General features: G+C 41.5%; 2 protein-coding genes across 2 annotated transcripts; one reads left to right on the top strand and one right to left on the bottom strand.

Annotated features, from left to right (window-relative positions):
* Window positions 1–35,378: 35,378 nt before the first annotated feature.
* Window positions 35,379–86,668, top strand: LOC138605409 (semaphorin-3F-like). The gene is made up of 17 exons (XM_069677650.1): window positions 35,379–35,505; window positions 66,264–66,424; window positions 66,790–66,852; window positions 67,305–67,424; window positions 70,484–70,577; window positions 72,618–72,737; window positions 72,979–73,118; window positions 74,293–74,407; window positions 79,043–79,112; window positions 79,262–79,406; window positions 79,620–79,842; window positions 80,949–81,037; window positions 81,176–81,217; window positions 81,960–82,117; window positions 82,520–82,587; window positions 82,876–83,009; window positions 83,972–86,668. Exons 1-17 carry the CDS (start codon window positions 35,388–35,390, stop codon window positions 84,419–84,421), a joined length of 2,310 nt encoding a protein of 769 aa, XP_069533751.1. The 5' UTR covers window positions 35,379–35,387; the 3' UTR covers window positions 84,422–86,668.
* A 16,131-nt stretch (window positions 86,669–102,799) lies between these two features.
* LOC138606620 (caM kinase-like vesicle-associated protein) lies at window positions 102,800–143,437 on the bottom strand. Its single transcript, XM_069679101.1, has 11 exons — window positions 143,263–143,437; window positions 110,118–110,225; window positions 109,882–110,013; window positions 108,444–108,518; window positions 107,661–107,799; window positions 106,754–106,874; window positions 106,556–106,631; window positions 106,296–106,432; window positions 106,049–106,127; window positions 105,766–105,853; window positions 102,800–105,652 (listed from the first exon to the last, which is right to left on the bottom strand). Exons 2-11 carry the CDS (start codon window positions 110,210–110,212, stop codon window positions 105,302–105,304), a joined length of 1,293 nt encoding a protein of 430 aa, XP_069535202.1. The 5' UTR covers window positions 110,213–110,225; window positions 143,263–143,437; the 3' UTR covers window positions 102,800–105,301.
* Window positions 143,438–144,179: the final 742 nt, after the last annotated feature.

The following is a 144,179-nucleotide window of genomic DNA, read 5'->3' as shown; positions in this document are numbered from 1 at the left end:
TGATGTATCCCAGGAGAGAGGGGTCAAATGTGCCTCACTGCTCGGAGACCCCTTCCTTCTAATGATGATAAAACAGGCATGCGGCCCCGCAGTTTGCCTGAATGCAAGCCATTACCACAGCTAATTGGTCATTACTGGATTAATCAGCAAAAGAGGAACCTTTCAGGGAGTCACTCAAAGGCAGGTTTTTCCACTTGTAGAAGTCTAGTATTAAATAATTAATGTGTCTGCACTGACTGTGTGTTGATGGCAAACCAATGGAACAGCTTAAATATCATTTTGTTTTATGTCTTACAAATATCAATAGGAAGTTAACTGTAAAAACACATGTACTATGTGCCTTGTAAGCGTTTGTGTACACAAACGTAGACTTACATGTATGTTGTTTCTCAGAAGAGCGTTGTGCATGCCTCAGGAATGTTCGGAGCATTTCTGAAGTGCCTACATGGTGTCAGACATGAACTTGCATGTTGCGTCCATGTAGCTAACAGAATTCCTTTGCTTGCCACCATGAAACTCCAAAAGGGAATTAAAGCATTAATTATACATTATTTGAATGATTATACAAGCATAGGAGATTAAGAAGCGCAGTGATCTTCCATGTTGCAATAACAGCCTGTCTATGTTGGTACAGCATGCCTCATTAGCACCATTCCCACAGCTGGATGTGGGCTAACCAGATAGCAGACATTCACTCTTTAATTAGCTCCTCTGGTACCCCGCATTCCCCTCTTGGAGCTCAGCACCGGGCTCTGCTTTCAGGGCCTTGCTTTGCTTTGCCATGCAGGGGGTGAGAGATATTGATTGTGCTTCTTTAATGATAAATTCCCTTTGTGCTGCGGAAGCCAGTTAGTGAGGTCTGTAGGACTGGGCAGACCTTTTCTCTGTGAAATAGAAAAATATCGGGGTATATCCTTGGAGTTGTGAATCAGGGGAATCTGAGGCGCCTCTCCGGTGTCTGGAATCAGCCTTGAGTCTTGAAGCGAAGCAGCAGTATAGGGAGCAGGTCAATAGTTTCCTTGTGAATAGCAGGCAGAAAACTCCCAGTAAATTCTGAAAAAAAGCATGGATCTTGCCTTATCACCAAGACTGAAATGCTCACACTAGCACATATACAGTAACTTTGTGTTATTAACTTCATCTTGTTAGTGACGGGCGACCATGCCATACCCATTAGAAAAACAATTGTTGGCAGGTCCGGCATGACAGGAGCAGCAATGGGCAACAGAGGCATGATAGGTCACAGGGAGAAAGGGGAATGAAGGGGTTAAGAGGGCACAGTGAGGGTCAGAAATTTGGTGCTGTGAACAACTCGGGGTGAGCAACCCTTTCAGCCAGGGTGTAGGGTGTCTCCACACAACATGCCAGCGTTTATTTAGCACCAGGCAACAAGTTGTAGGGAAACCCAATCTCCTTGCCGGCGGTGGACTGCTCCTCTTTCAGAAAGGGCCGCCCTGATCTTCATGGCGTCTCACCACTCTCTTGTCTGTCTTGCCCTGCATGAAGTCCCCATTAGGTGACGTGGGGAGCCTCTAATAGCCCACCGCTCCAGTTTTCTAACATGTTCAAGTCGCCACTTCTCGTGTTACACGGGATGTTCGGTACTCTGTCAATGATGGCCCAAGGGCAGATGCAAAGCTCTGTGTGCAGTTATAAGAGGGGCTGTGTGTGTGTGTGTGTGTGTGTGTGTGTGTGTGTGTGTGTGTGTGTGTGTGAGTGTGTGTGTGTATGACGGGGGACAGTCATCAGGTAATTTTTCAAGTATGGCAGTGGAACTACTCCAAAAAAAGGGGAGCCTCTGTTGAACCTGCCTGTTCAATTCTGGACCAGTTTCAGCACATGCAACCAGATCGTACACATGTAACTACAGCGTGAACACTTTGGCAGACCAAATGTTCTGATCCTAGAACTGTGGTATAGTTTCCAAATGATCTGTGTCCTATTTTAGAGCTTGGTAGTCAACTTCCAAAGTGTTAATTCAATATCGAAATTGTTCATAAAGCCAACATTGATGTAAGATGACATCATTGATTTTAAAATGCCAAACATCTCTTGCAGTTAAATGAAGGACGTTGCACCTCTGAAAAGTGTTGCCATCATACGACATGAATTATGAAGTGAAAACAGTCTGTGTTAACCAGCCATCGCCCAGAACTTTGACAGGATTGACCTTTCGGCTCGTCTCATCTCATTAGCATGCCACATTGATTAGAAATTATCTGTGTGGTATTTGAAGGCCTGACTGTAGCATGGTGTTGTTTGAGGTGGCATGTCAGTCACACGCAGAGTGGGGTCTGCTCTGCTTGATTAATGATGGGAAAGGTCAGCCACACAAGCTCCCTGGTTCTCCGTTTCCAGACAACAAGCAGAGGTGTGGGGTTCACTGTTTTCAATCAGCGCTGGATTTATCAGCACTGTGTTATCACTGCTGCATGTTGCAAGTCTCAAGACCAATGATGTGGCTGTAGGTGGTTCCCTTAAATGGACTTTCTAAATGAAATCTGATGACCAAAGTGAAACGTGGGTGACCTGTTTATTATTTAAAAGCTATCAGGTCTAATCAGCTCTAGATATGTAGTGATTTATTACACAGTGTTTTGATAAAACATACATGAGCATTTGAATTTTGGTGTTGGAGTAAAACAAATGATGTAAGAGCTACTATCTGCCTTTGAAGTGATGTAAAGAATAACATTCTTTGTCCATTTCACATGGACAGTGTAAGCTGATGATTTTCCTCTGCTGTCTTTTAAATTGTAGTGCGTTTAAATTGTAGATTACCACTTTAAATCTGAAAGCCTTTAATTGATATTGTCTAACATAGAAAGTGACCAAGATTGGTTTAGACCCATCTCAAACAATATGGCATACAACCAACAGCTCAAATATTGTGAAATAGTGCATGGAAAAGAAGAATAAATGATGATATATACTAATAGGGCACCTTGAGAGCACAGACCTCGCTATGGCCAGCATTCCAGTCTTCTATGATGTACAGATCTACAAACACATCCACTATATGTAATTGTGACAAAATTTAAAAAACAAATTTACCTTTTCACTAATAGAAATGCCTGTTTGTGAGTTGCGAGCTCTATAATCCAAAATGTTTCCTTAATCCTATGTAAAAACAAATTGCAGGCCTCAGTTATGGTTTCATAGCAATCAGACCATGCACACAATTATATGTTTGAATAAGACTTCCAGTAAAAAGTTTCAAGAGTGCCATTTTAATGTTTTTTCCTACTCAGACGCAACACCTCATCAGCAGTTTGTTATGAAGCATCCATTTTCAATTACGACCCCCATATGAATTCTATTTTCACCTGGTAATCTTTTAAGCGACAAGCCATTTGTGGATTCTGAATGGAGACCTGATACCGAGAGGGTTTGTGAAGAATCAAGTGCAAACAGTTGTCAGATGAGAAGCAGATGTACAGAAACAAAACAAAAGTAAGCTGAAAAGATGATGTACTATGTGGCAAAACCCTTGTGGTCATATGAGCCATGTGACTGACGTACAGTCAGAGCTACTGAGTCAGATAACTGAGAGGCTGTGAGGCTATGGGGAGCCCGCAGACTGTGCGTGAGCGGTTTGGTTAGACAGGCTCTATGTGCGAGTGATAAAAGTGAAAAACCATCCAAACAAAAGGACATATGAGATGACATCTCTATCGGTGAGGACCTCAGCATTCTCACACAAATGATAAGGCTGGGTCCCATGTGCCTGTTTCAGTGTCTGACAGACTGGGATCAACTAATGACAAAAGCCAAGTCACAGCTGAATACACAAGCGAACCTCAGGCAGTTAGAGCATGATCGTTCTGAAAATACAGACTCTTTTGAACATTATGAAATATATCTTTGCTGATTTTCTGCATATTAAAGAATAATTTCAATTTAATATAATTGCAAAATAATTTACTTAATCTTTTCATGTAATACAATAGGGTTTTGGAGTTACACTGAAGATAAATAATTACTCCCGAGTACTTAAAGCAAGGTTGTTCCATGCCTTCTGCTGCAGAAAGCTATTGAAAGCTGCAGCAAATGGGGGGTAGCCACAGCCCACAAGCAATCATGAGATCTAAGTCAAATACCCCTATTCCCCATCATGGCACAACAAAGGTTTTCCCAGCAGCCACTTGGTATTCCGTGCGGAGAACTTGCGTGAAAATGCCTCGACCCACAGCTAGCTGAAGCCTTCCCTCTTTCTATCAGCCATTGTTTTACATATGTCTGTCTTTGTTTTGAAGTCCAGAGATTAGGACTCGGCAGGAACAATGCAGGTAATCCTCAAAGCAAAACAGGCAATTAAGGGGATTACAAGATCAGATCAATTTATGAAATGTGGTTGTTTAATTCCATCTCTGGGAATATAAAAGAGGGCTCCTGAGACATGCAGGTAATTAACAGGGCATGATGGGTGTAAACACCAAGCCGCCACATGGGAGACATGCTCAGATGGAGCTGTGATTTATTCATTCACACACACAAAATGAAATCTTAATGTTTTGACATAGAGCAGACCTGAGACATGCAGTACAAATTCTTGCTTTAAGCACATACAAACATCAGCATTTGGTCAAAGTTGGCTTGCAAGGAGAGGTTGTTTTTATTGATTGATTGATAACATGCAGTTGTTATCTGCATATTTATGATCTTAGAGTCTCATCAGTCAGAGTCAATGCTTTTACAACTGTCATGGAGCGAGCGTTAACTTTTTAAAACAGTTGCCATTTAAACTGGCTAGATCATTGCTGGTCAATGAGAAATAAGCAGCATGCATTTGCATAAATGTTTCAAAACTGTTTTAACGTTTATTGTTTTAGTGCAAAAACAGGTCGCTTGACTTGTGTAACTACAGCAAATAATATTCTTTCTTTTTGTATTAGCTGTAGCCCTGAGAGGCTGCACAGTGCAGTGGTTAGCGCTGTTGCTTCACAGCAAGAAGGTTCCTAGTTTTAACCTCCGTTGGGACCCGCTAACACACTTACTTAATGGGAAAGGCTACAATCGGTATTCAGACCCGGGTCAAATGACTCTGCAGTAGACCCAGGTAATTATCGCCTTGGCTCCGATCGGCATTGATGGGAACACAAAACCCGTGTTGACACGCTAATCTCCTACCCCTCTCCGGTGTGATGTTATGCTCCATCTGTAACTTCTGCGACTCCTTGTCATCTCAGCTATAAATTTCACCCGTCTCCGTCCAAGCAGTGCTCGAACATTGTTCCAAATTTGTCAGCGCCGAGTTTGATAAACAGACTAAATGAGTAATAGATACAATAAAGACCTATCCACCATAACATCTTCCCTGTTTCCGGCGCGTTTGTGGCGTCAGACGGTGACGCAGCAGAAAAGAGACCAAATGGAGACAATTGGCATTTATAAGTAGGTCTAAAAAACCTGTGTCAACACTAAATTTAGGTGGGAAAGGGGTATATGTGTCAGCCCTGTGATTGACTGGCAATCAGTCCAGGGTGTACCCCGCCTCTCTTTTATATCTTTACTGTATTTAAAACGCCATAATAATGTTTTGGTACTGAAGTTGCAAGTATGCAGATATTTAAAAATGCTCATTGAAAGCAGCCCAGACTTTCTTGTCTGGCAATAGACTCACACATTCTCACTGATGATACCTCACCGTTGACCTCATGTCAGAGAGTCTGAAACAATGACAGAGATACATATCAATGGTCAAGGTTTACCTAATGTATATTTATTTGTGTTCTCAGTTATGAAACCCATAGGCTTCTGTTGTATAGAGAACGGAAATAAATATTCTAGGGGCTTATTAGGAATCTCTGTATCGCAAGAGCACCAACTGGTTTCAATAAAGTTCAGAATGAGGCCAAATTCATTCAGTGTGGGCTGAAAAAGCTCAAGAGCTCTGCTATGGAGATTTGGTTCCCTCCCTGTTAACCATTAACATTTCTGAAGTAAAGCTGGTGGAAACAATCAGTTGAATGAGTTTATTCATTGTACGCAACTGTTGTGCTTTCAATTAGAAAGTGTGTATTCCAAAAAACAACAACACAGCAGTGTCCATGAAAGACTTTTGCGGAACAGATGCATTGTGTAAACGTTTTTTTCTCCTACTTTCACACAGATTAAACTTGATATTACAGTTAAGCACACCAAAGAGCTGACACTGTTTGATCATCGAGCCAATCGGCCTCCCACCCTTCTCTGCTTCATTTGTGGGACCGGGTGAAGGGACTTTTTGTTCCTCTAGTGGTCACACACATTGACTTTATTCTTAACACTCACTCCCTAAGAAATCATTAGCAATAAAGATCTGTATTACATATAGCCTTTGTTAACCCTGATGATGCTATGAGTCAACGGGCTTTGCATGCCAAACTTTAGTTCAGCCTTAAAGAACTTGTTTATCCAATAATCTTTCCAGTTTGTACCAGCTTTGTCTTATTTGTCAGAAGGAAGTGACCTTTCTTTGTTAAAACACGCTACATTGCTGAAAAAAATCACAGGCAGAGGCCCACGCTGCCATAAATGTGAAAGCGGTGGAGGAGGCTGAACTTTGCATGCAGATCATCATAAATATACTAGCGTGCCTTGCATTAGGTCTTGAATTGTTTTGCCTTCAGAGCACGCTCCACTGATAAGAAAGGAGAGATGATGGCTGCGATAGCAAGTCCTGTACTCCCAATTTAACTGTGCTATAGAGACGGATCTGGGCGGACTGGGAGCATTTGTTGACTCCTCACTGTCAGCCGTCATTCTTTCAACAAGTCAGAATCAAAAAAGCGGTACGAGGGAAAACAATTAAAGCTGAGAATAAGTTGACTTTATGTGTCTAGGAAAATCTTAATTTGAGTCATGTTTCAAAGTTTTGCCAATCATTTCCATTTTCAAAATATGGGTTATAATCCCTCGTTGCTCAGACACAATCCAATGGACCTGAAAACATGTTTGATCGAGACATTTAGAAGTCCCTTTAGCTTTTAATGTACCTGTGTAAGCCCATGCCTCTATGTATCTGCTTTAGACAACATAGAAGCAGCTACCGTGAGAACACCTGAGTTGGTGCTTTGACTCTTTCCCCTTCAAAATAAGTTGTTTAATATGCAAGTTTCTTTACATTCTAAGTGTCTACTTAAATTATTGTTTGTAACCTTTGTTTTCCAGGATATTCATTCTCATCTCAGCAATTACTTCTTTGAGGATAATGTTCTGATACGTTGAATAAAGGTGTCTGTAAGCTATTGGTGATGGTTGAGAAAGAAACTGGGCCCACAGGGCATCACAAGTTCTAGAAAGACCGAGAAAGACTTGCACACCTCCTCTTCAGTTTGCTCTGGGAATGTCGTTAACCTGTCCATGATTGAAATATGCATTATTAAGTAGAACACCTTGTATGTAAGCCTTTGCAAATATTTCCAATGTGGTATAGGCGGTTTGTTTAGCTTGAAGAAAAATGGTGAATGATTTAGTTCCCTCTGAGAAATGTGAAAAGGTCTTTGTGTGCATTCAGTTCTCCGCTTGTGTGTATGTATATGTCTAAGTGAATGAGAGTGTATTATCCAGACCCTGGGGCTTGACAAGTCTGCTTTGGAGGCTGTCTGAAAAAGTAGAGGGGCGGGAGAACAGGGACCAAGGCCTGTCACAAGCATTCAACTGCCACCAGTGTACACTGAAATCAGCCAAACTCTGCTCCACATCCACTGAGTTAACCACTACAGACTACACCCAAAGGTCAAAGTCTAAAAGGTATCCGCTTCACTGAAATATGATGAAGAATGCCTCCACCTTTTCTGTAAATGTTACACAAACAAAGCTGCTCTCGTCACACCGTGAGGAGTTCATGCTTATTTCCTGATCAAAGTTGGATGTGGTGCTTTGCTCATCTAAATGCTGGATCAGGCCTCCACCATCACGCTGTTTTTTTTCCCTCACCGTGACCTGGCTCCTTCCCTAAACTCACTTCTTTAAATCTTTTCACTGAGCCTTCGCTGGCGAGAAGCGATTGGACCTCTGCTTCAAATCACACAATGTTAGCTGCCCTGCAAAGTGTCCATTTATAGGTCTTGGGGCCCCTCGTGTTGTCATTTACCTTCTTTTCCTAATCATGCTGTGTTGTTTTGCCTGCGGTGGTGCTTGCTACATCTGTTTCTGATTCCTTGAGGGGAAGCAGGAAAATAAATGCTTCTCTATCAGTAAAGATTTAGAGGGAAAGGGTAATTGAGATATGGGGATATGGGTTTCATATTACTCCTGTAAAAGCATTTATTTCAAGAAAGAGTAATGGTATGCTTCAACCCATTTTCTCTTCATTTTGATCTACGTATAGTGTTTGTAAATCATTTTGTTTTACTTGCCTTTTAACCACATATTATGTTGTATAGAATCCCACTTCTAACCTGTTAGTCCTCTTTCTTACTATAGATGATGTGTGGTATTTTTGGGTTTGTCCCCCTGTTCATTGTAACAAATATTTAATGAAAAGAGTTTCACCAAAAAACATGCTTTCAGTCTGTTAGGTAGATCTGTTTACTGTGCTTTACTTTGCATAATTGGTTGATATCATGGCCAGTTGAGGGCAGCAGAACAAGCTGTTAACACAGCACTGACATTATTCACATTTAAAGATTATTTAGAAGGCTCTTTGGCAAACAATTGCTGCTTTACACACTCAGAAGAAACAGACCAACACGTTATTCATTTAACATCTGCAGCTTTGAGTCACTACTCAAATGTAAAATCCAATCTCCCCTTTGAGCTCCGGTTTGGGCTCCACTTGGACTTGAAGACATTGTGACTTATTTGTTTGTATAAAGTGGTACATATTTTTCCGTTTATTTCTAATAAAGAAAATGTTTAATGATTATATCGGTCAAAATAATTAAAGGAAAATCAATGGGGTGCTGCTTTAGCTCAGTTGATAGAGCAGATGCCCCATGTACAAAGACCACAGTCCTTGATGCAGTGATCGCAGGTTTGACCCCCGGTCTGCCGATCATTTGATCCACGTCATCCCCCACTCTCTACTCCCCACATTTCCTGTCTCTCTTCAGCTATCATTTATAATAAAGGCAAAAGCCAAAAAAATAACCTAAAAGAAAATCAATATGATTTTAAGTAAAATGATGGTGTATTTTGGGCTGAAGTACCCAACACTGTCTGTAACACAAATGACAGAGGTTAAAGTTCACAGCAGCAATCAACATGAGTGAAACTGAGAGTAAAATGAAGTCTTTCTTTTAAAATCTCAGTTGTGCATCAGCCAAAGTGATGCTGAAATGTTGTCACATACTGAAAACAAGCCCCTCCCACAATTGTTAGATTTTTGCCAACATTTCATCTCAGCAACTGACGTTTTACTTGACTCTTAGCTGTGAACAACCAGGACCTTATTTGTATTTTTTTATTGGGCCTCTCGGTAGAATACTAGATTTGTGTACACTGGATGGTACCAACCGCACCACCTTGTAACATTCATATCTTCCACTGAATGAATTATCCACATCAGTCCTCGCTGCTGCATCCCACTGCAAACACTGTAGCTCATCATTTTTACTCAACAGTTGTTACCCAGCCACCACACACACATCTGCATTTGATGATACTTTCAAGCCGAGTTCAAGGTAGGGTCGCTACAAATTACAAGAAAGGTCACAACATTTTATTACAGAATGACAACTGATATTTTAACTGAGGACAGAATTACAGCCATGCATCTGAGAGAGGAGAGAGGCCTTCCTGTATCACAACGGTATCATCTTTATCGGCTTTAAGACCAAACGCTAGTTTCAACCAACAATAGTTCTGCCCACATTATTTCAGCTGAATGACAACTGAACATAACGACTCTATCCAGTCACCACACAATCATTTGCAGCTTCCCTGGTAGAAAAGTGTTGCTTCTAATTGCACACAGGAATATGGGTGAATGAGGGGATTTAATAGAGCAGTGTTAGGTGGTGCCCTCTGCCAAACAAGTACTTTTAGATGACAGCTTGTTTATTTTAATCATGCTCTGATCCCCTCTGCTTTGAACAAGGCTCATGCTATGCCTGGAGGTAATGGGTTGTCATGAGGAGAAGAATACAAAGTTTCACCTTGTTGGGAAAATCAACCAGCTGATGAAGAGTGGAAAATCCTGGAGGAAGAAGCAGCAGTAAAGTGAGTTTTTTCATTAATAAGGGTAAAGAAGAAATGTAATTTTATGGTAAAAGTGTCCAATCATATATTTAACCATTTCTTTTTTTTTTTTAAAGATCATTTTTTTGGCTTTTTTTGCCTTTATTCATAGGATAGCTGAAGACAGACAGGAAATGTGGGGAGCAGAGAGTGGGGGATGACATGCACCAAATGGATCGGCAGACCGGGAGTCGAACCTGCGATCAGTGCGACGAGGACTGTAGCCTCTATACATGGGATGCCTGCTCTACCAACCAAGCCAAACCAGCGCCCCATATATTTAACAATTTCGATTGGAACAATCCCACAGAGCAAGGAAGATCCCTCTATTATTTTTATAGGCAAACTGTCTGTTTTTCAAACAAACCGATTCTGACGAGAACCAAGTGAATGATTTGTCCTTTGTGGTACTTTTTTAGCACGTCTCACACAAGATTCATTTGAGAAGCTGAATGGAAGTTTGAGATATAATTTTTCAAATTTAGTGTCATAATTTCATAATTTGGTGACATCCATTGTTACTGACAGTAAAGTTGTACCTGCATGCATGACTCTCTTGTGTGCATACCATCTGGGTTCGGTGCAGAAGTCAGTGACATAATTCATTATTAAGTCATAACTATTGATTCTAAATACATTTAATGGCAAATAAGCAAAGCAGCAAAAACAATCAATAACTGGCTTCAAACACTGGCTTTGGTGACCTCACAACACTTAGGGCCCTACCCGACGCAAAGCGCGCAGCACAAGTATCATTGCTATTTTCCCAAAATGCTATCATGCTCAGTATACCCCTTGACTTTGGTTTGACTTACTCTGGGTTAAAATTCGCTGGCTTTTTGGTTTCAGAACAACTGATCAAGGTTAGTTCAATCAACTCTGAGTAGGTTCAGCCGGAGTTAAGTGCGTGCACGCGTACCATAAAAAGCCAGCATTAATGGAGCCCCGATACCACGATTCACCATGGCAATGGTACACAAAAAGAGGTCCTCCTACGTCACACCAGTGGAGCTCGAAATCCTCATGCGGACGTTCAGCGAATACGAGCATGTTTTCAGCTGCAAAAGAGAGAGAAGCGGCGTGGGAAGAAACTGCTGCTCAAGTAAATTCGCAAGTTTGAAGTGGTCCATTTATTTAATACTTAATCACGACCAGAAGCTAAAATTTATAGTAATTTAGGAGCAATCCAGCGGGAGAAAAACGTACATGGAAGCAGTTAAGAATATAATACCAGAACATCATTCAAAGGTAAGGCTCAGGCAGAACAGGCTCATGGCTGAACCTCACTTCAGTCAGATTTCAAATATTAAACTAATTAAATATCATTCAGTGGCTGTTTTAATGTGCATTAGCTTTATCCCTAACATGATACTGACCTCACAAACATTATAATTCATGTTGATTAAACTGAATTGTGTTAGTTTAAAAAAAAAAAAAAAAAATCCAATAACTTACGGCACCTTATTTGAGTGCTCTCGGCAGTGGTGGTGGAAAATCTAAAAATGATGACATTGACAGAGATTTGTCTTTTGATTTTTTTATCATAATTATAAAAGACTTTTGCAAAGGGGTCAGAGCACCACAGAGACGCAACTTTTTTCAATTTGTCACTGCTCAAACACACGCGTGAGACAGGCTGAATGAATGAGGAAGTCGAATGAGGGTTTTATATTCTAGAGGGAGGAGACAGAGCGAAACCTTCCTGAAGAAAACCTGCTCCCGACCAGGTTAGGTTCACAGACACAGTTACCATAGTAACCAACTCAGAGTTAAAGTTACCTCTCTTTCTGAAACAGCAAACCCGAGGTTTCCCTCATTTCAGGGTTAACAAACCCGGGGTTTTCACTAAACCCGCTTTCTGAAAAGGACCCCTGACGCAATTGTCATTTTCATGCCCAGCGCCCATGCAGTGTAAATAGCAAGTGATCTTGCGCCTGCGTTAGTGCCCATGGCCATGTTGGTCTTAAAAATAAGGTGGGGTCGGGCAAACGTGTGGCTCATTGCTATCTTGAGAATGCAGAAAATGACTGTGCCATAAACCTGGTCTAAAGTCTATGGCGCAGTCTCTCTCTGCTATTTAGCAGATACAGTGAAATAACATTGTTTACGGGACAGAGAACTGCAAGAATGGCAAGCTTCTGTTTCCCTCGTCTCCTTAAATCATGATACTGCTTTCGGTTTGTTACCGATCTGGTGAGAAGTGCCGGAAAACATGGACAAGCTCACCGCTGCTTCACACACCTGCTTCACCTCAGGGAGATTCCTGCATGAGCCCTGAATGGGCCACAATCTCAAGCATGAGACCGACACGAAGGTCTCCATAATGCACACTCATTCTGATGCGTGCTCTCTCTAATGCACGCAGAAACAGACACACACACACACACACACACACACACACACGCAGCCAAGAGGTAAATTTATTATAATCCTCAAACATAACAACCTGTGGCACCAACAGTCATTCCCACAGATATTAACACACTGTCCAGTGTCCATTACGGACGCACAAATACAGCCATGTGATCCAGCAGCAACAAGAAGTAAATAAACATTTAGAGCTGACCTTTCTTTGATGTTAAGCACACAGAACTATAATAAACATAAGAAAATCCTGTCCGATCCTGACGGCGTGTCTGGAGATTTAAATAATTAATGAGATTTACACTTATGTGCCTCCTGCGTAAATGTCCACAATGTTTCTCTTCAATTTCGTTTTCTGCTTAAATACGCCGTGTAAATAGCAACATGCCTGCCTGCAGCAGCACCGGGCTATTAAAGAGAATGAGAGCTGACACTCTGATTGGTTTGATTTATGTTATGCCGAAAACACACCTATGAAAAATCAAGGGACTTAAGCCAACCTCTTTGCGCCTTGCACCTCACTTTGCACCCAGATTGTGCACAATGTAACTAGCAAAAGTGGGTCGGACACACACTAAATCACTTAGTGCCATGCACTTTAGACTGTGCGCTGTCCGCAGTGTAAATAAGGCCCTTACTGTCATTGCAATAAAAAACAGGAAAAAACACTATACCAACGTTTTTTCAGAGTCAAAATCCTGCATTTTGTATTGTATTTTTTGTTTTTTTATACGAGCTGCATCTGTGTTGCGTGTGAGCACTGTGAGAAAGAGCTGTAGGGGAACTTTTTAGTGCTGAATACAATCAGATTGTACGTAGATCATGTATTTCAGAGATTGCACAAGGGGGTTACAGGTTTAATTGCATAGCTTTGCTTAGTTCTGTTGTGCAATAGGACAAATGTGCATCTCATTGCCAGTAAAATAAAAAATATAAAACACACTTAAAAATGTTCTCATGTGTGTAAAGAAAGCATTATCCTTGTTGCTTTGTTACAAAGCTACGCAGCTGTGCATGCAGAAAATAAAATCAGAAACAGCAGAAATCAGAAATCAGGCCAAGTGAGAGCCTGCTGCTACAACAGTGCCAACAGTGTGGTGCCTCTAACAGATCATAGAACCTTTTACTTAAATACAGCATTTTTGTGAGTGGTGAGGAAATAGTATCTAGTTTTACCTTACCAATTCATGGCATGCATATGCATCAACAATGTGGTTTAAAATGCCAAAGCTCCAATTATTTGACTGGTGTTTTATAAGGCCAAACAATGTATTTTAATTCGTGCATTGCTAAAATAAAGTTGTTTTTAGTCCCATAAATCTATATCTCTTGGTTTGGTCACTAGGTTTGTGTGTTGCGTGTACAGTAAGGCATCCATTCTAGCCGACCTCCTCTGCACAGTCAAGCAGTTAAAAGGAGGGAAAATTACACACAAAAAATGTTGTTTTGACTGAAGAGCCAGAAAGAGCAAAAGGAGTCCAGTGAAATTTGGAATTTGACCTCTTGTAGGTGTTCACCTCTGCTGATATCATAACACCTGTATTCATCTTCAGAGTGAATACATGAGGGCTGCCTCCTTTTGAAGTGTGAAGGGTAGAGCCAGTTAGTCTTTGCAGGTCAAAGTAATTACAGAGCGGTTAGAAGACAGAGGCCACAGAGGTCAGAGAGAAGGCTGTTGGCCTCAGATTACTACCTGCTACGGCCTCACGGTGCTCCAGAGGTTACTCTTCATACTGGAAACATGTTTAGTGTAGTTAAAAACAGGTTAATGATGTCACCATCATGATGTGTTTTACTTGGACTTTGTATCAGGCAATATATTTAGTTAAAATGGCCCAGAAAGTTTCATTTTTGTGTTTGTGTCAAATCATCCTTATGTGGCGAGTGACAGGATTCTCTGATTTATTACATAACACGTAGTTGACAGTTTTTATATACACATGACTGCAGAGTATCTGTACAGGGTAATTAAACAGTGTAACATTGTGTCCTGCAGAAAAAGCAGTCCCTAACAGTGTAAACCAAAGTCTCTAAAGACAGCAACTGCTTCCCACATGTAGCTGACTCAAATTTTTCCCATATCAGTGCGATCTGTTCCAGTGTGCATCTGGACAATTTTATCGGTTGATTAACTTTGACAGAGCCAATATGCTCTGTACTGTTAGAAAATGTGACATACTTTTTGTGACTCATTTTCATATTGTACTGTTGTTGTTTTTTTACTCCTGGATGCCAATTTGATGTGAGGTCTCACAGCATCAGAAACACAAGACAGATGTTTTCTTCTATTGTACATTAGCTCCGCTTGCTGCTCTTAATTGCCTGAGACCTCCATCTGGGCTAAATGAAGCATAAAGCTATACAAAATACAGGGAAAAGAGTTATGAAGGAGTAATTTCAATATTTAAAACATACTTCTGTTATGAGCTTTGAGTTAGAAAACAAATTATAATGAAAGCAAAGTCCCAGCATTGAACAAGCCACTTATAAATCAATACATTTTAAGTCAACAGTTAGTTTTAGCTAAATTGCTCCTTGAGGCATAGCCTGCAGGGTGTCAATGTGTGCGAATGGTTAGTTGAACAGTTGCCGTGCATGGCACTTAGTGTATGAATGTGTGCATGAAAGGGTGACTGCTGGCATGTAGTGTAAAGCATAGTGGTTGGGAGACTATAAAGGCTTTATAAAAGTTCAGTCAGTCCATTACCCATTTAACTTATTGAGTCATTTTACCCAATATTATATTAGAAATATGAAGAATGGTCATTGTAGTTTTTCCTTGAAATGTGAGTTTTGCAAGGATATATTTCATTTAAAGTCAATGTAAATCAGAGTCTAAGCCTATGGCAACATAACTAGGAGCTGGCCCGACGCAATTCTGAGGCAGCCCAAAAAATAAACTGTATTAAAAAGGCAAATCTTAGGTCTGCTCTTAAAAGTAGAGAGGGTGTCTGCCTGACCCGAACTGGTCGATGATTCCACAGAAAAGGGGTCTAATAATTGAAGGCTCTGCTTCCCATACTACTCTTAGAGACATTAGGTACCACAAGCAGGCCTACATTCTGCCAGCTCAATGTTCTAGAGGAATAATGGGGCACTATAAGCTCTTAAAGAATGGTGCCTGTGTATTAAGATCTTTGTAGGTGAGAAGAATGATGAAAATCTATTCTAGTATGTCTGAGTTGTCAGCATATTTGTAGCAGCTGGACAGTCTCAAAAGATGTATTGGGACAGCCTTGTAATGAGAAATGCAGTAATCTGGCCTAGGAGTAGCAAGTGGTCAGAAGAGTTTTCATGCACTTTTTGAGACAGGATGCGACTCATTTCTGCAGTGTTACATTATGTTTAAAGAGGCAGGCCTTGCTGTGTTGTGTGACAGAGCTGCTGTTCCACAGCTGTCTCTCGGCTCTAAGAGTCTATGATAAAATGCTGCAACATGTGTGCCAACCATGAGGTCAGTGTGTGGGAAGGCATGTCAGTCAGGGTGTGAATGTGTGTGATAGGTCATAACCCTGCACTGCCCCAGATACCATAAATAGTCATTTGACAGGCTGCATTTTGGCACATTCATAAATCATTGTTAAATCAATACAATACAGTTTATTCTGAATCTAACATAATTTTTTGTTTTCTGAAGCATGCAGTGTTTACTATGGAGTTTCTTTGTCTTGGTCAAAATGTTATTACTGTCCACAATCCATGTGCAAAACCAAACAAATGCATGTGCAGAAAATTGGCTCTAACTCGTCAGTGGTGATCTCACTGTTGGGCAGCCAGATGACATGTGTCACCATTACTGCTGAGATATAATGTAGCCTCCATCTCTATTTCTAAAGCTCTCTCCATATCATTCTCAGACCCATAAAGAAAGAGCAGGTCTGGGCCTGAGATGAAAGGGGATGTCAGTCAGCATCCACCACAAGGCCGTCCACCTGCTCCAGATAGCAGACAACCACATAGCTAATGAGATACCTGACTGGATTAGTAGAGAGATGCTGAAATACAATATTTCATTAAGGGTCACTGCTGGTTGGCTGATTTTCAGCCCAGCTCTGGTGTTGAGGCCGTGGATGAAGCACAATGAGGTGATTATCTGTCACTCGATAATGCTGCCAAATACCAGCAATGCCATGTTGATTGAGCTGCTATCAAATACCAGAATCTGTGGCTCTAGGGAACAGGTGGTAAATGCTTATCAGAGCCTCAACAGACCCCTCCCAGGTCCCCCCAGTCTGCAGATGCTTATCTCATTCAATATATAACTATTCTGTTTTATTCTTTGATGGACTTTTGCTTCTTTGGTTGCTTTTACACGCACAGAGTAACCTCACTTTGAGCCATAATGTGGATAGGAAATACAGGTCAGCAGAATGACTCCAAATTTTAACCTTACACTTAAACCAAATGATTTAATGACTATAGAATGAGTAAGAAATATGCAATATATTTACTGGGTCTTTGCTCTGGCTTCGTTCTATGCTTAGACTTCACCTGCATACTTTCTATGGCATTGCCTTTCAGATTATTCGGAAAAGTACCAAATGACCAACTGTCAGCACATCTTGTATGCCAGGAAAGCAGCTTAATTCTGACATGTTTATCAGTGTGTATTCACATTTTCCCTCAAACCAGTCTACAATGGGTAATTGATTAGGTTTAAAGTACACATTGAATACGGCAACTGTGCCTAAATTAAAGTTTTTTTTTGTTTTTTTTAAACCTAAATGTAATTGATTTCAGTTGTTAATAATTGTAAAAAATTGCCTGACGCAGAGCTGGTTTCTGGCCTGAATATAATGGGCCTTCTGAAACAGTACTGACAAGCTGTCATGGCTTCAGTTTGCAAAGGACGAGTAGCTAAGCCTGCAGACATGAACAAGTGCCCCAGAGTGTATCCAGCTCAGACTTGGCACATGGGACTCTGTTTCATCAAACCCAAAGGAAGTCATGATTTGTAGGTGTTTTCAGGTGTTAGGCAGCAGTTATGCTTCGAGAATTTTCATGGAAACACAACAATTAAGTATAATTGAACATAAACCACAACATTAAGTGTAACCAAAAACATGCAATATTAAATTTTGTGAGCCTTTTGCTATGCTAATAAGCTCTATGAACTGATGCAACCGTGCAAGAATAAGTCTAACAGATATTCTCAGCTGCTGTCAGGACAAGATCAGCAAAGAGGTAAGAGGTACCACTTTGTCAAAGGGGTTTGCAAAGGTTGACACAAAATCAAAGTTCCTCAGAAGCTTTAAAGTTCAAAATCATATTTTTGACATTATTATGTATTATTCTGTGTGAGAATTATTTTGCACAGAATGCAAGTAAAAAAAATACAAACACAAATAAACAAGATGTTTAAGGTTTTTTTATACAAGGGTTATACGCTAAATATGTCTGGATTTAATTAATAACTACCATAAGATCATTTTCTGTTTGTGTAGATGTTGTCACCATTATCTATTGTAGCACATTGCAATTATGTTTAACTAAACTAACTAAACCCAGGTTTAGTATATGCCATGGATACTTTGTTGTAAAAACATTTTCATATTAGGTTTCGTGTCTCCGTCCTTAACAAAGGGACAATAGATTCATTAGGTGTTTAAGTTCTAAATATCCAAAAAGCAAACTGTATAAACTGTAAATCATATCTTGCTTTGTTTCCACACAAGTCTTAAGACCCCACTTACTCAAACACACACATTTAGACATGCTGATCACGCACATCAGTGTGCTCTCGGACATGTCGGCTCATGGTCAGGCTGAGCGTTTGGCAGGTTGCTGAGATGACAGGGTGGTGAATAATAGGCGTTTATGAGGGAGACACATCAGCTCTGCAAGACACATGCAGTAAATTATAATTATTATTAGGAGGAATTATAATGTGTTCATGATCAGACAGGCTCTGTGGATCTGTGTTAAACTAAGTAGTCAGAATCAAAAACTTTCCTGTCTTTCAGAATCAGTGATCACATGTCAGTTACATTGTGATTTACAGAAAACGTCTGTCGGCGTATCAAACCCAGCCTGTGCATGAGGACATTTATAAATACACATAAACACATAAACCTTCTGTGATAGCCTTGTATGTTCAGAGAGGGAGACACCAGCTATTTACGGGAGCTGTTTCTCCTCACTAGTTAAAGTCTGATTTATTTTTTAAAGTAGCTTTTTTTTAACTATCTTCATCAACATGTTTCAATCTGACATTAATAATTCACATTAAATTCAGTGGAGCCTTATTTAAGCAGCACCAGCAGAAGCCAACATAAGTAAGCTGTAGGGTTTTGTTATTGCTGTATAAGCTCACATGTAGTGTACAACAGTGTAACAAAGCTTGGATCATTGGTGAGGAAAATAACGACTTAAAACGTATTATTTATGTTCTTAATGTCTAAAAATCACTCATTTATGTTTCTCACACATAAATATAAACATTTCTATATAAGAAGGTAACGCAGCAGTCTTAGTGACCTGCTGATCTTCGCATTACTCTTACAAATACAAATAAACAGCCAGCAGTCTTATTCACAATGAATGGTTGCTATAGACACATGACAATGAAAGCAGCGCTGTGCTGAGTGGTGCTAATTTAGCTGAAAGTAGCATTAGCATGGCTCTGATCTAGCACATGAAAGCAAGACGCACCAGACTTGCTTCACCCAAATGGAGACACTAACATCAAGTCGAGACACACATGATGCTGGCAGAGAATCCCTCCCTTTAGCTATGGATGGTCACCATGGATACGACATACCCAACACCAATTTCTATTACTCTCCACATGGCACTGTGTGAAGGCCACACCACCTCAGAAATACAACTCAAAGCATCAGAAATGAAAGGTCTGCCTGGTGAACTACCGCAGGATGGAGGTCAGATTCACACTGGTGAAAAATATGGTGGAAAAATTAAAGGTTAAAACTGGATCATGATGGATTTGAATTTGACTCTAATCAGACAGTTGTTACCTCCACAGTATCACAGTCAGGGTGTTACGACTTTCCTGCATATATGCATTAATTCATAAGGCCTCCCACATTAAACTATGCATAAACACAAACGTATGCACACACACACAACCTCCAAATGCTTCAATAATTCAAAGCCAAAGTTTCTCTGCCTGTGTCTGCTCTGTTTTATCAGATATTCCTTTTGCTTGGTTGCTCTCCAGGGAGCAACATTGCCAGGCTGGAGAATTTCACTCTGGTTTATTAATTTCCCCCTCTTCCTTCTCCATGTCAGTCTACATCAAACTGTGGCAACTCCTCTGCTCCACCTTAACAAACCTGCCATGGCAAAAGTCTTTTTTTAAAGGGTTTTCATGGTAGTTTTAGAGAGAGTCAGATTTAACAATGTTTCCAACTTTCTGTGTTACGCTGGAGGTCAAGAAGACAATCTGCATGTTTTCTGACAATGATATGATGTTTTGTGACAGGATTTGTGATTTATGCAGGTTTTCACTTTAAGTATGATAAATCAGCAGACTGGCATGTCCCTGACACGGATGGCAAAATTAGATCATTTACATTTTGAACAACTTAACTTGGCCATTGTGAAATTTGAATACTGTGGCTTTTCTCATATTGTCAGCAGCATCTTGTCCTATTAGACAGGACTTTGGAGTACAGTGGTTGCTTAGAAAATGATCAGTGGTAGGGTGTTGACTGGTAGTCCATTTTTACATTGGCTCTGAGCCAAATTCACATCAACTGTAACTGCACTATCAAGACTTTGCATAGAATACCATAGACTGTATTAGAGCCCATAGCCATGCCAGCAGATATGATGCTGTTCTTAGAGAAAGCAATGCTTTGAGCTAGCTTATATTCTAACAAGCTCACAATTAACGTGTGGATGTTTAGTAGGTTAATTGTTCAACTTGTTCACCATACAGACAGCATGTAAGAATGCCAATATGTGCTAATTAGCAATGAGCAAAGTACAGCCGAGGTATTTCAGGAATTTGGTCATGAACCAAAACCACTGGTGTGACCTACGTATAATGTGATATTTTGAACTGAGTGAAGGTATGACCTAATCTTGTTAAAATATGCTTTCTGCTTTAGGGAGGTGTTACATATATGTGTATTTATGCAAAATCCAGAAAACATTAAAAGCAAACAAGCCAAACATTCAAAGGCAGGAATACCCATAATGCCACACTGAGCTGTAGTTCCTGGAGAGACACCTGTAAATGATACACCGTTTCCTAGTGACAGGCACATTTCCCTTTCAATGGACCACCATTGTCCCACATACTTGTGATGTAAATACACACAGCGGGAAGCCTGGAGGTGAGTTACAGGTAACAGCTTAATGAGTGTGTGCATGTTTGAGTGTGTATGCAACACATGAATTTGCTTAAGAAAAGGGGAGAAAGGACCAGACACAGGGAAAGAAGAAATGGGTCAAAGAGACTTTGTTAAAGCGTGAGTTGTGTAAGTCACATCAGGACAGGTCAGAGTTCACCGAGCAGCACACTCACTACGTCTGGTGTTGTTTGAAAGTGTTTGTTTAGGCTTATGTCAGTGATCACATAAGATGGTAAATGGACTGTACTTATATAGCGCTTTTCTAGTCTTTGCGACCACTCAAAGCTGCTTTTACACTACATATCACATTCACCCATTCACACACTGATGGCAGAGGCTGCTATGTAAAGTGCCCAACTGTCAATCAGATATCACATTCATACCCGTTGGCTATGCCACCGGGGGCAATTTGGGGTTCAGTGTCTTGCCCAAGGACACTTCGACATGTAGCCTGAGGGAGCTGGGATTCAAACCTCCGACCTTCCGATTGAAAGACGACCGACTCTACCACTGAGCCACAGCCGCAAGGGTCATGTTCAAAATATTGCAGTATTCAGTTTTATCAGCCATTCAGCTGTTAACTTATCAAATCCAAACTTGCTGCCAAGCTTTAAAATTCAGTTTATTTTGTGGAGAAACTGTTTTAAGGGCAGGATTTTAGTCATACCGGCAGCAGGGTTCAACAGGTCAGTGTTTGTTGACTAATTTGGTCCTGACTGAAATAAATTCAAAAATGTTGGATGAATTTCCAGGAGGACGTCTTCTAGTTTTATCGATACCCTGAACTTCCTTGAAATTTGAATTTCTTTTATAACAAAGTATCAGTTTAAGAACTAATGAAAGCCATCTGTACTTCATGTTTTCAAGCATGCATATGCATTCTGAACTGCACATAGTTACTGGTGGATATGCTAAACGTTACCTAAACATTTATCTTAACATGCTATTGTTAGAGTAGTGCAAAGCACCACTACTGCTAGCATGGCTGACAACTCTTTATTTTGTACTATTCTTTCTTATCTTTAGTAGTACATTGTTATTATTATTATTATTATTGATATTATTATATTATCTTATCATCTGTTCCTCTCAGAAATATAATCATGCTAACTACGCTGATTCCAACCGTGCAGTTATTTCTCCAGGAACAAAACATGACATAAAAACACAAAGCCATAATATGTCTATCTTTCCACCTCTTTTGTTGTGAGACATTAAGTTTAATCTCCTCGTCTTCTATCTCTCCTCTCTTATCGCTGAGCTGTGTGTCACTATCCAGACCTCCATCGCAGCGGTGCTTGCTAATGCTTGAGTGTGCTGCCGGGCTGCCTGCTGGGATAGGGGGATTATCTGATCACCTGTTCCTCGCTGCATTCCCTCACTCTCTATCTGGGAGAGCTGCTGGATTTAGTTGCAGGTGGTGTTTTCCTCTTCAACACCCCCGCCGTTATTTATTCCGTCATTACCTTCTTTCACCTGGTACACACATAACGCTCCTCCAATTACTCAGCATTGAGGGTGGCTATTGACACCATAAATTAGAATCCCTGCAGGTATTTCTCACGAGAAAGCTTCAGTTGGAATGGTCAGAAGTTACATGGACAGAATTTTTACCTCAGCCCTTAACAAAAGATCCTTTCATCCTTTCTTATTCGAGAGGGAAATAGAGTGTGTGCCCTGGAGATATTTGCCAACACTTTACTGTAGTGGGTCATTTCCTACCGCAGTACTGCCATTAAAAACAGGTCAGTCCTATGTTAAAGACAGACGGCAATCTATAACACAGAAGCCATTCTAATTCAAATATCTCAAAGTGATGTTATGTACATGGCCGACCAAGGTGGGACAGATCTTTCAAACTTGTATCCCAAAACATGCAACAGTGATCCCCTCTTCACTGAGAACCAGGCCAAAATGTTCAGCCTTTGGCTTCAGTCTGTGCTTTTATAAAATGCTCATCAATCACACAATGACTCAAATGTGGGATGAGAGATGAGGCTGATTTATTTTTTCCTCTTCGTTGTACTTTTTATGAAGCATTTATGAAGAGAGATTTGCCTGTCATCAGTCATGCCTGCAGAGAACTTACAGCAACAGATCCACCCCTGGAAATAAGTAGTGTTTTCTGGATCCATCTGTGGCCTGTTTTAATGACCTGGCACAAAGCCAACAGGGTGGCATGCTTACATTGTCCTCAAACTCCCTTCACACTGTATGCCATAATTAGACATAATAGGCACAAATATCTTTTCCTTATGCAAAACCAAAGAGTATTTTCTAACTGTGGGTGAAAGGTTGTTCTTTGAGTGTGACTCATGCTAACGTGCCAAAAGTCTTGGTAAATTTTGTGCATCAGGCTAATGTTTGATGCCAGGGCGCAGATCCGTGCTGGAAAACCCTCTAGAGGTGACACTGCCAATAGGTCACATAAGGAGAGCACAAAGGGTTTGAGGGGAGGACAGAAATCCAGCCAAGCCTGGAATCCAAAGCAGTTTGTTGCTGAAAGGGTTCATGCAGAGTTCTGTTTGATGAAGTCTCTTGCTCCTGTTTTGAAAGAAATAAAAGCCAGTGTCATTTCAAACAGCGTGCGGACATCAGAAATGCTGTGTTAATGCTGAATTGAAAACTATTAAAGGACATGACAGATGGTGTTTAGGAGAGCATGGAGGGCCTGTTGGGCACAGGCAACTTGCTCATATATCATGTTAGTAAATGGCGATCCACTTGCACTCAACACTATCAATAATTAGAAGTGCATAAAACCTAATGGAGCTGTGAGTAGAGGGCGACATCTGATCATGACGTCTTTCCCAGCTGTGTGCTGTGTTGCCCGCTCACATCCAAACTAACCTTCAGTGACTCTTTTTCTCTTGTAGGTAATGGAAAAGCATAAAACTTTGGCTCTGATGGAAAAAAGATCTTTGGTTTTACTTAAAAGGTTGCTTTACATAATAGCAACAAAAATAAATGTTTTTCCAACTGCAGCTGTATCTGCCCATGCAGATGGTTTTGAGTTTTCAGTTGCCACACCATTGTAATAAAGACAATGTTACTGTTGGGCTCACATCCTTTTAAAATGACAAAATTTAACAGATTCAACATCGTCATGTCTTTTCACAGAACACACTGTCAAAATTTAAAGGTGCAGTGTGTTAGAGCGGGGGTTCTTTTGACCGAATTATTGGCAGAAAGGCAAAGAACACAACATTGACATGCCATCAGATTTTTATTTCATGTCATCAGATTTTTATTGGATTAGACAAACTTGGTCGCAAACAAGTATTTATACATGTAATAGTCACAAAGACACATTAATCATTTGGAGTCATGTGTCTGGTGCCTGGGCAGAGATACGTTCACTTTCTGTTATCAGACTTTACCAACTCTTGAGAGGAATATCTGTCTCTTTAGCTGCCCAATGCTTAAACTATATTTGTCTGTGTTTGTAGTGTACCGTTATTCAGAGATTTTTTGCTGAAAACATCTGTGGCTGAAAATGACAGCATACGGATGGTGGCAGTGAATCAAAAATTGTGGGCAGGACAGGTAATAATTCTTTGTGGGTTCATCATTTTGAGCATCACAATATTTTCACATTGTCTTTTGATACATTGTTATAATAAAATTACTGATTGTAGTCGCTTGACAAATTATTGTTGATATGTCATTAACTAATTGACTGGATGATCCTGTAATAAGTTCATTTGATCTATTTAAATAAGGGAGCTGCGCAGAGACAGTTCTACTGTTGAACTTTAATGATATGGTACTGTGGCCAAGTGGTGCAGTGGTACTTTGTAATTTTACCAGCTTGGTAGTGACCAAATTACCACAACATTTTCTATGGTATAACCATGGAACTTCAGCCATCTAACTCATGGGTTTATGATGCTGACTGGACTTCCTGGATTGTATTAAGTGTCTTGCTGCTACTTATTAAAGTAAATATCAACAACAACCCAGCCTGATAATTGAAGAGTTATTAGAGACATCCAAAGGCACACAATGTTCAGCTCAGCAGCCACTCCCATGACATCATCAATCCCAGTGGGTTTAGCTCACACCCAAACACAATAAAGGATTAATGTATTAAAAGGATTGATCATGTTTGTGTAAAGTTCGCTAAAGTCTTAAGTAGTGATTAAGAAATAATCTTAACTTGAACCTGTTAAAGTATGTGTTTCTCTTAGTGATGTTGACAGTGTTCTCGGTTCCCAAAGAAATTAATTCGATCCAGGCTTTGGCCTTTAGTGCTGCTGGCGCTGTGCAGTCTACAAACTGAGAAGCAGAGCAGCCCAGACATGCAGGGCCAAAAGCCCCTCCAGCGCTATGGCAGACAGCAATACCTCTCATAGAGACCAGGAGTTTTCACAGTTCTCAAAACGTAGTGTTACATGTCTCCTGTCACCCTCTGAACTCCCATGTAGGCATTATACAGTATCTTTGCTGTTCTATACACTTGCAGTGTAGGGTTATTTACACAAGCTGAAGGACAACTAGCATGCAAACGCTATCATTAAGGATGGTTTAAAGGTAATTTTAAAGATGGCTGTGCAATCCCTTCCTGCTGCCGGTCTTTTTTGGAAACTTGCTGAGACATTTATGGGAGATTTTGAAGCACCATTATGTTGTTTTTTGTTTTGCTTTAGGTTTACATCTGCTGTATCTCAGTCACAGTAGTACCAACAGAGAGATATCATGAGTCAGCTATTTAAATAAAAGGGAGCAATAGATTTCAGGATGCCATGTTGTCACAGTTTATCCCCTTTGTTGCAGTAAATAAGTTTTCGTCATCATAAGGTGGTGTACATGCAAGTCACCCACTAATGTGTGTAAGGCACACCCTTTAATACTGGAAATGTAACCATGGCACTGGTATCCTATAAGCTAGTTTAGAGGAAAGAGGCTAACGTCAGGAGGGAAGGGGATACAGGGAGGATACTTCAGCATCCTTCCTTTCTGGTTTCCCCCTGTGACGTGATAGAAGGTCCTCAACAGTTCTTGTTAATAGGACACCTTTCCTTTTAAAAAGAGATTAAACAAACAAGATACAAAGTGCATTTGTAAAACTCTTAGCTTTGGACAGTAAATGTGATCAACTAAGCTAACTGGCTTTAGATGCATGGTGATATCTTAGATAGAATTTAGATCGCCTTCTTTCTATATATTATCTTTCTGCGTAGTTTTATTTGTGTGTATCGATTATTGCTTTTATGTGTATCATATGTGTGAGCATGGGATGTATGTATGGTGTTTCATGTTCCCCTTTATAAGTGAGAGCACCTTTCCCTCTAAAGGTCTCTGCACAGCCCTGACAATGAGTTAATGCTGTTTAAATAATGAATAATTTGATAATATTGAAATAATTTATATTAGTTATGCTGGCCTACTGAGTTAAAATTATGTCAATATAATTAATTAGGTAAAGATTCTGGGGGTGGCTTGATGGTGGGGTGGGTGAGGGTGTGGGAGAGGAAGGGAGTATTCTGTCTCATCAGAAACAATAGTTGTACAGGCGAGTATGGAGACTTTGCAGGATTAGTTCCCATAGCGACTCTAAGATAACCCTTCAGCTCTGGCAGTGGGAAACTCCCAACACTTCAACCAGGCTGGTTTATATGGTTGGCATGGAAATAAAGACACTGATAACAAAAGTGGCACCACACTCGTGGTTTTGCTGTGTTGTTTCATTCCACTGATTGTTGTTCCTTGAGTAAATATTTCACTGTTATGCTTTGCCAGACTTCCTTTAATGATGCCAAAGGACACAGAGATAAACTAAAGCACACAAACATAGAAGATGTTTTTCAATGTCACAATCTTCTGCTGAAGAATGCTTTCTGGAATATTATTCTCAGGAGTTTACTGATCACTTAGTCACATCAACAATTGACTTGGTGAATGACCATGATATATTAGAATGAAATTCTACCCCAAGATGTTTTTGTTGTACTTACCTCAGAACAGAAAATGATCAGGGAAAAGTTCAGGTCTTTCTTTACTCTCCTTTCAGAAACAATAATTATCAACACATTGTCATCCGTACAGAAGCAATGTCACACCCCCTTTTTGTGTAGCATCTGTTGCGTGTCTTACAGAAATGATCAACTTGAAATGATGCTTGGTTATGTTAAGACAAAAAATATATACTTCTACTATACTACTAACCATACTATAATATCATTGGGTGGGTTACAATACATCAAGGTTTATTTTTGATGTCCCAAAGGAATCCAATCCCTGTCTTGCGCTCTCTAGTCAAGCCTTGTCGGCCCATTCAAAGCTGTGACAAAGTGTTGGTATTTGACCTCTTGGGTATCAGAACAGGCTGTAATTATGCATGTTTAACATTTTAAAATAGATTTGGCCCCTTAAGTAGTCAGATGTCTGACTGACTTTCAAGACTGACAAATACTACAAAAACCATGACATTCAATTGAACTCATCTGTCTTTCCTAATAATGTCTACAATCAAATCGAGACATGCTCAAAGGTGCAGCAGGCCAAGCAGGTTTGAACAGTTTTCACAGGATTTACTCCCAATGCAAACATGACAGGAGCTCAGTAAGAGTAGTGGAACCTGAATATGGGTTAGAACGATGGGGTCATGACCTGAGTGTCCAGTGGAAAGGCAGGAAGTGAATAAGGGACTAGAGGAAGTATTGTGCACTTACCCGCTATTAGTCCCACGACATCCTCAGGAAGCATCCATGGAACAGTGCAGAGCCAAGTCAACAGCACAGCAGATAACAAGCTGGAGGGAGTGAGTGCACACATTGTCCTTAATATATCTGGTCTCTACCTCTGTTGGGGTGCATTCAAACTAATTTTGAATATTAAGCTGGTGTGTTTGTGGCACTGACAAGTTTAACTTAGTAAAGAAGAAATTATGACACAGGCTCACTGTGTAATCCTGACTCACATCCTGAAGAGAACGTGCAGTAAAGGCTGCTGACAGAGGCAGAAAATGTGGTTGTAGATATTAGTTTGGTGGTTGTGTTATTGGGTTTCTGCTAAGTGTTTGAGAGTTTAAGTAGCAGCTACTGCAGCTGTGGGAGCAAAGTGGATATCATGTGGTCTAATTTGAATAGCACAAGACGAGGGAGCACTTAATCTCAGAAACATTAAATAACCAACCCCTGAATCTGCAAATACAACTTCCAAAACTATGAGTTAAAGATGCAAATAAAAGATACAAAACATTTTTTTTCAATATTCTATCAGCATATGTATGCCTGTACATGAAAAAATGACATGAACCCAGAGGCTGGTTAACCTAGCTTAGCATTAAGACTAGAAATACAGGGAAACAACTGGCCTGACTAAGAGGAACAAAATCAGCCTACCAGCACTTTAAAGCTCAATCTCCCAAATTGACTCAAGCAGTCAATTTGGTACATTTTGGTACAAGGTTTGATACATTTTGTGCAAAAAATAAATTGTAAAAATGACATGTTGTGGTCTTGCAGAGACTGTTTCTGGGCTGGGAGCAGATGCCAAATAACCAGTGGAGTTACTCCAGGAAGTTTGTGATTACAGTCAAGATATAGTCGAGCACTTAACCCCCAAAACAGCAAATCAACATGGTTACGCTTTGTTTTTTGTAGGGATACAACAATTGAGACAGAATGACACAGAAATGCTTATTAGTGAGTTTAAGGTGTGCTGATAGGTGATTTTGTTTGTTTCCCTGTGTTTCAAGGCTTTATGCTAAGCTAAGCTAACTGGTGGCTGGTTCCAGCTACATATTTATTGTACAGACATTGTAGTGGTATTGATCCTCTCCTGGCATTAAAGTGAATAAGTGTATATGTGACTATAAACTATTCACTGCTTTCATGTAAAAAAAATACTTTCATATAAAAAAGGTAACATGAGTTACAAACAGTCCTGTTGGTGGTGAAACACTGTGTCAAACTATGGAGGCATGTGGCGTCAGGCAATATATGAGTTAATCTCTTTGGGAAAGTAGCACCTTTCAGAGCCCCGCTCATTTACTGTGGATTTTATGGTCAGCCTTTATTGTCCTGGGATGGTAGCAGGACCTCCCAGATAACTAGTTTAACAGATTCTGATACATAGTCATTGATGTGTTAAAGTGATTTCTGCTTCATGCATATCTAAACACTTCAGGGGTTGAGTGATGTAATCCAGTTTTTACCTCTCCCAAACGTCCTAGCAGCACAAAATAAACTCTGTCCCAGTTCAGTACCTCCCAGAAAGCTGGTGTGAACAGGAAGTATGACGCATACTAAGTATGAATCATAAATGACCCACCTCGAGGACTTGGTTATGTTTCTTTTTTATAATCAGAGCCAGTCCTCTGCTGAATGAAATCACCATTCAAACTTGGGTAGATGGATTATTTGTTCAAATTTTAGCACTCAACTTTACAGTGACAGCCAAAAAAAGACCCCAGACGGCATGCCTCGCAGAACAGAGGTGTATTGTGAATCTCAAAGTGAGCTGGCTTTTTCTCCCCGGGCTGATGTCTCGGTTTGTGATTTTATTCAATTACAGACTATTTACCTTTCACATTATGTCAACACTGATGTAGAGCAGCGGAGGGGAGAAATTAACTCACCTGTTTCCTCAACACACACCTTTTATTGTGTCCAGCACACACACACACAATTTAAATGGCACCTAAAATACGTATGCACGTACACACACACACACACACACTGGAGCATGAGTTTGTTTATCCAGCTCAGTCAAGACCAGCGTTCGCTCCTCGTTCCCTTTCCCTATTTGTCTATGTATATGTATATATATGTGTGAAAAGTGGAAGGAAATCAAAGCCATTTCCTTCATTCTGGCCGCTGTGGGTTGTGGTTCCCTCGGGCAGGAGGGGCGAGACTGGCAGTAAAGAATCGTCGAGCCTGCAGAGTCTGGGAAGTGTATGGAGCACTACATGTTGCCAAAAACAACAGAGGAAACTGTTGCTCAAAGGCACCAACCGCAGGTAGGGGAAAGGAAGGTGGTCCAAACGCTGAATTATAACCTACGCTTGGAGGCGTTGCATACTTTGGTTCAGTGTTATCAGAGGGCTGAATTCCCCCTTGTCCATCCGCTCCTAATTTGTTCATTTGCTTCTGAGTGAGTCACCAACTCGCTCACATTCAGTCACTTACATTCAGAGATTAGAAAACTTTTTTTCTCAATACTCTTGAGTTGTTGAACAAGTTTTATAATGCTGAAAAATTCCTGTGATCCAGATATGATGCTTTTCTTTTCTAATTTAAATGCTAATAGCTTTGAGGACATCATCCACAGAAAGTGCTGGGAGCCAAGCTTTTCTCCTATCTGCTCGCAGCACAAGGTGAGCACCTGCAGCTGAATTTTTAGATTTACTAAACCAGGACAGGGCAGTTTGCATGCATAAATGCACAGAAATATGTGGGTGTGTTAAAGTGTGAGAGAGATTTTGCTGCTGAAATAATACTTTCAGGAATCGGTATTATGTTCAAATGCCCGGCGATGTGGTGGTTGCAGCCAGTGTGAAACAAAGAGCACATTGTGATCCAAAAATCACTTTTCTGAGTGAGGGCCAAGTTCCGCCCTGGAAACAGCACTTCAGGTTCACAAAGCCTCAAAGAAAAATACACAATTAGAAAATATGTCATTACATTACAGTTAAATATTCCAGCTACAACCTATTTCTTTGAAAATTTAGACCTCAATTTCTTTGCTGTTTTACTGGTGGTTTTATTTAGGACATGGACAATTAATGGGCCTTGACTGTCAATAAAACATTTTTTATAAATTCAGAATTGTAAAGCTCAATCACCACGTTTTCACCTCAGCCCAAGATACAATCTGAGACCTTACATGCTTCAACACAATACAAAAACACAGCACAGCTTCTGCAGATCATGCAACAGTGTCACATCTCTCCACACACAATGAAGTTGGTTTTATATTACAGATGATCTAATGAACTGTGTTAGAATCACTAATGCAGATAAAACACCTGGCATCTGTTCATACCCTGCAGGCAGAGCCCCACAGCAGACACTGTTCACACCTCAGCTGGAATGCAGCTTCTTCTGCAGAACATTAAAACAACTTCATACACCACTTAGATAGATGTCAACAGCAGCCTGGAATCATGCACTGCCGAGATTGTTATCACAAATATTACAGTTAAGGCCCACTTAGCAGCCAGAAGATCGTCTGGGTAATGTCAACGGCTCACCTTGGATTCCCACGAAGCAGAAAAGAATGACTTGAAGGAATCAGGGATGACATGATTTTATTTGTCTTTCAGAAAACTTGAGTGGGCGAAAAATGTGCTGGAATGTGACTTTGTAGAAGCTGTTTCTCACAAAATCTGCCGTGTCCCAACTGAAAAGATAACTTGTCCTGAAGAGGAAGAAGTCTACTTGGACTCATCAAACGGCCCTTTTCTATTTGACCTCTGCCAAGTCCCTCTCGAAAAGAACTTTTATGTTGCAGAATTCCGAGCGAAGGCTATATAGCCAACATCATGGCTTCACATAGAAGAAAGGTTGAGCAGGACAGCTTCCTTTGACCCCCATTGAGCCTCCACCTGAAAACCTGACAAACTTTCTCTATCCAGTCAGGCTTTGTAGTGACTGGAGTCCACTCAATTTAAAGCTCCAGACTGAATGAGGGCAGATAATGCAGGTGTGAAAGGACACTGAATGGAATATGATTAAAAATGGGGAAATGTTTAATTTTCTCAATGGGCTTTAGAAAATCTTCACAGGCGGTAACTGGGTGACTTTGAAACATCCAATCAGTGTTTGAATAGAGGGGCAAATTAAGCATTTTAATCGACATTTTCTATATATCATCAAATGAATTACATTTCTTACCCTTTTTACAAATCAATGGCTACATACCAAGATAAGACTTTTAATTTGTGATAAGTTGGACCCTACAATCATTACATTGTCTGTGCTCTGAGTCAGTCAAATTGACTCAGGAGGTCAAATATTCAGTGGAAAAAGCCAATGTAAAGCTGCACTACACTTGAAAATGAAACTTTTCCGCAGTGAATAGTAAAGTTAATACAACTTATTTCTTCTGTATAGTAGAAACTTTTAAAAGTAAAAGTGAACTTGTGAGAAAGTAAAAATGTAAGACAGATTTATTTTTAAAGTCAGTCACTGGTTGATTGAGAGAAAAAGAACACATGCAGGCTCCCCTTAAGCCAAAACCTGTTGAACATTTTCCCTCCACACCTCATGTGTGGGTGGCAGATGGTAGCTCACTGGTTGTCACAGCGATAGAAGACGGAAATACAGGCGACTTATCCAAAACAAGCAAACACTGACATTGTGAGAGACGCTGCCGTACTGTAGCAGCTGTAGAATGGGATAGAAGATCTGAACTTTCTTTTTCTCTTCTCTGCTTGCATCAAAGCATTAGATGGTACTATGTTACTCCATGCTACACGCTAATAGCTTATATAGACCACTATGTTTTCCTGGGAACTGCTTGGCGTGGCTATGAACTTTACTTATAGACCAACAGGGAATAATCACTGTACTGCGTGGTTCCACTCAGGTCCACAGAGTGTTTAAGTGTTTTTCAGCTCATTTTAAACATGTTGCCAGTTTTTACGGACACTAAGCATCCCAATCCGTGCCACTCCTCATACAAATACACCAATTAGGGAAGGGATTTTGTGGGTTAAGTCCACACCCATTTTCCAAATATCAGTCAAACCTTTAATGAGAACAACTTTGTGCTCCTTTTGAAGTCTTAGATTTAAGACTGCAGACTATATGGTTTACATCTTTATTAATTAGCTGTTATTATATTTGCTATTTTAGTCATTTAAACCAATTAGTAAGGATGTTTTTTTTCATAAACCACCACCTTGTTCTTGTAAGGAAAGGAACGTAATTATTACACTGACAGAGCCAAAAGTTACAGCTTAAAGTCGTGCCCATAAGCCTCAATCATTGCCCCCTTTTGCACTTTGTGTCATAATAAGGATCATTTAATGTGATAAGAAATACTTATAAAAACTAGGGTGTAGAATTCGGATGAGCAGTGTGTCTTCTTGGCTCCTCTGACAGCGTACAGTTTTTGAACACGGCAGTAAATCACGTCTCCCCCCGGCTGGCTGATGGGCGGCTCGGCTCGCGCTGCCCGCCCTGTGGGTGTGTTTAAGGCAAATGGGCCTCTGCATCCACCTGCTAGCGCCCTGCCTCCTACAGTCAGGAGCGCCTAACTTTCCTGAGGAGCACACGCTGCGTGTCTGGACCTCTGTACGCCACAGGGACTTTGTTTCACACTGCTTTTTCCCACGAGATGTTGATTGTGCTCGTGCTACAGTGTCTCCACGGCTCGCGCTCTTGCAAGAGATTGTACTAGAGAAACATTTTCTTGTTCAGGGACAACTCCGGAGCGCAAACCCGCGCAGTGCAGTGCGCACAGGTACACACTGCGCTCCTTAACAGGGACTGTCCGCGAGCTGCGCCGGGATTTTCTATTGTTGTTATTGATTTTAACTTGACGAAAGTGATCGATCTGTTGGAATTCCTTTGTTCAATGACTTGCAAGGTTCGATCTGAAGTTTTATTCGGAAAGCTGTTACAATAAGGTAAGCCTTATTTTTCCTTTGCCTTTTGTTTTTTGAATTCTTTGTAACCTGCTGTTTTATTAATATCTTTTAAAAAAGCCCACCTGTCTGCAGCTGCGCGCTTTTTTATTACTCATTTTTATTGTTTCCTTATTTAATATAAATTCAGACACTCAGTCATATTAAAAAATGTTCATGGATCATAACCTGAATTCTTACATGAAGCATTATTACTATTTACTGTATTGCCGTTCAGTTCACCGTGCGCTCTAATACCACACCAGACTGTTTACAGTTCTGTTGTCCATGTGTGGCCAAAGCTGCCAGTCTGTTACTCACACATTGCTGTCTATATCATGTTTCAGGAACATTCACATTTCTCCCCCACGTTTTGTTTCTTCATTCAACGTAATGATTAAACTAAATTCATTAACATGAACATTATTTCAATCTTCATATTTTAAGGCTTCATACCGGGGAGGAGGATTTTAATTTGTCCCTGTTGTAGTGAAATGTGACAGAATGATCATCAGTGAGTCTGTTGTGGAAGTTGGATGTTTTGGAAGGTCAAGATTTAGGAGTGTTCAGTTTTAATGGTTGCATTACATTTGTCCAACATGTGGCTGTGAATAACTTGCAAACAAACAATGAAGAAGCTGAGAGCATCAGTGGATGTGTTGTGCTTCTTTTCTTCTGCAGCTTTCATGCTGTTTAGACTTGGATTTATTTAAAAAGTTCTGTCATTTTACAAACTTGAACTAATGCGTTCACTTTTCAACACAAAATTAGAAAATATATATATGTTTTTCTTGTGAGCCTTCTCAGTTTCGTTTGTGAGCAGTGCCTTGTTTGATTTTATCGGCTTGTGTGAAGCAGTTCAGTCTTAGAATAAACAGCTGGATGGTTTACAAATTGTCAGTAAATAGCCAAGGTTTAAACAGCTGCTTATGCTCATAAACCCACTTAGCCAAGCAGTCTGAGGATTCTCTGGATGTGTTGATGTCTCCAAACGAGTGTTTGAGGTGGAAGCTGGGTCCAAATGTCCCATGTTTGGAGCAGAAAAATGGGAGTTTTGCAGACTGCGAGGGTCACACCATGAGGTCATGATGCAGTTCTGGGAAAAGAGTGCGGTGCAAGAAGTTTAATCCATGGTTAACTGGAAGAGGCTACACTATATTGATAATTGAATGGACAAAGTATGGATTTGATGGGAAATGGGCAAAGGGCAAGAGGTGACCTGTTAGACAAGTCTCAGATGATTTGTGACATATGCATGGATCTTTGTGGTCGCTCCCTGCTGCCTATCATTCATTAACTCCACACTTTATTGATGACCACCACTACATTGTTTGGAAGTCTTGTTAAACTGTCCGAGTTAGCGTTTGAGTCTGTCATCATTTGTAACCTCTTTTAAGCTTTCAGTGAGAAGTTAATATTTTATTAAGATTGCACCAATAACAATGTTTTTCTTCTGGTCTCCTTCTTGAATAAGCGTGAGGACGTGGTTTAACCCAGCATTAGGTGAACCTCTAATTACAGAGCAGCACACACGTGTGGTGTCATGACGTAGGAATGCATTTTGGGTGCTTGGAGAGGAGCAGAAAAAAAGCCTCTCTAGTGATAATCAGTGTGATCTTTTCATTAGTTTGTCACATAGACACACACTCTGAAAAACAAGCAGACATTTGACCAAATGGATGAGTGCACACGGCCCTAAAAGTTTGGTCCCGCTCCCCTGGGAGTAACAAGTTGTACGGCGCTCCCAGAGATCTGGGTGTAATCTTCACACATCGGTGCTGCATCGCCAGAGCTTGCAGGGATGGGGCCCCTGGGACACTTGGATTTGACACGTCACATAAATAAAGACATGCAAACAGACTTATTGCTGCAGTTGAGAAAGCATCTTCTCCTCTCACGTTTGTTTTTCTCCCTGCAGAGACTTTTAAAAACACGTCTAGTGTGCTTCTGGAGGTTAGTCGACCATGCAGCTGGACGGTCTGTGGACGGTCCACGCCCTCCTGGCACTGTCCAGCTTCGCTCTGGGGAACCCGATGAGCAATGACCCGCTGGCCGCACCCCGCGTCTTCATTTCCTTCAAAGGTAGGAACCTGAAACTCCTCTCTCTTCTTCCAACCTGCCCCACATTCCTGGTTTGCAACTGGTGTTCTTCAGTTTCCAGTCCTTCCTATTCTGTGCTGGTTTCCTAAACTCTGCCATGTGTTTGCTCATTGGATGAGTGATGGCATGACAGTTGCAGAAATGGAGCGATTGTGGCTTTGATAAGTGCTGAAGGTTTTTGCAGAGGAAGAACTTGCAGCATCACCAGACTCTCATGTTCCACTGCAGAGCAGACCGCACACAAATCATGCCGTCCTCATATGCTGCCCCCTCCTCAACCCTTTAGGCTGTGTAATAATCACCAGATGCTTCCGCTGGCTTATACTGTACAAACATTTCAGAATGCAAACAATGACAGAGCAGATGCACATTTAGAAGATATCGTGTGTTTTGTTTTTGCTCATTTGAAACATTATACATGATTATTGTTTGAGTGTAAATGCAGACTCTTTATCTTCTATCAGCTTATTATGGAATCCCTAAATTAGAACCACAAAGACAGACGGGATAATAAGAATCATGTAATAGCTCTATTGCCATTATGTGATTATTCCCTGGAGAGCCACACTTGGACTTCATAGGGCTGTGTTTGTATGTTTCAGAGGCCTTATAGATTAGGTGAGATGGGTTGCCGGGTTCCGAGGGGTGCAGAGAGAGGGAGGGTATTATCAAGAGCAAATTGCCAGGATCAGCCAAGCAGAGCGACGTCCCTGAGGCCTGTCCTGCTCCGAGATCAAGCCTTTGATTAGCACCCGGAGAAAGGCCCAGGGAGCGAGCAGCAGCACCCCTGTTTGCTTTGCTTTCCATTTCCCAGCGCTCCCCAGTACAAGTTGACTTAATTAAGTGGACTAGCACGGTTCATTGTTGAAGGCGTTTTCCTGCTTTAATCAAGTAGGATTTAACACATCAGTGAACGCACATCCAGAGCTCAGCAGATTTTTTTTTTCAATTTTCAAATATCATTTTAGTCAGGTCTTTACACAGACGACGTGTTGTTTTAGAGAACTTGTGCTTTTCTTCTGCTCATTAAGCCTCTCAGCGAGCAGACGCATTGCATGCTTTTGTATAGGAGCATCTCTGGATGGCTGAACTCACCCTCAATATATTAAAAAGCAGCAGACTACAGGCACTATTCTTTGACACGCAGGGTGGAAAAAGCTGGGCTCTGCTGCTTACCTGTGTGTGTTTGCTCTCCAGTCAATATGAATTTCACAGTCTACTGCTGCTGCCTCTCTCGGAGGAATGCACCCCCCTCTCCATTCAATATTATGACTCTCTCTCCCTTAATTGCTTTTTGAGAGGCCCGTGTAGTCCTTACCTTTGCAAGCTGGCTGCACTTTCTCCGATGCATCGTGATGTGTTAAGTTTTGGCCTGAGCTGTTTGCTTCTGAGCAGAGACTTTAATAGAACGTAGGATGAGGACGAGTGTGGACGGTATGTAAGACTGGGGGAAGAAATGTGTTCATTCTCAGTACTCTGTTTATAATTGTTGATCATAATGGCAGCGTGTCACACTGTGAGGATAAAACTTAAATTGCAGCTATGAAGCTGAAAGTTTCTCTCGCTGTTGAAATACACACATGTTCCAAATTGATAAACTCAGTAGCTGTGGAGTGAGGTTCAGATCCATGACCTCCGTCTGGGAGGCGCTCACTTCCTTATTAAAGCAGGTCGAGTAAATCATGGGACCTAATTGCTTTGCTTTGGCATCATGTAGTGCACAGTTTTTATGACAGGGAGAAACTAAAAAAGGAAATCATAGTCTTAAAATGTTCAGGAGATTTAGAGAGCAAAATATACACATTTCAGTAAGATTACAGTTTGCCAAGTCTGTGGAGTAAACCTTGGAAGTAGACTTTGTTCAGGCTTATCACCTTTTCTGTGCTAGTAAGCCGAGGAGAAAGGGCAGTGTTGGCAAGAAGAAAGAAGCCTGCCTCAGTTTACATAGCAAATAGGTGTAATCAATGTCAGATGAGTAGGGGAGTGTTTCGGAAAAATGAGGATAGGAAAGTTAGCTGAGTCAAGACTGCCGTCGCCAGCCTCCCAAAAGACAGGAACAATATTAATAAGTCAGCCTGGCCGAGAATGTGATAGTTTGAGTTACACACACCCAAAGCGAGTCCTGGCATGACATGTAAGAATACTACAGGCTAATGTTGAAGTAAGGATTATGAAGTAGAAGTAATGTTTTATTGTGAAGTAGTTCACTCTTTGGGGACAGAATTATGTATTTCTTTCTTAAATGTATTTGGTTGCAACAAACAATTATTTTGATGTTTGATTAATCTTTTTGTCTTAATTATTCTCTATTAAAGATAGTGAAAAATAACTCACACATCTCAAAGCGTCTACATAGTCTCTGATTTATTATCTGCAGTTTGACTGACTTCTAGGTCCTGTTTTAATAAGAGTCTTTTGAAAAGTGGCAGCATTTTTTTATGAAGCCTCTGTATCGTTGTTCAGTTTGTTCCCTGGAGTCATTTAGTGTTTAATTTAGTGTCCATGGCGGCTTTTTGTGTACAGGAGCAGAGTTGTAGTCTAGTTAAGCCATCATTCTTGATCTAACTGTGATGTAGTGCCACTTGGTGTCCCGTATTCAAAGCGTTCCATCACAGGAGTGAAACAGTGAATTTACATGTGAAAGGATTGTGTGAGAGCATCGCCTCTCCGTGACACTCCAAAGACATGCGAGTGCCTTTGTGGCGTAATTCCATGACAAGGTCAACAGATTTATGTGTGGAGTTATTTTTCACATTCACGTATCACACATGAGGGACAGAAAACATCACATTTTCTGAATGGACAGTGCTCCAGAGGGCAGTTTTGTTATGCCATCTTCAAAGAGTGTAACATTTCTGCTGTTGTGATGCCCACATTCCCTCGCTGACATCTTTGAGTTCATGCATTAAGCAGATCCAAATCTAAATCCATGCTTATGGGTTATGCTTATGCCTCTGCTGTTTCAGGACTTATACCATATATTCACTCTGTCTCATCACCTTCACTTAAATACAAAGCATCATTTTATCCTACATTTACGCAGGGTGCAATCCAAGCTATAAATGCAGTTGTTCACATGTGTAACTGGTCTTTAGTGACATCTTATTGATCTTTTACCAAGGGATGTTTTTTTCAGTCTGCCTAGATAAACAGACAGCAGGTAAACATTGCGTTAGAATAAGCAGAGGCTCAGGGGGTGAGAATCTTCACAACTATACATTTTCACTTTGACAAGCCGTGCAGATGTAACCAGCAGCTGAGGGTGCAGCTATGACTTGTGAGAATAAACCCAGTGCACTTTTCACCTTTCTCGCTGGGTGTTAATGAAATTTGAAAAGGCTCTTCTGACAACAACAGCAATGGAATTATGGTCTGTCAAGTACATAGGAAAAGTCCTTTAAATACCATAACACCGTCACACAGGATTACAGCGCATTGCCCCCTCCTCCCACTGGGTACATAAAAGGCCAAATCCCGAGGCGGCACCAGAATGTGGGTCAGTTTTGCCACAACACGCATCCCTCTGCTCCCCGGGCAGGTGGAAGTGAAAGGAAGCAGCTCTGGCTCGTCATTATTCCAAATATTTCCCATCTGCACTCCTCCTGTGAAGGGCTAACAGCAGGCTCCTATTTTTACTCCTAAGCAAAGTCTTAAGTCTATATCGGGGCTAAGTGTATGTGTTTGGGTGAGTGTGTTTGAGTGGGTGGGTGGCAGCACGGAGGGTTAGAAACCCCCTTTGAGGGTTAAATGCCAGGGATACCAGTATGTGTCCATCCTTGTAATGCAGTGGTTATGTTTTGTGTGGTTTTCTGGCTCTAAATGCCAGAAATAACAACACTTGAGGATTAAATCTGTGAGCTAAAAAGCAGCTTAGGAGGGTATCCATACAGTGAAGTAGTTGTTTTGATAACTCAGCAGTTTGCTATCAGTTGATCTCTAGGCTTGCCCTTAACTGCCACCCTGTCACTTATATTAGTGAATGTTTAAACAGTTATTACTGTGCGGTCACTTTCGCCTGTGCACTCTCTGGGCAAACATTAGTGGTCAGATATCTTGCGCTCTTTTTTAAAATAAACTTTATTGACATATCTTATCACTGCTGAGCTGATTATGATATCATGCATGTCAGAGTACTTTGAGTGTGTACTCAGCAGTGACTGTTGGAATGAACAGCTACAGCATGGGTTTCGGCACATTTCTATCTTGGTCCATTTTGCAATGTGACTCATATATTAGCTGAAGGGGATCTTTACATGAACCTCGTGTTTAGCCGCCTCTTTCTGTTTCTTGCCGCGGGTCTACTTTGCAGAGGACTCCAAGCATATTGGCACACCTTCACCATAACTGTAATACTGCTGTATTAGCAAGCCACATGTGGATGCCACAGAACCACTGCCCCAGTAGTCTGGCACAACTGCATGTTTGGCTGTGATCTCTAATTACTGTTTGTGGGGACTGAGTCCGTTTATTACCACAGCAGCAAAGTTCAGACTGACAAAGCATTGGAGACCACTATTACTCTGGCCATGCCCCAGACCTCAGCTTCTCTCCACAACCAGGTTATATTTAGTGTAAAACTCTCTTCTCCTTCAGCGCACAGCAGTCATTTGCAGGACTGTGGTTAACCATTGAACACAGTCGGCAGGGTGGTGGTGGCGGTTTAAGTGCAAACGCAGCTTGGTACTACACAACTTGCACTCTGCTGGGATTCTGCTGTCAAGAGTGTCTTTTCATTGTTGGATCCTAGTTGGCCAAAAGCCATCCTTAACTGTGAAAAAGCTGTGAAATTTGATTAAGGGAATATAGAGAAAACAGTGCATGTTGAAGCTGATGGAAGCTGTGGTGGAAGTTCTAGTCTGAGCCTTGCGTTTCAGAAACAGTGGTAATCCTCCAGTGTGGTGCACATGACTGAAGAACTGTGAGCCCTTCTTCCTCATGTGTGTGGATGTGTGCTTTTGTATTTGGGAGGTAACCTAACAACAGCTCCCCCAACTTTATGGACTGGAATTAATTTAAATCCAAACATCAATGTGGAGCAATCTACATTATCACATGCCTTTAACTGACAGATTTAACGTCTACATTTAATGTAGCCCATATTTAAATATATTTATCTGTTTGAAAAAGCTCAATGTTGAGCACATGATTATACGTCTCACGCTGTCTTGGCACAACAATCACGCTAAAATGATATATGATTGCTGCCCCTCCACAGTCCTTGTCATAACTTGTGACACGGAAGATTATCTAGTCAGTGGTAATCGTAAAACATTTATCTGTCTGATAGTCTGAGGTTGACAGGTCAGGAATAAGGGATTGATTATCTGTCTGCATTTGAGCCGCTGTTACCTAAACTATGCACCCCTTTTGGTGGATGACAGATAGGAGCATGATTACAATTTATTTCTGGACCAGTCGGTTCAGGGTACATTGTTTTCATTGGAATCCAATAAAGAGAAAACTGACAGCTGGAGGAAAGATATAACTTTGCTCTAAACGTGTGTTTTGGTCACATTTTGGGCACGACGACCAGTAGAATTCATGAAATCTGTGTGGTCAGTATTTCAATGTGAGTTTTATAAACTTACTGACTGACACCAATTCTGTATTTAATACTTAATGCAAACCTCCACTGTTTGCTTGTAAGTATAGCTAGTAGTAGTTTAGCCTGTTTACACACACACATCAACAATAAAAGTAATGTGTGTTAAATGCAAGTTTGCATTTAAAAGCTTAAAGCTTTGCACTGAACCCAAACTATTAGGCATGTATATCAGTATTATAGAAGCACAGTACAGCTTCTATTCTCACCCCTCTCCTCGTCAGGTGTACGTGTGGGACGAACGTGTTATATTCCTCAAAAAAAGATGAGTATGTTGGCGCCTTTCAGCACATTGCCCCTGAATCCAGCAGTAATCTCGTGTCTGTCTCTGATGGTGCCAGTTTCTCTCTGCAAATAAAATCATGGTCACAGTGTCATCTTATAGCTGTGTCGGCCAACCATTAACACCGTCTGCACCTCCCACCCAGCGCTGATGCTGCGGCTCCTGGAATATCTGTTTTATTCTCTCCTTCTCATGGCTGTTAAATGCATACAAGCCTTTCTTTATAATGGCCAATGAATCAAGTCATTGTATTTGATTGTTATAGAATATAGCTACTTGGCACCTTGCTCTACTTTATTCACATGCCATATGGCGGCAGGGTTGTAAAGTGTATCTCAGGCAGGTTGGGTGGTCCTAATGTTTGATAAAAGAGGACATAGTATAAGGGTTTGCCTCTGGATTCTCACATCTGGCTGATGTGTGCTGGTTTTATTGTACTTGTGCAAGAGCAGAAGTGTTAGCAGGTAACAAGGTCCCAATACAACTCCAGGGGATTATTGTGGGCAAGGGAACCTGAAGGTGACAGAGTGCCGTCTAAATATAGTCCAACTCATCTATGAATGCTGCAGCTCCGTTTATCTTCCCTCTCCATCTCATTTCTCTTCCTCATGCATGGCAAGTAAATGCAAAGGGACTGGGGTGTTTCAGATTCCAGGCATGGAAGCCCTGCTCTCTTGAAAGAGGGATATGTTGTGTTGAGAGCGTGGTGTTTCCTCTTTAGTCAGGGTTTAACCTGTGGATCAGCCTCCTGAGTCGAGTTTCAGCCTCTGTCAGTGCCTTGCCTTCAGTGAAATCAAGATCGTCTCTTGACCAGACTGAGGACCCAGTGTTGTCTGTCCGTCTTGTCTTTCATGGGGATGTTGTTGCATCTGTTGCTCCCCCCGGACCCCTCCTCAGCAGACTGGAAAATACCAGCCAGATTGTCCAGATACTGTGAATCACTTTCTCCCAAACGGTGCAGCATCGACAAGAATGTGTTTTTATTTATTAAACTACTTTTTTTCCAACGTTACATAAAAAGGCCAACAGTAAAGATTTAGAGCAACCTTTAAAACAGAGCAGAGTTGCAATTAAGTGTTTTATGTCGATACAGAAAATGGGAGCATACTAAGGGCAAATCATAAGACAGTACTATGTTATTTCCTATAATCACAAAAACCGCCAGAGCAGTCACATCACATCGTGGGAGCCCTGTCAGGAGTGATTAAACTTTGTGTAACTTTTCATTGATGTGGAGAAAATTGTCACTCAACATCTTTTGTTATTCCACCACCCGTTTCTTCAGGGAACAGACAGTGATGTACGATCTCAGGCCTGACATATTGGTCTAACCACGCAGACAGCCAGGTTCATCTAAGCCTCCCGCTTGGTATCTAGCACACCTGCCAAGCTTCAAGGTTGGTCCCTTTTCTAGGTGGCATAATTAAGACTTCCTGTGGGATTTTGTGTCCTTTCTCACTTGTGAAAACAGGGCATTAGTGTGGACTGGATAAACAGGTTGAGGACTCAGACTGGCTTTGTCTCTGTAACACCGCTGGGGCTGAACACTGTATATTATTAGCACTAGTGTTTCTGTCGTGGAAGATTAAGGTGTCAGGTAGAATAATGGTCCAGATGGATTAGGCAAGTTCGTTGAAGGCTTTATGCTGTAGAATGTGGCATACTGTGATATCTATGAGTGTTGCACTGTGAAGTGTTAAGTAAAACACTGTTACATAGTAGAAAACAGGGGAAGTCAGTAGAGAAGGGGTAAGAACTAAATTGTGCCCCCACTACGAAATGTTTTTTTGTCTTGTCATTGAGCGGCGGCTGAAATGAACCTTAACATCTTTCAGCCACTCAGAGAACAATTGTTATCTCAGATCAACAGATGCTTAATGTGCTTAAAATCAGTCCATGAAAATGCGGATGGTTTTCATGTTTTAGTCATCCGTCTGGGCTGCAACATTTCCTTTGTAGCCACCCTGTCAAAGAAGGCTTCTCCCTGCAGCTCATATACAACCCATCCAGAACCTTGCCTTTCTTTAACTTCCGCAAAATCTCCCGTATCGTCCCCCTCCCTCCGCTCCCTGCACTGGCTGTTTGTAGCTGCTCGTATCAAATTCAGAACCCAGTGCTGGCATACCAGACTTTGAAGGGATCTGCAACCCTGTACTTCCAGGCCTGCGGCTCCAGCCCTGAAAAGCACACCGCCACCTCCCAGCTCAGGAGGGACTTATAAACTGTGGTCTTAGATGTCATTTAATTATGTTATCTTTCATCACTCTTTGCTTCACTCACAGGCTGTGATCATCAGCAAATAAGAGGTTTCAGATTTTACAGTTCTTTGTACTGGCTGTAATTCTGTTGATCTTGGAATAACTTTGTTGCACATGCTGCATGTCCTCCTTTTAATATAAAAACAGAGTCTATGTATGAGATTATACCTCATTCACACAAGCTTTGGACAGAAGTGAATTAAGTATATACAAAGGTTTATTTCATAATGTCATTGCTCTGTTTTGATGCATGTGTAGATCCCTGATGACATAAGTATATGGGAGATCTCAAAAAGGTCAAGTGGGAGGGCATGACCCTGAGTGGGGAGGTCAAGGCCACCGCCCCCCTCTGATCTACAACCTCAACATAATTTCTCACCCTCTGTCAGTAGTGGATTAAGTTTCAGAGCTGCAGACTTGTGCCCGCTAATGTGACCTCTCCTCTTTGGTGTGCAGTAAATACGCCATGACTGAGAAGGTGGACTGCACTGTAACCTCAGAATGAGCAGGTAAATGAGTTTGTGTCATTTACAGATTACTCACAATAGATATTAGGTATTTTTTAGAAGTAAAGCTAAATGTTGTGCAGGACATCAGTTAGGGCGTTAGCCCCTGGAAAATGTAAATGTAACTGTAAGTGGGATTACCCTATCAGTGGATACATGGAGTGTGAATTAACTACTATTACAGGCACGTCATAGGAAGACCAGGTCCTTCAAAATAAAAGCGCAACATAGACTTTTTGCCACAACTTTTTTTTTTCTAGCACACTTACGCGACCCACTGAAAACAGCTCCGCGACCCACTTTTGGGTCCCGACCCACCAGTTGAGAACCATGGCTTTATGACATGTCAATGATGGTGAGTAATTGTTCAGGCCTACAGCAGAGCTATGAGCTTTGCATGCAATAACAGACTCTTCATCTGCAACTTTTCTCCATGCAAGATGTGTCTGATTGCTGTTAAACTCTAGTTAATCAGTTCAGTTTACAGCATTGTTTAGGTTGGGTTACGCACTTGATCAAAAGGTGAAACAGAGACTGATTGGAGCCGACCTGCTGTAATGTGGCTTTATATTAAAAGTTCAGAAGGTTTAAGATACAATGATGAAAAGCAGAAACAGTATTTAAATCAACATTAACGTTTTTTTTTTTTTTCAGTTTTCAGTGTAATTTAAAAAAACAAACTGGATCCTACACGAATCATTGTTGCAGAGTTCACTCATGCATGTTATAAGTAAAATGCAGTCAGTATTTCACCCAGCGCTCACATCCAGGCCTTTCAGCATGTCGGTCTCTGCCTCCCACCTCCTCATCTGCTCAGTGATGAGGTCATATAGCACTTCTGCGAGGGGAAATTAGGTTGTTTGGGAGACACACTGAAGAGTTTCCCCTATAAGAGCACTCAGGCTTATTACAATGCAAGTACTTTGATGCCTTTGTAGTTGCTTGGTTTTGAAATGCTGATTTGAAGATTCCCCTATTGCTGCCCCCTGCCTGTTGGTGGAGTAGGTGTTAATTGCAATGTGTGGGGAGGGACTCATTCACAACCATTCAGGCCGGGCCGGGGCCAGTGGTGACCCCCCGACAGGCCGTTTTTGTCAACGACCCATCCTTTCAGGCCCCCTCCTGCGGCTGTGCCTCCTGTTGATTGGTGAAGGAGTGAAAAAAGGAACCCTGGCATGCAGTTCCCCTTGTTGTTGTTGTTGTTGTTTGACGTCGCCCACACACTCTTCCCCCTGTGAAGGTCTTATAGCTGCAGGGGTGTTTGTGTAGGTTTGCATCTTATTCACAGAAGTTCATTCACATTCTGGGAGACCTGGGGGTGGGCGTCAAAATGGCATCAGGCCTTTTTTGTTGAAGAATGTGGCGGCCAGCATCCCGCTGGCTTTTCTCTGTGCTTCCTATAGATCCCTCAATTCCAGGTCCGAGGAGCACCACTGTGGAGCTGCAAAGGGAGGACAGCAGTTTTGAATAGAGGTGAAAAATGAGCTACCTCGGATGGAGGGAAATCAAAGTATAGAAGAGCAGAGGGCATTTCTGACATCCTTCCCTCCTGCCTGGCACGCTGCCAAACCAGTAGTGGGTGATGTGTTGCGATATGAAGGCACAGGGGATTATGAGCATCAGGGGTGTTGTTTGTGGAACTATTTGGTAATGCCCTAATGTTGCTCACTTTATTTAATCACTCAGCCCCCTTCTTTGATTCCCTGATCTCCCTGCTTGTCTGAGCGGGATGTTCACGCTCTCGAGCTCTGTGGGTCCTCTCATTGTTTTTTAAATCTTAAGATGAGAGGGGTGGTGTTAGTTTGTGTGCTAAGTCCCTGTTTGACTTCTTAACTCAGATGCTTGTTTTCCCGCTTAGCCCTTCAATGGAGGGTTAATGAATACTTTATTGCCACTTTACTGTGTGGATCACAGTGGCCATATTTAATTTCCCCCCAGGGACGTCCTGTGGCGTTTCCCAGAGTTTCGGAGCAGCCTACTTTGCATTTCCTTTCTATAAGAAGACAAACGGACCGAGAGTCCAAGATGAAGCGCTCTGACAGAGGGAGGGCGAGACAGAGAAAAGGGGACAGTGAGAGGAAGAGAGACAGGGTGAGCAAAGTCTAGGATTTCACTCTAACTTCTCTCCTTCCAAGTTCTGAATCAGTCTTTCTCGTAGGCTATAGTGTGGATCAAGTTTTACCCCCACTTGTCCTCTCCCACCTTCCAGTTTGGACATGCTCATGGTTTACCTTCCAGGGTGGAAATAAAGACAGACAGCAAGGGTGCTCATTGAGGAATTGCGTCACAGAAAACATATAAGAAGTCTGTTGGATGAGTTTCCCAAGGTGGAAAATTGCACACCAAAAGTCCCGTCAGTATTGTGCTGTTGGACACGTCCTTATTCTGTCACCAAACTCGAATGCAGCTCAGCTTTTGTCTAAAAAAGCAGCATCCAGTACATTTGTACAAACGTCCTAACTCCACCTCAGGTGGGTAATGACTGATATCATCACCCACTTTTGCAGTTTTTCTCCTCTTCTGCTCATAACTCTGTCAGACCAAGCTCACCAACGCAGCTCAACTGTGACGAGTGTTTGCTTTCTTAAAGCCCGTAATTAAGTCAGTTAGCTATCCCTCTTTCCATCATAGTGCACGACCAGATAGGGGTTCTATTTGGGTCCCAGAGCCCACCTCTTTTTCATGTTGGACCTCAGGGTGAGCGATGGCTTTTTAATGAGGCCTCCTAGAAAAAAAAAACGCTAGCTAGTGGTAGCAACCCGAGGGAGTACTTAAAGACTGGCAAAAAGAGCAGCGATGAATAAGCAGCTCTTCCTGTTTTCTTAAACGTGCGAGCAGCATTAAGTAAAGGTAATTGATCGGAACTAATTAGCTGTGGAGGGATAAATGATGGTTAGGTGAGATGCGGAGCTTTTAATGACGCGCTGTGGGGATGGAATGCGCTGTGGAATTAACTCTTCAGTGAGTTGTTGCTGCGAGTCCACAGTAAAGCACTGTCATGTGTTTGTGTTTGTGGGTTAATCTCCAAGGCACCTCAGGACTCACTGGCTGCGCCGGAGCGTGTGGAAATTGTTGGAAAATCAAGTCAATTTTCCAACATGACTTTGTTTGGAGACTGTGATTGGTGCTCGAAACACCTTTTCAGTCATTTCAATGCGTTGTACATAAGAAGGACTGTTAGTGTTGAGGGTCCATCACTTGTTGCATGTTTCAGTTCATGATGCTGCTTGTTGTTCTCATCAGCTTTGCCACAATGACAAAACTGTGAATCAATTGGTTCTAAATGCCTCTCAGCAGCAGGGAAATATATTGCTTTGTCTGAAGATGGGGGCAAACACTCCGTGAAACTGTATATGAAAGCCGTCTGATATTAAATCAACAAGGGAGCATCAACCTTAGGGTATTTTAATGATCAGTTGCACTCTAACAGCTTTCCTTTTTCGGTTTTATAAACCTGTCAGGGAGAAAAACCTCTTTAAAGATTGAAGAAATGTCAAATCCAACATACATCACAGACACCAGAGTCGCTGATAGATGCCGTCATGAATGATAACTCTTTTCACAGCCAGGGCCGACCTCTTCATCCTTCTTGTTTAACACCTCCCCAGTTGTCTCTCTTAGCAACATGCTTCGGCTGTTTGGAAATGGTTGCCTCTCGAGATGTCAGAGAAATTCACTTTCATGTGTGAACCAGAGAGGAAGTGTGAACCGGCTCTGAAAAGAGCTGTCATGACCCAGGACGATCACTGACACACCTGATAGTTTACCTGTCAAACAGTTTCCTCTCCTTTTAATTCTGCTTCATAATTTGAGTTTAGCTTTCATGTGATGTGTGCAATTCAGTGTGTTGATACTCTTGTGGGTATAACTGTTCTACTGACAATGGAAGGTCTACTGCACATCATCTCTTACAAAGAAATTTTTTATCAGATACTACTTCAATAGGAGATGTGTGATCCAAAATTGTGACAATATACCATAATATATGAATCCCTGGCACTCAGTTTGATCATAAAATTAGGATTGGCAAGAGATGAATGTTATGAAGGGAAGTTTGACTGTTTAACGCTCCATTTCAGCGGAACTTGGAGCAGCAGCCTTGTTTTTGACATCATCCTTCACCTGCTTGTTAGGAGCTAAAAAGCCTTGAGGTTTATTGTGATAAATATGTGAAAAAATGAGCCGTAGCATGCGATGCATCATTGTTAACCACAATGGGCCGTGGAGTGAGCGGGTATTTATGACTTATCCTTCATGCTGGGAAATCTGCTTTAAAAAACGAGTCGTATAAAGACTATGAATGTCTTATTTTGGGAATGTAGAGGTCAGTGATTGTATAATATTGTGCACATGAAGAAATATTTTCTGACTCATGGTCTGCATCATGAAACTACAATAATGATCCTTCTTTACTTTCTTTGGTACACAGCAGCTTGTCATTATATTGCTGGCAAGCCAAGTGTGGTTTATGCAAACAGTGCAATAGATAATAGATGGTCTTTAAAGTACCGTTCAATTATTGCACATCTAACTCCCTTCACAACAAATTGCATGTAATTATTGGTTGACCATTATTAAAACAATTCTGTAGTTTGTCAAACTGTACCTTTCAGATATCTACCAACATGCATGCATTGTGACAATCATTGTGCTTGAGACCAAGCTTTATATGTAGTCAAAACTATTGCTCAGTTGACAGTGATGAAGTGACTTCTGAAAGGATCCTTTTTACTGAAAAAAGTGATGATATTCTTGAAGGAGGTCTAGAGGTTGGGGGATTTATTGAAACCAAACCGATCATTATATTTTCTGTATTTTTCAGCGAGCCTCAAGCTAATGCAATTACAGTACAGAAATGAATGACAACACACAAAGTTATCTTACAAACACACAGTTTGTATTAACCAGGCTAAAATATGCAAGAGCAATGGCACGACCCTTTAATGTTGATGCTCAACAATTCCTCTCCCAGTGTTCTCAGTGCATTGCAGTTAATCACACATTATTTCCCAAATATTTTCCTTGCAGTTAACTCTCTCTGCCTGAGATACAAGACACACATCTCTGATGAATACTCCACATTCTCCAGATAAACTCGCCCGGGGAAGCAGATTACTCACTCCTCTCGCAGAGGTTCAGAAGAGTTCTGTTTTGACTTGTCTGGCTTAATTGCGGTGTCAATTAAAATATTTTTCAGGAACATCATGCGGGCGGGGCGGGGGCGGGGCGGGGGCCGGGAGGGTTGCGAGTGGCTCTTTCTTGTGCACAGCTGCGCATTGCCTGCAGTGCTGACGCAGAGCCAGGGAGAGACAGTGAGGTTTGGTCGCTGGGAGAGTTTTAGTTGTGAGCAGCCAAAAGCATGCATAAGAAGTGTTTCCTGTCCAAATCAGATCGACTTTTTTCTCCTGAGAGAGCAGAAAGTGATAAGCACCTTTATCAAGATGTAAAAGCAAAGTGTGAAACGTGTGAGATAAGAAGTCCTGTTGATAAAGGGAGTGTTTCTCTTAAGAGAGGTGGACTGTTTATGAGAACGTGAGCACTTTTTAGCTTAACAATAATTAAGTAAATAGATGAAGTTCCTAAAACACAAGGAAAGCGAGTGTCAGCCTTATCACTATTGCTTTTTGTGTATCTACTGTGCATGAACTGGGCCAATAATAACATGCCTTTTTAACTGCTTACACGTTTTAGCTGAGTTTTGTTCTGTTTGGCTTTAAAAATGTTGTCTTTTGGAACAAGATGACGGGTTTCATACCAAATTGATGGCTAATTGCTGGAGTGCTGGAAGGCCACGAAAGAGTGTGAGAACAAGGCAGTTCCCTCCACAGCAGAGTTTGCTGTCCAGATCATTTCATGTATAGAGATATAAATTACATGGTGTCAATACATATAAGGGGTTAGGGCAAAGCTATAGAGCTATGAAGCTCCTTTTCAGTAACTCTCATGTAGACAAGCTGTCTTCCCTGCAAACATTCTGTGATCATCATGTTCGATTACACTGAATGAAACAGCACAAATGTTCTATTATTCCGTTATGAAACAAGACCGCCAACGTTACCATCACTCTCATCAACAAAAAAGGAATGACAGAATGCGAAACACACATACACATAACAAGTTCAACTCGCCACAACAACAGCATCCTCCATCAAAACAATGTTTGGGGCAGTTTGATGTACATGCACACATCCCTGATATATTCAAACTCATGGATCTGTCACTTACCTGTAGCAACATGCCACCAACAAGACAGACCCTTGGGTTTTTTTTTTACACCATGCTATGTTTGGTCCGAACACCCACTGAGGTCTTGGCTCCAAAGTGGAGCCCTCAAGCGCCGTCACAGCAGCAAAACTGAAAGTGGGATAAAGTAGAGATAACTGCAATTATCCCAGTTACACTTGTCTCTCACTGAAAAAACTTTTGGGTCTTAGACGCCTCCTCCTCGCTGGTTTCTTGTCTGTACCATCTAGGAATTCACTCAGAACAAAAGCTGTATTTTAGCCACTTTGCAATCTATACTTCCGACCTCTCCCATAGCTCATTACCCGCTGCCAGAACTGCTCAAGAGGAGGGCTGCAGGGTCACAGGGAAGGATATCCTGCCTGTCAGTCAAATGTCAGGGCTGTCAGGTGTGTCTCGCTGTTGCAGATTTAAACCCAAGCCGGGAAAGATTGGCTAGTCATTAAAATCTTGCAGGGAGGCCGAGTTTAGATTTTTTTTTCAAAGCTCAGTATATTTCCACAGCTGTCAGGTTGTCTGGATGTCTGCTGCCATGTGGGGAAGTCACCATTGGGAGACAACTTTCCTCTGGGTTAATGAGGAAGAGAGATGATGATGATAGGGGGGGTGGGTCAGTTCTTCCTTCCTAAAAGTGTTTTCTTTATGCAGACCCAGTGCAGACCCTGGTCATATGGGAGTAATAAAGAGACCAGTGGATGGATGCAGAGAAGCCTGATAATATTATGAGGATAAAAAGAGCTTTTTAAGGAACTGCCTGCTAAAGCTACAAAACTCCTCCTCAGTCCAGTCACCCAGAGGGAATGTGGCATTAAAAACAGAGATCAGATACGCCACAATGTTTGAAGTTGTGGTTCTCTTACAGACAGACTTTCTACCGGTAATCTCAGTTGTACTGGCCAGTCGGGAAAGCAGACAAAGTGAGCCTGCTGAGGAACATGTATTGTAGTACAGTGAACTTGTTTTCTCCTCCCGTCTGCCCCCTGATCCCCTCACACTTGTTGCCTTCTGCTGTCATGCCAGCCTCAAAGAAATAAATGACTGTGGATTTGCAGGCCTTTCATGGGTTTGTCTCGAGGAGTCCCTTTGTAAGCTTTAAATGTTTGGGGTCAAAGCGAGGCTATCATGCACCCAGAAGAATCATGGGTGTATGAAGTTTGTTATTGAAATGATAAAAGGAACTCCTAGAGGGATAGTATATCACACCACTTGAAAAAACAACAGGAGGGTTGTTAAGAGAGTGTGGACCTGTCAAGTAAGAAGAGGTTATGTTCAGAAAGATTTATTAGGCTTTTTTTTTTTGTACACCTGGTTGTAGTGCAACATTATCAGAAAGCAGCCGCGCTGACCCCTAAGTGCACTCCGTCTCTCAGAGAGATTGCAGCCTGTGACAGACCATGATGCTGCCCCATTAGCTGAGATAAGGCAGGGAGGGATTGAGAAGCTCAGATCAATGAGTCATTATGGGGAGTGCAGAGCTCTGGCCGCAAACACTACCAGAGCGGGATGCTTATAGTCGTGGCTTAGCGGCAGCGCAGCCTAGCAATCCCTCAGCCGCTTCCCACCAACCTGCAGTGGGGCCATCCTGGTAGAAAACCCAGCAGGATTTTCTGTGGATTAACAGTTGATTCTATGTCAAATATGCTATCCAGGAATAATGAGACAGGGCATCAACCTTTCACCTGACACTTTTTAGATTGCCAGAGCAGCCAGTACGTTTATTACCTCCACTTGGTTTACTTTAATTCCCATTTATGGATTCTGCTTTTCTTTGGAATGCATTGGTTACACGTAAGGCTTGGCTCTTCTCTCCCCCCGTGGTCTCAGGTGTTTGTTCATGTGAAAGACGACTTAACTTTTGCCAAAAAGAAAACTGGTTGATCAAAGAGAGAGACTAAAAACATGTTTTCACTTAGCTGAGATCACTTTGAAAAACGTTTCAAGCATAAATCTGATTCCTTACAATTTAAGTGCACACTCTCACAGCAGCACAAACAGGTACCAGAAAGCAGAACAAGATAGTTACTCTGTAAACTATGATGAATGTTTACATCAATTTGAGTACTAATTGTACTACTGCTTTCTTTTTCTCTTCCAACCTTATTTACAACCTTGTGTATAACATAGTGAACACAATGGTTTATTATGACCAAAACTATGGTCAGAGATCAGAAAATGAAGCAGAGATAAAGGAAAAACTTGGATGAACTTTTGTGACTTTATTGTTGAAATCTGTTGGTGAAGTTTTTTGGGTTGTGCACTGAGGCCCCTCCCTCCGCCCATTCTCCTAAATAGACTTCCCACTTAAAATGCCCCCTCTTCCCTGAGGCTCTGTGCTCCCTTAATAGCCACTGCTCTGTGTTACTCTCTCTGACTGGGTTTTGGCTGATATTGATCAAACTTGAAAGGGGAGCCCTTAAGTGAATGTGTAAAAAGTCCTGGTAATCAATGATTGACAGTTGGTATTTCCCTCATCAAGGTCACTTTGCCAATTTCAGTGTGTGGAGAGCTGCAGGGCAATCAAGTGATGAGTGAGAAAGAGGGTTTGTTTTGTCTCTTCGGATTTTGCTGTACCCGAGGGAGGTCGAGCTATGAGAACTACTTTCAATCACAGCAGTACTCCAGCTCAAAGAGCAGGACACAAGCTCAACTGACAGGAGACACAGTGAAAATCCATCTTTGAGTCACATGTTTATTAGCACCCGGCTAGACATCATGCTGTTGGAATGTTCAGTTCGCCATTACAGCTACAGCTAATTGAATTGAACATTGTTATACTTTGCCATTTAACATACACACAGTATATAGCCATGATTTAATAGCCTGGGCCAAGACAACCTGTGGAGTAGCATTTCATCCCAAAAAGTTTGTCTATGTGACTGTTTAACCTGGTTGCACCTCAAGTGACTTAATACATTCTGACAAGCACATTTCCTCTAAATGAGTTTAAATGACAGCTAGTGACTGAATAAGTTCCTGCTGGGCTGTCGGTAATAGGTAAAAACCACCACTTATGACCCTCTTAGATGCCTGTGTTGCTCCTGATGCAGACAGGGGGCAATAAAGCATTTTGTTCGAAAAAGGTCCCACCTTTTCAGATTAATTCTGTTTGTCTGGGAATGCGGAAAAAAAATGAGTAGCCTCCCCTGATTTAGAAAGCATATTGCCTGAGTGGGGAAAGAAATGAAGTGTTCATGGTGAGTCAAAAAGAGGCCACACTGAGGGGTTTCAAAGGACTAGAAAGAGGATGCATTGGCTGTGTGCTTCTCTTTTTGTCTCCTAGGATTGAGGTTTGGCCAACATTGCTGAAGCAAACACCTCCATATTCCACCTCAGAGGAACCAATGTGAACCTTTCGCACGCTTCTTGCTTTCGCCTGTTCCGTACCTTCCATCTGGACTTACCTCATGTCTTCTCAGTTTGCTTTCTGGTTTTATATGTGTAGAGGAACTGCAATTGTTTCCATTAAAGCATCGCTGTGTCTCCCTCATATGTTATGTTTAAGTCTCTCCAGCTGCTGCATGTCTAAACCATCACAGGTCACACTTGTTGTGTGCAAGTACTTAACATGCGTGTTCAAATGTGCATGCCATGCCTATTATCTGTACGTGTGTGAGATACGGAGGGATGAGGTCCAAGAAGGCATGCACACAGACATATCTCCCTCTCACCCACTCTGTCTGCTCTCTTTATCCAGCATGTCCTGCAGATATCAGGCTGATTTTATCAACCTGTTAGCTGCAGGGAGATTACCAGTGACAAACTGGGATGACTAAATCGGCTTGGTAAACTCGCTGACCCTGAAAACCTCCACCCCTCCTGTGCCACTATCTCCTTAATACCACCTTACATGGGCGTAGAGCCGAGGCTGCTAAAAAAATGTTGTAACGCAGATAATGCTCAAGAAACTATCTTGGAATAGACTAAACCAAAATGATAAACACCCAAATAAACAGTGCCAGGATTTTTACATAAACCAAAATATATACATGAAAAATACCCAGAAACAGAAATTTGTCAGTTGGGGACAACCTCTCTCACCAGATTGATTCCTCTCGTCTTAAGGGAACCTATTATCTCGTTCTGACTCTGAAAGAGGATAAGAGTGCAGAGCCCTAGAAGGCCCTTAAAACAGCCGTGGTTTTACAGACAGCAGGCTTATAGCATCAGAGAGCAAAACAGAACCAGTGACTTGTGCTCCTTATTGTCTTGTATCTTTTGGTGCTTGCTAAAATCTGTGCTGGGTCAGAAGAACTAGTTCTTATGACATGTTGAATATCAAGCATTTAAAGTGTTAGGTAGGATTGTTGGTTACAGAATTTGAGGATCACAGTCCCCTGACATTGGAAATGTATGTGAAGACCGGTTTTCAAAGCAATTCCACCATCTGAAAAGTAACTCAGAAGAAGTTACCAGCTAAGACACTGGTAACTTAATTCCCATGGGACCATTTGTAAGCGATGCAGAAAATTCGATCTTCCCCTGGCGGATGGGCCCACGAAGCAGAGGGCAGCGGAAAACACAAAGCTGTTTGTAAAAGGCTAATCACCTTTATTTCAGATGAGCGCCCTTTGAAAAGAGAAAGTAAGTGATGAGGCAAAATGTGATGATGTTGCTGACACAGGCGTTGAAAACGGGACTTTGTCCCCTAATCCCACTTCCTGTCCCCTGAGCCTGGGAATCAGGGATGCATCGGAACTCAACTGATGACCTGCCTCTGTTCAAAGCAGGGATGAGCCAGAGGGATGTCCCACTAGTCCCCTGCTTCTATCAACATCAGCTGCCTCTTGTCAAATATGACTGATGGTACTACATGGCAAATAAAACGGTAAATGCTTTCCTGCACAAACTACAACTTTTCCTTCACCCTGCCCCCTAAGGAACAGGAAGATAAGCGCTGAGGTGGCACACTGTGCACTTACTCAGGGATCAGCAGGAGCCTGGTGGGAGGAAGAGACCTGGAGCAGAGCCACAATGGCTGCTGTCACAATCTGTCCTGTCTTCCTGTCATTCTTAGGAAGGGGCTGGAACAACTGGCCTCCCACACTGTGACCCCACACTGCTCCAACAAATAAGGCATTCATAACCACGGGGCACGATAGTGGGTCTCTGGTGTCACATACATTAGCTTGCTATATCCTGTGTCTGTTCAATTGTAAATCTTCCACTGGCCTGTCAGGATGCACCTGAGAGACAAAGACTTGTATTGTCGTATTGAGACATTTTTCAGCGCTGCCTTACGTACTCCTCAAAGGACCGGATTCAAGCTGCCAGGGAAGCACCTTTTCTTATAGCCACTGTTTTATAAAGCTATCTGCTACTTGGACTCGCAGAGGATGCAGATTTACTCGATCAGAGCACAGAGTAGAAAACAATCAAAATCAAGTAAATATAATGACAGATCCAATGTAAATTCAACTAGCAAAAGAAAGCTTTTGTGATTTCCTTAATTTGAACAGGGTTAATTTGTGGCATTAAATGCTAGACACTAGATTGCTTTAATGTGCTACTGCCTTTAAACACTTTGTCAGTGTGTCTCCTTTGTCTATTCCAGTTCTGTTTTTGGTTAAAACAGTGTCCTTTTTTTAACATTCCCATAGAGACTGGGTTTAAGACCTCTCCACTTTCTCTAGCTATAACATTCTACAGACAGAGAGTTATAGAGAGATCCATCTTCATTAAAACAAGGCTGATCTGGTCCAGTAGCCGACTGTGTCTCCCAGGTACACTCTCCTCTGGAACCAGACTGCAGAGTGTGTCTCTTTCTCTGAGTGTGTCCAGTATGTGGGGATTATGGTGTGACATGAAGCTGAGACATGCCAGGATAAGATAAGGGAGGCTAAAGGTAGCAGGGCTCTAGTCTTTGTGGCTACTCCTTCAAAGTTCTTCTGCTTCTTCTGCAGTGCTTCTTCCTTTGTTCCCCTGATACAAACACTCACTGGCTCCTCTGGACTCTGTGCTAAATCAGCATTAAAATGAATTAACCATGCTCAATGTACTCAGGAAACCAGAAGGTATGCACATAACTGTGGCTAGACGGATACAATATACCAGTGATTCATTGGTTTACAGGGTGTTGTAATTCATAATGTAAGTGCATGTGGATCTCAGCCGAGCTGGATCTCAGGGCTGGAAGTGTTAGAACCATGGCAGAGAGGTTACAACCCAGCGCCCAGTGAGTCATGCTCCACATATACTCACTCCCTCCTTCTTCTCTTTACTCCTGTTGAACACGGGCTCATTGCGATTCTTGACAAGCCATCCAGTAATGCCACTTTACCCCAGGCAATCCCTGTTTCCTGATTCCACTCAGGCTGAGGAGAGATAACCCTGACCCTGAGCTAATCCCAGATTAAACCAGAACATAAAGCACTGCCACTGCAGCCCAGCAACCTCTGACCTTACCACGTCTCCTGGCCCAGGCTGCAGAAACCCTGCTGACCAGTACATGCAGGTTTTATCCAATGGCATTTGTACCACTTAAAAAATCTAAGTGACTGCTGCTTCAGATGGAGGCAGAAACCAGTCATGTTTGGGTAGAGTGTCCTGAAACTGAAAATGCAAGTGATTCACAACAATAGTCTGTATGTAGAGGTCGCAGAAGGATTGCCTGAATTGACATGTGGAATCGGAACGGGATAAAATGTGTCACTGTTGAGCTGAAGACTCCTAATAAAACATAAGTCAGTTAAAACAGACCTATGTTTGTGCAGATGTGTGCGATTAGATCAAGACTCTCATGGGAGGATCCCCTTCCCTACTACTTCTCCACATTTCACATGCTCCTCAGCTGGATCTCCGTCTTTATATGTTTCTGCTAGATTGAGGGATAAAGGTGTCCTTTTGTTTGGAGAGAGGACACAGGTCCAACAGTACACATTGGTTTTAAATATATTAAGGGGTCCATTTTAAGGAAGTTCTGGTCATAGATTCCTCATCGCCTCTGTGTGTTGTTCAACCAATTTTGTATCAGAGCACATCTGTCTTCTGTTACGGGAGTTAACATGAAAATAAAGGCAAGTGTGTATCTCCACACTCATTCCCTCGCCTGTCAGTCAGCGCGCTGGGCTTGGCAGTCAGCAGGAGAGGGGCTTAGGTGATGGGAGCCAGAGGCCTTGTGATAAGGCCATCTCTCTGCATGAGAGCTCATCAGAGCTGACAGTGAATACAAATTGGTGCCATTAGCATCGGGGGAGTTGTTGGACAGAAGAGGGACAGGGCACTGCAGTGGCTCCTAATAATAGACTGGCTGAGCCCCCCAGGTTGACAGGGGAACGGCAGGGCGCGGGGGGTCCGATGGTAACGAGGTGGCGACGGTAGTAAACACAAAGGTGTCACGTCTCCCAGAGCATCGGGTGCATACTATAAGGGGAGTGGTGGTTAATGATGTTGGATATGGGAGCACTTTTGGTGCATGTCCGTTATGATGAATCAAATCCAACATGTGTTGAGATAAGAGAGGGTTACGCCTTTGGTGTAGGAGGTCCCAGCAACAGAATACAGACAGCATGCCATGAATAGTCAAGTAGGTTTAATTCATTGTGGTTCAACAGGTGAAGCCCAGCAGAGATCCAAATCACTTCTGTTCAAAATTTTAAACAGTGTTTGATGTATGCTTGCTTAACAGCAGTGCATTTGATGACGGTCATTTGATGATGATGTCAGTGATGATTGGTTGTTTCAGGTTTCTCCAGTATGACATATATTCTTTGCCATGATAGATGTGATTAAACCTGACTCCAAAACAAAAGTCTTTAAGGGGGAAACTAAGCAAAACTTATTTTGGTCCCAGTTCCTGCGTTTGATGGCCACAAACGAGTCTGTCCAGTGTTGACTGAAGGTCACTATCCTTCATTTAAAGTGCCGTTTAAAGGCTTTTTTGATACATACAAATAAATGCAACACTGAATGCTTTTCAGGAAAGTGTCTCCCAGAGGGGAGACCAAACATGAGTTTTTACTTTAAAATGGTTAATGACTGGTTAAATGCACCCTGCTGACTCAGTCATTTGGTTAAAGCTGAGGTGAAAAGCATGAAATCATAACCTTTAAGAAGCTGGAACCAACAATACTTAAAAAATTGCTGAAATGATAAAGAGTTGACCTGCATATACACTGTTGCAATGAACACTTTTCAAAGACATAAAGATAAGAGATAAGTGTTAATTTGCTCTTCAGGCTACGTGGATGATCAGGAATAGTAATGATAATCAGAGGGAAACAAACAGAGTTTTCAGTTTTAAAGTAACTGTGCCGTTGCTGTGTAGCAACACTGTCTGCTTATTTCACCAAATCTGAAGTAAAATGATAGCGAGCAAATTTGGCTGTGTTGATGCTCTGGGTGTACGGTTCAGGTGTTTGTACGGGCATGCTGTTATGTCTGTGTTTTCTCTCCTAGCAGCAAGCTGCATAGCCTGTCTCTTCACAAAGATGCGAACATACACACACACACAAACACACACACACACACACACACACACACACACACACACACACACACATACACAGATTTCAGTGAAGCTTGACCACGTTGCTGAGAGCACATCACAAAAGATTACCATTCCTTTATGGGCCAGGCTTTCTGGCATTACCAGTGGGTCAGATCATATCTCTGGATCCTCTGCCCTTGCATATTTGTTATCTGCTGAATGACGCGTCCTATCTGATGTGACACAGTGGCCGAGCCTCTGACCGCTTTTATTATCCTCCGTCCCACAGAGTTACTAAGCCGAGGCGAGCAGCTGCTGCGTTCACATGCTGTTATCGTTTCTTTTCATTTAACAGCACAGCTAACCTCATACCCACTCCTCAGTAATCACACAGGCATTCTTTAACAACTGTGTCACTTCTCCACTGGCTTTGAAGCGTGCAGCTCGCACAAGCCCAAATAACTCCTGTAAATGTTTGACATGAAGACAAGTTGTGTTGAAAGGAGCTGTTGAAGGAGAGTGAAGGAAGGCACAGCGAGCCGATACTCCCTGATTAGAAGTGACTCTGCTAACAAGCTAGCAATGCAGGTCAGCTGTCCAGCCTTTGATCTCCATCTTCATGTTTCTGAGCTCAGTGATCGCCCCCATATTAGACATTTTATCCTGCAAATACACAAAATCACTGCAAGAAAGTCAAGCAAGATAAAGATAAGAGAGAGAATCACAGCAACTCTCAGATACAGGCCACTGAATATAAGCTTCATTCGTACTGTGTAAACTCAGTCAAATCTTAGACTGTCTGTGAACAAACAAACTGTTCTCAAAGAACTCATCTGTTGTCACATTTTGTAAACTTTTGTAAAAGATACTTTTCTGCTTTTTAAAGCTTTGTCACATTGTAGGAAAGTTTACATTCATTTGTGCGCTATAGTTATCCTTAACTACCGCAAATATGCCCAAAAAGATTTTGTTTTATTAAAAAGTAACTTTCCAAATTATTCAAGTCAGAAAAAGGAACTACCGTAGAGCAGAGGATATTGTCAGACAGAGCAGGATTGTTTCTCCTCAAACAGAAAATCGTTATCTGCAGAAGCCCAGCTCAAAGATTGCGTATGATGAAGGCTGAATAAGGGAACATAGGGCAGCTGTCTGTGCTCTTGGTCTCACCTTAACTCTCAGGTTTATCAGCACTTTTTTTTGTGTATGTTAAAGCTGTGCTCCTAAGATCGAATGCACATTACAGGTACATAGAGAGCAGACTGTAGCCCCTTTTAGATTGCCAGTTCAATGCAGGACTGTTTAATCTAAAACGCACAGAGGCATCGGAGGTAGTACGTACGAATGGAACCCCGACAGGGTGAGCAGGACCCCGATTCGAAGCATGTGTGTATGTGAAGTGCGCGCACTATTTGTTTACACATACGCAACGCCAGAGCGCTGTGTTAAAACACACTGGGGCGGCTTTTTGCCGGTGTGCTTGGTTCAATGTAAAAAGGCACAGGCGGCGTAACGATGGAGCTTCATTATAGCGCTGTGGCGGAATCGAAAAGTAAAAAGGACTACTAACTAATCATTTAACAGACTTAACCAACACATAGGTCTTTCAAGTCATGTGTGCCATGTTTGGGTTTTTCAACTCATTACTCCTCATTGTTAAACGTTGACCCAACAGCCAAGTAGGCAATGTTGCAAAAAGTCTCTGAGGGTATTTTGTGCAGAGCTCCATTGTTGCTGTTGAAAAGAAACGTTTCCTCTAAAGAGTAATAAGGCAATCTTTACTGAAGTTTTCCCCTTTGCACTGACAGCATTCAAAATATTTGGCTAGGATTCCTGACAAGCGCTGCCTTTGATGTGTGAGAGCATGCCACCTCTCCCGCCCCCTGTTAAACACCCTAATTATCACTGCTGCCACTCCGCTGCGTGTGAACTAACACACCCCTCTCTGACGGGTTGGAAATCGCCTTAAGACACTGCTCAGGTAGTGCAGCTTGTTTATGATGTGCAGGGGGCTAATGGGGTGTTTGTGTCACTTTGTTTTTACAACCTTAAAAGACTGAATTAAACCCCGTTTCACACACAATCTTTCAATTTAGTGTTTTTTCAGGAGAATAGATTATAGATCATGTGCTCCCATTGTAGGGCCTCTCGGTGAAGCTGTGATGCAGAAGCTACAGTTTTTAATTATCAGCCATACGTTTCACGAGGGAAAACCACAGACCCGTGAATTGAGCGGGTGATTGCTACACATGTCCTTCCACATTGCTCATCGCTCCCTTCCTGTTCAGTGTCAAAGCAGCAGACTGCAAACTTTTGTGTCTTCCCATCACCATCCCCCATCCTCCTTATCTTCAGTAGTTCCCTACAGGGAGCAGCAGGCTTCAGGCAGCAACATGCTCTACACTGTCATTGGCAGCATCCTGCATTTTTAATTTACCCAATTTGAAGCCAGAGTATGCAAAGGGGTGTAACGCCCGTATCAGTGTCATGTAGCAACTGTGTGCTGTACTGTCAAGTTGCAGGATGTGTTAATTCTTCATACTGTCTTCCCCCCTTCAGTGTTGTGTTTAAACACAGTCCAGAGTTTTCCATGATCCAATCACTTCCCTGATGCTTCTTGGTTATTTGCCAGGAAAGTTATGAGTGGGAGGGGATGGGTACTGTTAAGTAACGCTGCATGCAGTAATCATTCCTTAATGACAGGAAGTTCTGATGTTACAGGCCAAGTAGGATGCATTAAGAGCTGAATACGATACTTAAAATCCAGTCCCTCTCTTTCCCGTGTGTGACAGCATGGTGAGAAATCATTTCATATAAACCAGCAATAACCAGGGTGCTTTTGGGAGATGTGATCTTGAGAGTGCACGGTATGCCAGTGAATTTTTCCTGTCCAAACATATTTCCAAAGTAAACTCGGCCCGTTGGCTATTAATTTAAGATGGAGAGATATGCTATAACATGCAGGACTGCAGCCCCGGAGATCATCGTCAGCAGCCAAGTATTCTCTGAGGAGGAGGAGGGCAGGCTCAGTCTGACAGTGAGGCATGTCTCTACTCTACAGAGTGTTTCTACACCTCATTTAACCAGGCAGGCAGACAAAAAATACATTTTTTATGTCATGTTCTGAAGTATGAGGCTGCAGAAGGTGGTCTGCAGCACAATCCCTGTACTGTCCTACAGGCCACCATCCAGCTACATCAGAGGATGTATCAAGCAACACACCTGCAAAAGTCTGCGAACAAGAATGTTTGATGTTTATATGTAAACAAGAAGATTGCGTTGCATTTACCAAACCAAAATGTACAGGTACTCAGTCACAGCAACCTTTGTTCAATCTTACAAAACAAATGTACTGATTGTAATGAAATGATACTGACTTTACTTTACTTCGTCACTGAACACTGCTTGGCTCAAGCCCGCATGACCCTGCAAAGGATAAGCTGGTAAGATGATGGATGTTTGCAGCCTGTTATTAAAACTCAATAACCACCACTTCATTAATATATCAGCTTATCAATTGCACAAATGCACTTGATGCAATGGACCAAAACCCCCATGAGGTTGCTTGTAGCTATATTCCACTCTGCATTTTTGTTGTTGTGGTATTATTGATAAATGGCCCCGCACACTAATCAGCAGAATTGATCCTGGTATTTTATTTTCTCCAGGGAAGGTCATGCTGCTTATTCTAGGTCTCAAATAGACATAAAAGTGAACATAATTATCAACAGATGAAGTGTTCATATGCTCCTCTCCAGTGAAACTGCAGATACCACAATGTATAAAATACCGGAAGCTTCATACCCCACAACAACAACAAATGTTTCCATGTGACTAAGATAGTAATATGAATAGATTGTTAATATACAGATACATCAATGTATCACTTTATTGTTGCTGGTCAGGGTGAAACAATTTTTACTATTTTATAAATGATTAGGTAGCCTTGCCCAATGTTTCCCAACACAGGAGTTGTGTCCCTGCAAAAGGTCACAAGATAAATCTGAGAGGTCATGAGATGATGGATGGGTTCAGATATAAGAAAAAAATATAAAAACAGAAAATAGTTGTTGTGTTTTTTACATAAATCTTAATTGATTCCGATTCCCTTAGTAAATCACTTTATTAACTGATTTCTAATTACCACCAGGGAGTATTGTATCAAGCACACGAGAGGATCTATGCATCTATCCTGCCGGATGCTTGGTGGTAGTGTTACAATTCGTCTCACAACATTTATTGTCTGTGAATCTGTCCATAGTTTGTCAGTTGGCTCTGATGCTGAATTAAAACAAGAATGTGTTCAGGTCTCATCTTACCCAGCTCTCTGTGCTCAAACACCGGCAGAAACCTTTCTTGCAGCCAAGAGCCGAGTGTTGAGTTGTGGGAGCCCGCAGTGGGCTGTGTCAGCCAGCAGCACCTTGAAATGTCAGGAGAGAGGAGAGGATTGTCTGTGTTCAGCAGACTGAAGAAAGTGAACCTGATTGCCTTTCACTGTAGTGGACTGAGATGTCTGAGCTCAATGCTGTTTGATCAGTTGATTTTCTGTGTACTTGTACTACATGGGCACTATTTTTGTTCGCAAAGGACGGAAAAATTGGAGTGGCGCATGAACTGACCTGCAGCTGCAGGCGCATTAGCATGCAAAAGTAAGTGAATGAGTAAAGGACGGGACATTGAGAGGAGGATCAGGTTCCCTCACGGCTTACTTTTACCTCTAATAGAGCCATTGCCATTCCACAGGGGAAAGTGGTGCGTTCCTGAAACAAAGCGCCTGCTGTGTCTGTGCAGACCCCCCAGAGTGAACCTAAACCATACACGCACTAATAGGCTACTTTAAGAGTTTATCTGGCTCTAATAGACGCACTTGTACACTGCTCTCAGCCTCTAAATCTCCAGGATAAGTCTGAGTGTGCGGAAAAGGCTGTCATGCCCTAATGTGGCTGACAGGGAGCACAGTAGTTCTGCCTCTCTGAGCCTTTTCCTGTGCAAAACTGTATTCTCCTTCTGTGAGAATGCAGTTGTGTATTATAGGGGTAACATTGGATTGAGCATGCAGTCAAGTGTATCTGAGATTTAATTGGTTTAATAGATCAAGGATCTTTCAGCAAATGTAATTACATTGTGTTCATTTGAAACCAGCCAGCCCTTCGCATTTCTTATTAGTGTAGCAAAAGCATGATTCTGCTACCTTGTAAGACTTACCTAACAAAACCCGACAAATTATCTTTATCTTGTTAAAGTAGCCACTCCTCTGCATGCAGTCACATAGCAGAACAGCCTCTTCTCATGTCTCTTCAAGCTGATAGTGAATGGGTGGTTTCCTGGCACAGGTCTCAGCACAGGGACCTTCTGGGTTTATTTTCACAGGCGGCCTGTCCTCTGGAGCGGTAGCCGAGTTCAGTCTGCTGCCTTTATGAGTTCTTGATCAGTGTTTAATAGGAGCACAATGCCATGTTCCTCTGCCTGAGGCGAGGGCTGACTTTGGGACTGAATTGAGAATGTATGACCTTTTTTCTGAACTTTTGAACTACTCCATATGTAGACCCTGACAGCATTACTCCTTCATAGCTTCAGAAAGCTGTAGATATGCAAAGATACTTCACCACTAATTCAGTCTTACCAAGAATCTTCTGCAGGGTTCGATTTATACAATAAGAGCATCAATCACCAAGTGCACTACAGTGGGCCATGTGTTCACTGTGACATGCTGCAGAATACATTCACACTAGACTAGCTCTGCATTATCAAGTGATTATGAGTGATTATGGTTATATTACACATGTCTTTGTTTCTTAATTTGCGGCTCTCTATTGGGTGTGTTGTTGCTATGCACTGTGCACATTCCATGTTCAGCTGAAAGATGGTCCCATCCAGCTTCTCCCTGACAGCAAACAAACAATGAGGAGCTGCTGACAGCCTGCCTCAGGAAGGCCCTCGGAATGTGTGTGTGTATGTGTGTTTGTGTGTACAATGTGTTCTTATCCAGTGTGTGTTCCGCTCTATCGGCACACACACATAAACACAGCTAGAGTGTATGGGGACTCATCATTCAACTTAAGCTCCAACACAAATAATCACAGCATCCGAGCACATGTCGCAGCTCCTCTGACAGCTGTCAATCAATCTGCTGACCTGTAAATATTTCTTTGGTGGGCACAGTTATTAAATCAAACTGTACAAATATAGTAAATCTAATGCTATTAATCTTTGCTTATTGATGTAACCCTGTGTTAAATTTAGATCTGGCTGTAGGGACTGGTAATATCAGATTCCATGGGGAGTCTGTTTAAAAAGGTCTCTAGATGGTGTTTATTTTAAGGCCCAATGGTGGACATGTTGATGGCTTTGCATGCTTTGGTGTCCAGACCTCTTCCTCAGAACCTCCCAACAATCTCTTCAATGTTTCTCAGTAACTTCAAACATACTGAGCACGTAAAAAGCTTGCACAGAAAAGATTTATCAAATGCCCAAAACATCACTTTTAAGGTCTGACACGCCACGTTGACTACATTTCACACTTCCTTCATTTTATTGTACACTGACACCCCTCTGTTCTGATATATCATTTGTGAACAGTCAAACAAGCTGTACTTGACAGTTTGGCTGCTAAATCAACACAAAAGAACTTGGGGTAACCTCCAAGTGTTGGTCCTTGTTTCAGTTTTCTTTGGTCTATTAGTTCTAAAATAAAGTCAAATAGCCAAACGGGACTTTCCTGCTGTTTTAGTTAAACCTCTGTGTTTGTCCAACAATATGTGAATGCCACCCTCTAATGCCTCTCGCTTATGGATTGTGGAGGAGTGTGTTTGTCTATGGTGTGGCATGGGGCCTTTGCTCTCTTAGCAGTGGCCTCTCTGCCCTGCCTGTACGTGCTTGCTGAACCAAGAAGAACATATCAAACACACACTCCAACACAGGGCTGCAGGAAGATTGTGTTACTCACGACATGAGAGGACTTGTTGACTGCATTGTGTTACCAAAAGAGCACACATCTCTGATCTTTGGAGAGTATACTGTCCAACCAGGGATGTAGCAGTTTAAAGCCATAAACTGACTTTATCCACCCTACGTTACCCTATATGGTGTGAATTTGTAGTAAATGTTGTATCTAACTGTCAAACTACTGTGTATTTTCTGCCGTCTGCGTGGTAATCATGGACAACCGAAGATGAGAGGCTTTCAAGATCTTCTGATCTACTCAGGCGGTATTAAGCCATCAACACAGTGTGACAGACACTCAGTAGCAGTTGTCTCTAATGTGTGGTGTTAAGTTACAACTGTGTTGGTGGAAAACCATCAGATAACTCCACACGGGTATGGAGGAGTGGCATGAGGAATGTGTCAGTTGTGCACCCATGTGTATGTGAAAATGTGCATATGCACGGCAGCTGTCATTAATGGATATATTTCTGTCTCCAAACAGAGCTGAGATCCACCGGCACTGCTCATCACTTCGCCTACCTCCTAAACACTTCTGATTACCGGATCCTGCGTATGGATGAGGACCATGACCGTATGTATGTTGGCAGCAAGGACCACATCTTGTCCCTGGACCTACATGACATCAACAAGGACCCACATATTGTAAGACCAACCCCCATTCTCCCCCTCACTTCAAACTCTTACTCCTCAAATGGGTTGTAACACAAGGTTGAAGAAAGTGCCTTTACATCAGCGCTACAGCAGCTGCCCCCCTGAGTAAAATGTACTGAAATATGGCCAGTGCAGCGGTCATTTTGGTTAGCTCACATTGAGTTTTTGTTGGAGTGCACTTTTCCTTTTGTCAGGTCATTAAAACACTGTAACTGGGTTATGACAATCCCAACAGGACTAATACAAGCCTGGGTGGATGTTCGTTTAGCTATTTCAGCCCAGAAATCTCATAAATGCCAGTGATGTATAACAGGTTGGATTGTAGCTATAAAATGTCATCTGTTTCCCCCTGGCAGATCCACTGGCCAGTGTCCGAACGAAGAAGGATGGAGTGCCTTGTGAGTGGGAAGGACGCCAATGTAAGTACGCCTGTTGACAGCACTCATAACCCCAGCAGGTTTGTTCAGCTGAGGTGATTTCCATCAACTTGATCATTTTTAAAGTTCCCTGCATTAGTTTTAATGCGAGGAACCTGTGCAAATGGCACTCACCTGCAGGGTTGGGACTTGGCCCAGTAAAAAGCTGGTTCCCATCTGTCTAGCCAAAGAAAGGGAGAAGTGAATTAGAGCAGAGAAACCCAGTCAATCTCACCAACCTCCTGTCTGCCAGGCCAGTGTGGAGAGCATAACACCACTTGCTAAGAGTTTGATGTATTGTCCAAGTAAATTTAGAAGCACAGTATAACTGGTTAATTTTTTTTACTTGAGCATTCAGTAAAACAGCAGGAGGTTGACCAGTAAAATATGGCAATGAATGGCTTTATATGTAATGTTTATTGCAGTTTAATTGACTCTGGTTTTTATGTCTCCAGGAGGAATGTGCAAATTTCATCCGTCTGATTGAGCCATGGAACCGGACTCAACTTTACATCTGTGGGACAGGAGCCTATAATCCAGTCTGCACCTTTGTCAACCGAGGACGAAAACCTCAGGTTAGAATGAAAAGACTTGACGAATGTACAAGCCAAGAAGGGGATCTCTTGGTACATCAACTCAGCAAACAGCTTTCTTTAGCCAAGCCTCTTATCATTCTTTCTCTTGACCAAGTTCTTACTCGCCATCCTCCTATTGCTAGGTTCCCTTTAAATGACTCCCCTCCATCGTTAGACCTGCTAGAGGTACTATGTTTCTGCGCTTTGCAAAGCAGCCAACAAAGCTTCACATGCACACAGCTGTCTTCCCAAGTGAGCGGTTAAAGCTACTCTGTTTAGTCTCAGCCTTTAATGGGACCTCTTGAATTTCTTAAACCAAGCCAAGCATCACTACCTTGTCCAACTCCCCTTTAACACCTCAACCTTCTTTAAATATCACACTTGTTCCCTAATGATGACCAGGAGACTTTTTAAAATGGGATGAATAAAAAGTTATTTTCCCTGTTGACTCTCCCCCGAGACGCACAGTTTAGAGAACTTGCAAAAGCAGGCACGGCTTGCATGAGTCCCTTGCTGCATCCGGTTATTCCATGACCATTTGCTAACAAAGGGCTTCCATCCATTTGCTCACCTCTCCATCCACGCCTTCATGCATCCATCCAGGCCACCCGCCAGCCTCCAACATGTGAGTTGTGTGGTAATTGGAGGTGGGAGCTCCCATTATGGGCTGCCAGTGGAATATACCGGTTCTGGTCCATTAATGAGAGCTTTGATTTTTTTGAGTAGCCCCTTTTGAGAACATATCTCAGCTGGGCTGTGGAGTTAACTCTTGAAATGATACACTACACACACAGTATGCATGCAAACACAATTCCTGACACAAATAAGGTAACTTGGTTGGTAATTATTAATCCAACATTCAGGTGGATTGTTGTCATTTGATTACACCACTGCAGGATATATTTGTACGTTCTCCAGTGCTTTAAGTACTAGCCTTGTAGCTTTTGTAAACTCTAAAATCCAAATGTTTTGCTTTGGCTGCAGCTTTGAGGAGAATGTATGTTGCATACTGTGAGAGCCTTTATTGACTCAGGATAGAGAACTGTTATGGCTGCCTTTTCCACCATCTGGTCAGATAAGCCTCAACTCATTCCCTCCACAATCTTGCACACATATATCTTCCTTGTGCACATGAATTATCCCGATTTCAGTAGTGTTGGTTTGGGAAGTTTCTCATTGTCTGGAGGTCAGGACAGATTCAGGCGGTGCAAATGGACAGAAGTTCCATGAATCCTCCTCATCAGTGGCGTAACATCCAGACTGTGTTGCTGTCTCCTGTTTTAGACGTCCATGTATCTGCAGATGGCCCAGGCCAGAGGAAGGGCTAGCCGCGCAGCTGAACCCAGCGCGGTGCACGAGACACTTGGATTAAAGGTGCGATGTGGGCCCTGTCTGCACCGCAGCCCTGCATACTGCCTGGGCTCGTGGTCACCAGCAGCACGCTCCCTCTCTTTGTGTTTGAGCACATCCTGTCCAAACCATCTTTAACTCGCCATCATTTGTTTATCTCTTTAACATTTGGCATGACTCTTTTCTAGTCCTTGCACAATCCTAAAGTCTTTTGTGATGTGAGATTGCATTTAATTTCATGTCATTTTATTTCACTCATATTTTCTTTGTGTAAGCCTCATTGTCTGAGCACCCTGTCGTTTCTGTCATTGTCCTGTTTGTGCTTTGCATTTGTTCTAAATGCCACATTTTGCATGAAAGCTGGGTTATCAAGTGAAAATGGCTTCAAAGGCTGCTAAGAAATTCTGTTGACTTTTGCTATGCACAGATTTAATTAAACAGGCTTTCACTGCTGTTCAGTGCATGGCATATTCATTCAATTTAGCATTTATTCACAAACAGATAACCAAATCATCCATTGCACTTATCTGAGACAATGCAGGATGTCCCTCCCATCATTCCTTCACACAACCGAGCCATCACCCTCTGTAGGAATGTGGTGCAGTCTCTCCCACAGAGGCGGCAGAACTAGTCAGCATCTGACCCACTCCCACAGCAGGCTCTGTTAGCCCAGAGCAAACACCAGCCATCTGTAGCCAACTAGCAGTGCAGCAAAGGAAATAAAAGAGCCACATACTTCAACATGTCTCCACTGTTTGAGTTCTCCAAGCACTTTGAAACACAGAAAGTGACTTTTGAAGGACATAAGACTGTAAGGTGAAGTGGGACATGTCTAGTCATTTTTTTTTTTTTTATGTGTCGCAACTTTTCTGAAGGGTCATATTTTACAAGAGGGTTATAAAAACATGTTGAGGGCACAGTTTCCCTCCGGTACATATAATTGTTTTTGACCTTTTTTTACACATCAACATCTGGCATGGCTGGGAGTGAGCTGCCAGCACCTTTTCTATTTGCACGAGTGGTGATTTTAATCAAAGATGAGTAGAGAATTGTGGGAGGGTGTGCGTATGTTCCAATGACGTAAGATTGGCACAGTGCCACTTTCTTTCCCCTGCTTTAGTGCTGATGGACAACGACAGAGACGTCTCTATCTCTGTACCCATTGGGAGTGAAAAATGGGAATTGGATAGGCCCCAGTCTGTGAGGTGGGGCTACGGGACATGTCATTGCATGCCACTGATTCATTTTCCCCCACTCTCATACGCAAAATCCTGCCAATCATCTTTCAGTGCTAGCACGAAGGGATGCCACAAGCAGCGAGCATCAGTCATCCAGCCGGCATCATAGGTCTGTTTTTACTGTGCTGGATCACAGGTGTCAGCAGTAGGCCTGAACAGCCATAGGCACAAGAGGCTGAGAGATATTTGGCATGCAGCTTATTATGCCAAGAAGCAACCTAAGACACATTGTTTTTAGTAGTAGAGTGCCATAGAGATGGATTAGAAATTCCTTGCTTCCCCTGCATGTATTTTTCTGTATGAGCACATACTCATTATTCTAATTCTTCATCCTCCATCAGGCCGTATAGGTCCCACAGGAGTCAGAGGGAGCACATTCGCTGCCTCATTTTCCCCTACACAAGGGAATAACAGTGACAAGATGAAGAGTGCTGAATTTATTGCCATCTCCATATGATTTTTCCATTTCAGGAAGAAATCTTTCACTTGGAGCCGGGAAAAGTGGAATCTGGGAAGGGAAAGTGTTCCTACGACCCGAAGCTCAACAGCGTGTCAGCTTTGATCAGTGAGTATCATCTGGGTATGGTCACATGAGTGTGAAGGCATAGTAATTGCATGTGTTATCCATATATGGATTCTTCATCTGTATCTCCTGTTACTTTATTGCCTTCTCTGCTCACAGTTTATAATTCTGCCAAACTTTGTAACAGAAAATACTTATCCCCTGTCCTTGAAGAAGAAGGTTGTGTGTGTTAAAAACAAATTCAGATTCATCCATTAAGTAAACAAGGGGTCATTGAATAGAATTTTCTTGTAGTTACTAGATCTAGACCCATTGCCTCCTATTTGTATAAATGTTGTGTCATAATGTAGATATAATGTTCAAGCAAAGTCACTGGACCAAAATATCCCAAATAAACAAGGTCAATTGCTTTACTATCAATCCATTCTGCTATGGTGAATACATGTAATACATAGTGGACACTCATTCATGAAGGCAGTGTCCTCTGTCCCTTTTGTCCAAGGTCACTCAGTCAGGTCCAGACCACACAGTTGCCACCAGTGAAAGGAGATCTTCTCTCTGTGTGGAGAGACAGCGGGTGTAAATCACTGGCAATGCTTTCCCACATTAGCGCGGTGCCAGCTGACCAGTATGAAACCAGTACTGTCATCCAAGATGGATTTACCTCCCACTACCACCAGTTAGCATCATACACGAGACACTGTAGTTGGTGTTACCAAAACAATAGATTTACCATTGACTGCGGTCGCACAGCTCTCTACCACATTAGACGTCCAATCATCTGTGGACATTTTAATGATACATCATCAATCTCCATATAGCTGCTGAGCCCCATAACACTGGCTTTAATGGTGGTCGGACATTGTTTTTTGTTTCCTCTGCTCCACCTCCCGCTGTCTCCCAACTCCATCTCTGTGAGCTCTGACAGTCACACCTGCTATCCTGTGGGGCCCTTCCAGCAGCTGGAAAACCAACACCTTGTCTTCCTGTGGCTTAACAAGGCTGTAGTATACATTAGTCGGCCTGCACACATGGATGTGCTCATATTTTATGTCTTTGCGGAGTGCGTGTGAAGGCTGTTTCAGGAAGTTGAGCACTGTTTTCAGTAACGCTTTATTTTATGTGTCCCGTAATTTCTAAGCAGTATCCTCGGAAGTTATCCGGAAAGAACAATATAAATTGATACTAATTACAAGGAAAACAGAAAATGTGAATATAAATATTGGAGGGGGTTTACAGACATTTTTTCAGGATGTTCCTTAAAAGAAATGCTAATATTAACAAAATAAGTAGGTAATAAAGATCCATTTAAGCTAAGATATTATTCCCATCCCATAACAGGCTGTGAACTGACCCTCCAGGTAAAACTGGATCAATGCCTATAAAATATGGTAATGCACACAATTAATATTTAGAGCTAATGGAATCAAGATTAAGAAACTGTTCTGTGTATCTACTCTCATTTTAGTTGCATATGTTAGCATGTGTGGCTATCTAGCAACCTTGCAATATTCCCAAAGACAAGCAGCAGCAAGGCAATAGCTTACTCGAATATTTTTGAAGGGGAAAATGTTATGATAGAAAAATGACATGATCAAGACTGCAACATTGACAGGTGTCATTTCAGTCAACTGGATCCAAGACTGGAAATATAAAAACAATTTTTGTTTACTTATTTTTTATAAATTTGTTATTTTTTCAGAATTACTGCAAATAGTGATTTTCCTTATAATAATACCAAATTACATAATCCGTTCCTTAAATACTCCAAAACACAAAAAAATAACCATAACATTATCTGTTACCAACCTAGCAAGAAATATTAAGAAACTTTGGAACCCATGAAATAAAGTATTTACCTTTCTGGGATTAAACACTTGAGTAACATTATCATACTAATTTGTGTCTATATAAAGAACATGTGTAGATAATGACTTTATTATGCTGAGGTCCTGTATTTTAGAATGAAGTGTCTACAGATGTTCTGTTCTAAATATACATTTTGACATAAAAGCTTGGTGTTTTTTGCCAAGGGAGGTGCTGGAATAAAGTCATAGTCATGGAATTTCTGTCTTTTTTCAGATGGTGAGCTGTATGCTGGGGTCTATGTTGACTTTATGGGAACGGACTCTGCCATTTTCCGTACTTTGGGAACAAAGACGGCCATGCGAACAGATCAGTACAACTCCAGATGGCTAAATGGTAAATGTCCTATTAAGCATATAAATGATACACAGAGTTATCATCCAGCATGTTTAGCTCTTCTGCATTATTTTTTTAACCACACAATCCTAAAAGAGTTCCAAATGTAAAGCCTAAATGTAAAGGTTGTAGTGTTTGCATGTGTGCAGAATCCTTCAACAAGTAATAAACAGGAAATCGTGACAGTTTATAAAAGATTTCAGCTAAATGCTAAACATTTCTCCGCCTCTTTTCCCAACAGACCCCACTTTCATCCATGTTCACCTCATCCCCGACAGTGCGGAGAGAAATGACGACAAGCTGTATTTCTTCTTCCGTGAGAAGTCGTCTGAGATGGGCCAGACTCCTGTGACCCAGTCTCGTATAGGACGCATCTGCCTGGTACATAAACACTGAGAGGGTTTGTTTTTGGCTGAAATTAAAAAGACAAAAAAAGACTGCATCAGTATTGTAAACATGCTGGAGACTCCCAATGCGAGTGTTTAAATGTTTACAGGCACAGAACTAGTATTTGGCCAACGCTGATATGCTGGAATCCACATGTGTCTTTAACCTTCCTGTCGACAATGCATGCCTCTGTGTGTAAGATTGCCCTCTGACTTCTGACCCTGTGATCTTCTGACCTCTTCTCCCTGTTAGTCCTAAAACACTTGAAGCTTTCTGTGTACATGGCAGCGAAAAACTCACAGGCTTTTAAAAAAATTCCTATCAGTGTAACTAGAATAAATCTTGTGTGCACTAGAAATACAAAGTGAGCTGAGCAACAAAAACAAATACCAACAAATGTCTGTAAAGCTTTCTGGGCATCTTATAGTGTTTATACGCTGCTAGTGTGAATGTAGGTGTTTCCTTATGGGTTTTGCGTGCATGTGCGAGCATTACAGTCGGTGCAAAAGCCCGGGTATGAGTGAGAAAATGTGCTGTACGTGTGCTCGTCGCCTCAGCTGTTGGCCATTGTATTTATTTGAGGGGGTCAGGCGGTGACCCGGCACACAAACACTCATCCCCCTCTCAGTGGGCTCTGCCGCGGCCTCCAGAGATCCGGTCCTGTCATTCTTACTTCGGCACACATCTGGACACTCCTGTTGACATTCTCTGCACCCTGCACACCAACAAAAATAAACTCAGCCGGTTACTGTAATTACACCGAAAATGATGCAAACATTTCAGCTCCTGAAATGGGAACATCAAATGTTCATAAAGACTGTGAGCATGTTACAGTTATTTAATATTTAATATTAAAATATAGATGCTTTTCCATCAAAGATGCTAGTTATGAAGAAGGACTCTGAAGCACATACTGGTTTCTGCTCCTTCTTACTGGGGTAGATTCTGGCCTTGCTCCACCACAGATGGAGGAGTCTCAATAGGAGGAGCCAGTGTTTACAATCTCACCCCCCTGCTTTTAGCTTCCTGGCTATGCAAACCAACATGTACTGTATAGTGTGTGTGGGAGGCTCCACCTGGGTTTGTTTTCAGTAGGAAGACAGGGAAAGATGTGAGTTTAGGTGATTGATGGAGAAACTGTTCTGCGTCTCCACCCTCTCGAATGCAGAACGATGATGGAGGCCACTGCTGTCTGGTGAACAAGTGGAGCACCTTCCTGAAGGCCAGGCTCATCTGCTCGGTGCCCGGCGCTGACGGCATGGAGACACACTTTGATGAGCTCCGTAAGTACAAAGACCTTGTGATTATGCCGTGGGTCCTTTCCCTATTTACAGTTGGAGTGGTAATCTGTAGGTTACTTCGTGTAGGTGGGGGGTGGGGGTTGTATAGACATCCCTGTCAATCAAACATGCTGTGAGACCAGTGATGTATTTTCCCTTTTTCTGTAGGTGGTGTTTCACTGCTCTTTGCCAGGTTACATCCCACACATATAGGGCTGCAATTTATGATTATTTTTGTTAATTAATCTGAAGTTTATTTAAGATATAAATTGAGTAATCATTTGGTCAAGAATCATTTAAAGAAAGCCCAAAATGACATCTTCAAGTTGATTGTTATGAACTGTCAAAACCCAGATATATTTAGTTTAATATCAAATATAACAAAGAAAGTCATCAAATTATTTTAATATTTAATATGATTATCAAAGTAGTTTCTGATTAATTTTCTGTTGGTGAACTAATAAACTAATCAAGACCTAATTTCAGCTCTAAACAAATATTGTTTTTTCACCTGATGAGCAGAAATCTATTTGATGGTTTCTGAAAACAACCAGTTGTAGAGAACAGCTAATGTCAGTTTAAACGTATACCTCAGATATTAAAACTTTATCAAATCAATCTGCGACAAGGAATGGTTACATTTGTTTTAACACATAAATACCACTTCAGTCTAAATTGATTAGAATTACTCGAACATATCTGTGAAATCTGTCTTAATGGCCTTGAACTTTTGTTATACATTTTCGAGAGAAAGTAAATCGCCACTGTTTTTTTGATCATTTTGACAGTGAGTATCGAATGGCGAAGAAAAAGACAAAAATGACGTGACTTGATTTATATCAGACCTATTCTTTTTCAGGTTCTGTCATTTATGATCACATCTGAAATATTAAGTAGAGAACAACCCACTGCAGGGTCTGTTTCTACTGCAGCACCTGCCAATAGTGTACTTGTGTAAGCACACACCAGAGCCCAATCCTCGGGCCATATGGCAGCCCACTCCCACAGTATGGCCCATGCAGCATACTATAATGGAAATGGCACACATAATCCCACAACTGTAGTTGTCATTTTCTCTCAAGATGTCTTAAACAAAGTGTCTGTTTTTGTGTGTGTGTGTGTGTGTGAGGAGAAGGCCTGATGACGGGTAGATCAGATCACCAGGCAAGAATGTCTGAGATTGTGAGACTGTTAGCCTCTCTTGTGGTCTCTCTGGTTTAATGTAGAGCCAAAGAGTAATAGCAGATTAATGCACGAGGTCACTGTTAAACTCAAACTACTCTCATGAATGAAAGGTGGCATTCTTGTTGAATCTGATGATACTTTATTCTCTCATTTTATGACACAATTTTTGCTTGTGTCTCAAATTGCCTGTAGTTCTAGAAGCACCAATATACAGTATTCTTACAGCTGAGATGAGCAAGATGGTCCTTCTTAGAACAACTGAAAAAAGTGACACACTTGAAAAACTCTGCAGCCTTTTCATGTGTGCAGCCACTTCATCTTAATGATTTTAAAGCAGCAGCAGTGGCAACAGGCTCACTTTGTCTTTGCAGTATAGGCTACTGTCTGTATTGGTCCGGTCTGTGTTGACTCTGGCATGCTTTGCAGAGTGACTCTGCGAGAGTTGGAGAGTTGCAGCTTTTGGAGCTGATGATTTTTTAAGGTAATTGCTTGTGTAAGGCTTGAATGTGTTCTAAAACAGACCAATGAATGAACAAGGACACATGACAGGATAGACATTCCCATAGAAAAGGAAGACTGCATATATCAGTTTGCAGAGCAGCCAGACCTGCCAAGGACTCCTAGAGGGGATAGTAAATTGGATACGATTGAATTTCATGGTATTGGCTTCACATTGACTGTCTTGAATGTTTCTTAAGCTCTGGTGCTGGAGAGTTTGATTTAAGTAAGATTTTAGAAGGGCATACTGGTCTTTTACTATTGCTCATTGAATGCAGCTCATTAAAAGGATAGTGGGACATTTAAAGCAATATGCTTGTTTGATTTCTTGAGAGTTAGATAAGGAGGTTGATGATGATACCACTTTCGTGACTGCACATTCAATATGAAGCTAAGACCAGGAGACAGCTAGGCTAGCTCATTTTAACATCAATGTTGAAGACAGGGAAAACAGCCTGTCCAAAAGGAACACGATCAACATACCAGCATGTCTGAAGATCAATAATCAACACAATGTAAATGTTTTTTGTTTAATCTGTAAAAAAGCTAAATTGTTAAAGTTTGCCTGCATGGAAGCCCGTCTAAACTCCAGGAAGTCACTGTAACCAGCCAAAACATATCCTGGATACTAAACTTGTAATGATGTTTAAAGGAGTAAGGGCTTTAGACTTAGTATTTTCTGCTTGTGCCAGTTTTTTTGCTAAGCTAATTGGCTGCTAACTGCAGCTATATGTTTACTGAAGAGATATGGGAGTGGTATCATTCATCTCATCAATCTCTTAGCAAGAAACTTAATAAGCATAATTCCCAAAATGTCAAATTACTTCCTTAAGGACACTCTAGGCTACTCGTGGCATGTAGTAAGAGGCACTGTAGATGCATCACACTGCACAGTGGAAGATCTTTTCGAGCCAGGACAAGTTCAGAGAGAGAGTTCAGAAAGATCATTTAGCAATGCTTGAGTGAGAAGATCCCTAAACTTTCCACCTTTCTTTAAGAGTTTTAATAAAACAACTCTACAAGTCATTACTGGGAAGTTTGTTGAAATGTCCGGACCAGCTGTGCTCCTGGCGTGCTTGTCTTTTGCAGAAAGGCATTATGGCAAAGCACGCCTGAGACCTGGGGAGTTTTTACAGTTGGAATATGTAGCAGTTATTGGCTCAACCTTACAAATGTACCTAAATTACCCACAATGATTTAAAACACAGTGTTAAGGTGCTTTTTTCACTCAATAACATACAAAAATAGAAAAAAAGTCCCTGCACTTTAGCTTTGGAACACTTAAAAACATGTAGATAGACAGATGAATAGGCTGAGGCAAGAAAAAGACGCAAAGGAAAATGAAGGGGAGACACTGAGAGGAAAGGTCAGCAGATTAAGAGAAAAGGCTGTTCTGTTGAGGAAATGGCTTATATGGCTGCAGAGATTTCATTACCTTCCAAACAAAGTAAGAATGGTTGTGAAATTTGGATCCTTTCCTCACTGTTATTAACGCAAAACCCCCTGGAGCGAAGTCATCACTGCCTTGTCAGTGTAGCTTTACTTGCTAATCACATAGCTTTTTCCCTGTGTTTCCTGAAGGCTATATCTGTATTTAGTGCCATGATAGCCCTATCTTGGCCTCAGATGTAGCTTGTCTGCATACGCACACTTGCATGTTCTTGCGTGCAAATCATCGATTTCTGCAGTACAGCAGATGTATGTCATGACAAGGATCATCTGTTGTGCGACACCCATGACAGCCCGTCGCGCTGCGTCCATGCTAACCCATGACAGTTCCACTGCTCCGGCTGTGGCAGCTGTGGAAAATGGCTATGTGTGTGTATGAGTGTGTGTAGATGTGAATTTCTTATCTACTTATAAATATGGACAATTTTCCTGCTCTCAGCTTTTTACTTCTCTCCCAGAATGAGCTCAAGGTTGTAGATGGTCCCTAGAGGATGGCTTGACTCTGCAGACTCACTAATGTAGACAGGACCAGAAACAAGCAGTTCAAATTCAAAGACGATACTAATCCCCTCCATGTATCATTCTATCTGCATGGTACCCTGACAGCTAATTTCTCATGCTGGTTCTCCTTCTGTTTCCACATTTTTGGAGCTCTAATAGTCGCATTTTGAGCACTACCACTTTGTCTCTCGCTGGTTGACTCCCTCTCACCAATCACGTCGTTACACCTCTGCCATTTCCCTGCTCAACTAGGTTGGGAGCACATTCTCCATTTCATGCAAAGCCCTTGTCCTATTGTTGGCAATGAACGTGCCCCCTGGGACTAGTATTTAGGTCAGGTACCAAACAGGAGAGAGAGACTTATCACCCATCACATGTTTAGCTTGTCTTTATTTGTTGCTGTGGACCTTTCCTTAGTATCAACAAAAGGACCATCTAAATCAGGCTGTGTCCAATGTCAGTGCCCTGTTGGACAGAGTATGTTACCGTCCGTGATTTAGAGACCTCTAGAATTGGCTTAATACCATATGATGCAGTTCTCCTTTGGGAGAGTAGAGATATTTCCTGACCCTGAAAGCACAGAAACGAATCGGGAAAATCCCTCCACATTGTGTTTGAATTTTCTGTCTCCTCAGGAGCCGTCTCAGGTGGTTCAGCAATCACATTGTTTCAGTCTGGCTGTACAAAACCAGACAGTTTGATTTCTCCGATCTGTTGTTAATTGCCCTGGTTCTTTACCAAGTGTGAGGACTGACCTGCTGGCTTTTGGATTAAAGCATCCAGAAGTGGGTTCCATGTGTTTTGAGCAAAGATGAAGGTTCCACTCTTTTTTTAGTGCATCACTTGTTCCAGTGAGGTGTAGCCTAAAGGTCTCCTGGCTAAGAGTTTTGCATTGACTGAAAGCTGTGTAAATATTAGTAAAGGAGAGTGCTTGTGCTGCGGAGCGTGATGGTTCCTTTACCCGTTGAGTTTGCACTGACGCGATTTCTCTCTTTTCTCTTACAGGAGATGTTTACATACAGCCGACACAGGACACAAAAAATCCTGTGATTTATGGAGTCTTCTCCGTTTCTGGGTCAGTGTGCGATAACAGATACTGCATATGCAACAACACCTGTAATATGCTTTGTTTGACGAGGAACTGTTGGAGTCATTTTATATATTTATGGGTCACAAATTTTCCTGACCTTTCTTTCTTTCTCTCCATTCAATTTCTTTTTACAGCTCTGTCTTCAAAGGCTCGGCAGTTTGTGTGTACTCCATGGCCGACATCCGCATGGTCTTCAATGGACCCTTTGCCCACAAGGAGGGTCCCAATTACCAGTGGGTTGCCTACACTGGGAAGATCCCCTACCCCCGACCAGGCACAGTGAGTTTCCTGTCCACACAGACCTCACACATGAATCCAACAGGGAGCTAACATAACAGCAACCTCAAATAGAAACCTTCTTAACAAGATGCATTCATCAGAATTAATACTGCGTCTCAGGCTCTGAAAGATGCTTTCTTTATGTGATCAAGTTAATTTTCTTCCCTTGCTTAACCAGCGCTCATAACGTTAATGCTTCTGTTTCTCTTTCAGTGCCCTGGAGGTACGTTCACCCCCAACATGAAGTCCACTAAGGACTATCCGGATGAAGTGATTAACTTTATGAGGAATCACCCTGCCATGTACAATGCTGTGTACCCGGTACACAAGCGCCCCCTGGTGGTTCGGACCAATGTGGACTATGAGTTTACCACCATCACTGTGGACCAGGTTACGGCTGCAGATGGAAACTATGAAGTGCTCTTCTTAGGAACTGGTGAGTGTTTTGTAAACTTCAATTGTAATTAAATATAATAGAAATTAGCAGCAGTGTTTGTCTGCTTTTAAAGTCATTACAGCTTTACAGGGTAGGAATCCTGGAAGTATGTATCAGTGTGAACCAATGACCCTTCACCAGATTCAGAATGGTGAATGACAGAGTCAGTGGGAAGTTGAGAAATGGAGACAAAAATCCCCCCGTGAAAATAAATCCCGTGTAAGTGGAGGGCTTGTCTCCCCTGCAATCATTTATCATGAAGAGAAAAGCATTCTTGCCTTTTGTGCTTGAGTGGAAGTTTAACCAATCAAAGGGTTTGTACCTCACTCTATTCACATGAAGTAAACAACAGGAGATTTGTACCTGCAGGGCAGGGGTGGATCAACAGCAGGAGAGAGGAAAGACACAGGGGGTAAGAAGAAGAAAGGCGGGGGGTACAGTTAGAGTATCCATCACCTTAATCCTGCCCACTGGTACAAGAGAGATTATCTGTTTGTTTTCATGCCTTCAACCTTTAATAAGGCCTCAGTATGACAGCAGCTGCCACCACACAGTGTGCAGCCCTCACAAGTTGTACAGTATATGACGCCTCCTAACTGGCTTCCTCGTTCATCTGTGCAATATATGGACAAGACTAATAGGTTTGTGTGTGATGGAGGCCACTGTGGAGGAATGTTTTTCCTTTCAGCTGCTGTCAGAGAAAGCCATTCAGGCCCGACATTCGAGGCTCAAAGCAGAAGTCATAATAAATCTCAGGTGTCCTGCTAACAAGAATGCCTAAAGCTTTACTGAAATCAAACATGCCAAGGAAGGCCTTGTAGAATCCAGACTAATAGAGAAGGCAAGGAAGGAGCTGCGGATGACAGAAGAGATTTGTCACGGTGGCAGCAGGGAGTACACCAAGTGGAACAGAGCTTCATTTCATTGTGTTAAGGTTAAACTAAAGAGAAACAGAGGGGGAGAGTACAGTGGAGCCTGTTGATGCGAGGATTATCCCTCGTGGAAGCTTACTGAGAGAATAAAATGGGAATTCAAGAGGCTGTTGACAGGCAGAGGGGTGTGAGGTTGCAGGTATGTAGCTGACAGGTGTGTGTTGTGGTCTACAGACAAGGGAACAGTTCAGAAAGTCATCGTCCTGCCCAGAGATGACCTGCAGACTGAGGAGCTGGTCCTGGAGGAGGTAGAGGTTTTCAAGGTGAGCTTTTACTTGACTTTTTTTCTCTATTACACATTTATCTTACCGTCCTTGCACTCCCATATGTGTTCTTTCTCTCTGTGAATCTGCTATAAAGATTAAACATTGTACTCACATTACATTATCTTCTCTATCAAGGTCCCTACTCCAATTACAACAATGAAGATCTCATCCAAAAGAGTAAGCATGTTTTTTTTATGTTCAAATACAATGGATAGAAACGATCTTCCAAGGAAATTAATGCAATTTTAAAGGTCACAGGCTACATTAAACAGCTGTGCTTTCTGCTGCTTCCCTTCATAACTGATAGAATCAGTCTGAGGGAGACAATGGGGAGAGAAATATGGAAAAGACACTAAAAGCCTAGTGTTGTCTTTCAGTGTGATTGAAATCCTTGGCCTTCTCTTCCCATTGTGACATCATCTCACAGACAGAGAGGTTGTATTACGCATAGACTGCCAGAGTGACACATTTCTAACTGCTGATCATAAAATTATGATGGTGACCTGAAAGAGATGAGCCGAATATTCTTCCAGATGATCCAGAGCCTGCTGCTGTTTCAGCACAGTGCAGGACCAGACTTTACACTTATCTCAGTACATCCATCTGGGATTGTGAAGTCTTTGTATGGCAGCAAATGATTGAATCTTAAAGCCACTGAATATTACATTCTAAAGGGATCACAAATTCTGAAAGAAAATTAAGGCTTGATTGTTCAAAGTTAAATGAAAGGCGAGTGACATAAAATTGACTTTTGAAAATGTCAATAATAGCTGTTTGTTTCCTCCATATATTTGACTTTGCTCAGTGCGGCTGTCCTAAAAGACTTGAGGGTGTATTCTCTGCTCTTTATATGAATTTGATCAAATTCTTGGCCAGTATGGAATGTAATACTATTTCCCATCCTCCTCTCTTTCAACAGCAACAGCTATATGTGTCATCTGGGTTGGGGCTGACCCAGCTGGCTCTTCACCGGTGTGACGTGTACGGGGAGGCCTGTGCCGACTGCTGTCTGGCCAGAGACCCTTACTGTGCCTGGGACGGCAAGTCGTGCTCTCGTTACTCCGCCTCGCAGAAGAGGTGAGCACCAGCTGCAGTGTTGGCATGAGCTACACTAACTTTATAACTAACAGAATATATCTCAACGGGTGTGTTAACCGATGCTGCCTGGATGGCTGAATGGCTCTTTTTAAGGCATTGCAATCTGTTTTGATTGTAAATTCATCCTGATCTTTGGGTGAACTGTTGTTAACAATCCACTAATAAATCATACACTTGCGGTATTATAAGATTAACAATAACTGATGTGTACTCACATCTCTGTGATGCAGTGTGATAACATAATTGGGTGGTTAGGCGTAAGGATAATGTAAATCTGGTACTTTAATGGCTTTATGTATTGTTGAATGGCTTTGAATGGCTTGCAGTTGCTTTATGCTTTTTTTCTCTCCTTATTCGGCAATACTGGTCTGACCCGTTTAGACGGAGCCGGCGGCAGGACGTCAAGTACGGGAACCCCATCCGCCAGTGCAGAGGCTTCAACTCTAATGGTAAGATTCCTTCTCCTCAACCTTATCTTCTTCTATTGCTGTGATTTGTTAATTAATGACCTCAGAAGGTAGAAAATAATGACACTTCCCATTATCACTGCTCGAAACGGCTCACCGTTTTCATTGTTGTGCAGTTATTAGTGTCTTCTGGCAGCTTTATGATAATCAGTGAAAGCCATATCACCAAAAGGACTTTGATTTACCACAACTGAGATTTTGGTCTTAAGGGGTTCATGGTAATGAGTGTTTTGGTTGCCATGGAAATCCCTCTCTCTCTCTGCCCTGCAGCCAATAAGAACACTCTGGAGATGGTGCAGTATGGGGTGGAGGGAAGCAGTACCTTCCTGGAGTGTCAGGCGCGCTCTCCGCACGCTGTCATCAAATGGCATCTGCAGAGAGATAACAGTGACCGCAGGAAAGAGGTGAGCAGCCTCATTGTGTATTTCTCATAATTGGGTCATATCAGGATATTGTTGTTGTGGTTATTTTGCTCAATTTAGACCTATCAAATGTTTCCAATATAAAACACACTTTAAATATCCTGAAGTATTGAACCGACCTTAACTTTACTGACATAGTTCGGTATAAGACGAGCATTTCCACAGATGAACATGATACTTTTCCTTTTTTGGACACATTCAGATGGGGCTGTGGGCCCGTCCACAACAACACTATTTTAGTTCATTTTCTTATTTTGCTGTCATTAAAAAAAGGAAGAGTTATATTCAGTCTGACACTATTGAAAATGACCTCAGTGATTCAGGCTCTGATTGCCTGATTTCTCACTCAGACCTCCGACTGTCCTCGGGCCCAGGGGAAGGACACATAAAGCAGAGCTGTGAAAAAGCCTTCTGCTATGATATACAACCCTGAGGCTCTAGTTAAAGTTTTATTGTGAAGCTATGTAGTGTTGCTGCTTTGCTTTTATAGACTATTCTGTTGGATGGTCTCTCCCCAGGGCACAGCCGACTTTGCTGCTGCCTCCGATTCTGAGCTGAAAATCTGGCATCACCTAATCAGATTCTGGGTGTGGATTAACAAAGACAGATACATTATTACAGATACATTTTGTTTAACCGTTTGATAATATTTGAATATATTAATATATATATATTCTTTCATAATAATCAACTGTACATATAAAAAGAGTAGGGATATCAACAAAGGAAATATGTTATTCTGATTTAAAGAGACTCAAGCTGCATCAGATATGTTTTGCCCCTCTACTTTACATGTTGACTGATGTACAGATGTTTTTTGCTTACCTCAGAAATACTAATACATACGTGATACTTAGACACATACTTAATATAGTTTCCTAGTTTAGTCCTTGATGCAAAAGGTTGTCACATCACATGAGCTGTTTGTCACTCTGTCTCCACAGATGCGTTCTGATGGTCGGATTTTGAAGACAGAGCAGGGTCTTCTCCTGCGCTCTCTGCAGCCGTCTGACTCTGGCATGTACCAGTGCACAGCCACAGAGAAGAACTTCAAGCACACGCTGGTCAAGCTGCAGTTGCTAGTGCTGTCAAGCCGGGCTGTCAACAATGTGCTGGTGGAGGGTGCAGGGGGTCTGCCGTCTTCTCTCCACTCCTCCAGCACCCAGTGGACCCCCAGCTCAGGCCAGTACAAGGACCTGCTGACCATCCTGAGCCAGCCAGAGATGAGCCTCATCAATCAGTACTGCCAGGACTACTGGCAGTTTGGAGACCCGCTGATGGGCGCCCTCAAGGCCAAAGACCTGAAGGAGCTCAAGGAGCAGAAGAAGCCCCGCAACCGCCGGCATCACGGGGAGGGGGAAGAGGAAGAGGAGCAGGAAGAGGTAGAGACATGAGGATCCCAGCTTTGTGTCTGAAACACCCTCAACCACCCTCCCCCCCACCCTGTGAAAACTGGGAGAGACTCATTCAGAGTAGCAACGTGAAAAAATCCACAAACCCAAAAAAAGCAAACTGAGAAAAAAGAGGCTTACAAACAAAAGGCCACACACTTCCTCTTAAACAGTAAGATATATGATACACAGTATTTATTGTAGGTTGTATATAGTCTCATTCTGTGGATTTCTTTGTACTTATAGAAAAAAACATGCTCTTTGTGTATAGGTACCTTTGGGGCAAATATTATTGTTATTATTGATGTTGTTAATTTTATTGTTGCTGTTACTGTCATTACAAAACTCATCGTCATCATCATGTGACATTTGCGACTGTTTGGAATGTGTTATCAGGCATGTAAGCTGATGGGAGCGAGCTGCGAGAAGCTCTCTATTACAGGAAAATGAGTTGTTGATGAGAGGTGATGGGATCTCTGTTGTTTCTTCCTTACTTTGACTCGATGCCAGGACTCTTATTTCTGGACACCAGGAATGCCTGTGATGTAACCTCCATGTGGCTGCATGACAGAGACTCTATATTGCGAGGGGACCATTGACACATGGTCCCATTTACAGAGAGGGGATTATCTCTTCTCCATGGGAACCCAGACATAATGATGACTGTTTAAATATGTTTTGACTGGAGTAATTGGGCCTTTTAATAGAAAACTGGTGCTTGCATTTTATTTTTCTTCCATGTCCTTGATTGAGGGCATGACAGTAAAATGAGGCATATCTCAAGTGTACTCTACACTGAGTAACTGATAGTTCTCTGGCCTTTTGAACTCAAGTTTAAAAAGCGATCAGAGAAATCAAGTTTTTTAAGAATTGACATAAAGAAAAGAGGCAAGCATCAGATTATTTTATTAACAGTTTGATTCTTTTCAAATAAAACATCGTTGAAACTGAGGTTGAGGTGCAATAAAGGGTCATGGTTCTGTACAAAGGGCATTATTCTTTTACTTTCAAGGGACATTGGCTGGGGCCAAATCCAACAAGCACACTCTGCAAGTTGTAGTTGATTTCTGTAAGAAAACTAATTCTATTTAAGGTGAAAAGGTGTCCAAATCAGGCAGCAGTTGTTAGCTCTGGGCACACGAGGAATCTTCTGTTCTTTCTTCCTTTTGACGTTCATATGTGGAAAAAAAATATTGCCCCTACACATCAGAGCATTGTAACAATGTTGTGACACTAACCAAAATATTGGGAAGCTGGCTTTCATTGTGTGCATGAACCTGTATTTGTACTGTAATTCTGATAAGATACTGTGTGGTCGTTTATTTTCTTTTTGTTATTTTGTATGTTCTTTTTTGTTGTTTTTTTGTTTGTCCTCTCCAGGGGTGTACAGTATGGTCTCTGAGGGACATTCTCAGTACAGGAAAATGTGCAAGACAAATGCTTTAAAGTTTCTTCATTTAAAACTTCCCCTTTATACAGCATGATAGGCCTTTTTATTGACATAAATATAGGGTATTAAGTGAAATTATCTCACTAATATTACAAGGGCATTTTTATTTTGTAGACAAAGGCAGTTTGGTTTTGATGACAGGGCTGTTATTAAAGGTGAGTGACACTTTTATTGATTTGTATTTTTATTCTCACCTTTTAAAACACCAAGCTATTACAAACTTTACAACAGCAATTTGCCAGGAAATAAAATTAACAGCGTTGTCATTAAAGAATATATGAATAAAAATGAAATACCTGAAACATTTCATTTTCATATAATTTAGATAAGTTTGTGGCTTTCAAAACGCCTTGTCCAGCACGTATTAAAGCAGATTTGAATGCCTCTGGGATAAAGCGTATAGAATGAATACAGAGGTTTCTGTATCTGCTCCTCCATTTTGATATATCTGTCTGTCTACAGCTTATGCAGGCAAAGAAATGCAAAGAAAGGTTGTACAATTTGTTGGTATTTTGAAATATGTGTCTGTAGTTTTTGAGTGTTTTTGTTTGTTTTGTATTTTTGCATCATCAGACTTTATGGGAAAAAAAGAAAAAACACTAAATGCACAGAGGTGATGTTATTGTAATGACTTGTGTAAATTACTCTCTCTTCCCTTTCCATTGTTGTTGCTGACTAATAAATTAAAGCTCTATATTTTATAAGAATGGAATGCTCCCCCCCTTCATTGTGATTGCTTGATACCTGATGTTTTCCATGTTCTGCCCAGAGCCCTCTGGATCCTTGGAATAAAGTTGTACCTGTTAAAGAGAGACGTATGCAAATTTCTGTAAAGTATACTCATTGCATTTGTGTTGTGTAATGAAACTATGGAACGTAAACACCTCCAGTGCAAGGACACAGGGGGAGATTTGCTCTCTGTTTCTTTAGGCCTAATTACGCATTATGCATTATGCATTATGCATTATTCCCATTTAGTAAGCTCAGATAAGGCTTTATCGATACTTAAAGGTTCATTAACTTAGATTTTAAGGGTTCAGTGGCCATATATAATCAGAGTATACCTGTGGGAGATTTCAAAGCTCGTTAATCAATACACATTTCTCAAAAAGCTGACCAGAGGCAACATTTCTGCATCTAAAAATCACCATAAAGCATGCAATAAAGTACTGTGACCCTTTCATTTTGCATGAAAAAGAAATTTACATAAAAGCAAACAGAAGGAGGTGAATCCATCATTAAATAAATGAAAGGAAATAAGGAAATGAGCAATGGAAGTAGATGAAAGTAAGTGTAGCTCACAGCACCGTAGGGGAACAAGCTGTTGTCAGGTCAGTGTAGTGTGCTTCAGTCAAGCCCATCAGGGTTTCTACACCTCATTAAAGCCCTGATGGCTGAGCTGACCCCTGATCACCCAAGAGTGACTCACATTCTCCCACAACAATCTAGGTCAGAAGCGAAGTGGCAGAGGAGAACAGAAAAAGTTGAGGAAGAAATACACTTGGAAAGAGCACAGGAGGGAGGTACATGTAGGATAAGAATGTTAGAACACACTGTCAATGGTTTGAATCATAAAACCATTATAGGTACCTCATAGGTACATATATAAAGCTACACTAAAAGGTGCTGATAGGCAGTATTAGTATACCTTGGTGTAAATTATATGTCAAAGACATTACTATGTATATACCAGTGATCAGGGAGATCTAGAAGCAGACGACATAGAATGAGCACACAGAGCACACACAGAACAATAAATGCAGAGTGACATGTAACACCCTCTCCCTTAAGATGACAGCCATCTGGGTGTCATCCTAAGGTACATGTGAAAGGACATCAGCCACAATGTTATCACGCCCTTTTTTATGACGGATCTCTACATTAAAGTTCTGGGTCATAAGGGCCCAACGCATGAGACGTTGATTACTGTTGTACATCCGAGATAAAAAAACAAGAGGGTTGTGGTCTGTAAAAACTACCACTGGTTGCGGAGTGGAGCCAACGTATGCCTCAAAATGCTGGAGGGACCAGAGCATTGCTAGGGCTTCATATTGTACTGTAATTACGTTGCGCGGCTGAGAACTTCTTAGAGAAGTAGCAGACTGGGTGATCAATGCTAAATGGAATCCTCCTGCAGCAGTACAGCACAACCTCCAGTGCCACTCGCATCAACCTCCAACTTTAAAGGTTTTGTAAAATCTGGAGCTGACACTACTGGTGAGCTACAGAGGAGAGCCTTAACAGTCTGAAAAGCATGCTCGCACTTCTCTTCCCAAACCAAATTTTTTGCAGGGCGAAGGAGATCTGTCAAAGGGGACACAACAGAGGCAAAGTTACGGCAAAACCCTCGATAGTAACCAGCTAAGCTAAGAAAACGACGCAGCTCCCGCTTAGTAGTGGGAACAAGGAAGTTAGCAATAGCACTTACCTTCGCATCAACTGGACGCACTTGACCCTGATCAACCTGCTTGCTTAGATAAGTGATAGTGGCCTTGGCAAACTCACATTTTGCAAGGTTCAAGGTGAGAGAAACCTTTTTGCAAACACTGAAACACAGTGGACAGGGTTTCAACATGAGAATGCCAGTCAGCTGAAAAGACAACCACATCATCAAGATATGCCTCACAGTTCGCTACTCCAGACAACACCATACGCATTAGTCGTTGAAAGGTGGCCGGAGCGTTACACATACCGAATGCCATGACTGTATACTTTAGGAAAGAATCTGGTGTAACAAATGCAGAGATCTCAGAAGCACAGGCTGTCAAGGGCACTTGCCAGTAGCCCTTGAGCAAGTCTAACTTGGTGACGTAGCGAGCAGCACCAACTCTATCTATACAGTCTTCCACACGAGGAAGAGGAAATGAATCTGGCTTGGTAACACTGTTAACCTTTCGGAGGTCAGTACAAAAGCGTGGTGTCCCATCAGACTTTGGCATCAACAAACACGGAGCGCTCCAGGGACTGGAACTAGGAACAGCTAGGCCATGCTTTGCAAATACTCAACCTCTAAGCATCTGAGCTCCTTTTATGGGGTTCACTCTGTTAGCATGCTGCTTAATAGGGAGACAATCACCAACATCAATATTGTGTTGCAAGACAGTTGTATGGGTGGGTACATCTGAAAAGAGTGCACAATGTTTTTAAATCAACCCGACAATGTCACTTTTATGGGACCCAGAGAGATGAGACAGATTATTCTCTAACTCACTTAACAATTGGGAATTCTGCAATTGAGCTCACAGAACAGGAGAATCCTGCATCACCAAATCATCTTCCCGGGGAGAGTAAGAAGGCAACACTGATGTCAAAGCTACAGGCAACACCTTAACTGAAGTGGATGTGACTGCCTCACTGGACCTGGCAACATAAGGTTTCAGGATGTTCACATGGCACACACGTGTCTTGCGTCTCCTATCTGGGGTTCGGATAACATAATCTGTTCCACAAACTTTTGCTCAACCACATAGGGACCTGCAAACTTAGCTTGCAGTACTGAACCAGACATGGGGAGGAAAACCAGCTCCGAGTCCCTGGCTTGAAAACTTCGTTCAACAGCAGTCTTGTCAAAGTAAGCTTTCATTTTAGATTGGGAGATCGTCAATGACTGTTTTGCAACCTCACAGGCCTGGTGAAGGCACTCTCTAAAAGAGCTGACATAGTCCAGCACATTTTGGCTGGGAGACAAATCTCCAACTAACTGCTCACGCAACAACTTCAGTGGGCCTCGAACTGTGGCCAAACACCAGCTCTGCGGGACTGTAACCCAATGACTCCTGAACAGTCTCTCTAATAGCAAAAAGCAGGAGAGGAATACCCTCATCCCATTCCTTGCCAGTTTCAAGACAATAGGTACACAACATAGTCTTAAGGGTTTGGTGGAAGTGCTCTAACGCCCCCTGGCTTTCTGGATGATAGGCACTAGAGATCTGATGCTTCACAGCCAACACTTCCAACACCTGAGCAAACACTTTGGACATAAAATTTGTACCTTGGTCTGTTTGAATGACCTTTGGCAAACCATAAGTGGTACAAAACTTTACTTGTTCCTTCACCACCACCTTGGCTTTGAGAGAGCTTATTGGAATTTCCTCAGGGTACCGAGTTGCAGCACACATAAAAGTCAAGAGATACTGGTGACCAGCTTTGGACTTAGGCAGCGGACCCACACAGTCAATAATGAGTCTTGCAAATGGTTCCCCATCACTGGTATAGGATGGAGCGGGGATTGGGGAATCACCTGGTTTGGTTTCCCAACCAGTTGGCATGCATGACGGCAATACCTGGATACATTACTTTTCAACCCAGGCCAGAAAAACTGCTTTAATATACAATAATAGGTTTTAGTTATCCCAAGGTGACCCGACAGAACATTGTCATGGGCTAAGCTCAGTATATGCGCACGGTAACCGGAAGGGACATCAATCTGGTAGGTAGTGTTGCACCCACTGTCATCGACTGAAGGAGCCCACTTACGCATGAGGATCCCATCCTCCAAGTAGAAAGCAACCTGAGAAGCACCAATCCTGTCCTTAGGCAACACTGTTGCCCTACACTTAGCCAAGGTAGAATCAGCCTTCTTAGCTGCTATAAGCTGTACCTTGCCAACCACTAGCTGGCTATCAGGCTCAACAGGCAAGGTAACAGGACTGGACAGTTTTGGTTACAGGAGAATGAGTCGACTGCTTATCTAGAGATGACTCAAAGGTTTCAGAAGGATCAACAGACACCGACTCTACAATGTCACCAAGTGGAGCTAGTCATCTCTGAAAGGCCCACCACAACCTCAAACTTGCCTGACTGAGCACGAGTAACAACACAAGTAGGAAACACTGTCGGCAGCGGGGACAATAGGTCATCAACAAATGCAGAGCTAGTTGGATTTTCCACAACAATGGGCACAGGAAACACTTCCCCACCAGCCAGATCGTTACCCAAAATCATGTTGACATCTTCTACAGGAAGCTGAGGGCGAGTAGCCACTGCCACAGAGCCTGTAACCAAGCCAGATTGCAAATCTCCAATGTGCAATGGGGCTAAAAACCAAGTCATTCCACACCCTCGAACTACAGCACTGCTGACAGTAAAGGTTTTCTCAGAAAGGGGCAAAACTCCATCCAACAACAAAGACTGAGCAGCTCCTGTATCCCTGAGTTTACGAATGGGGACAGGTTTCTCTGTCTCTGAGATAGCGACTGAACCATCCATTCGAAATGTTGCAAAGAGATCATGCTCTGAGCTGTTTTTCATGGGACCATCCTCTACACTAGGCAACTGACATGTTAGTGAAGCTAACCTACAGACTTAGAAGCTTTGTGCTTTTTACTGAGAGCACAACAGTCGGTTATGACATGACCAGGTTTTTTACAATAGAAACAAATTCTCTCAGATTTTCCACTGCTAGGATTAGCAGCCTTGGTGGCCACAACTGAAGAACCAGGACCATTGCTGCCAGTTTTAAAACAATGAGGGCGAGGGGAAGCATAACTCTTATTTTCATGAGACTTGTCACTAAAACCTACTTTATGAGCCAAAATGTACTCATCAGCAAGTATAGCAGCTTCCTCTACCTTAGACACTCTCTGCTCACTCAGATAGGTGGCAACCACCTCAGGAACACAATTTCTGAACTCCTCCAGAAGAATCAACTGTTGAAGTTGACTTTTGGAGATGTGCACCACCTATTAAACATGTTTTCCTTCTCGCTGGAAAACTGCACAAATGTCTGCTTCTCACCCTTACCTTAAAACCTCTAAAAAGCTCCCTGTAAGCCTCTGGGACTAACTCATAGGCACGAAAAATGGCTGCCTTAACAACCTCATAGTCAGAGCTTTGGGTTTGTGTCAATGAGGAAAAGGCCTCCTGAGCTTTACCTGACAGTACACACTGCAAAAGTAATGTCCAGAACTCTTAAAGGCCAATCCAAAGTGGTGGCGACACGCTCAAAATGGGAAAAGTATTTTTCCACCTCCTACTCAGAGAAGGGAAGAACTAAATTTATGTTTCTACCAACATCAAACCGAGGAGGGGAGACAGAAGGTGTAGGAGAACTACCAGTATGAGAGTTAGCAGTTTCAGATCTTTCAGAAGAACAAGGATTTTATAGCCAGAAGTACAGGAAAGTACGGCTGAGGCAACACACAAAGTAAGTCTTTCCTAGAGAAGCTTTTTACCTTGATAACTACAAACCAGTCCAGCAAAAGATAACACTACCACACAGAACTAAAGCGTTATCAAACAAAAGCGCAGTTAACATTACCATAGGTCCAAAACAAAGCCAAAGTAAGTAACAAACTTACAAATCACTAGGCTGATAACAAAAACAGTTATTCCCCAACTATTTCAGGCCACCCAGTATAGAATTAGCATTTGAAATAACTGCAACCCTTAAACGAGAACAGTGCCACTCAAGCACTAAACACTACTAACTTATCCCACTGAGAAGAAATGTTACAGTTACAAAGCATGAAACATAAAGCTGACACAAACACAATGAAAGCATGAGCACTGGCACTGGTTTACCGCTCAAATATAATAAAGTGGTGAAGGTCTCTCTGACACCCGCAGGCTTACTTAACCAGGCAAGCTCAAAAACAATTGAAACATTTACCTCACATGGCAACATAAGCATGAACCTCCTAACTAACAGAAACTAAAGAGAAATTACATTCTAGGGGTACAAAAACAAACATACCTACTCCAAAATGAGCTTCGGACAAGCCCCCATTATGTTACGACTGGCTTGGAGGCGCAACATATGGAGCGACACAACACTGGTCTGAATGCAAAGTAACAACATTTATTCACAGAAATCCAAGTATATCATGACATGAAATCTAACTAGGTGTTAGGGTCCCATTTATTGCAAAGGTCCTCAAGGTCAATCAGTTATGTAAAATGTAAATGGACAGCACATATATTGTGCCTATCTAGTCTTCTGACCACTCACTGCACTTTACACTACATGTCACACATTCATGCACAGATCAATTGCCATGCAAGACCTCTAGTGAGGTAATCATTCACACTCATTAAGACACTGCAGGCTATGCCTTCAGGAGCAATTCAGGGTTCAGTATCTTGCCCAAGGATACTTTGGCATGTAGACTGAGTAGCTAGGGATCGAACCACTGACTTTCCAATTGTAGGATGACTTACTCTGAGCCGCACAGCTGCCTCTGATGTGTCTTCCTCACAAACAACAGTTTATTAAAGGATTTTCATTTAGGATTTACAGTTCACCATAGCGTTGACACAGCACTGGTGAATGTTACAAATGACTTCCTAAGTGCTTCAGACAGAGGACTTCTCTCTGCATCTCAGTTCTCAGTTACAAAGACTAGAACACTTAGTTGGCATTAACAACTGCTATTAGCTGGTTAGTTAGTGGATTTTTTTATTTATAATGATAGGTCCTCTCTAAACCCAAAAGTTAGTCAGGAGTTACCTTATGCTTCTTCTAAGTTAAATCATCAGGAAACACTCCATAAATGTTCAATATATGCAGATGATACTTAATTATACTTATCAATGAAGCCAGATGAAACAAGTGTTGATTCAGGTTTTCTTAATTTTTTTTCAGGTTTTGTTGTGCCCCAAACACCTGCAAAACACACTATCTAATGATATAGCTGCCCCAGAAGGTGTAATCCTGGCACCCAGCACACCTGTAAGGAATCTGGGAGTTCTACTTGATCTCTCTGTCTGCACACATTCATGTCCCATCAATGCATGTTACTAACTTTGTGGCATCCCCAGAGGTTTTTGTTCCCTTGTCTTGAAAGTTCCTCTGGTATGTTGTTGCAAACTGCCCACTGCTGTCACTGTCTGTTTGTTTGTATCTCCATCTCTCTCTTTCTATCTCTCCCTTTATCTCGCTTTTTTCGGCCCAACCTGTAGTGACTGATGGCAGTTCACTAATGAGTCTGGTGCTGCTTAAGGTTTCTGTCTGTTAAAAGGAAGATTTTTAATGCTGTGCTTGCTCATGGTGGATTAATGTTGGGTCTTTGTAAATAATAAATAATCCTATATATTAATGTAATATCAATAATACATTTGACGGTCTAGAACTGATATATATGTTAAGTTTGATAAAATAATTTTTGTTGTGATTTGGCGCTATATATCAAAAAAATTGATTGTTTGATTGATTGATTGAATGACTTGTCAGAGTCATAACTCCAAACACAAAGACAGACATACAAACAACGCTATACCTCACTCAGCCTCTAAAGTTTTCTGTTCTTGTGAAGGAGAAAAAAACTGTCTGAATTTTATCTCTGTACAAAAATGTCTCCATTGTTTTAATTACTTTTGAATAACCGTACTGTACCATACGGTACCATACGGTACAGTACGGTTATTCTTAATTCGTACGTTTTAACACAATGAGCAAAGGTAATCATTATAAAATATATTGCATGCTTATTTAAATTGCATGAATTATGATTATAACATATCAGAACACAGACAACATTTATTCCTTATTTAACCTGTTCTTTTCTTGTAATTAACTGGAACTTCACATTTACGTAAGTACATTACATATCCTTGTTTTGGGGATGTTAATATGTTTTGTGTATGCCACACAGGCCATCCAACACAAAAAACTTCTGCTCAATTTAGCTGTGATGACATAAATGAAAATCCTGGAAATGAGGACATGTCTGGAGACACCATTTACCCACGCGTTTGTTTGTTTCAGGACATGGCACACAATAGGTCAGATGGTTTGGACCTCCAGCTCAGGGCATACCAGGCTTCAGATGGCATCTTGTCCTCTTTTCATTACTCCCCATAGACAGCGCTCTGTTCCATTTGCTTATCTGATCCCTACCATGGAGCAGTCATGAAAAGAGGACAATATTCAAGGTCAGCCTCCCACGCTGTGGCTGTTCAAATTATGTCTGTATCATCCAGCATCACTTCAAATCCATCCACCTCCGCCTCTGAATCAGAAGCTGGCTCTAAACCAAGACTCTGAACAACAACTTTGGAAACTCAAAACTACCCACAACAAACATTAACCTCAGAATCTGATCGGACAGTTCTGTGCACCATTCTTTAACACACAGAGATGTATTTCTCCAGGGCATTATCTCCAGAGTGGCATATCACATGACATAAAGCCATGTCATTGGCACAGCTTACATCATTCATCTTTTCAGATGTGGAATCCCACTCAGCCTTATCATCGAGTCTGATCTGGTGCTCTGTAGCTCAGAGGCAGTGGTGACATTATGTGGCTATCTGCTCCGTCTCACAGTGAGAGCTTCTGGACACTTACTGCATTGTTGGAGCAGAGAGACTCAGAAGTTGGAAAGTGCGGGGCAGAAGTTTGGCACGCAATGAAACTGATTCTTTGTTCACAGGCATCTTTCTGGGGACCTACAGACTCGGCCAAGGTACAAAACCAAACTACTGAAGACTTGATGAACTGACATTCATGCAATCCCTAAACCTGGGACTTTCCATCACCCGGATTAAAGGGTGAAGCTCTTGAAGTGACAGGAGTCCACATTTGGTGCTTCACATCATATTGTGGTATTGATGAACTCCCACCAGGTCTATATGAGACTCAGGGGAAAGTGTGGTATAACCTTTTGTCAACCACTGCTGCCTTCTAAATCAAAGCAGAGAAAGAAGGGAGCAACACTGCTCTCTGCTGCTTCTGTGTGATTACAACAGGAGTCCTGCTTATAGCTGCATTACATATTGTCAGCCAGCAGATGGCAGGATGCAGCAGTGTCCACTGGACTCTTCCTATTGAATTAGCAGGTGTCAGCAATGAATGTACAAAGTAAAGTCTGTATTTAAAAATGTGGATCACAAGAAGGCTCATAATATAATTGTGATACTTTGTACTGTGATGTTTGCTGAACAATATGAGTCGCATGAACTTAATATGTTCTGCCAATAAAAGTGGGCATTACTTGAAATTTGTAAATCACTAAACAAAATGTTTCTTGAGTCTGATTGTGATGGCCGCAGAAGGGTAATATCACCCTCACCTTCACCTTCACCTACACCTACACTCTCACCTCATTGGTTTTCTAACAGAACATGTTCATTTTTTATTTTGTAGTTAACCACACAAACAATTTATGCGCTTAGTTTGGTTTGGTATTCGTTTATTTTTGCATTTAAGCTTACATTGTTTAAATTAAGTGCGCACATTACACTGTAAGATTAGACACACATTTTTGTTATTGTTTAGTTATATCATTTTTTCTTTGTCCTTGAGTTACCTGACTGTTGGGGGATGGTACTTCCTGGTTGGAGCAAAAGCTGGGCCAAGGTTTGTGAACTGTCTTATGCTGAAGCCAGCTCATTGGAAGAAACCAAATGCTCTGATGTCATGGGGGAGATTTGGGTTAGTTAGTTTAGCTTTGTATTAAGTTTCACTTTGTGTCCATTTTGTTTACCCCTTGTGTTTGAGTTGGTTTGGCCCAACCCCTTTATATGTTCCCTGGTTATCTCATCATGGAAGGTGTTACGTGCTGGCCACTCTATTTGCTCTCTCCCTCCCCCTCTCTGGTTTCCCTCTACCTGTTAGGTAACAGCAGAACACCTGGATCATCCACGATAGGACCACCTCCTCATCAGAGGCGGTGGGGGAATAAGAGGAGGCCAGTGTAGAAGGAGGGGGAGAGACGCTGAATCACACGCCCAGGCGCAGCTCTGGGGGAAATCTTTCTTTTTCCTAAATTACGTTTTTTCTTTCTTTTTTTCCCCCCCATGCACGGGTTAGCATGCTGTTTTTTGTTGTTTTAGTTTATTTTAGTTTGGGTTGGAGCTTCCCGGTAGTTTAGTTTTCAAATTCTTATTTCGTTAGGGAGTGTTTCTTTTACGAAGTAAAGGGGGATGGTCTGAGTGCGACGGCCAACTGGCTCAGTCCTTCCCCATCTTTTGTTCCTTTTCGCTGGGATCTCCAACACTTTTTGGTTGTTAATCTAATATTTTTCTACCTGGAGGTGTTTTGTTGCAATAGAATATGATTGTTTGACTTTGAGCTTTGGTCATGGTGTCCTTTATGTGTTCGGTCTCTAGAGCTGTTTTGTGTATGTTACAGAGGACGTAACAGCAGGTCTGTTATGTTCACACTTTAGTTCTTCTCAGCTTAAGTAGAGTTATATTAAGTTGACCTCTTTTATAAGCCTTATTGTTATAGTTTTTGTTTGTACATTTAATGTTCTTTTTGGGTAAAATAAAAACCCAAAGTTCTCTCAAAACTCCTGCTGCCTTACTGCCTGGTCCCTAACCTGCCTTACTGCCTGGTCCCTAACACACATTCACACACTGATGGCAGAGGCTGCTACCTAAAGTGCCCAACTGTCAATCAGTTATCACATTCATACCCGTTGGCTATGCCACCGGGAGCAATTTGGGGTTCAGTGTCTTGCCCAAGGACACTTCGACATGTAGCCTGAGGGAGCTGGGGATCGAATCTCCGACCTTTCGATTGAAAGACGACCGACTCTACCACTGCTGCGTTCACAGCAGCAAAGCAGCTCATAACTTCAGATGCAGTGTTGACACACTGCGACCAGAACCTCCCTCTGCGCCTAGGTTGCAATGCATTACCATACGGCATTGGGGCTGTATTATAACATACAATGACAGTTGAAGGTTCAGAGCGACCCATTGCATTTGCATGGCGTTCCTTAACATCTGCCGAGTGCAATTATGCGCAAATCAACAGAGAAGCTTTGAGCTTGGTATGGGGTGTGAAAAGGTTTAATCAGTACCTCTATGGACAACATTTCACACTGATTACTGATCACCAGCCCCTAGTATTCATCTTCAGTCCACAAAAAGGTGTTCCGGCCATGGCAGCTGCATGCTTACAAAGGCTGGTTTTGTTCTTGGGAGCACACGCACACACACACACAAGATCAAGTATAAAGAAATTGAGCTCCATGGAAATGCTGATGGGCTATCTTGCCTTCCAAAAGCTAAGTCTGAAAAAGTTCTTTATCCTGCTATGGTGCTTCACATGTCATCGATGGAACCTCTGCCTACCAGCACACAGATGCAAAATGAGACAAGGAATGACCCTGTCCTAACCAAAGTCTTCGACTTGACAGTGAATGGATGGCCAGCACATGGAGACACCCAGTTTATTCTACTCTTCTTTCTGGCAGAAACTGCATTTTCCGTCATTCTTCTTCCTCTCTTCCTCGATCCTCCAGGCATTGGGATGAAAGAGGAATCCGACTCTAGGTGTTCTTCCTCAGTGACGCTTCCAGAGCTGGTGTCGTACATTTGATTAAAGCATTTGAACTGCCTGCTGCGCATGTTGTCACAGCGATCATCTTTATTCCTGTATCCTCCAGGTATAGGCAGAGGAGGGTGCTAACTCTGGGTCATCTTCCTCACAATAACTGGCATAGATGTCTTCAGGTGGTTGACAGCACATGAATTGCTTGCTGCTCATCTTAACATTTTCTTCATCTTCTCTTGGCCTGGATCCTCCTGGCAGGGGATCTTCTGCCTCCACAGGCTAGTGGACTTCAACTTGAGACTCTGCAGCAATGTCTTCAACTTGATTTTCATCACCGTTGTCTAGATTGTCATAAAAGCCTGCAATGTTGTCATGATTGTTTTGGTTGCGCTCTTGTTGTTCCACAACCCAACTGATCTGAAAATTTAAGATGGAATCAGTTTTTGACTGTTTTCTGTCAATTGTTTACTCAAAGACATGTTTTGTGACACTATGTTCAATTACACATGAGAATTGCCTGTGAAATGAGGAGACAAGTTCTTACCTTGATTGGCACCAATGGGGGACCATCTCCGCTCCGTTTTATACTAAAAATTATCTTTGTTGCATAAACAGAAATTGCTGAAGAATCTTTTGCTTTTATCAAATACAAGTTTGATGCAATACCTTATGATATTTAGGACTACTTTTGGGGATCATAGGGGAATATGTTAGCTGTCAAACTGTCAGACAGGAAATGTTGGGAGTAGAGAGTGGGGGATGACATGCACCAAATGATCGGCAGACCGGGGGTTGAACCTGCGATCAGTGCGACGATGACTGCCGCCTCTGTACATGGGGCGCCTGCTCTACCAACTGAGCCAAACAGCACCCCGTTAACTGTCAAACTTAAGTGTTGATGCAGATGATATGGTGATACATGAGAATTCCAGGGCTTTGATCTGCTTTAGGCCATGTCCACACGTACACGGGTATTTTTCAAACTAAGATTTCAAACGCTGTTTTAGGTCACTGAAAACTATTCTTTTGTAAAACTCTGGTCAGGGTGAAGACTTTTAGAAGTTTCCACAGAGAAATGTAGACGGAGTAAACGGTGTTTTTGGCTTGTGACGTAACAGGACTTTTTACATGTTTACACGTACAGTTACTCGTCTACTATATTGAGGAACAAAGGCCTCAGGATAGATTTTTTTATCAGACTTTTGACTAGCTACGATTCAACTCCATTTTTTTTGCATGCTATGTCGCCGCCTGTTGGTGTTGCATTCTCATGACAGCGTTTCTGTTGTGTTTTTGCGTTTATGTTTGCTAATGAAGATTTTTTTATAACCGTGCTTGTGTGGAAGGGGTTTTTTTGGAAACGAAGGAGGCAAAAACTCAGTTTTCAATCGTAAATGGACTGTACTTATATAGCGCTTACACTACATGTCACATTCACCCATTCACACACACATTCATACACTGATGGCAGAGGCTGCTACGTAAAGTGCCCAACTGTCAATCGGATATCACATTCATACCCGTTGGCTATGCCACCGGGAGCAATTTGGGGTTCAGTGTCTTGCCCAAGGACACTTCGACATGTAGCCTGAGGGAGCTGGGGATCAAACCTCCGACCTTCCGATTGAAAGACGACTCACTCTACCACTGAGCCACAGCCACCCCCGTTTACATGTAGACATGGTCTTAGTTGGAGATAGAATTAAATGACCACTTCAGACCTGTGGCCCTCACATCTCACCTGATGAAGACCATGGAGAGGATCATTCTGAGCAACCTCTGCCCCCTGGTGAGCCCAAATCTGGATCTCCTCCAGTTCGCTTATCAGCCCGGCATTGGAGTGGATGACATAGTTATCTACCTGCTGCACAGATCCCTGACCCACTTGGAGAACACCGGCAGCACTGTGAGGGTCATGTTCTTTCTTCTCCAGTGCCTTCAACATAATTCAGCCTTCACTGACTGCCCAGGGGGAAGCTAGAAAGAGCGGGAGTTGTCACCTGGCTGCATGGACTATCAACTATCTCACCAACAGACCACAGTATGTAAGGCTTCAGGATTGTGTGTCTGACACGGTGGTCAGCAGCACAGGGGCCCCACCAGTCACTACATGGCAGCTACTTTGCACTTTTTTTCTATGCTGTAGCGATCTTGTCCGAATAACATCACCGCCCACTATTCTTTGTGTTCATTCATGTCTCCCACAATCATTCAATAACCTAATCACAACCTTCCAAAATACCTGTGCAGTCGAAAACCTGGAAATATCTATTTATGTATGTCTGAGGCTAGTGTGTCAGACTTGACTCTGAGTGGCACCCCACATTATTTATATATAGTCAAACCCGCTACAATGCATATCTATTGTAACATATATTATTTTAGCATTATATGATACTTTGGTGTATTATTCAGCATTTTTATTACCTCATCCATATCGTGCAAGTATGTCTGTGCAATTACTTCTCATGCGCAACTGTTATTTATTCTGCAATACTGTATGTCAGTACAATACTGTATGTTGATGATTTACTTATCATCAACCATATCACCATGATACACACCTTGTGTGTTTATGACTTGGTGCAATTTTTTTGTACAAAAGCGTAACCATCTAAAATAGGTGAAAGGTGTACATAGTGTATGTATTTATTATTAATATTATTATTGCATTTTATTGTCTTTTTTTTAAATCCATCATTTGTTTTACCCTGTCCTTTACTTTGAGCTGTTGCAAGTGAATTTCCCCCAGTGGGGGATCAATAAAGTCTATCTTATCTTATCTTATCTTAGGTTCTCTTATCTATGCGTCAGTCCTTTGATTGACTGGCAATCAGGGTGTACCCCGCCTCTCGCCCGATGACAGCTGGAATTGGCTCCAGCACCCCCCCTGAACAGGATAAGCAGTGTAAATAATAGATGGATGGAATGCACTTAATTCTGACCAATCAAATGGCTTTATACTGCATGCCATTCATCTCATTCACACAGATGCTTTTATGCAGACAGGGGAAGAGCCTAGACCTGTGGAAGGGCCTCCAGCAGAAATTTTGGAACAAATCAGAAATCTTCTGATAAGTGGACAACCAGGAGGCTCTTAGTTCTGAGCCACAGCCACACAGGCCTTTCCATGTAGACCTTTTTATAGCAACAAATACAAATAAAATTTAATGTTATGTATTTACAAGTGGGATATGTAAAGAAGTAGGAATATAAATAAATTATTATCCGATGGCACATTTCAGACTCGGGGAAACTGAACACTTTTGCAGTTAAATTATTGTTTTTTTATTGTAAGTATATTGGAACTATTCAACACTATACAATAAACATCAAGAAACTTTTCATCGGTGTTTCTGTATGGGGAACCTTGCAGTAAAACTGTCCTTTTTAGAAGTTAACAATTTAAATCTCTAGATACTCAGATTTCAACTGTGATACTTCTATTTGAGTAATTATATGAGTTACTTTCTCTTGGAATACTTTTGATACACTTCAACATTTGACCCTAATTAAAAAGCTTCATATGATAAAATAGGCTTTGTTATTTTATATTACAGAGATAAACTACTGTTAACTACATTACTAATAAACATTTGGCCAAACAAGCATAAGACCAGCTGTGCCATTTCAAAATGTGTTCCTTAGAGGTGTTTTGGATTATTCTGTCATCATTAACAAACTTGTCTTATAATATAAAACCTAATTACTCTAAGTTAATGTTGGAATTGATGCTTTTGGATGCTTACGTTTGCATGTGTTAAGATTACTATGGCTCTGTCTACACGGCTGCTAACAGCGATTGAGGTTTATAACTGAAACATTGTAGGAATGTGTTTTGACCTCAGTGGCGCGCAGTAAGCTGAGGCAGCAAAGTGATTGGTGTGATTGATTGCATTTTAACCTCCACATGCCAAAAAATCAATGCTACACACCACATTCATTCATCACCATCACATTTCTTCACCTATTATCATCAATTTGAGTCTGATGCCTGATAGAGTTACATAAAAGATGGAAACATCAATAGTGTGAGAAAACTCAATCTGAAATCTGCTGTAAATATTTGAGCAGCTATTTAAGTTTAGTTAGAATGTTAATCTGGTTGTGCCTAGAGGATTTCATGTTTTGGGATTCAATGTAAAATTCACTTTTCCTCTTGGCAAGGACAAACTCTGATTTAGCCTTTCATCTCTATATGGCTGGTTTGAGACAAATAGCAAACTGACAGCTCTCTCACCCTACCAATCTTAATGAAGCCATCTAATGGCACAGAGACAGAGATAGGATCCCCCAGAGCCCCAAAGAGTGTGCGGATGGCTCCATAACACTGCACAATGTGCATGAAAAGAGAAAATCTCCAAGGAGAAAGCCATTGAATCCCCCAGAGGGCCCAGAAAGTGAGTTCTCTGCATTATTATTCCAACACCATGCAATTCAAGTACCCTGAAAAGTGTCGCCAAATGGCACTGCTGGGATTTTCGAACTCAAGTTCACACACCACCAGGTTGGGTGCTAAGCTTGTGCTAATGGAGAGCGTGTAACACAGATGCTATCCTGCTTGTTAGGGGGGAAGCAGAGTGGGATGACGCAGGCAGTTTACCACCTTTTCTTTACATAATCCTCCACATTTTTTGAAGCCATCATTTTTTAGTTATGGTGTTGACTGTCTACATAGAAGATAAATGATGAGGATAACAGATGAATAAACAGATGAATTAGAATTTTAATACCATCAAAGTCAACTCGGTCAGAAGTACAGTACAGAGCTCACAAATGCAAGACAGGACCTACAGGTGACCACTGGTCCTGGCGAACATCACAACTACAAATACACCTGTAAGTGCGTGGCAAAATGAACAGACATGGAATACTAAGTACAGTGAGAAATGTATTGGAAAAAAGCATTGCTTTAAACTTTGTAACAGTATTGAAACAGTATTTATTTGCCATCTAAACAAAGAGAACAAACTACATGAAATATTCTATTCACACAAATTATCTGATACTCTTCTGTTTAAGACTCTCGTTAAAATCTAAATATTTATCTTGAACAATGTAATAAATAATACAGCGGTATAATCTGAATGACTGGTTTGTCTACCAATCTAGTTGAGCACAAATTAAAAGGAGATACATGTATAAATAAGGACTCTGCCGACACAAAGTCAAACTTGAGGTTGTTTTTTTTTAGGATATTAAACATGTTTTGTTCAGAGCCCCTTTTGATTTCAAATGCACATTTTCATATAAATTCACAGGTGCTCGCGGTAAATACTCTTGACAACAGATTTGTTGAGACAAAATGGCTGTGCATGAGCCATAACAATGTGCTTATTATACATCATATTAATATCTCATCTAATAATCCTATTGACAACATGGCTGCTGTCTTAATGTGACCAGGGAATGAAGCCCATGGCTGAATGTGTGTTAGCACAGGAAACCATGTGGGCACTCACAGGCCAGAGTAGCAAAATGGGCTTATCTCCCCACCCACACACACTTATCTGACATCAGCCACATGTTAGTTAAGTGGCCCTGATGGGCCTGACAGCTGGCAAGGACTAAAGACTTCCACTTACAGGTACATGGACTGTATCGAAAGGACACCAGGAATCACAGTTTCTGCAGCCAGTCGAATATTGCTCAATATCCTCTAGAGTGATTACAGAGAACTCTGTCTGTAGCTCATTATTTATGCTCGAGGGGACCAGAGACAGAAAAAGAGAGATTGTTATTACTGTTTATGAAAAATCTATGGAATACACAAATGAGAAAGTTGAAAAACAACAAAAAAGCAGTGAGAGAATGGGAAATATAAATCATAAATAGATAAATAAATACACAAGTTCATAGATGTCAAACATATGCTTCAGTACAATACACGTCAGCAGAGCTGAGGTGATGAAGAGGACCCTTGTTACCACAAAGTTAAAATGATGCATGTCTTCCTTTGAAAGCCGCATGTGGTCAGTTAATGCACATTTTGTTTTAAAGTTTAAAGTTATAACTAAATATTAAGACATAAGTGGCATTTAAGTTAATATCCAAACACAGAGGACAGGTTTAAACCACAGACGAAAGTAAAGTGAGATCCAGCAAAAAAGAAAACCAACAGTTTCTGTCACATGATGGATAAAGATGTCATGGAGTGAAGTCTCTAAAAAAGGAAAGCTACAAATTAATTAAGATGCATAGAAGTGCTATGTAATGAAACTTTTTTTCATATAACTTGATTGGGCCCTAATGAGCAGTAGTATTAGACAGCATAATGTGTCGTGTGCTGTTGAAAAACATTAGCATTTGTATGGTTTGTGGAAAGAGGTGAAGGTGCTGTGGCCTAAGATAGGATGAAGGTGGCAGACGCGCATCTTTATCCACCGTGTGGCTGTAAATGTAAAATGAACAGCAAAAAGTGAGAATGCATGCTGTTTTGGCTACTTCTACAAAGGTCTCTATATACACAATCTTTACACTTACAGCTATGAGGTGCTTTCCTGAGCAGGAAGTTAGCAAAGGAACATAGTGTTTGTTTATGTGTTTATGTGTGAAGCTGCCTTGTTCAAAATATTCTACTGGGCATTATAACTCCCAGTCACCAGTCTCAGCACTGTTAAAAGCACAATAACTGGGAAGTGTAGACAACAACAGAATAGAAAGATAACCATATTTCTCCTGTGACGGGAATATTTGATCATCTCCATGTGCGAGTACTAGCACTTGCTGAATGTCGGGGTTCAAGGTCACAATTTCAGAAGCTAAACAAATACTGTAATTGTAAGACTGGGAAAGAGAAGCTTCTCAAGTTGGCTCATTAAAAAGGAAAAAAGCCATTTACAGCACATTTAAGTCTTCCCTGTATTCTCTAATCACCAAGAGAAGAATCAGAAAGAAAACTTTAGCTGCAAGCCACAGTTTGACAGCACATAGTTTTTGCCCCTAAAACTCAAGTGTTCAAAGATAGAAGTGGTTTATATAATCTGACATAAAACGCTGGAGGGTCAGTGAAAAAAGACACGATACATGTGAAACGAAAGCCAATGCAACGTAGCACTCGGGAAAGGTAGCACACAGCTTCCATGAGATGATTCTAATGCTGCAAGTGAGAGAGAAGCAGAGTCAGTGTCACCATGCTAGCAGCTAATGTACAGTGTGCAGGAGTTGCTGGGGACTTCAGAGGTCACACAGGGAGGGGTGTGAGGGGGGTCTAACCCTGCTCGTCCCCGGCCTCAGAGGTCGCGTGGAGAGCAGCAGAAGCTTCTCCGTTACAACGCAATGCTGGCTCGGCCTCCTGCGGCGGCGGGCTCGGCTGCTGGGGCTCAGCGGCTGAGGCAGCCTCCCCGGCTGCGGCCTCTGCCACTGGTTGGCTTATCTCGGCTGCAGCAGGGGGCTCTGTGACGTCAGCTGGTGCTCCTTCAGGTGTTGCGGATGAAGGCGCGGAGGGGTCTGTGACTGTCTGGGGAGCAGTGGTGTCCGCTGGAGCACCGGCCTCAGGGCTGGTTGGCTTTGCCTCAGGTGCTCTCAGTCTCTTCATAATGGTGGTGACCCGCACCGCTTTCTGTAGGAGGAAGAACAAACTGAACTCAAAGAAGACTCAGAGAACATCAACTCTCACTGGGCTGCTGTAACTGTTACACAATTTTGAAAAACTATACTTCCAAAAGGGCTTACCTTCCATTTAGCTCTGGCGAAGTTCTTTTCTATTTGTGCACACACATTTTCCTTGATGTTCTTGTCTGAAGCTGCACCGCCAGAGATCCTGTTGTACAAAATGGAGCCTAATAAATGTTTTCACCTTTTAAAGTGAACCATGGAGGAACTCAGTTTTTTAAGGGACATGTCATGCAAGAAAAAACATCTGCTGTTACATCTGTTCTGATCACATTAATGCAGTCTGATCAGGTTGCTCTGGTTTTCAATGGTTTGCACAATAAAGCAAAGCTCTGCTGCCTACCATTCATGATTTATAGCCTCCTGCGCTGTCAGTCTCTGGTCTTGATCCACCTCCATCAGACGAGCAACCAGACTCTTTGCTGTCAGGGAAAAATCAGTGAGAAGAAACTCAACCAAAAAGGGGTTTGTTCTCCTGATGGATGGGAACATAAATATGACATGTGTTTGGAGGTATGAAGGGAATTGAAATGTTTACCCAGCGAGCTGTCATTGTGTTCCCTCACAGTGCAACTTTATCATTAAAGTACCTGAATCAGAGATGTCATCCCAATAAGGAGAGTCAAACTCGTAGTCTCCTGCCAGGATCTTTCGGAACAGGTTCTTGTCATGGTTTTCATAATCATCATCATCCGTTTCATCATAAAAAGGAGGATTGCCTGACAGCCTGAGGTAGCAAAGGAAAAAAGCGAATCTTGATACAATATTTAAACAAGGCCTATTACGTGATCAAAATGATTCTACATGCCCCGCAGTGAATTTAAAGGAGGTGTAAAGGTTTAGCTCTTACAGTATGTACATGATGACACCTGTTGCCCAGCAGTCCACCGGCCTGCCATAGCGCTGTCGGCCAACCACCTCTGGAGCTGCACACAAAAACAGACACATCTGATTATATCTGTGCCAGTATAAGAAGCCACACCAGGCTGCCACATCACATTCTCACTGATGTGCCTGTGTCACAATGTTGGTGTATTGATATTCTCACCCAGATACTCTGGTGTTCCACAGGGGTCCTTTATAAGTCCGTTCTCCAGCTTTGCCAGATGGAAGTCGCTGATGACTATTTTAGAGTGCTTCAGGCGGTTGTAATAAACCAAGTTCTCCAACTGAAAAAAAAAGAACACGATGACAGCTTTTGATGAATAATTCATGTTCAAGGTTTCATTTTCATAGTTAATCATCGAGTGAGGAGTAAGGAGGTTGAATTTCAGTTGTGAGATAATTTTCTAACTGAAAAAAAAAGAAGACTGAAAACATCTAAAAGTTTAATTATGTAGCACAGATTAAAAGAGGAGGAAAACAAATGGGAGACATTCAGTTTAATTTAGTCATTTTATTATGATTGGACATAAGTGCTTTGACCAAGTTTGACTTATTTCCACTTAAGAAATGAATTGTTTTCGTTTCAGCTGAAAGTCCCATACAAGGTGAATCACGAGATATCAAGTTGGAGAAGCAAATTAAGCCTTTGCTATAAATAGAAATCCTGTGGAAATGACCTTTTCTTCTATTACTGGTTTTCCTCTGGAATCTGCAAACTATGAAGAGTAAGAGCTCTGTTTTTGAAAACCATAAGGTGCAGAGCAGAACATATTCTCCCTGCATGGTGTGTCAGGGTTGTGTCAAGTCAACTTCTGGTATCTCAGGTGCATTGGACAGGGGTAGGATCAGAAAGAATATATTCTAATTGGCAGCCTACTTTCAACCCCTTTGGTAAGGTTAATCATGTCACTATCATGCCCTGATAGTTTGGGAATCCTGGACAATCCTTTGCTGATGCAAATTGTATATTTATAAGCTAAGACACAGATAGAAGTATGCCTTGTTTGATATAGACTACAACCAGGATGCTTTTGTATCTTCTTCATCCTGCACTTTTGTAAGTTTGTTACCTTGAGGTTTCTGTGAACGATATTTAGGGAGTGAAGGTAGGCGACAGCCTCCAAAACCTGGCGCACCACGTTGCTGGTGTCTCGCTCTGAATAGTAGCCTTGGTCCAAGATCCAGTCAAACACCTCTCTGCCCGTGGCACTGAGAAAAAAACAAGTGCTTACATGAGTAACAAAGTAGTAACATGTTTGTTGTTGAAAGTAAGGGATTATCTAAGATTAGGACCACGTTGATGTTTAAATGTGACTGGGGACCTTTCTGTCATCAACATCTCTTCCTGTTTCCTTCTGCTCAAAACTAGTCAGACAAATGCAAAAAACTATCTGGTACTATAAGTAAATGTAATTTTACATTAAATATCTAGTGTTAAATATTAATTTTACTGTGCCAAGAATAACATTGCACAATGCACCCCACCTGTTAGAGGGAAATGGTTTTAATTGTTTCCCCTACATGTTTCTTTTGTGTTTGATCATTTTCTTTCTGACCAGAATTCTTGAAGTGTCCTCGAAGGAAGAGACTACTATCACACACTTAGCATATCCATGGAAATATATCTAATTCCCCAAGAAAACATGCTGATGAGAATGGCGCAGCTAGCAAGCAATCATATCTGAATACCAAATAAGACGAGTTCAGAGCTGCTCTCATATCTACCAGGCCTCAGGCTACAACAGCTTATTCCCCACGAGTGTATAATCAACACATGCAGCTCAGCAGGCCCGAGCAGCTGCAAAGACAAGCACAGAGCCATTTCCCCCGGCTCATCAGACATCTGAACTCACAGTTCAAGGAAGAGGAAGTACTCCTTTTTGGTTTCAAAGACGTCCACCAGTTGGAGAATATTGGGATGCTTCACCCTGAGGAGACGTGTCACAAAGCACAAGACGGAGAGAGAAACACAAAGAGAGAGAAAGAATGATATCAGGAGTCATATAGGAGAGGACGACTGCATTTTTCATTCAGATGGAGGATTAGTGTAAAGACCTGCTTTGATGCACATGAATAACACACTATCGTAGTCAGGGATGCAGAGAGAGGGAGAAACCGTGAAGAAAGCACAATGATCCTGCAAAACACAATCTGTTAACTAAACTTCACAACACTAAGAGGTTCCTGACCAACTGTCCACCCATAGATAAACAGATTTCTGTAATCCGATGCATCCATCTGGGAATAAAACGACCATGCAGCAACGTGGTGCTGAGCATCTGAGCGTGCCTTCTACAACCACAGCACCAGATGGGAAACTAAACAGTAAATTGGGCCCATAAGGCTCCAGAATTTGAGGCAGAGTTTTGCTTTTGCCAGTAAAGTTGGCAAAATACTCACTTTGCCTTCAAGATTTCTTTCTAACCTTTTTTAACGACACTAAATGTGGAACAGGGTCAGCAGAGCTATGTTTTCAATTTCTTCTTCATGTATCAAGACTCAAGATATGTGTCATTATCATCTGCGTCATCACTGACAGGTGTACTGTTGCATAATTGTCATTTACATTTATTTTGCAACAGGAGCCAAGGGAAAAGCATTGCATTATGGGTTTTTTAGCGATTTTTAGTGTGTGTCTTTTGGACAGTTTTCTTTCATTCTGGGGAGTTTCTATTAACATAAATAGACAATGTCAGTTTCAAATTTGAGCACTGAAATTACATAGCGGACAGTGAGTGTGGTCTAGCAGGAAGCAAAGGGGAGATATTTAGCATGGTGTACTGCAGCCACACTATAAAAGAGACATATTTAAGCTCATATATCTCGTACTATTTATGATTTCAATAAAAATTACAGTATAATTCAAAGTATAAGTAAAAGTCTGGAATCCCCGAATATACAAACATTGTCCATTACAGACTGCATGTGATGCTTTTTCACCAATTATTTAGCCTTTGAAAATGTCATCATGTTTGAAGGTGAGGTTTTACTGCAAAGTTAGATTATTACAGACAGGAAGACAAATATATCAGAGATAAACAAGGCTCTTAACATCACCCGCTGTGTGTGATCACTCAGCAAAATGAGATCCTTTTTACTTTTTTTATGAAAGCAAGCAGCGAGATTTGTCTTCTGCTTTCTTTTTCTTTTAAACTGTCGTTGTCTCTGAAGGAAGTACTTAGGAAGATGAAACACGGAAAAGAACTTGATAGTCTCATTATAAAACAAATCAGGCAGTATTTAACACAGAATTTAGACTCCTGAGATTATTAACCACAGTGCATAACTCACATTTTTAAGATGAGGATTTCATTTTTCGCAGCCTTGCGAACTTTTCTTCCATCTTTTTTCAGGAACTTTTTACAAGTGTACATTTTCATCGTAGTTTTGTCCTTGGCCCTGAATATCTCACAGAATTCCTCCCTGAAAAGGATCATTTCAAATAAACAGAGATCATTACAGTTTCTTAAGAACAAGAATCTTGTAACGGTCCTTACACATGATTTTTGAGAAGAAGATATACTCACGATTTAACAATCTGACCCAGGTCATATTTATCTGTCACATCCGAAGGATTGTTATAATCCTTCTTTTCCCCAATTGTTAAACAGCCAAACGGCATGGCCGCTCCTGACCTGTGGTGAGAGCAACAGAAAGAGAGACAAAGGAGGGATGAAATGACTCAGAAGAAACAACATTTTCATAAAATATATCAGGGTGTTCATGGCATCCCGCCTGGCTGATGATCTCCCTTCAATTTGGCGTCACACTGAGCTATAATATTACACTGGATGATGACTTGGCTAAAACGCGTCCCTCTCTGTCATAAACAATTACTCCAATAATGCTGAGGAAGCCTTTTAAAAGCAGGAAGGCTGAGGAGCCACCAGAGGATCTATGATGCAGTGGATTGTTTCACTAATACTGTAACAGAGCCTTTCATGAGCATGCATGAATAATTGGCAGAGCCATAGAGGGATGTGCTGCACAGGCTCAGCTGTATGCTAATATCTAACTTATATAAATCATAAAACAGCAAGGGTAATGTTTTTGCAGTGACGCACAGGTTCGGACTGAAAGTACCAGCGCTTCGCTGTGGGGTGAGTGTTGCAAACCGTAGGGGTCAGGGAGCAGAAGGAGCAGCTGCTTATTGTCCGAGAGCTCGGCGAGGCAACAAGTGAAGCATTTCCAATCAAAAAGGAGCCAGAAATTACAAATTACAGCTGCAGCACCCCCAGACTCAGAGAGGAATTAAAATACTTTAGCTCTGCATCAACACTTGAACACCTAATTGCCGTGCAGCCTCTTTGTGCCTCACTCAAACAAAAAGAGTTTTTTTATTTAACCGAGAATTAAAGCTTTTTGTTCAGCTTTGTTTGAGTTGTTATCTTTGTGTCTCAGGGGAGAAGAGAATCCTTTTTTTACTTTCCTCCCTTCACTGTACAGTCAGGAACCATGAGGCAAAAACAAGAACATTCATGTTTTCCAGCAGTCAAGACAAAGTGTGTTTCATACGTACCTGTGTGTGTGTGTGTGTGTGTGTGTGTGTGTGTGTGCTACTTGAAATAATAAATTGATTGTTGTGACCACTGTATGTATGAAGCCGACTTTACAGTTGAAAAACATAAATGTGTAAGCTCTCTGGTGAACAAACTATGTTATGGTGGCATTGTATCTAAAGCTGTATTTTATCTGTGCTTTAAGGAGTAACAGTGTAGCTACAGAGGCTGTCCATGGGCTCAGAAGTTAATTCAACATTCAACGTGCACCTTGTCAAAAATGTAACTGCAGCAGCTAAGAGACACAATGTGTGTCAATGTTGAGGAGAGGTGATGTTACATGTTACAATGGCACTTGCTTCACAGCCTTTCTGTTGAATGGCATATCATTTCTTTTTATCAAAATGTGAGGTTTTCAATAGCTTCCTGCTTATGTAATGTAACCAAATGCTTCGCCATTGCATTCTAATTTATCTTACAGATGACAGAGTACAGGAATGATTGTGATATAACATGACCTCCTGCACAGATTCTGCACCCACACCTCCCATCTTCTGATTCAGGATAGAATCAATCAAGCGATCTGGTTGACAGCGTGAAACAGACAAAGAGTGGGACTGACAGCCAACCTGTGCAGTTGCTAGGCAACCAGCGGTGACTCCAGGTAGTCATTGCTCCCATCCGAGAAAACAATTCACTGTTGCATAGGGTTATGTAGCACTTTTGATGTTGTATTAGCCTTATAGGTGCTAATATTGTTACAGTGAAAAAGAGGCAGTGAGCAGTGTGAGTATCATTGAGCATCAGGAAGAATAAAAGCACTTCTCTGAAAGTGAAACCATTCTTTGAACTAATACAATGAAGAGAACTTCCCCAAAACAGACAATAGAATCCAATCAGATCATACTTCCTCTACTTCCTCATACTTCCATGTCTTTGGCATTTCTGTACTTCAATAGATGCCAGTGTATTGGACACATCTATATACATCATAGACTTCATTAAGGGATTTAATTCTGATCCCAAACATGTGACAGTTACTATAGAACGTATGATTAGTTTGATATACATATAGAAGATATATAACATTTTCTCATGTTTAGGGTGATGCAGAACACTTCCTGGAAATTTAATGAACAAAGGTAAACTGGTCATGACCACGCACTTCATCATATTTATTTAAAATTCCTGGCCTTGCACTTCCAACCAATACATATCGTGATCTATACATTTTTTCATCTCTCTTGATAAGAGCATCTTTATGCAGTCCAACTGTTAAAGGGCCAGTTCACTGATTTTCAACCTCAGTCCTATCATGCTATGAAGGGGAGCTAATGCCATTATGGTAGAAAAAATGCAATTTCGCTCTGTGCCTTTGGAGGATGCTATCCGCTTCTCCAATGGGCCCTGGAAAACCTCTGGCCGACTATGTAAAACGTATCATCTAGCGGAGGCCAGGGAGCTTGCTGAACTACACTTCCGATGTCAAGTCTCGTTTAAAAAGTCCTGTTTTTTTTCGATGATCCACCGCTATATTCTCGTCGTATTTCACTGAGCCATTGCCTTCAGCGAAACAGTTGTATTTCCCTCCATCTTCTCTCGCTGGGCTGTTCCTTTCAGAGGGAGGGGCGCAGTGCACGCTGAGTGTTGTAGGAATGTAGAATTGGCGAAACCACGAGCCATTTGTACAGCTATCGCCACAGCTATGGCACCAACACCAGCTTTGACTGACAGTGGGTAAAATTTCTCCTTTAACATCATGAGATTCAACACTCAACAAAAACTTGATTTGACTACTTAAAGCTGTTGCCACTCCTGGCTTCCTAATGTGTGAAAATAGTTTGTAAAAGAACTATCTTGTAAAAGCAAGAAAAAAGTAACAACTTTGTGATTAGACGTTTTGTCTGGTTCAAATTTAGACAGGTTTAAGAAACCTGCAGTGGTTACTTCTCCCAACAACAAACACTGATGTGCCTTTGAACAAATATTACATCACTTTTTCTCAAGTAATGCTGCAAAGGGGCCAACAGAACAACACGGCATCCTCAATGACTGTTCTGAGCTGCTGTGATTATTCTGTAAATGAAGCTGCTTGACTGTAAATCAGGGAAGTGCAGTAAAATGACTGCACGGCAAAAAATTTCTCCAGATGACTAAAAGGTAGGAAATATTTATTTTCCTAGCCACACTAGATCCATCTGCGCCGACGGTCGGGGTGATGGATATCCACATGTAAATGAGCGCAGCCAGCATGAGGCGTATAGCGATATGCGTAAGAAGGGCAATCTGTTTGCTGTAGCTCCGCGAACTGACTCGTAATCTAATTTGAGAGATGTCTCAAATTGCCGAGAGAAAACTGTGCTCCCTCTGAACTTCCTTTTCTCATCTGAGGCCCGAGTTTATAAGCTATACTGTGTAGTCAGCGCGAGCTGCTGACCTTTCCTGGCTCCCTATCTCTCAATCTCAATATACTCTACATGTCTCTCTGTGGTAAATGCTCTGGCTCAGTGAAGTTCTGCTGCAAAAGAAGAAAGGAGAGCTGTGCAGGGCCAGTGGCTTAAAAGGTAATTCTGAGTAAATATGACAGAAAAAAGGCATTGGGAAACATGTCAGGAGGACATTTATGATCTGCAAGTGAAGAGTGAAAACAATTCTGAAGATAATGCAAACTAGTCAGCAGCTAATAAGCAGAGCCTTTGTGGTTTTGGAAACACTTTCCTTGCCCAGTCAGTGGAGCCTTTATTAAAAGGTTCATCATGTAACAGTCTAACACAAGTCCAGATTATTCCAGCAAATATAAATGTCGTTTCCCAAAGAGTCTCAGTCAGCCTCGCCCATTTCAAAAAATCCAACTTACTGTAATGGATGGAGATTTTGTGAAGCAGCTCAAGTGGAAAGAGCAGGATGCTGTTTATATCATATAACAGAGGCTGCATAATGGGCCCATTTAGACTGACCACCATCAGCAACATTCAGGCATTATCCCCACATATTCTGACTGTTATCTGCCCCGCTGGAGCACCAATCAATGGCTCGTGATGCTTTATGGCCCAGTGTGAGACCTACATTTCCCAGGTTGGATTTTCTGCAGTAAAGATGTACGAGACAGAAGATGGATAGTGGTGAAGATCTCAGGCTTATTAGAGGAGCAGCGCCTCCTCTAACTGGGGAGCAGATGAGTAAATTAGATTTTTCTTGCACCTTGTGAAATCCATGAACAACTAGCTCTTGTGTCTGTACAACGTTTAGGATAAGGCTGAATTCAGAGCTTATGTGCACTGTGTCAAGACTTTTAAACGCTGCAGTAAAAGGGATCATTGCACCTGCTGCTACAGTATATTGTTGGGCAAAAGGGCTGGTTTCTGTTTGGTATGGTAAGCCTACAAGTACGTGAGAGAGCAACTTTTTACGCTAATCGCACATTGAAATTCCTCAGAGACTGGGAAGTTTTTACTTGTTTTCGGAAATCTTTCATTTGCTGTTTTGTTTTCATCTCTGTCCTTCTCTCACCCCTCCCTCACACTCTCCCTCTGGCTCAGCAGCATCTTAATGAGGATGCACAGTAAAGATCAGACCCCATGCATCACACTTGTGCTGACTGTAGGCCATTACAGATTTACTGAAGCAAAACTAAGCAGTGCTGACTCTCAACAGTTATGTACAAACTATATTTTACACAGACCACAGTCCCCTGAGCAAGATAAAATATACGATCTAATAAAATATGCTGCATTAATTACATATCAGGTTTGATGGATGATCAGTTTTCACTACACGATTCTTATCCTAAGTGCTGCCTAAATGAAGACATCAAACTAAATACTAATTTGCTTAGCTGAATACCTCTCTGATGCAACATTATGTCTCTTCTGGATTTGTGCCATGCCAACATGTTTTACAATCCAGGAAGAATGACATTCTTAAACACCAGCCTCACATAACTGCTATAAGGTTCAGGCTCATTAAAAACTTGGTGAGGGAAGGGGAAATATCTGTTGTTGTTTTTCCTTTGAAAAAGGAGGTCAAAACTAATTAAAGATATCTAGTTTTAGTGAGAAAAAGCTCTTAAAACTAACTGTACATTACAGAACCTAACAGTGCACAGACCCGCTAACAACTAATGACCACATGAACACAGTGGAACATTTCGCAGCTAAGCTAAACTGGCTAAGATCCAGATATCTTACTTAAGAGCTTACAGAGGAGTGAGTGGGGGGGAGCCTATCCCAGCTGTCATTGGGCAAGAGGCGGGGTTCCACCTGGACGCATATACTCCTTTCCCACCGAAATTAGCGCGTTGACAGGTTTTTCAGACCCAGGAAGACCTGCTTTAAGACGTCACAAACACGCCTGAAACAGGATTAGTAAACAGTGAAGATGTGGAACGATGTTCGAGCGCTGCTTGGATGGAGACGGGCGGAATTTGTGGCTGAGATGACAAGGAGTCACAGAAGTTACCGACAGAGCATAGCATCGCTCCAGAAAGGGGTATGAGATCAGTGTGTAAAACCCGGGTTCTGTGTTCCCAACTTCCCATCAATGCCAATCCGAGCCGAGGCGATGATTACCCGGGTCTACTGCAGAGTCATTTGACCCGGGTCTGAATGCTCATTGTAGCCTTTCCCACTAAACAAAAAAGTCAGGTGTTAGCGGGGTTTTTGACTAGTGGGAAAGCGGCTATAGAGACGGACAGAATTTTAGAGTCACCAATGAACCTAATAAGCATGTCTTTGGACTGCTGGAGCTGGAGTACCTGGAGGGAACTCACACATGTGCAGGAACATGCAAGCTCCACACAGACAGGCCGCACCAGGGTTCAAACTAGGAACCTTCTAGCTGTGAGGCAACAGTGCTAACCACTGCACCACCGTGCACCCACAGCTGGCAAACACTCAAAATAAATACAAATGTAATATTATTGGCTAGAAACGTTTTCCACTTTCTTCCATTAATTTGATGTTTGGAAGGTTGTGTATAGCCCTCAGCCAATTAAAGCACACACGTGGGACAGTGTGTGAACAAGGAATCATCGCTGACTCTGCCTGACTCTCAGAAAGGCCACAGAATGCAAGATGCCACTTCAAACACAAGTGAGTTGAAGAGCGAGTCTGTTCCAGTCGCTCCTCTTACCCTCTTTGGTGGACCAAGTGTAATGGTTAGAGGTTTCACGCAGATGTAAAAAAATATGACATAGATGCAGAAACTAATCAGAAGTTTGTGGAGAAAAAAAAAAGAAAAATGCTGCAAGACTGGGTTACGAAGTTAGTTTAAGGTTGGATATTTGACTTTTGTTCATTAATTCACTCCTGTCAACTGTATATCTATCCTTATACCTGCTTGGTAGTGCAGCTGTGGCCAGTAAAAAATGACACACGTCTGCGATGATGAACGTCAGCCTGTTTAATGTGGCCAAAGCTCCTTTGTGAAAACCATGTTTTTGTGAGTAGAGCACACCTGTAATACACTTACATATGGAAGGATTTATGTTTTGTGTTTGTTATGTTCATTAATCTACCACAAACTGTTCTAATAGGATAGGGGGTTTTGGGGTTAAGGGTTAGCAAGAAATGTCATTGATGAAATCTGAACTTAGCATTTTCCCATTGTGCTGCATTGTGTCAATCCCCCCCAAGCATACTCTGTTCTTAAGTGTTTGGGACAAACTAGTAATTCTGTTTCGACAGGATTTATCTCAGCCATCTAAAATACCATCTCTACCTCTCTCTGTCGTTCAGGCTTTCCCTCTGCCCGGGGGATTGGTTGGATCTCAGCCTCAGATGAACAAACTACACCTATGGGGAAATAAATATCTTTGATATTCATTTCTTTCATCCCTGCTGATCTCCCCGGATTGCCTAAGAAACTGTAATAGCACTTTGCCTTCAGCGGAAAGGAGAAGATAAGGTCAACAGAGATGGGCATGGTGACAACTGTGTAATCTTAACAGAGACCAGTGTGAAGAGGACGCTCAAATGTGTGCCAATACCACTATCTCTTCCAGTGAAGACAGTTGCTATACTGAAAGTGAAGGCTGGAAGGAATCTGGGCTGGAAGAAAACATAAGGATGAGAGGAAAACAAGTTATTTTCGGACTCCTGCATATCACTTCTGTTTGACTTGTAAGCTTATACTATTGGCAATACTTAAAGCTATCCAGGGTCAAGTAATGGGGCTTTTAAATCATTCATGGGCTATAGTTAAACTTTAACTTTCAGTAATCCCACCAGGATGTTTAATGTAACAGGTTCAACTGGGCTCTGTAATCTGATAGTGATGTCTGACAGCAGTAAGGTTTATTACCTTTATTAAATGACTTTTTGAAAGATTGATTTCACATTTTGGAAACACAGGGTCACTCTAAATGTTAAAGGAAAAATTTGGCCGTGGAAAAAGCCACTGTCAGTCAAAGCTGGTGTTCTCTGTAATTGATAAGCAATAATAGCAATAATATTTGAAATTGGCGCCATAGCTGTGGAGAAAGTGGTACAAACAGGTCGTGGTTTCGCCCATTCTACATTCAACACCCAGCGTGCATTGCGCCCCTCCCTCTGAAAGTAACGGCCCAGCGAGAGACGCTGGAGTGAAATACTACCGTTTTCGCTGCAGGCAATGGGTCAGAGCGGTACTGAATCCGAAATACGACGAGAATATACCGGCGGATCGTCTGCAGTCTACATTTCAAACCTGAAACCTGAACGAGACATGACTCAGTTAGAAATGTGGAATGTCTGGGAGGGAAAACGGGAGAGCAGGCAGCTTTTCAAGGCACCTCATGGAACAAATGATTACATTTTATGGTATGTGATTTTTTCAACTAAACACTGCAGACATCGGAGGTGGGCGTCTCAGATTGAGGAAGTGTAGTTCAGCAAGCTCCCTGGCTACGTATAACGGGTCATCTGGTGGAGGTTTCCCTGGGTCCATTACCATAATGGCTTTAGCTCCCCATAATAGCATGATAAAACTGAGGTAGAAAATCGGTGAACTGGCCCTTCAATGCCATTTTCTGTTATCTCATAACATATTTATCACACAAGATTTCAGCTTATTGGGGAGGTATGAACCCTCATCACTGTATTCTCTATTTAATATCTGCTTGTTGTGTCGCTTCATAATTTATTTAGAATTAGACAAAAACATGTCATTCATGGAATTAGAGGTGATCGACCCTTAACACCCTTATCAGATGTCAGAAAGAGTCCATGTCAGAGGTGGGACTAAAACACAAATCAAACATAAGTGTGCACATAAACAAAATTTTAAATCTTGTCTCATATGAAAAGGCTTTAATGTGCTTTTGCTCATTTTATACACATTTTGTTTTCAATTCAAATGCTCACAAAAAGAGTGCACATGTGAAGGTTTGGCGATGCAAAGGTTTGATTCTAAAAGAAGCCATTTGAAGTAATAATCTCGAAGATTTTCATTTAAATAATTGTCTGTTAAGTCACTACTTATCACCGAATGAGGTAACACAATGGGGATTGAGCCTCCGGCCCACTGACGGAAGCCTTTGCATTTGCAGTATTACGGACTGGGTGTCTGTGGTGACATTCATGGAGAAAATCACAAGTGGCACCCAGTTAGTGACGCATTTTCCATCACCCATCTAAGCGGCTGCTTTTCCCGGTCTCTGCAAGTGTTGCGAGTCACCAGTAATCTACTATAACTGAACAAACAAAGAAATGATCGATGACTACAGATACAACTTCAACAATAAAATCCAAAGAAAAAGAAACAAATTTGACGTTCAGATGAAGGCAATGTAATCAAGAGTTACAACCGTAGCCAACCATGGACGTCACGCATGCAACACTGTCTGAATATCTGGGAAGTGTGCTCCCGCAACTTTAATATAGAGGCATCAGACACTGCTTAAACTAAAACTAGCTCTGCAAACAATAAGAGGAAAATGAAGAGATGCTAATTATTCTTATTGCCTGCCCATTAACATCAAGTGCCTCTGACGATGCTAGCATCGCAACTTCATGTTAGCTGATTGTTGTGTACAGAAGGTGTGCAGGACAACTGCATTCAGTGGCGATTTCATGTATTATTGGAAAAGCTTCTCAGAAACTCACTGGGTAAGAAGACATTCTGCAACATCATCACATTGCCTCATTACTGCACCTCACAAGAATAATGTCCTTTTACATTTGACTGGAAGGGGAAAAGGCTCTTTGGAAACGTTGACATAAAGGTTTGCATATACCATCTCAGGGGAGTTTTACCACACTAATTAAACTTGCAATGCTGTATGTTAGGTTTGCTGTTTCAACCTTTACAGGGCCAGAAGAGAAGCGTAGAGCTGAGAGGTCTACAACGAGGGGAGCAAAGAGGAAGAACAACAGAAGAGAGGAAATAAATTAAGAGATGGAAAGTTGCATCAATCAGCAGCATGGTGGAGGGAAATCAGAATATAGATGGTGGCATAGGGTTTTTAAAAGTGGGCGCATACACAATTGAATTAATTATTCATGACTGACAGACTCCTTTTCCACACTGTGTCTCAATGGGCCTGCGGTTCGTGTCTTGTATCGAGGAATCGTTGTGTCCCGGGGTGCTTCCTTAACACTGTGCTACGGGCAGAAGCATGTCAGCTCTGGCACTGCTGTAATAATTACCAACCTTGTCTCCTAAGCTTCCCTCTAATCCCCGTTCAGTGCACAGCACTGCTTGTTGGTGTCTGCGTCAGCCTCTCACACAGCAAATCTCTTAAGAATCAGGGGATTGGATAGCTTTGCAATCTACCTCATATATTTTTTTTCAAGGCCAGGGACCCTAATCATTCCTTTAGAAAATAATCACAATAACACTCTTTGTGCTGTCATTCATTCAAAGCAAGGCTCTGTATCTGACTCATGTTGCTGCGCTCTTCATCGAATGAAGAAAAACATTGCAGTAGCTTCTTCAGCTGCAAAGTGAGTTTTAGAAAGTCCTCCACAAGACAGTTCTCCACTTCTCTCACTTGTTTTTCCACTTGTCTAAAATTGTCTCAGCCAGTGTGGTGTATCCTACCCCTGCTGGCAATTGGTAATAATGCAGGTTTAAGGCACGTCCTAATTGGCTTCACTTTTCAGACCCTGAGGATTCTTCAATTTCTTCCACTTCCTGTTCCTTTTTGTAATCCTGTGCCATCACTCTTACACAGTCACACTTTGATCCTTTGATCCTCTATAGAGGAGCACAATTAAGTCCCGCCCATTACATGGTGGGAAAACAATTCATTGCTCTTCATTGATTCTGTATTGTAAGAAGGTGCTTTCTTATCACTTTCACATCTGAACCAAAACACACAACATACAAGAAGACTAAACAGACAGAGCGACTATATTTAGCATGTCAATATACCTTTTCCTCTGTGGTGAACTTAGGGTGATAGAATAATCTTTTGTCATGCTGACAAATAATACTCTCAGCTAGCTACAGGTATTTGGTTAGCTAGTTAACCCCTGGTTACATTCTGTTGCTCAGACTGTTTTCCCCTCCAGTGGGCCTGGTTTTCAGAGAATGGTGCATTACTCGCTGTCTCTATGGCCAATCACATTCAGCGACAACACCAGGCCCATATTGTGCTTTCACAGATTTGTAAGGCAAGCCATGGCTATGTCTTACATCAGCTTCTGAAGGAGATTTGAGAACACAGGATGTTGACAGAAATATTGTGCATGTGTATTATATTGAGTCAGTGGCTGCTAGTAGTTTCTTTTGGCAAAAATTATATACCTATGACTGTATCTGTTTTGAATAGTCTTTTTAATCCTGATAGCACCAACAGCATTAATTTTCAACCTCAGTTTTAAAGAAAAAAATGTTTTAGAACAAATAGCTAAAGACCACAGCACAGTATGCTAGCCAAATCATCTTACTATGATCTTTATGCAGGTAAAAAAAAAAAAGTAGATTTAAAAAAATCAGCATTTTGTCTGTTACACCTGCAAGTCATGAAGGCATTGTGAATATGAGATGCTGTAGTTTTGTGCATCAATTATTAAACAGATTCAAGATTGTTGATAAGCTGACGCTGCTACTTGTGCTCGAATAGTAGAAGCTAATTGTGGCTCTGACTTGGCTGACTCTGGGAAAGGTTTAATTTACTGCATTAAAAAAATCATTTTATTTTAATCATTGTGCATATACACATCTGATACATTTTAAAAATATCTTTTAAAAACGTGCAAGCCTCCTTTGATCTATAAGTTAGACTACAAAGCAGCAGGCAGCAGGATAGATATCACAGTCACAATTCTTCTCTTTTGGTCGAGGCTTAATGCCACATCCCACTTCAACCTCCCCAAGCAGGCATGGCCTGGACCACTCGATCAACTGAACACAGCAAGACCAAACTGATATTAATTTATCATCAAACACATTCATTTCTCCAAAATACAGAGGTCTCATTAGAAGAGTGTGAGCGAATATACTGACTAATATACTTATAGCTAATATACTTATACAAATTTTATGATTTACGGCCTTATTCAACAATCTATATGGTAGGATCATACAGTAACATTCAGCTACAATCTAAAGCATGCAATTATGATTGCAGTTCCAGCATATTTAGCACATAAATAGGTAAAAAGCAACTGATTAATAGGTTTGTGTTGTAATGAGAGTTTCTCTGTAGAAAAAAAAAATCTCAGAAACAACTGAGACACCAAATTGTGTTTTTAGAAATATAGCTGTATAGCCATTTTTGACCTCCATATGGCTGCCTGAGGGTGCTTCAGCGTGACCCGGACAGCCTATTTCTGCAGTATATTACTCTTCAGGTAATACAACTCATAAGTGCTTTCCCTACAGAGTGTGTGTGTGTGTGTGTGTGTGTGTGTGTGTGTGTGAACAAATGCAAGCCTGTTTTGATAAAATCATTACAGACAATCCATCCCTGAGGGAGTGTGTGTGTAAGTAAAGACATGAGTGCATGCCTGAATGCATAAAAGCATATGTGCATTACAATGTGAATCCATACACTCCAATGGAACATGTGTGTCTTTTCCTATTTACTATGGATATAACCACAGTTTCTAATTTTAGGCAAAAAAAATGTTTCTGCTGTCAAAACCCCTGTACCTTTCTGTCATTTTCAGTCTGATGCAGGAGAGTGTTGGTGTTAGGGTGGTGAATCACAACATGAGGTGGTAAGAGCACGTTCTATATGTCCTAATTAAAAATACAGCTAAAAGAATGTATAAAGAAAGCAGGTCCAGGGAGGGTGTATACCTACACCGCCAACCAACTGTTACTGTCTGTGTTGTATTAAAGTCAGGGGATATAAATTTCTTAAATATTCCTATATTGGGGCACAAATGCGACCTTGTGCCCTGGGGCTTGAGCCTAAGAGTGCTGTTTCAATTCCAACCCTCCCCCTTTGCTGCATGTCATCCCCTCTCTGCTTTCCCCTTATTTCCTGTTTTTCCTCAGTTTTTCCTTTTAACCTTATAACTGTGTGTGCTGTGTAAAGTTTATATACTGATGCTTTTGGGAGCTAAAAAATTCCAAGCCAAAATGTTCTAATTAGAAAGAGAAGCAGGGTTACCATGTTATTCACTTACACACATCTTGGGTGGGAGAGAACAAAAACAATCAGTCTTCTCAAGCTGCTTGCATGCAGCAAGCCATATGTCCGATATTTGCTTGAAAAAAATTCCAAGAGGCACCAAGAGCCGGGGCGTCAAGATCAGTGGCTCGAATAGCTTAGGGAAGCCGAGCAGACAGCTAGTGGTGCCTACCTACGATGGTTGACAAGGTCAACGAGTTACAACGGCCCAAAATATTTCCATTAGGGAGAAGAAAATCAGAAACACAGCCAATCTCAAAACCCCGACCAAAGTCCAAAACAAATTCAACAGTGGAAGTATTCTGAAAATGATAAAGCATGCTGCAAAAATACAAACCATTTAAGGTAAATGTGCTGCAAACACATAAAAGATGCAAAATGAAAAACACACAAAACCAGAAAAACGACGCATAGTAACAGGAAGGAACTGGCGAGTAAACAAAGGGAATGGTCTGGTACATTTGGAGTGAAGCTGATGAGTTCAGTGGAGACAGGTGAGCAGGTGGGAGGGAAAGTCAGGACACAGCAGGCTGATTAGAACAGAACAGGTGTGTACATGGAGAAAGAACTGAAAGTGAGGGCATCTGGTGGAGAGGTGGAGAATGGCTAAGGACCTTAGGATGTGAGAATGTGACTGGTGAGGAGGAAGGATGGAGACAGACCGTGACAAACTTATTTGTTTTGCCATTCTGCTGCATTTTTCTCTATTGGTTTTTTAATTTTGTGTTTTTAATTGTCATCCTTTCTGAAGTTGCAGCCTGTTTCTCCTAATTGAAATATTGTAGGCAGATGTAGGGGTTTGCCCTTGTCAGCCACCATACCTAGCTGTCAATCAAAGTGGCAAAGTCCTTGATTACGATTAAAATGGGTGAGTTGCATTAACAACAATCCGTCATGCAGTTTACATGAAGGGATGAAATATTGTAAGGCTGCAAACGTTTATTTCTGCTGTTACCATCTTCTGACTATAACATAGCCTCCTGGAGCAACAGCCAACTCAGGACTTCCAGTGTAGCCAGTGGTTAGGAATAAAAGACTTCCTTTCGTATGCCCAGAATTCCTTTATCCTGAGATGCCATTATTTACAATCCAGCTAGCAACTTCACAAGCTATGACGGAGTTGAAGATGAGTGAAGATGTCTAAGAGCTGATTGTGAGCTGACTTATATGTTGATGTCTGTTTATAGAGATCAATACAAAGCTTAATCATCGTCAGAGGACAGCACTACGACTGGTGTGTTCTAGAGTCCTGCGTGGGACAGTTTTCTTAATCCCACTCCCGCCCGCTCCTTTTGGATTTCTGACCATTACCGCCCACTCCCGCAATGTCTGTTTTCCACTCCCGCCCGCTCCGGTGTCAGAAGACGGGAAGACCATGCCGCTTCATCTACACACACACGCTTCACCTCAGGGAGATTCCTGTTCGAGCCGCGCATGGGCCAAAAACAGCCGAGAGACCAACACCAAGCTCTCCATCATGCATGCTCATTCTGATGCGCTCCCTCTAATACATGCAGAAACAGACACACACTTACTCACCCACAGATCTGAGAGGTACGTTTATTATAAACCTCAGACAAAGCACCTGCTCGCAGGTCAATGGATCACTTGGGATGCAGACATGAATGCACTAAAAATGACACACTGACTGGACCAATTATAACTAAAATGATTTTCTACAAGCAAAACCTTAAAGTATTACAATCATGTAATGCTATAATCATTTTGTGCATTATGTAACATATACAGTATAAGCATATAGTTACTCACACAGTTGCTGTAAGGGAGCTTTTATTATCCATTTAAAGATGTTGTATCTTCTTGACCCATAGCTTTTCTTATTCACATGAGAAGACCCAGAGGCTCAGCTTCTACAACACAGATGACTTTGTGCCAATCTCATTAGTTTCCAGTTCCTCCGTGCTGCTTCAGTGGACAGAAACTTTAATTGCTGCACATAAAATCGACATTACATGAAATATTATCATCTAAAGGAAGGGATAAATAAAGCGGACTCTGTTTTAATGTCGAGCTCACACTAATTGAAAGTCCCTTCAGAGTGCTGACTGTGAAATTGACAGCGCAAAAGAAACACAATTATGAGCAGTAAATTCAAGGAGATCCATTAATGAAGCTACCGGGAGGATATTGATAATATTTGAGAGTAAACAGTGCTGAACCATGGTGACCGCCTCTCCGATGTGGAGCTAACTTTTTCCTGTAGCAAACGTGGTGGTCACTGTGTTGTACTGTAGCTGAATCACAGCAGTCTATAGTCACACTCCACATCGTCCAACATTCATGACAGCTCACATTCATGACATTCTTATATCAGATCTGGTATTCCATAATTGTCAGGTACACTATTATAGTCACTGTACAATAAAGTCTCTTTAATAACATCAGCCGTGGCTCCCTGTTTAATGTGTATGGAGAGTTCTAAGAGTGTAGATACATACATCCAGTCTTCACCTGCAGCAAAAGCCACCTGACTCTAGTCTCATCCACTTCCTGAATCTGCCTTCATCAGTCTCAGCTCGAACAGTCCAGGAAAGAGGAAAGATAAAACCTTGGATGTCGTTGCTTTATAAGCTTCAGTCGTAGCAACTCTAAATTTGCGATCCTTGGATTTATGAATCTTCTTGATAAACTAGACAGTACAAAAATGGAAGGATGCTACAGAAAAACTAACGCAAGTTCTGGTTTATTTTGAGATCGGGCCATGACCAAGCTTACATCTAACATCTGTACAGTGTGTATCTTGTGACAAACTTTGGCCTTTGGGGAAAATTTGCATTGAGGTCGATTGGCGTTGGCCGAAAATAGGTTGTGAAGACAGCATTGGCAAATCATCATATGGTTATCTTGTTGGCAAAGAGTTGCTTATACTTGGTCAAGGAACAACATTAGCATTCATACGGAGTTATGTTCAGGCAACTAAAAGTTCAACTATAACCGGTTTAAGATTCTTAAGACAGTGAGATTCACTGAGGTACAGCAGTGCTTCGAGCTAAATGCTAATTAGCATTGAGTACAGTTTAGGCTGATGTAAATGTCATTAGTTTAGAAGGTATTTAATCCCTAGCCAAAGCATTGGACAAATTCTGACCTGTCGAAAGTCAACAGGAGTCACACTCTTGGAACTTTTGTTGCAGTTTTTATTGGTGAAAAAACAAGCAGGGAACCTTTGTTTAATTGGATGAATAAAAAACTTAAGTTGACTGACAGAAAAGTCAGAAAATCACTCCAGTCCTTAAGTTTTTTTCCCCTGGGAACCATGAACTTCTTTACCACATTTCATGACTACCCATCCAGTAGTTTGAAAATGTGAAACTATCAACCTCGTGGTGAGACAAATTCAGGGAATCACCAAACTCTGTAGAATTGATGCTCTGTAAAGCTTAGGCGTAAATGTTGAAATATCATTCAGTCACAACCGAAGTGGGATATATCCCTGACCGACTTACAGGCAGACTGACATTGCAATCCGTGAACTGCAAAAAGTAGACATTAGAGGGAAAGGACGGCCATAATGCATATGTGCCATGTGTTTTGTGGCTTAGAAAACCACCTCATTTCTTCAGGCATACAAATAACTCATTTTAGCTTCTACTCTAAAATGACAACAAACTCTTTCCAGCACCATCTCCTCAAGCTCTCGCACAGCCTGTTGTGTTTTTCCTCCTGTGTAAAGTAAATAGATTGTGTCTAATGCTCTCATTAGTTTCTGCTGTATCTCTGAGTAGCATTGCGTGCTAGCTCCATCTTTTATTCTCTCTTCTCATTCAGTTTGAACAGCTCTATTCTCCATCGGGGAAAGGATGCATCTTGTATCATCGTTTCAGCGAGCTGAAAATAGGAAGTTCAGAGCATGAAAATGCCTTTGACAGAGGCAGGGCTCAGTTTGCCGCTGCAGCACTCAGAGTCGATGTTAAAAACAAGGCAAATGTGGAGGGTTTTGTCTGAAGTCCAGCACAACTGAAAGTGAATGTGCTATGATGAATATATTGCTCAAAGGCAATGCATGCAGGATGAAGATGTGGGTATCTGCATGGCTCAGATTCATTCTATGTGATGTTTCTGCTAATGAAATAGCCTTAATCTGCAGGGAGTTGAGCAGAGAATACTGTAGGCTGCACTTTTTTGCAAAATATGTCATGGAAAAGATTAAATCATAATGAAATTAATATAAAATATGCATAAAGAAAAGAAAGCTAACAATACATATCTGTGGACTATATAAATTCATGTCAGGTCAATCATTTCCAGCTATAAGACGTAGAAGTGTTTAAATACAGCTGAGCACTACAGATCTGCTGTCTCAGTCCTGTGACTTCCATAACTCGAGCTGTTTTGGAGGAGATTTTGATATTCAATAAAACAACGGAGTCAGCAAAAGCAGCAATACTGCAGTGGAGGGTTTAATGTTGTTGTGAAAAGGCAGGGTAAACTGACATGTATGAAATTGACCGAGCTCAGTGATTTTTTTTGCTGCACAGAGGTATGAAAATCACTTTGGAAGTCATGTTTTGATCGTTCTCACAGGCCTCTTATTGTCCACAAGTTAAACACTTTTAAGTTTGCGTTAGCTCTCAATCCAAGTTAAATTGTGAAAAAGCCATCAACATTGTTCATTTAAATTCTCTGTTATTCTACGAGAGAGCAAATAAAACTCAGCCACATGAAGAGACTCCATGGCTCAGGCACCATGCGGCTGCTTGTTAGAAGTGCGTTACGAGGTTCCGTGAGGGGATGGAAACTGATGGGTTGGACTGCTGCAAAGCTGTTGTTGTCTGAGGGCTTGGTGTGAAATCAAAGAGAAGTTTCTCACTAACGCTTGCTGCTTTGGAGAGAAGCCTAGAGAATGGAACAATGCTAATTTATCAGTTGGTGTTAGTTAATGTGATGCTTGTCTCAACTCCTTCTGCTGTTTTTATGTAAAGCTGCTGCACAGTTAAGGATTAAGCTCTAAAGCACAGTGGTTGTAATGAGAGACAGTATTAAGTACCTTAAGGACAGTCAGTTCACGCTCTTTAATAATCCAGCTTTAAATGTTTCTACTAATTTATCACCTCTTATTAATAAGCTGTGAACTGTATGTACACCATTACAGTAAATGCTGACATAAAGCCTCAGGTGGATAAAATGCTTTTATATGTGTGTTATGAGCACACATTTTAATTGTTATGTTACAAAGGACTAGCTTATAATTTTAATACATACTTTACATAAATGTTACAGTTGTCACACATTCTGACCGCCTCTTACAGCAGCTGGCTCTTAACGAATCAACGATTTCAGATTTTAGTCAAAACATTCAGTCAACAGTCACAGAGCAGAGGAGTTTCATTTCAGAGGCAAAGAGAAGAGGACAGGGTGTGAAAATTTGCCAGTATGCAGCTGCTTTTATCACTTTACTGGAGTTCAAATTATATTGTTGGCCAAAAAAAACAGATAATGGGATGTGCCGGGTCGGTTTCACAAAGATAGACTTTGACTATGGCTTAGATAACAAATAGTCAGATTTCAGATAGACGTCTAGATTCATCCGTTTCACAAAGCAGTTTAGTTCTTGACTTTCTTAAGCAGGACTATGGTGCATTGAATTGTGGGTACATTAAGACTTTCTTCAAAACAAAAAAAAATGGTGTTTACCCCAACAGAAAATGTTTATCTGTTGTGGGCATTTTACTCTGAAAATTCAGCCAACAAAAAAACGGATATGGAAAAAAATTGCAGCAACAGTAAACAGTGTCAATCCAACCGCTGAAGGGACGAACAGAAACGTTCAAAATTTGGTGCTACTGGTCAGCAGATGTCACTGATTGTTACCATGGTAACATGGGTCTTATAGCTGAGTTAGCCCTGGGGGCAGGAAAACACTGGCCTAACACTATAGACCAGTCTAAAACATCTTAGTGAAACCGGCCCCTGGTGTGTTATAGTTACACTACCTGTTCTCGATATGACAGAAGTCCTAGTGTTTTATTACTATATGGTCAGTAATAAGCCATAGCAATTTTTGTTTTTTGTGAGTTCCTTTTTAAGTCATTTTTAAGCTCATGGCAAGCTAATTTAATGCTTTATTTTCCAATTGGAATACTATACATTAATGTTCAAAATAAATAAGGAGCCAGCCACAAGTGGTCTCTCCAGGAACAGCAGATTTTGGCTCTTCTGGTTGGCTCCATTCACACCCAGAGGTTGCTGTTATCGATGCATTATTCAGACCTGGATACCAGTCTCAAAGATTACGCTAAGTCGGTCCAAAAAGAATTGTTTGCCTGGCACCTACCCCAAAAAAGTCTCTAGCTTCTGGCTTTACCTAAGGGGTATGCAGCCAAGTGAATATGCTAAATATTGTTCCTCCCATCGGCCCCAGCTGCAATTCTTGCACAGCCAAAGATTGTGATGGTTTAACTGCTTTTTAAGTACATTTTTTTCCAATATTGACCACAATGTATCAAAAATTCAAAACAGTCACAGTTAGCCTTGTTTTTTGTTTAAGATGCCCTGACATGCTCCAAAATTAGAAAATAAAGTGCACTGCAGTGGCGTCCCACGTCGTGTTTATAAATCTATGGTTGCCTCTTCCCTTGAACGGGCTTCCCGAAGGCTGGCCAGTCAGAATCAAGTGCGAAGGGGGCATTAAGAGAAAGGAGTTAAATGGTTTGTTTCAGAGAGAGGCTTATCTGAGGGGCTGCATGGAGAATTTTAATGAACTGTGAATCATGCAAAGCTGCTCTAGTGGAATCTCAGAATAAAAATAAAAAGCTGGAAATGAGCCTGATACGTCCTCTTTAGAGGAGGTTGACACTATTAAACCATGAATCAAACCATTTTCTACAACTTTCACGAGAATTCTAAATATTGCAATCATAAAATAATTTATAAGACCTTTAACACAGTTTCAAGAGTAAATGCAGAAATAACTTATCAGAGTGAGTGTGCTGCTGGCCCTGCAGTGTACCTTACCTTAACAAAAAGTAACTACCGGCAGGACACACAAAAACACTGTTAAGTTGACTAAAATAAAAAATAATATTCACTTTATAAGCGTCTCTCATTATCAGGCCTGAACTGTATTACTCTTCAATTTTCACCACCAGGCCAAAACAAAGCTGCACTGCAGTGTGTGAACTACACAGTAAAAAGATCATTTTCAGTCAGAAGAATTAGAAGCCTGATCAGTATGCATGTGGCAGACAGGATTTGGAAGAACTGTCTAAAGAACACCACCTTGATCTGACAGCCACACTCTCCTTCCACACTACTGTAAGCTGAGTCAAGGAAAGCATCCCATTTTTATTCTCCAGTGTGTGTGTTGGTGTGTATGTTGGTGGGTGGGGTAATGGGGGGCGGGTTGCTTTCCCAGATGTACAGTATACAGTACAGTATATTTCCAGAACAGAGCTTGTAAGAATAATCATCTCTGCTACTATATACTGGGTATGATTAGTCTGAATTAATAAAATATAAAGTTGAAGTTAACTGTTAGCTTACGAATATGACCTGTGGGCTAAGGTAGCCGTGTGCTAATGAGCATTGCTAAATTGCTAAAAACGTCCTTAATAAGATCGGACACAACTTGACAGACGCCCTGCAAAGGAAAGCTGCAGGCATAAATATGCACACTGTTTGCAGAAGTCTTTAAAAACATTTTCACCCTGATGGATTCAGACGTGTGCAGTGAGAGCAGGTTTTTTCCCTGACTTTGTCACATTTAAGAACTCCCTTCATATTTTAGCATAACTCGTAAAGTTTGGGCCGTAAAATAGAAAGCACCTGTGGGATTGAAAACCTCTATTTTTTGCCCAAGTAAAATATTAGAGGTTACTGAGCTCTACTTTCCACCTTGCATTATAAAAACTAGAGTATCCTTACATGTAATGTAAGTCATTTCTGTAATACCTTCCAAAGCCTCTCCATATTTACAAGCTATTCTCTCTGGGGGAGAAAACCCAGCAGGAAGAGGGATGTGTAATCTCTCCTGACAGAATGTTCATGAAAATTAGGATAGTGTCACTGCTGTGTGCTTTCGGATACTTAGCATGAGGAGCCAGCTTGCACTGAGTTTATAGCTGCTTTACAAATTACAGTAGAGCGGAGCAGCTGTATATCTCACTGTGTGCAGGTAAACAGATGTTGGAGACACTGATGAGTGGCTTGTAGGAACCCAAGTCATTATACCAGACAGAAAGTTTTAAAATAGTGTAAATCCAAGGTAACAGCCCTGTCTCTGTGGTTTCACAGTTGTCACACAGGGGAAACAACAGAATAGACCATTGCTACGAACATATTCCTGTTGTAGAAAGAACTTAGCCTGCTGCGAGGACATGCTTTCACTCCTCCGTGAGTACATGTGTTGCGGCGCACTATAAGCACTGACCCGGTGAGGGGTGGTGAGTTGTCCTACCTACGGCCTTTATAGCCCCAGTGGAATCAAAGCACTGCCGGTCCACCAGTCAGCCCCACCTGCTCTGCACAAGAGCCAAGCAAACTCAGTCCCCATGCTGCTACATTTCCTGTTGAACACACGCAAACACCAAGCTGCCCAAAAAACGTCATCAAGTTTGCATTAAAGCCAATACTTAAATTGTTCTAGGCATTCATGCATGTTTCACACCCTCAGTGTGATCACATTTGTCCTTCTCAAAAGGAAGAGAGCATGGTCCAAACCTTAACCGGTGCTGTGCTACTCTCCAAACACCTCCACTTACTGTACTATGCGTCGCAAACAACACATGCAGTCAAATTCTTTTTTAATATACTTTTGTTGTTCTTAAAGCATCATCAAGATAGAGCCAGAAGAGTTTACTTTAAGGGCTTTGAATGTTGGGAGGAAATGTTGCCCAACACCAGAGAGAGAAAGAGATAGAGCTCATTTCTACCTCCAAATTATTTTATATCCACTCAGCAAAAGTTCAGGCAAATGTGTACATCATTCACTCCCTTTCACCAGATTACACTGTGTTCCAAATTATTTTGCATTTGCTGTTGTTTTCCTAAATAGTGAATACAAATGACAGTTGGTACGATTGTTTTTAATCCTCTACAATTATATTATAATCAGGATTTTATTAAACAAAACTTTAGGTGATGATGACAGTATTTTTTTTTTTAAATAACTCAAAAAACAGTGTTCCAAATTATTATGTACAACAGAGTTTCAAAGCATTCAGTAGGTTATAAAGAATTGAAAATGGAAATCTGTAGTATTTTCTGCATTAGGAGATATTTTTTCTCAAAATAAATGCTATTTCAATCAAAAACATCTTTACAGGTCAAGTTACATGTTAACATAGGTGTCCTTCTAGGATATCACTTTCACATCTCTCCCATCCATTGAACCTGTGAGTCCATGTAGAGTCCCAGAGTGGCTGTTTTGAGGTATACTGCCGCCCACCTTCATAGATCTTCCTTTTAAGGATGCTCCACAGGTTCTCAATAGGGTTGAGATCAGGAGATTATGGTGGCCACACCATGATTTTCTCTCCCTTTATGCCCATAGCAGCCAAGGACTCAATGGTATTTTTTGCAGCATGGGATGGTACATTGTCTTGCATAAAAATGATTTTACTCCGGAAGGCACGGTTCTTCTTTTTATACCATGGTTTCATACCTTTTGAAAGGCATTGCAATATTTCACACTTTTCATCTGCAGAAAGATCTTCCTTCCTCCCCATATTGCATGAAACCTGTGACTTGCTTAATAATGTGGAACAACCTCGTTAAGTAGTTTCCCTTTAATTAGGCTCACCTGCCAAATTAATTCTCAAACCTGTCTGAAATTGATGTCAGTGTTTTAAACAGACAGGAGAAACAACACAAGCGAAATGTTTCATTGAAAAACAAAAAAACAAATGTTTATTTAACTGAAATCCTATTTGAATAATAATTTGGAACACAGTGTAAATGTCATAATGATGTTCATTCCATCAAACTCAGCTGTCAGCCCATCATCTATATCTGCACTTTTTTGCTTCCTTATACAGAAAGGTTTAGGTGTCGAGTGGCTTACAAAGTAGATTGACATGTTATGTGTGGTGTTGCTCTGCTCTCACTGTGTCGGGCTGCAGACATTTTACCTGATGCCGGTTAATGAGCAGTATTAGACACATGCATGTAAGCAGAACAGCAAGACCTGTGTGGCAGATCTACTCTCGACACACACCTTTCTGTGTAGCTTTCCATGCAGCACATGTCCACTCATCCAACCACCGCTCGTCTTTATCAAAGTTTCCCATCTATGTTTATGTAAGTTTTGATTATTCACTTTTACATTACTCTGGTATGTAACATACCTGTGTCTCCTGCTTTTTTCTCTTTTTCTGCCTTTTGTAATGTGCCTGGTGCCTTTGAGTAATGCCTTTGTTAGTAAGTAAGTAAGTCCTTTGTGGATGGATTTTGTAACTTCAGTAGAAGGTTGTGGAAAGTGCTATAAGGAGACCCAACACATTCAAATTGGCATAATTTGTTAGGTTTGCCGTGTATTCATATGAATTCGTTGTGAGGATTGTAGGGGGAGCATTGTAGCTAAAATAGTTTAAGTGGTAGTCTCTGGGGCATGCCGCTGGCTATGGACAGGTTGTCAGTTTTCCAGTTGCCTTGCAGTCCTAGCAGGATTTCAGTGCGAAAGTACCCACTACAAGCAGCTACATGAAGACTTTTCTTTCAGTCTTTGTGTCTAAGCTCTTTAGTTTGGTTACTTTGGGTGTTGAAGACTTTTTTAAAGCCTAGTCCAAGCAAGTTTTGGGCCACTGTTGTCAAGAGCAGTTACTGAAAATTGCATTTCAAGATGAACATTTTTTTTGGGAATTGACATACGAGTTGGTGCTGGAGGCTTAAAAGCTAAGTTTAGAACTTCTAGTAACTCGTTTAAATTGGTGGTGGACAGCTCTTGAGCTACTGTATAACATTTGATGACTTGTGCAGTTTCAAAGTTTTGGAGAAATTCTTTGCCGAGCAACTTTGCTTCCTAAATAATGTGTGTCGGATGTGTACGTTGTCAAAACTCCTGCAGAAGATGCTGCACTTGCAGACAAGTATGTTCTAATACAAACAGTTGAGTTTGAGTCTCAAGCCTTTACTGGTGATGTTAAGGTTTATTTAGGGTAGTAGTCAGATTGTTGGCCTGGTAGGTCAGAACAGCTTTTGAGGAGACAGTCTGACAGTATGTAATAATTGTAGGGAACTTGGGCACAAAAAAGTAGAATGTCCAGCTTTAAGAGCTAAGATTAAGCGTAAGCATAGTTCTGTTATGTTTTGTGATGCATAGGCAGGATAAGCTTTCATATAACCTACAATGTTTGTTAAATGTCTTCCTGTCACTGTAGGGAGTTTAGTAAGGATGCCTTTAATATCTTTTGAATTTGTGTGTTTTAGCCTCTTTTCTCTAGGAAGGGTGTGACTGGTCACTTTGTGTTGGTCCTTGGAGATATATCCAGTTCTACAGGATAAGTTAATGCATGAGCGTGATTTGGAGAAAGGTTTGGTTAAGATGGCTGCCTGTTGTTGCAGTCATGCCAGGAAAGGGATTGGATGGTAGCCATGTCTTAGCTGATGTGATGATGGTTTTTTAAACAATGAGGACAAATATCATTATGATCCCATGCTACTTTATTTTTGTTATCCCATCTGCTTGTACAGAGAGCAGCTGCACATATCCATGAATCAGGTTGTGGGTTTCTGTGTTGCACTGACAGATGACTGAAAATTGTACGATGTTCTTGTGTGTGTGTGTGTGTGTGTGTGTAGGTTGTGTTAGAAATCTAATAGTCCTGTGTATGATGATTATTAATTATAATGTTTAAGGAAGTTAAAGGAATTTGCAGGAGAAACAACAAAACTTGCAGGAAAAACCCAGGAAGAGCGAGTATTTGCAAGTCTTGGTTACGTTGCTCTCTGAACTGTTGTTTCTAAGATAAAGAATCGTACATTACACCTCTACTCTAATACTTTTTGTTCTTACACACACCACATAACAGTACATAGAATTGTACTCTGTAAATGTTCTTCTAATCCCTTATTAACCAAAGTAGTTCCTGTTATTATGTTTTCATGTTAAAGTTTTCTGTCGTCTGTGGCATGGGGCTGTGCTCTAGTTTTATCTTCATGACGACAATGTTCCTGACAGAAATAACATGCCACTGTTCAGACACATGAAGGCCACATTTGAACTGATGACGCAATTAACCCAAACAAGTGTCCGCACACAAAAAATGTGTGCTGGCAAAGTTCGAGCTGTAACGGTGAAATCCCATGAGGCTGGTCCTCTGATGCACGCTTGGCCTTGTATAACTTAATGTGGCTGAAAGAGCAGACTCACTGCTCAACAAAAACCTACTTTCCACCACAAAGCTGGACTCATGCTTTCTTTCGTCCCACGTGAATGAAAAAAAGCATATCTATAAAGCCTGTCTCCAGTCAATGGTAGCAGTCTGTAACTAAATATACTCTCCTCTGTTTTTTCTCGCCTCGTCTAGGCAGTGGTACAGTTAATGTGCTCTTTGTGTGTTGGTGTGCTCCATGAGGAGATGGAGGGAGAAAGAGACTGACATACCGAGCCCAGAGAACAAGCAGGAAGGAGTGGCCAGGAGCCAGGTGACTCAGAACATGTGACAGGGGGTCAGTGCGGTGGGAGGTAGTGAGATGAATGAGTGAGGTGTGAATCCCTTCGCTAATGGAGGCATCCACCTCCACCGAGCTCTTTTTCCTGAAGTATGTGATTAGCTCATCCCCAGCCCGGTGTTCGGCTACGTGTTTGCCTTTGAGCCCCGTGTTTAAATCCTCCTCTGTGAATGTGCACTGGGAATAAATCACAACATATTAAAAAAATCCAGATCTGGTTATCAGGCAAAGGCTGCTGCATTTGATACGAGGCTTGAAAAGCTGATTAATTGTATACATCACCTAAACGATTACATTCACCAAGGTCTAATGGTTTACTTCAGTTTTAACATGTTGCATTGATGTTAGCAGCCTGGCTGTGTTGCTTTATGTAAAATCTGAAATGCTTCCTCTTCACACTTCACTGGCTAATCTGACCATTCTCTGCGCCTGTTGTTCGTTGCCGTGGTTACAAAGTCCTTCAGTGTGGCATCATAGTACAGTACCGCTGCTGTTCAATGCAGAGAAAAGCATCATTTGCTTTGGAGGAGGCTGTACGTTGTATGCTGCGGATTGCTAAATTTAGGACTTTTGGAGGTCGAAGAGGTTTGTTTATGTCTTCAAATAGCACGCTGAGATAAAACATTCATGTGCAATACCACATGGATTACTGCATTACTACTGTGTTTTTCACACAAGAAGATCAGTTGTTGCGAATGAATTTTACGGGATCCTCTCATTAATGTCTATAACCTGCTCCTGCAGCAGTTGACAAAGACTTTTGCAGTTTGGGTCTTATTCAACATGACGTTGCTGCATCCCATTAAAGCAAACTTAAATCTAACTATGAAACACTCAAAAACATAAACCTGTTTCTGGTTATTTTGAACAATATCATCCTCCCTCTTTCACCATACCTACCAGGACGGACATAGTGAGAAAGTGCACAGTCGAATGCACCACTCTACACTTTTATTTTATAGATCTTTCAAGGCTACAAAAGCTGTACAAGGTGTCCAGTTACCTTATCTTTTTCTGATATCTTTATAATACAATTTATCAGAGTGAACCTACTAAGAATTATCATCTTAATCTGCAGCTCCTCTTGGCTTAATGGAGTGAATTTTAGCTCTTTGTTTATCCATCTGCCCGGCAACTTTACTCAAGTGGTTCACACTCCGCGCTCTCAAAATGCCATTTTCAGCCTCAGCAGGAAACAGTTTCAGAGAAAGGCTGGAAAAGCCCACTGTACACTATCTGCTCAGCATTCCACAGAGGACAGACACAGTTAGCAGCTAGCTGTTGAACATAGCGGAGCATTTGGCAGCCAAATGGCCATACTGTACATTTCCCTCCAGAATTGGCAGAGACCAAAAACCGAGCTAAAAGCGAGTCAACATTGGATAAGGGGGCCAGACACTTTAAATCAATGCTAATACTGAGCTGCTATTTTCTAACATGTTCAACATATAAACCTAAAACATGATATGTAAATGTTCTCTTCACTATAAAAACAAACAAAAATGCCTTGTGTTGTATTAACTCTCAGATGTAGGCTACGTCGCTTTGGACAAAAGTGTCTGCTAAATGAAATTGTAACATTGTAACCTGTTTCTGCTGCCCCCTAGTGGCCAAAACGTCTTTCACTGCAGGTTAAATGTTCTGTTTAACTGAGGTAATAAAGATTCTGGCAGATGCTGGTAAATACTCTTTGTTGTGCACTTTAAATTAATCATTTAATTAACATAATAAATCTGTTAAATCATTATGTTTTATTGCAAATCACTCATGTGTATAATTCAATGTACTTTAAGTGATAAAGCCGGCTAGGCAAAGATGATGAATTTGTGTTATTTGGGGAAAAGAGCACATCCTTTGCTCCCTTTGGTGACTCAGAGCCCTTTCACATTTCTGATTTAATTGCATACAGTGTGAAGTGAAGTTGCCTGCCCTATTAACAAGCCCTTTCCCCCTGTCTTCCTCCTCCTCCTCCTGTTTTGCCAGAAGCCAAAGCTGCACCGTTGCACCTTTTAAAACTGCAAACTGACAAAGCTGAGCATGTCATCACGCTTAAAATCCATCTTAAACATTAACATGAAAACACACAGATTATGGAGCCCGTTCGCCCTCCAACGTGCTTCCACATTAAAGTGTCTAAAAAAAAGTGCAGTGGTAAATATCTGCAGGCCAACGGCGGAGCATCATTAAGACTCGATTCAAGGGTCAACTCAAAGCCCCTCTGAGCTGACGTCACCACAGTGACAAACTACCAGAGTGTGAGGGAGCAGCATCGATTGTCATGCAACTGCCAGTTGTCTTCAGGCTCTGTCATGACACTTTAATAAAAATAGATTTCCCATGTCCTTCACCTGTGTAACGTATTAGAAACTTGTACGACATGTAGAGGAGCGATATTAAAGGGGCAGAGAATTTTAATAACAGGACTGACATATGAAACCTGACGCACAGAGCCTGGAAGCTGTCTCTGCTGTTTTTTTCTACGAATATAATCAAATTCTCTGCGATACAGAAGCTTGAGTGTTTTTTGCACACATTTTGGTTGGTAACAGAAGTCACTGGAAATTTCAACACATTTCATCAGTTTTTATGTCTCATAGAGCAGAGCTGTGCTGCAGACTTGAGTTGATGCATCAAATGTCACCTGAGAAATTTCCTTGCACTGTTAAATATCATGGAAAATGCCATCTATTTTTTTGGGACACAGTCAGCAAACAACAGGAGACAATAATAACACCTTCCATCATCCATCCCACCTTCCTGCTTTAACCCCTCTTACCTCCTCGACTGTTGTGAACGAGAAAATGACAGAGCAGGACGCCGGGGTGACAAACTAAGTGGTGATGACAGCATTGCTGCACATAGGAGTCCCATTACTTCTAACACCCAGTGGAAAAGAGAAGATGTGCCAGATCAAGAGACTGCGGTAACGTCACTGCATGCCTTTGCAGAAGCAAGCCGCCTGCAGATGAAAATGTCTACGGTGGCAGCATGAATCAATGTTGAGGTGAAATATTAATATTCCATTTAAAATTCCCCTTCAAATTTTCTATTTGTGGGTGCGTGGCAGGGCGGCTCTTGGAAGCAACATGGTGCCACAAGTAACCCTTTCACTAAAGAAGAGGGGTTGTAAGTGGACTTCCACTGTCTTAGTAATGATCAAAGACAGTAATGAAATCATTCTTGCTTGTTCTCTTTTATGATCAACATAAACTGTTTCCTCTCCATAAGCAGTGCAAACAGTCTTTATAAGTTAACTGCTGTGACGTGCTCCCTCTGAGACACCCCATGATAACTGGTGACAGAGTTAGTGTCAGCAACTCTTTCCTAGATACCTACAACAGAAAGAAACCAGCCTGGACAGAATATTCACGAACTGATCTACAGCTAGCCCTCCTGTAGAGGAAACTCACTGACGTCACTTTTCTCAGTTTACCTCCCTCACCAACACTGAAAGGCAGGGCACATTTTGTTAGTCTGCAATGAACCAGAAGAGATGCAATATCATGACAGGAACAAACAGTATCTTTGAAAAGTCCAGAGGGCTTTAAGTGACCATGACGTACAGGACAGTCAGTGCTTTCTGGAAGTTGAAATGTGGTCAGAAATTGTGTAAATTAGTTAGCTATAGTTTGGTTATTATCTTGAAAAATTACAGTACCAGACGAAGTTGTGGGAAACTTTTTCTGTAATGCTTTCCTTCACACAGAGAAAAAAATGTATGGCAACCATGCTTTAAGTGATGTCACTAAGAGGGTGTTGGTTGGGGCTGAAGATCACAGGAAAATGAAACAAATATGAGGGTGTTCTGTCAGACCGAAGTACCTCACCTAAGTTTACCATAACTTTGTAGCCAGTTCCTCAATTCTGCTTGAGATTAAGCTCCAGGCTGCATTAGTCGCTACCAGCATCACATACCCAATTTCCGACCCAAGTGTTGGTGGTCGAGATGCATTGTGGGTTTTATAGAAACCAGGTTTTGTCAGGGAAAACAATCCATGGAAAAAAACAATGGGGTCTGGTTCTATGCAGGCGGTGTAATGTTAAATCAGTAGAGACGCTACTATTCTATACTTCAAAAACAGAGAATTCAAAGGATATATTTCTCCAGGCTGATTTGTAAACTTTTTTAATTTTTATGAAAAACTTCATTCAGAAAATCATGTTTGATTCATGAAATGACGTCACTCTTTTTCACACCTTTTTGTGAAGAGAAAAGACTTCACATTACACTATTTTCTTTTCTATATTAATGCTCAAAGGGAGATGCTGACTGGTGCATGTGTCAACTTCTACTTCATGGGGAGTAGAAGTTTCCGTGGTGACCTCCTAGGTTTGATGACATCATATGCATATGCTCAATATGCAGACCAGGACCCGTGCATAGGCCCCGCCTCTTATCGACCAATGTAAAAAAAATAAGATCTAATTTCAGGTGAATTAAAATAATTTACATTAAATCATGAATGACAGTCGGATGTTAAAAAAATAAAGCTAATAATATAAATGAGGTGTGTGAGCAGATGGAAGGTGATCTCAATTAGGCTTTGATGGGGAAGCTAACATTTACTGACACATAATGATTAATAAGTAACCAGCAGAGAACATGTGCCTGGATGAGCCATTATGACAAGGAGATTGACAATAAGCCAGTAATGTATGCATACACTGTGTTCATTTTTAATGCATCCATCATCTCTGTCACAAACGTGAGCATCCTCTCTTTAATGTTGAGATTAGCAGCTTAACGTCAGATGCCGCATGGCACGACTGCTTCACGGCTGCTACAGGTAACACTGCAGGATTTATGCACTGTTGTATCCCCGCGTCTTACTCTCACTCTCTCCTCACAGCAGGGTATCGATCCACACACAGGTATAAAAAATAACCCATGTGCTGCTGCGGTTATTCTCTGACTTCTTGGCGTCTCCTAATCTCACTGAGCTGCCTGAGTCATGTGAGGACAGTGCTGGCCTGCGTTTGATGGGCGGCCAGAAGCAGCAGGAGAACTGTAGAGGCATCAGTGAAGCCCATTAACTAAAATGTAGCACTGAATGAGGTCATGGTGGTATAATTAAACATATGTAGAACTAAATGTCGACGTGATTTATCTTATTAGTTTACAGTTTACAGATACAGTTTGCTCTGCAAAACAATTATATTCAAAGCAGATTCATACTTGCATGACATCCCATTTGTGAAGCAGAATTCGTCTGCGGGCTGTTTGTAAATGTTTTCTAATTAGCAAGAATGTATCATGTAATTTAATTTCCTCTGTGCTGCAATGAGGGCGATTTGTTGGGTCTGAAAAAGATTTTTTTTTTTTTACTAAACTGTTTTAGGGTAAAATTCTGAATTTATAAGCTCTACCTCACATGTGGGTTATATAAAGTCAATACAACACTCAGCCTCTGCAGTGGCTGAGTATCCACACGCTTTTGATTCTACTCTTCAAAGGGAGAGACTTCTCTCACAGTACGCACACTACAGTTCTCATAAAAGGAGCCGCTCCGATCTTATTACTTCAGATCCTGCCCGTCCACTCTGGAGGGATGTTGTCCCTGACTTAAGTCATTAAACTCCCTACCATTGTATAATACAGGTCCCTCACCTATAGGCCTTCTATTCTTATTTTCTCACAACACTTGCAACAATATAATGAAATAGCACGCAGGGAGCAGCTCTAGCAATAATGTGATTCAATAATGACAGCAGCAGTGCCTCCTCCCAGCAGTAACTGTGCTTTAGTGTCAAAATGTGTACTTTACTCTCTTTAGAGGAATGGCACTGCCCTTTCCAGGATGGAACATAAAAAGGTGGACAAACAAACGATACACTGGACAAACAAAGGAAACTTTTCTGTTCAGCATCGCTGCTTCCACAGTCTTGTTTTTGATAAATGAAAAGTAGCACATCTCTGATATTGGATCATCTCTGTGTGTGTGATGCTGCAGTTCATACTAATTTATGCTCAGTGTGTGTTTTGCTCTAGAAGTACCCAGTGGGGAACACTCCTTGACTAAGAGCACACATCTTGATATTATTTTGTCATGTAGCTCTCGCACAGGGGCATTAGTGGCTCAGGACTTTCAAAGGTCCCATTAAATTTTAAATGAGCAAAAAATAAGGCCACATGCAAGGAGACACATAGGATACTTACACAGTACAATATGTGCTGTACAGTACAAAGAGAACCATAGGACTCATAAAGGCAGAAAGTAATAAAGATGCTGTACTGGAATGCAAGGGTGTTAGAAGCAGATCTAAATGAGAAGCCTTCCAGAAATTGATCCCACTGCTATTTATACAAGAGAACCTACTCCACTGTCTTCCGAGGTATTGATTTCCATTAATTCACAACACTGTTGCTCTAATTATTTTACCGGTATTAGCACATTTGTACATGTGAAGTCGCATTTCTCAAAGAAATCCTTACATTTCCACGTCTCTCTTGTGCCAGCAGCTCACAGAAAATCAAGAGCAGATGAACACAAAGTTGGAGCGGCTCTCCCAGGGGATCTAATTGTGTACAAATTACGAGGCTATGTGGTAATGTGTTGCGCTTTCCTGTAGCTGCTGCTGCTACAGGCCCACCTGGGGTCCACCACGAGTCTAAACCTCCTCTGAGACAGAACAGATCATTACATACAGCTCACTGTGACCCAGTGCACATCACATATCTTAAAGGGCCTTTAGGACATGATATATGGATGAGCAGCTTCAGTCTATGGTAGAAATGCTCCAATGAGGGATTTAGTTCCTGTGAAAATGTGAGTGTGCAGCTCAGCTGGCTTACTGGGCTGCTAAAGGTACAGACCTTATTTTATATTTAAGTAGCAGCTTAATAATAATGAATGTCAAAAGGCAGATTGAGACTTGATTATTCGGAGTCTTATTAACTACTTGAACCAAATGTCAGAGTATCTGCTCTCTACGTTCCTCTGAGACAGGGAGCATGCAAGAGTTCAGAGAGATTAGTGTCAGTGTCTCACAGGCGGCTACAGTAAAAAGCCTCATCACTGCACGCTGGCAGCACAAGTTAGTCACGATAAACTTTAGCATTTGTAGAATGCAAAACAACTATTATGCCACATAAAAAGAAAATGTATTTATTCCTACAAATGTCCTCAGTGTGTCTGCTGAATGACAAAAAATGCATGTATTTGAAGATAAGTTACCCAAACAATTGTACACTTTCGAGGCAGGGTGATAAGTGTATACATTCATTTAGATTCTTCAATTTATTGCACTTGTTTGTAGAGGTTTTGTATAGCATGATGGCATGCCTTAGGTTGCCCTGTTTTAAGCCATCTTTAACCCAGACCACTTCTCACACGAGATGAAAAAAACGCTGCAGACAATGTCAGAGAGCATTACTGACCTCTGACATGGAAGTGTCTGTATGGTTTTTCACATTAAAGTTCGCCCTGTGGGGGGGCTCAGCAGAAGTCACTGAGCCAGTGAAGACTCAGTGCTGTTTAAACTCCAAGCACATTAAGCTACAAGACTCGTTTACAATCAGAATTCAGATCATGAGGAGGTCTGATGTTTTCTTTTCATTCATAATTCACACCCACATTACTGCTGCACTGTAAAGTTTGTTAAATAAACATCTCATCATTATCAGTTAATAACATGAAATTATTTTGTGGATATCTTTAGATGAGCTAGGGAAACATTTTGTTTCAAAACAGATTTTTGTTTGCACAAAACCCCTTCTGTTTGTTTACAGCATTAGATCTAATGACGGGTAAATTGACGCCAGCGCGCTATTTCGTAAGTCTATTGTTCTTCTTTCTGTAAAATATTATGTAACTACTTAAATTAGGGTTAGTGCAATAAAAAGGCTTATTAAGACATCGGTGTGAGAGAAAAACAATGTTTGGAGTCATGCATTTTGGGCTTTTTTGCGCATTCTGCTCTGAGTTCATTGATTCCGAAACCTGAACGGCTCACGTTATTCAGAAAAACAACACAACTTACCTTGACAACAAATTCCGCCTCTAAACCGTAGGATCCAGTTACTGTCAAAGTCGCGCGTGTCCTCGGAGAACCCCCCTACTCCTAATATACTAAACGGTCCTGTGAAGTTTAGGTAAATAAAAGTACTTGAACATGTAATTCTTGCGCTCCTGCAGCCTGTAGTACTGTACCATCTGTTGTGCTTGTGCGCGTCGAGCTCTGAGCGCTGAGGAGGAGAAGAGGAGGAGGAGGAGGGAGTTTAGTGTCCAGAGCGCACAGCGGATAGGAGGGCGCACGCGGGAGGAGAGGGGTCAGTGGCAATCTGAGCGACCTCAAACCCCAACCTACTAAACATATAACCGACTGGATGTTATACATTACAGAATCAGCATGCCGCGTGCAGCCTGATGCACCAGCACAGCTCATACCTGGCTTCCCTTACTTTCACTATACCCTCCATTTTAAGCTGTACACTGAAATATCGTTTTACAGTTTTTCAGACAATTATGTCTCTTAAAATTTTCATTTACTTTACGATATTATCATAGAATTTGGGAAGCATACTGTATGACATGAAAGTTTGGACAGATAGACAAGTCTAGTCTAGTTTCCTCTCTACCAGTACGTGATGAGCCAGACCACAATAATCAGTCCACTGTAGCCTGAGACAGAGAATGCTGTGTGGTTTGACACCACCAGTTGTGAAAAGAAGAAAAAAACTTCAACACTTCATCATAACAGAAATGAACGCGGTGCAATAACAAGTTTAATATGAAAGGTATAAAATAATGTGGTAAATGGATGAAAGAAGAGAAAGACAGAAGAATTATTTGCTATCATTATTTGGACAAATACTTTTATTATTAACTAATTAGTTGGCAGGACCGGGCCAGTCAGAGCTACTGCTGATTCAATGTAGACTTCAATTTTTCCTTCAT

This window comes from Semicossyphus pulcher, unplaced genomic scaffold (genome assembly GCF_022749685.1).
Source record: "Semicossyphus pulcher isolate SPU_LCO1_2020_fin unplaced genomic scaffold, fSemPul1.0.p SCAF_3, whole genome shotgun sequence".
Classification (NCBI taxonomy): Eukaryota; Metazoa; Chordata; class Actinopteri; order Labriformes; family Labridae; genus Semicossyphus; species Semicossyphus pulcher.
This window is presented reverse-complemented; position numbering and strand designations above follow the sequence as displayed.

What these genes read in the sequence shown, in the direction of transcription:
- LOC138605409 (XM_069677650.1), top strand. Translation starts at nt 35,388, where the DNA reads ATGCAGCTGGACGGTCTGTGGACGGTCCACGCCCTCCTGGCACTGTCC. An exon ending in GTATAGGACGCATCTGCCTG is followed by an intron (nt 73,119 to 74,292) that starts GTACATAAACAC and finishes TCTCGAATGCAG; the next exon opens with AACGATGATGGAGGCCACTG. An exon ending in GGAGTCTTCTCCGTTTCTGG is followed by an intron (nt 79,113 to 79,261) that starts GTCAGTGTGCGA and finishes TTCTTTTTACAG; the next exon opens with CTCTGTCTTCAAAGGCTCGG.
- LOC138606620 (XM_069679101.1), bottom strand. Translation starts at nt 110,212, where the DNA reads ATGCCGTTTGGCTGTTTAACAATTGGGGAAAAGAAGGATTATAACAAT. An exon ending in GAAATCCTCATCTTAAAAAT is followed by an intron (nt 108,519 to 109,881) that starts GTGAGTTATGCA and finishes ACGTCTCCTCAG; the next exon opens with GGTGAAGCATCCCAATATTC. An exon ending in GGATGACATCTCTGATTCAG is followed by an intron (nt 106,128 to 106,295) that starts GTACTTTAATGA and finishes TTTCCCTGACAG; the next exon opens with CAAAGAGTCTGGTTGCTCGT.